We start from the raw sequence: 138,915 nt of genomic DNA on the forward strand, positions 1-138,915 counted from the left end.
TCAGAGGAACGGGGGAAGTCACAGTGTTCTTTCTCTCACTGAGATACACACAATCTGACGTTGCCTCTGAGCTCCGTTGCTGGCAAAGAACTCAAACTGACATACATTCCTGTGGGGAAACACAGGGCTTTGCTAGGATTTCTCTAGGCAGTGTGTTTTCCCTGGACCTCACTGCAGCAACACTATCTCGCCAGGGCAACACTGCGTGGGATTTCCTCTTCCAAGAGAGCTGCTGCTTTGTAGTTTGTGCTGGGAAACCTTGCTTTGGCAAGTGCGAATTGACCGCATTCAGGCAGAAAGAAAAGAGAACAGCAAGAGGCCTTTTTTCCCCGGCTGCTTTCCCAAGCCCTTCCAGCTCAAACTATGTCGTTGCTCCTCTGGAAGGATCCCTGCACCGTGACGTAGTTTTTCAGAAGAAGCCCTGCTTTTGCAAGAGCAAATGAGGAATTCGTTGCAGGAAAGAGGAAGGAAAGAAAGTTTCTCTCCCTCTGCCTGCTTTGCTCAGAGAACTGGATGAAGTCAGGGAGTTCTCCCTTTCACTGAGAAACGTGCGGGCTGCTTTTGCCTGTGCGCTCTCTTCTTTGCAAAAGAGTCTGCAGTTCCACGCTTTGAACCGTGGAAAGGCGCCGGGCTCTGCTAAGACTTCCCCCGGCGTTTCGTTTGCCCTGGGCCAAAGCGAGCCTTCACAATAGCTGAACGCTAACACTGCATACTCGTTCCACTTCCAGAACAGGGCTACCGCGAGGCAGTTCTCCGGGGGAAAACGGCCCTTCGCGAAGGGCAGATCTGCCGAGCTCATTGCGGGAAAGCGAAAGCAAAGGACGCTTTTCTCCCTCTAAGCGCTTTCGTCAGAGGAACGGGGGAAGTCACAGTGTTCTTTCTCTCACTGAGATACACACAATCTGACGTTGCCTCTGAGCTCCGTTGCTGGCAAAGAACTGAAACTGACATACTTTCCTGTGGGGAAACACAGGGCTTTGCTAGGATTTCTCTAGGCAGTGTGATTTCCCTGGGCCTCACTGTAGCAACACTATCTCGCCAGGGCAACACTGCGTGGGATTTCCTCTTCCAAGAGAGCTGCTGCTTTGTAGTTTGTGCTGGGAAACCTTACTTTGGCAAGTGCGAATTGACCGCATTCAGGCAGAAAGAAAAGAGAACAGCAAGAGGCCTTTTTTCCGCGGCTGCTTTCCCAAGCCCTTCCAGCTCAAACTATGTCGTTGCTCCTCTGGAAGGATCCCTGCACGGCGACGTAGTTTTTCAGAAGAAGCCCTGCTTTTGCAAGAGCAAATGAGGAATTCGTTGCAGGAAAGAGGAAGGAAAGAAAGTTTCTCTCCCTCTGCCTGCTTTACTCAGAGAACTGGATGAAATCAGGGAGTTCTCCCTTTCACTGAGAAACGTGCGGGCTGCTTTTGCCTGTGCGCTCTCTTCTTTGCAAAAGAGTCTGCAGTTCCACGCTTTGAACCGTGGAAAGGCGCCGGGCTCTGCTGAGACTTCCCCCGGCGTTTCGTTTGCCCTGGGCCAAAGCGAGCCTTCACAATAGCTGAACGCTAACACTGCATACTCGTTCCACTTCCAGAACAGGGCTACCGCGAGGCAGTTCTCCGGGGGAAAACGGCCCTTCGCGAAGGGCAGATCTGCCGAGCTCATTGCGGGAAAGCGAAAGCAAAGGACGCTTTTCTCCCTCTAAGCGCTTTCGTCAGAGGAACGGGGGAAGTCACAGTGTTCTTTCTCTCACTGAGATACACACAATCTGAAGTTGCCTCTGAGCTCCGTTGCTGGCAAAGAACTGAAACTGACATACATTCCTGTGGGGAAACACAGGGCTTTGCTAGGATTTCTCTAGGCAGTGTGATTTCCCTGGGCCTCACTGTAGCAACACTATCTCGCCAGGGTAACACTGCGTGGGATTTCCTCTTCCAAGAGAGCTGCTGCTTTGTAGTTTGTGCTGGGAAACCTTACTTTGGCAAGTGCGAATTGACCGCATTCAGGCAGAAAGAAAAGAGAACAGCAAGAGGCCTCTTTTCCCCGGCTGCTTTCCCAAGCCCTTCCAGCTCAAACTATGTCGTTGCTCCTCTGGAAGGATCCCTGCACCGCGACGTAGTTTTTCAGAAGAAGCCCTGCTTTTGCAAGACCAAATGAGGAATTCGTTGCAGGAAAGAGGAAGGAAAGAAAGTTTCTCTCCCTCTGCCTGCTTTGCTCAGAGAACTGGATGAAGTCAGGGAGTTCTCCCTTTCACTGAGAAACGTGCGGGCTGCTGTTGCCTGTGCGCTCTCTTCTTTGCAAAAGAGTCTGCAGTTCCACGCTTTGAACCGTGGAAAGGCGCCGGGCTCTGCTAAGACTTCCCCCGGCGTTTCGTTTGCCCTGGGCCAAAGCGAGCCTTCACAATAGCTGAACGCTAACACTGCATACTCGTTCCACTTCCAGAACAGGGCTACCGCGAGGCAGTTCTCCGGGGGAAAACGGCCCTTCGCGAAGGGCAGATCTGCCGAGCTCATTGCGGGAAAGCGAAAGCAAAGGACGCTTTTCTCCCTCTAAGCGCTTTCGTCAGAGGAACGGGGGAAGTCACAGTGTTCTTTCTCTCACTGAGATACACACAATCTGACGTTGCCTCTGAGCTCCGTTGCTGGCAAAGAACTGAAACTGACATACATTCCTGTGGGGAAACACAGGGCTTTGCTAGGATTTCTCTAGGCAGTGTGTTTTCCCTGGACCTCACTGCAGCAACACTATCTCGCCAGGGCAACACTGCGTGGGATTTCCTCTTCCAAGAGAGCTGCTGCTTTGTAGTTTGTGCTGGGAAACCTTGCTTTGGCAAGTGCGAATTGACCGCATTCAGGCAGAAAGAAAAGAGAACAGCAAGAGGCCTCTTTTCCCCGGCTGCTTTCCCAAGCCCTTCCAGCTCAAACTATGTCGTTGCTCCTCTGGAAGGATCCCTGCACCGCGACGTAGTTTCTCAGAAGAAGCCCTGAGTTTGCAAGAGCAAAGGAGCAATTCGTTGCAGGAAAGAGGAAGGAAAGAAAGTTTCTCTCCCTCTGCCTGCTTTGCTCAGAGAACTGGATGAAGTCAGGGAGTTCTCCCTTTCACTGAGAAACGTGCGGGCTGCTTTTGCCTGTGCGCTCTCTTCTTTGCAAAAGAGTCTGCAGTTCCACGCTTTGAACCGTGGAAAGGCGCCGGGCTCTGCTAAGACTTCCCCCGGCGTTTCGTTTGCCCTGGGCCAAAGCGAGCCTTCACAATAGCTGAACGCTAACACTGCATACTCGTTCCACTTCCAGAACAGGGCTACCGCGAGGCAGTTCTCCGGGGGAAAACGGCCCTTCGCGAAGGGCAGATCTGCCGAGCTCATTGCGGGAAAGCGAAAGCAAAGGACGCTTTTCTCCCTCTAAGCGCTTTCGTCAGAGGAACGGGGGAAGTCACAGTGTTCTTTCTCTCACTGAGATACACACAATCTGACGTTGCCTCTGAGCTCCGTTGCTGGCAAAGAACTCAAACTGACATACATTCCTGTGGGGAAACACAGGGCTTTGCTAGGATTTCTCTAGGCAGTGTGTTTTCCCTGGACCTCACTGCAGCAACACTATCTCGCCAGGGCAACACTGCGTGGGATTTCCTCTTCCAAGAGAGCTGCTGCTTTGTAGTTTGTGCTGGGAAACCTTGCTTTGGCAAGTGCGAATTGACCGCATTCAGGCAGAAAGAAAAGAGAACAGCAAGAGGCCTTTTTTCCCCGGCTGCTTTCCCAAGCCCTTCCAGCTCAAACTATGTCGTTGCTCCTCTGGAAGGATCCCTGCACCGTGACGTAGTTTTTCAGAAGAAGCCCTGCTTTTGCAAGAGCAAATGAGGAATTCGTTGCAGGAAAGAGGAAGGAAAGAAAGTTTCTCTCCCTCTGCCTGCTTTACTCAGAGAACTGGATGAAGTCAGGGAGTTCTCCCTTTCACTGAGAAACGTGCGGGCTGCTTTTGCCTGTGCGCTCTCTTCTTTGCAAAAGAGTCTGCAGTTCCACGCTTTGAACCGTGGAAAGGCGCCGGGCTCTGCTAAGACTTCCCCCGGCGTTTCGTTTGCCCTGGGCCAAAGCGAGCCTTCACAATAGCTGAACGCTAACACTGCATACTCGTTCCACTTCCAGAACAGGGCTACCGCGAGGCAGTTCTCCGGGGGAAAACGGCCCTTCGCGAAGGGCAGATCTGCCGAGCTCATTGCGGGAAAGCGAAAGCAAAGGACGCTTTTCTCCCTCTAAGCGCTTTCGTCAGAGGAACGGGGGAAGTCACAGTGTTCTTTCTCTCACTGAGATACACACAATCTGACGTTGCCTCTGAGCTCCGTTGCTGGCAAAGAACTGAAACTGACATACTTTCCTGTGGGGAAACACAGGGCTTTGCTAGGATTTCTCTAGGCAGTGTGATTTCCCTGGGCCTCACTGTAGCAACACTATCTCGCCAGGGCAACACTGCGTGGGATTTCCTCTTCCAAGAGAGCTGCTGCTTTGTAGTTTGTGCTGGGAAACCTTACTTTGGCAAGTGCGAATTGACCGCATTCAGGCAGAAAGAAAAGAGAACAGCAAGAGGCCTTTTTTCCGCGGCTGCTTTCCCAAGCCCTTCCAGCTCAAACTATGTCGTTGCTCCTCTGGAAGGATCCCTGCACGGCGACGTAGTTTTTCAGAAGAAGCCCTGCTTTTGCAAGAGCAAATGAGGAATTCGTTGCAGGAAAGAGGAAGGAAAGAAAGTTTCTCTCCCTCTGCCTGCTTTACTCAGAGAACTGGATGAAATCAGGGAGTTCTCCCTTTCACTGAGAAACGTGCGGGCTGCTTTTGCCTGTGCGCTCTCTTCTTTGCAAAAGAGTCTGCAGTTCCACGCTTTGAACCGTGGAAAGGCGCCGGGCTCTGCTGAGACTTCCCCCGGCGTTTCGTTTGCCCTGGGCCAAAGCGAGCCTTCACAATAGCTGAACGCTAACACTGCATACTCGTTCCACTTCCAGAACAGGGCTACCGCGAGGCAGTTCTCCGGGGGAAAACGGCCCTTCGCGAAGGGCAGATCTGCCGAGCTCATTGCGGGAAAGCGAAAGCAAAGGACGCTTTTCTCCCTCTAAGCGCTTTCGTCAGAGGAACGGGGGAAGTCACAGTGTTCTTTCTCTCACTGAGATACACACAATCTGAAGTTGCCTCTGAGCTCCGTTGCTGGCAAAGAACTGAAACTGACATACATTCCTGTGGGGAAACACAGGGCTTTGCTAGGATTTCTCTAGGCAGTGTGATTTCCCTGGGCCTCACTGTAGCAACACTATCTCGCCAGGGTAACACTGCGTGGGATTTCCTCTTCCAAGAGAGCTGCTGCTTTGTAGTTTGTGCTGGGAAACCTTACTTTGGCAAGTGCGAATTGACCGCATTCAGGCAGAAAGAAAAGAGAACAGCAAGAGGCCTCTTTTCCCCGGCTGCTTTCCCAAGCCCTTCCAGCTCAAACTATGTCGTTGCTCCTCTGGAAGGATCCCTGCACCGCGACGTAGTTTTTCAGAAGAAGCCCTGCTTTTGCAAGACCAAATGAGGAATTCGTTGCAGGAAAGAGGAAGGAAAGAAAGTTTCTCTCCCTCTGCCTGCTTTGCTCAGAGAACTGGATGAAGTCAGGGAGTTCTCCCTTTCACTGAGAAACGTGCGGGCTGCTGTTGCCTGTGCGCTCTCTTCTTTGCAAAAGAGTCTGCAGTTCCACGCTTTGAACCGTGGAAAGGCGCCGGGCTCTGCTAAGACTTCCCCCGGCGTTTCGTTTGCCCTGGGCCAAAGCGAGCCTTCACAATAGCTGAACGCTAACACTGCATACTCGTTCCACTTCCAGAACAGGGCTACCGCGAGGCAGTTCTCCGGGGGAAAACGGCCCTTCGCGAAGGGCAGATCTGCCGAGCTCATTGCGGGAAAGCGAAAGCAAAGGACGCTTTTCTCCCTCTAAGCGCTTTCGTCAGAGGAACGGGGGAAGTCACAGTGTTCTTTCTCTCACTGAGATACACACAATCTGACGTTGCCTCTGAGCTCCGTTGCTGGCAAAGAACTGAAACTGACATACATTCCTGTGGGGAAACACAGGGCTTTGCTAGGATTTCTCTAGGCAGTGTGTTTTCCCTGGACCTCACTGCAGCAACACTATCTCGCCAGGGCAACACTGCGTGGGATTTCCTCTTCCAAGAGAGCTGCTGCTTTGTAGTTTGTGCTGGGAAACCTTGCTTTGGCAAGTGCGAATTGACCGCATTCAGGCAGAAAGAAAAGAGAACAGCAAGAGGCCTCTTTTCCCCGGCTGCTTTCCCAAGCCCTTCCAGCTCAAACTATGTCGTTGCTCCTCTGGAAGGATCCCTGCACCGCGACGTAGTTTCTCAGAAGAAGCCCTGAGTTTGCAAGAGCAAAGGAGCAATTCGTTGCAGGAAAGAGGAAGGAAAGAAAGTTTCTCTCCCTCTGCCTGCTTTGCTCAGAGAACTGGATGAAGTCAGGGAGTTCTCCCTTTCACTGAGAAACGTGCGGGCTGCTTTTGCCTGTGCGCTCTCTTCTTTGCAAAAGAGTCTGCAGTTCCACGCTTTGAACCGTGGAAAGGCGCCGGGCTCTGCTAAGACTTCCCCCGGCGTTTCGTTTGCCCTGGGCCAAAGCGAGCCTTCACAATAGCTGAACGCTAACACTGCATACTCGTTCCACTTCCAGAACAGGGCTACCGCGAGGCAGTTCTCCGGGGGAAAACGGCCCTTCGCGAAGGGCAGATCTGCCGAGCTCATTGCGGGAAAGCGAAAGCAAAGGACGCTTTTCTCCCTCTAACCGCTTTCGTCAGAGGAACGGGGGAAGTCACAGTGTTCTTTCTCTCACTGAGATACACACAATCTGACGTTGCCTCTGAGCTCCGTTGCTGGCAAAGAACTGAAACTGACATACATTCCTGTGGGGAAACACAGGGCTTTGCTAGGATTTCTCTAGGCAGTGTGTTTTCCCTGGACCTCACTGCAGCAACACTATCTCGCCAGGGCAACACTGCGTGGGATTTCCTCTTCCAAGAGAGCTGCTGCTTTGTAGTTTGTGCTGGGAAACCTTGCTTTGGCAAGTGCGAATTGACCGCATTCAGGCAGAAAGAAAAGAGAACAGCAAGAGGCCTCTTTTCCCCGGCTGCTTTCCCAAGCCCTTCCAGCTCAAACTATGTCGTTGCTCCTCTGGAAGGATCCCTGCACCGCGACGTAGTTTCTCAGAAGAAGCCCTGCGTTTGCAAGAGCAAAGGAGCAATTCGTTGCAGGAAAGAGGAAGGAAAGAAAGTTTCTCTCCCTCTGCCTGCTTTGCTCAGAGAACTGGATGAAGTCAGGGAGTTCTCCCTTTCACTGAGAAACGTGCGGGCTGCTTTTGCCTGTGCGCTCTCTTCTTTGCAAAAGAGTCTGCAGTTCCACGCTTTGAACCGTGGAAAGGCGCCGGGCTCTGCTAAGACTTCCCCCGGCGTTTCGTTTGCCCTGGGCCAAAGCGAGCCTTCACAATAGCTGAACGCTAACACTGCATACTCGTTCCACTTCCAGAACAGGGCTACCGCGAGGCAGTTCTCCGGGGGAAAACGGCCCTTCGCGAAGGGCAGATCTGCCGAGCTCATTGCGGGAAAGCGAAAGCAAAGGACGCTTTTCTCCCTCTAACCGCTTTCGTCAGAGGAACGGGGGAAGTCACAGTGTTCTTTCTCTCACTGAGATACACACAATCTGACGTTGCCTCTGAGCTCCGTTGCTGGCAAAGAACTGAAACTGACATACATTCCTGTGGGGAAACACAGGGCTTTGCTAGGATTTCTCTAGGCAGTGTGTTTTCCCTGGACCTCACTGCAGCAACACTATCTCGCCAGGGCAACACTGCGTGGGATTTCCTCTTCCAAGAGAGCTGCTGCTTTGTAGTTTGTGCTGGGAAACCTTGCTTTGGCAAGTGCGAATTGACCGCATTCAGGCAGAAAGAAAAGAGAACAGCAAGAGGCCTCTTTTCCCCGGCTGCTTTCCCAAGCCCTTCCAGCTCAAACTATGTCGTTGCTCCTCTGGAAGGATCCCTGCACCGCGACGTAGTTTCTCAGAAGAAGCCCTGCGTTTGCAAGAGCAAAGGAGCAATTCGTTGCAGGAAAGAGGAAGGAAAGAAAGTTTCTCTCCCTCTGCCTGCTTTACTCAGAGAACTGGATGAAGTCAGGGAGTTCTCCCTTTCACTGAGAAACGTGCGGGCTGCTTTTGCCTGTGCGCTCTCTTCTTTGCAAAAGAGTCTGCAGTTCCACGCTTTGAACCGTGGAAAGGCGCCGGGCTCTGCTAAGACTTCCCCCGGCGTTTCGTTTGCCCTGGGCCAAAGCGAGCCTTCACAATAGCTGAACGCTAACACTGCATACTCGTTCCACTTCCAGAACAGGGCTACCGCGAGGCAGTTCTCCGGGGGAAAACGGCCCTTCGCGAAGGGCAGATCTGCCGAGCTCATTGCGGGAAAGCGAAAGCAAAGGACGCTTTTCTCCCTCTAAGCGCTTTCGTCAGAGGAACGGGGGAAGTCACAGTGTTCTTTCTCTCACTGAGATACACACAATCTGACGTTGCCTCTGAGCTCCGTTGCTGGCAAAGAACTGAAACTGACATACATTCCTGTGGGGAAACACAGGGCTTTGCAAGGATTTCTCTAGGCAGTGTGATTTCCCTGGGCCTCACTGCAGCAACACTATCTCGCCAGGGCAACACTGCGTGGGATTTCCTCTTCCAAGAGAGCTGCTGCTTTGTAGTTTGTGCTGGGAAACCTTACTTTGGCAAGTGCGAATTGACCGCATTCAGGCAGAAAGAAAAGAGAACAGCAAGAGGCCTCTTTTCCCCGGCTGCTTTCCCAAGCCCTTCCAGCTCAAACTATGTCGTTGCTCCTCTGGAAGGATCCCTGCACCGCGACGTAGTTTCTCAGAAGAAGCCCTGCGTTTGCAAGAGCAAAGGAGCAATTCGTTGCAGGAAAGAGGAAGGAAAGAAAGTTTCTCTCCCTCTGCCTGCTTTGCTCAGAGAACTGGATGAAGTCAGGGAGTTCTCCCTTTCACTGAGAAACGTGCGGGCTGCTTTTGCCTGTGCGCTCTCTTCTTTGCAAAAGAGTCTGCAGTTCCACGCTTTGAACCGTGGAAAGGCGCCGGGCTCTGCTAAGACTTCCCCCGGCGTTTCGTTTGCCCTGGGCCAAAGCGAGCCTTCACAATAGCTGAACGCTAACACTGCATACTCGTTCCACTTCCAGAACAGGGCTACCGCGAGGCAGTTCTCCGGGGGAAAACGGCCCTTCGCGAAGGGCAGATCTGCCGAGCTCATTGCGGGAAAGCGAAAGCAAAGGACGCTTTTCTCCCTCTAACCGCTTTCGTCAGAGGAACGGGGGAAGTCACAGTGTTCTTTCTCTCACTGAGATACACACAATCTGACGTTGCCTCTGAGCTCCGTTGCTGGCAAAGAACTGAAACTGACATACATTCCTGTGGGGAAACACAGGGCTTTGCTAGGATTTCTCTAGGCAGTGTGTTTTCCCTGGACCTCACTGCAGCAACACTATCTCGCCAGGGCAACACTGCGTGGGATTTCCTCTTCCAAGAGAGCTGCTGCTTTGTAGTTTGTGCTGGGAAACCTTGCTTTGGCAAGTGCGAATTGACCGCATTCAGGCAGAAAGAAAAGAGAACAGCAAGAGGCCTCTTTTCCCCGGCTGCTTTCCCAAGCCCTTCCAGCTCAAACTATGTCGTTGCTCCTCTGGAAGGATCCCTGCACCGCGACGTAGTTTCTCAGAAGAAGCCCTGCGTTTGCAAGAGCAAAGGAGCAATTCGTTGCAGGAAAGAGGAAGGAAAGAAAGTTTCTCTCCCTCTGCCTGCTTTACTCAGAGAACTGGATGAAGTCAGGGAGTTCTCCCTTTCACTGAGAAACGTGCGGGCTGCTTTTGCCTGTGCGCTCTCTTCTTTGCAAAAGAGTCTGCAGTTCCACGCTTTGAACCGTGGAAAGGCGCCGGGCTCTGCTAAGACTTCCCCCGGCGTTTCGTTTGCCCTGGGCCAAAGCGAGCCTTCACAATAGCTGAACGCTAACACTGCATACTCGTTCCACTTCCAGAACAGGGCTACCGCGAGGCAGTTCTCCGGGGGAAAACGGCCCTTCGCGAAGGGCAGATCTGCCGAGCTCATTGCGGGAAAGCGAAAGCAAAGGACGCTTTTCTCCCTCTAAGCGCTTTCGTCAGAGGAACGGGGGAAGTCACAGTGTTCTTTCTCTCACTGAGATACACACAATCTGACGTTGCCTCTGAGCTCCGTTGCTGGCAAAGAACTGAAACTGACATACATTCCTGTGGGGAAACACAGGGCTTTGCAAGGATTTCTCTAGGCAGTGTGATTTCCCTGGGCCTCACTGCAGCAACACTATCTCGCCAGGGCAACACTGCGTGGGATTTCCTCTTCCAAGAGAGCTGCTGCTTTGTAGTTTGTGCTGGGAAACCTTACTTTGGCAAGTGCGAATTGACCGCATTCAGGCAGAAAGAAAAGAGAACAGCAAGAGGCCTCTTTTCCCCGGCTGCTTTCCCAAGCCCTTCCAGCTCAAACTATGTCGTTGCTCCTCTGGAAGGATCCCTGCACCGCGACGTAGTTTCTCAGAAGAAGCCCTGCGTTTGCAAGAGCAAAGGAGCAATTCGTTGCAGGAAAGAGGAAGGAAAGAAAGTTTCTCTCCCTCTGCCTGCTTTGCTCAGAGAACTGGATGAAGTCAGGGAGTTCTCCCTTTCACTGAGAAACGTGCGGGCTGCTTTTGCCTGTGCGCTCTCTTCTTTGCAAAAGAGTCTGCAGTTCCACGCTTTGAACCGTGGAAAGGCGCCGGGCTCTGCTAAGACTTCCCCCGGCGTTTCGTTTGCCCTGGGCCAAAGCGAGCCTTCACAATAGCTGAACGCTAACACTGCATACTCGTTCCACTTCCAGAACAGGGCTACCGCGAGGCAGTTCTCCGGGGGAAAACGGCCCTTCGCGAAGGGCAGATCTGCCGAGCTCATTGCGGGAAAGCGAAAGCAAAGGACGCTTTTCTCCCTCTAAGCGCTTTCGTCAGAGGAACGGGGGAAGTCACAGTGTTCTTTCTCTCACTGAGATACACACAATCTGACGTTGCCTCTGAGCTCCGTTGCTGGCAAAGAACTGAAACTGACATACATTCCTGTGGGGAAACACAGGGCTTTGCTAGGATTTCTCTAGGCAGTGTGTTTTCCCTGGACCTCACTGCAGCAACACTATCTCGCCAGGGCAACACTGCGTGGGATTTCCTCTTCCAAGAGAGCTGCTGCTTTGTAGTTTGTGCTGGGAAACCTTGCTTTGGCAAGTGCGAATTGACCGCATTCAGGCAGAAAGAAAAGAGAACAGCAAGAGGCCTCTTTTCCCCGGCTGCTTTCCCAAGCCCTTCCAGCTCAAACTATGTCGTTGCTCCTCTGGAAGGATCCCTGCACCGCGACGTAGTTTCTCAGAAGAAGCCCTGAGTTTGCAAGAGCAAAGGAGCAATTCGTTGCAGGAAAGAGGAAGGAAAGAAAGTTTCTCTCCCTCTGCCTGCTTTGCTCAGAGAACTGGATGAAGTCAGGGAGTTCTCCCTTTCACTGAGAAACGTGCGGGCTGCTTTTGCCTGTGCGCTCTCTTCTTTGCAAAAGAGTCTGCAGTTCCACGCTTTGAACCGTGGAAAGGCGCCGGGCTCTGCTAAGACTTCCCCCGGCGTTTCGTTTGCCCTGGGCCAAAGCGAGCCTTCACAATAGCTGAACGCTAACACTGCATACTCGTTCCACTTCCAGAACAGGGCTACCGCGAGGCAGTTCTCCGGGGGAAAACGGCCCTTCGCGAAGGGCAGATCTGCCGAGCTCATTGCGGGAAAGCGAAAGCAAAGGACGCTTTTCTCCCTCTAACCGCTTTCGTCAGAGGAACGGGGGAAGTCACAGTGTTCTTTCTCTCACTGAGATACACACAATCTGACGTTGCCTCTGAGCTCCGTTGCTGGCAAAGAACTGAAACTGACATACATTCCTGTGGGGAAACACAGGGCTTTGCTAGGATTTCTCTAGGCAGTGTGTTTTCCCTGGACCTCACTGCAGCAACACTATCTCGCCAGGGCAACACTGCGTGGGATTTCCTCTTCCAAGAGAGCTGCTGCTTTGTAGTTTGTGCTGGGAAACCTTGCTTTGGCAAGTGCGAATTGACCGCATTCAGGCAGAAAGAAAAGAGAACAGCAAGAGGCCTCTTTTCCCCGGCTGCTTTCCCAAGCCCTTCCAGCTCAAACTATGTCGTTGCTCCTCTGGAAGGATCCCTGCACCGCGACGTACTTTCTCAGAAGAAGCCCTGCGTTTGCAAGAGCAAAGGAGCAATTCGTTGCAGGAAAGAGGAAGGAAAGAAAGTTTCTCTCCCTCTGCCTGCTTTACTCAGAGAACTGGATGAAGTCAGGGAGTTCTCCCTTTCACTGAGAAACGTGCGGGCTGCTTTTGCCTGTGCGCTCTCTTCTTTGCAAAAGAGTCTGCAGTTCCACGCTTTGAACCGTGGAAAGGCGCCGGGCTCTGCTAAGACTTCCCCCGGCGTTTCGTTTGCCCTGGGCCAAAGCGAGCCTTCACAATAGCTGAACGCTAACACTGCATACTCGTTCCACTTCCAGAACAGGGCTACCGCGAGGCAGTTCTCCGGGGGAAAACGGCCCTTCGCGAAGGGCAGATCTGCCGAGCTCATTGCGGGAAAGCGAAAGCAAAGGACGCTTTTCTCCCTCTAACCGCTTTCATCAGAGGAACGGGGGAAGTCACAGTGTTCTTTCTCTCACTGAGATACACACAATCTGACGTTGCCTCTGAGCTCCGTTGCTGGCAAAGAACTGAAACTGACATACATTCCTGTGGGGAAACACAGGGCTTTGCTAGGATTTCTCTAGGCAGTGTGATTTCCCTGGGCCTCACTGCAGCAACACTATCTCGCCAGGGCAACACTGCGTGGGATTTCCTCTTCCAAGAGAGCTGCTGCTTTGTAGTTTGTGCTGGGAAACCTTACTTTGGCAAGTGCGAATTGACCGCATTCAGGCAGAAAGAAAAGAGAACAGCAAGAGGCCTTTTTTCCGCGGCTGCTTTCCCAAGCCCTTCCAGCTCAAACTATGTCGTTGCTCCTCTGGAAGGATCCCTGCACGGCGACGTAGTTTTTCAGAAGAAGCCCTGCTTTTGCAAGAGCAAATGAGGAATTCGTTGCAGGAAAGAGGAAGGAAAGAAAGTTTCTCTCCCTCTGCCTGCTTTACTCAGAGAACTGGATGAAGTCAGGGAGTTCTCCCTTTCACTGAGAAACGTGCGGGCTGCTTTTGCCTGTGCGCTCTCTTCTTTGCAAAAGAGTCTGCAGTTCCACGCTTTGAACCGTGGAAAGGCGCCGGGCTCTGCTGAGACTTCCCCCGGCGTTTCGTTTGCCCTGGGCCAAAGCGAGCCTTCACAATAGCTGAACGCTAACACTGCATACTCGTTCCACTTCCAGAACAGGGCTACCGCGAGGCAGTTCTCCGGGGGAAAACGGCCCTTCGCGAAGGGCAGATCTGCCGAGCTCATTGCGGGAAAGCGAAAGCAAAGGACGCTTTTCTCCCTCTAAGCGCTTTCGTCAGAGGAACGGGGGAAGTCACAGTGTTCTTTCTCTCACTGAGATACACACAATCTGACGTTGCCTCTGAGCTCCGTTGCTGGCAAAGAACTGAAACTGACATACATTCCTGTGGGGAAACACAGGGCTTTGCTAGGATTTCTCTAGGCAGTGTGATTTCCCTGGGCCTCACTGTAGCAACACTATCTCGCCAGGGCAACACTGCGTGGGATTTCCTCTTCCAAGAGAGCTGCTGCTTTGTAGTTTGTGCTGGGAAACCTTACTTTGGCAAGTGCGAATTGACCGCATTCAGGCAGAAAGAAAAGAGAACAGCAAGAGGCCTCTTTTCCCCGGCTGCTTTCCCAAGCCCTTCCAGCTGAAACTATGTCGTTGCTCCTCTGGAAGGATCCCTGCACCGCGACGTAGTTTTTCAGAAGAAGCCCTGCTTTTGCAAGACCAAATGAGGAATTCGTTGCAGGAAAGAGGAAGGAAAGAAAGTTTCTCTCCCTCTGCCTGCTTTGCTCAGAGAACTGGATGAAGTCAGGGAGTTCTCCCTTTCACTGAGAAACGTGCGGGCTGCTGTTGCCTGTGCGCTCTCTTCTTTGCAAAAGAGTCTGCAGTTCCACGCTTTGAACCGTGGAAAGGCGCCGGGCTCTGCTAAGACTTCCCCCGGCGTTTCGTTTGCCCTGGGCCAAAGCGAGCCTTCACAATAGCTGAACGCTAACACTGCATACTCGTTCCACTTCCAGAACAGGGCTACCGCGAGGCAGTTCTCCGGGGGAAAACGGCCCTTCGCGAAGGGCAGATCTGCCGAGCTCATTGCGGGAAAGCGAAAGCAAAGGACGCTTTTCTCCCTCTAAGCGCTTTCGTCAGAGGAACGGGGGAAGTCACAGTGTTCTTTCTCTCACTGAGATACACACAATCTGACGTTGCCTCTGAGCTCCGTTGCTGGCAAAGAACTGAAACTGACATACATTCCTGTGGGGAAACACAGGGCTTTGCTAGGATTTCTCTAGGCAGTGTGTTTTCCCTGGACCTCACTGCAGCAACACTATCTCGCCAGGGCAACACTGCGTGGGATTTCCTCTTCCAAGAGAGCTGCTGCTTTGTAGTTTGTGCTGGGAAACCTTGCTTTGGCAAGTGCGAATTGACCGCATTCAGGCAGAAAGAAAAGAGAACAGCAAGAGGCCTCTTTTCCCCGGCTGCTTTCCCAAGCCCTTCCAGCTCAAACTATGTCGTTGCTCCTCTGGAAGGATCCCTGCACCGCGACGTAGTTTCTCAGAAGAAGCCCTGAGTTTGCAAGAGCAAAGGAGCAATTCGTTGCAGGAAAGAGGAAGGAAAGAAAGTTTCTCTCCCTCTGCCTGCTTTGCTCAGAGAACTGGATGAAGTCAGGGAGTTCTCCCTTTCACTGAGAAACGTGCGGGCTGCTTTTGCCTGTGCGCTCTCTTCTTTGCAAAAGAGTCTGCAGTTCCACGCTTTGAACCGTGGAAAGGCGCCGGGCTCTGCTAAGACTTCCCCCGGCGTTTCGTTTGCCCTGGGCCAAAGCGAGCCTTCACAATAGCTGAACGCTAACACTGCATACTCGTTCCACTTCCAGAACAGGGCTACCGCGAGGCAGTTCTCCGGGGGAAAACGGCCCTTCGCGAAGGGCAGATCTGCCGAGCTCATTGCGGGAAAGCGAAAGCAAAGGACGCTTTTCTCCCTCTAACCGCTTTCGTCAGAGGAACGGGGGAAGTCACAGTGTTCTTTCTCTCACTGAGATACACACAATCTGACGTTGCCTCTGAGCTCCGTTGCTGGCAAAGAACTGAAACTGACATACATTCCTGTGGGGAAACACAGGGCTTTGCTAGGATTTCTCTAGGCAGTGTGTTTTCCCTGGACCTCACTGCAGCAACACTATCTCGCCAGGGCAACACTGCGTGGGATTTCCTCTTCCAAGAGAGCTGCTGCTTTGTAGTTTGTGCTGGGAAACCTTGCTTTGGCAAGTGCGAATTGACCGCATTCAGGCAGAAAGAAAAGAGAACAGCAAGAGGCCTTTTTTCCCCGGCTGCTTTCCCAAGCCCTTCCAGCTCAAACTATGTCGTTGCTCCTCTGGAAGGATCCCTGCACCGTGACGTAGTTTTTCAGAAGAAGCCCTGCTTTTGCAAGAGCAAATGAGGAATTCGTTGCAGGAAAGAGGAAGGAAAGAAAGTTTCTCTCCCTCTGCCTGCTTTGCTCAGAGAACTGGATGAAGTCAGGGAGTTCTCCCTTTCACTGAGAAACGTGCGGGCTGCTTTTGCCTGTGCGCTCTCTTCTTTGCAAAAGAGTCTGCAGTTCCACGCTTTGAACCGTGGAAAGGCGCCGGGCTCTGCTAAGACTTCCCCCGGCGTTTCGTTTGCCCTGGGCCAAAGCGAGCCTTCACAATAGCTGAACGCTAACACTGCATACTCGTTCCACTTCCAGAACAGGGCTACCGCGAGGCAGTTCTCTGGGGGAAAACGGCCCTTCGCGAAGGGCAGATCTGCCGAGCTCATTGCGGGAAAGCGAAAGCAAAGGACGCTTTTCTCCCTCTAAGCGCTTTCGTCAGAGGAACGGGGGAAGTCACAGTGTTCTTTCTCTCACTGAGATACACACAATCTGACGTTGCCTCTGAGCTCCGTTGCTGGCAAAGAACTGAAACTGACATACTTTCCTGTGGGGAAACACAGGGCTTTGCTAGGATTTCTCTAGGCAGTGTGATTTCCCTGGGCCTCACTGTAGCAACACTATCTCGCCAGGGCAACACTGCGTGGGATTTCCTCTTCCAAGAGAGCTGCTGCTTTGTAGTTTGTGCTGGGAAACCTTACTTTGGCAAGTGCGAATTGACCGCATTCAGGCAGAAAGAAAAGAGAACAGCAAGAGGCCTTTTTTCCGCGGCTGCTTTCCCAAGCCCTTCCAGCTCAAACTATGTCGTTGCTCCTCTGGAAGGATCCCTGCACGGCGACGTAGTTTTTCAGAAGAAGCCCTGCTTTTGCAAGAGCAAATGAGGAATTCGTTGCAGGAAAGAGGAAGGAAAGAAAGTTTCTCTCCCTCTGCCTGCTTTACTCAGAGAACTGGATGAAGTCAGGGAGTTCTCCCTTTCACTGAGAAACGTGCGGGCTGCTTTTGCCTGTGCGCTCTCTTCTTTGCAAAAGAGTCTGCAGTTCCACGCTTTGAACCGTGGAAAGGCGCCGGGCTCTGCTGAGACTTCCCCCGGCGTTTCGTTTGCCCTGGGCCAAAGCGAGCCTTCACAATAGCTGAACGCTAACACTGCATACTCGTTCCACTTCCAGAACAGGGCTACCGCGAGGCAGTTCTCCGGGGGAAAACGGCCCTTCGCGAAGGGCAGATCTGCCGAGCTCATTGCGGGAAAGCGAAAGCAAAGGACGCTTTTCTCCCTCTAAGCGCTTTCGTCAGAGGAACGGGGGAAGTCACAGTGTTCTTTCTCTCACTGAGATACACACAATCTGACGTTGCCTCTGAGCTCCGTTGCTGGCAAAGAACTGAAACTGACATACATTCCTGTGGGGAAACACAGGGCTTTGCTAGGATTTCTCTAGGCAGTGTGATTTCCCTGGGCCTCACTGTAGCAACACTATCTCGCCAGGGCAACACTGCGTGGGATTTCCTCTTCCAAGAGAGCTGCTGCTTTGTAGTTTGTGCTGGGAAACCTTACTTTGGCAAGTGCGAATTGACCGCATTCAGGCAGAAAGAAAAGAGAACAGCAAGAGGCCTCTTTTCCCCGGCTGCTTTCCCAAGCCCTTCCAGCTCAAACTATGTCGTTGCTCCTCTGGAAGGATCCCTGCACCGCGACGTAGTTTTTCAGAAGAAGCCCTGCTTTTGCAAGACCAAATGAGGAATTCGTTGCAGGAAAGAGGAAGGAAAGAAAGTTTCTCTCCCTCTGCCTGCTTTGCTCAGAGAACTGGATGAAGTCAGGGAGTTCTCCCTTTCACTGAGAAACGTGCGGGCTGCTGTTGCCTGTGCGCTCTCTTCTTTGCAAAAGAGTCTGCAGTTCCACGCTTTGAACCGTGGAAAGGCGCCGGGCTCTGCTAAGACTTCCCCCGGCGTTTCGTTTGCCCTGGGCCAAAGCGAGCCTTCACAATAGCTGAACGCTAACACTGCATACTCGTTCCACTTCCAGAACAGGGCTACCGCGAGGCAGTTCTCCGGGGGAAAACGGCCCTTCGCGAAGGGCAGATCTGCCGAGCTCATTGCGGGAAAGCGAAAGCAAAGGACGCTTTTCTCCCTCTAAGCGCTTTCGTCAGAGGAACGGGGGAAGTCACAGTGTTCTTTCTCTCACTGAGATACACACAATCTGACGTTGCCTCTGAGCTCCGTTGCTGGCAAAGAACTGAAACTGACATACATTCCTGTGGGGAAACACAGGGCTTTGCTAGGATTTCTCTAGGCAGTGTGTTTTCCCTGGACCTCACTGCAGCAACACTATCTCGCCAGGGCAACACTGCGTGGGATTTCCTCTTCCAAGAGAGCTGCTGCTTTGTAGTTTGTGCTGGGAAACCTTGCTTTGGCAAGTGCGAATTGACCGCATTCAGGCAGAAAGAAAAGAGAACAGCAAGAGGCCTCTTTTCCCCGGCTGCTTTCCCAAGCCCTTCCAGCTCAAACTATGTCGTTGCTCCTCTGGAAGGATCCCTGCACCGCGACGTAGTTTCTCAGAAGAAGCCCTGAGTTTGCAAGAGCAAAGGAGCAATTCGTTGCAGGAAAGAGGAAGGAAAGAAAGTTTCTCTCCCTCTGCCTGCTTTGCTCAGAGAACTGGATGAAGTCAGGGAGTTCTCCCTTTCACTGAGAAACGTGCGGGCTGCTTTTGCCTGTGCGCTCTCTTCTTTGCAAAAGAGTCTGCAGTTCCACGCTTTGAACCGTGGAAAGGCGCCGGGCTCTGCTAAGACTTCCCCCGGCGTTTCGTTTGCCCTGGGCCAAAGCGAGCCTTCACAATAGCTGAACGCTAACACTGCATACTCGTTCCACTTCCAGAACAGGGCTACCGCGAGGCAGTTCTCCGGGGGAAAACGGCCCTTCGCGAAGGGCAGATCTGCCGAGCTCATTGCGGGAAAGCGAAAGCAAAGGACGCTTTTCTCCCTCTAAGCGCTTTCGTCAGAGGAACGGGGGAAGTCACAGTGTTCTTTCTCTCACTGAGATACACACAATCTGACGTTGCCTCTGAGCTCCGTTGCTGGCAAAGAACTGAAACTGACATACATTCCTGTGGGGAAACACAGGGCTTTGCTAGGATTTCTCTAGGCAGTGTGTTTTCCCTGGACCTCACTGCAGCAACACTATCTCGCCAGGGCAACACTGCGTGGGATTTCCTCTTCCAAGAGAGCTGCTGCTTTGTAGTTTGTGCTGGGAAACCTTGCTTTGGCAAGTGCGAATTGACCGCATTCAGGCAGAAAGAAAAGAGAACAGCAAGAGGCCTCTTTTCCCCGGCTGCTTTCCCAAGCCTTTCCAGCTCAAACTATGTCGTTGCTCCTCTGGAAGGATCCCTGCACCGCGACGTAGTTTCTCAGAAGAAGCCCTGCGTTTGCAAGAGCAAAGGAGCAATTCGTTGCAGGAAAGAGGAAGGAAAGAAAGTTTCTCTCCCTCTGCCTGCTTTACTCAGAGAACTGGATGAAGTCAGGGAGTTCTCCCTTTCACTGAGAAACGTGCGGGCTGCTTTTGCCTGTGCGCTCTCTTCTTTGCAAAAGAGTCTGCAGTTCCACGCTTTGAACCGTGGAAAGGCGCCGGGCTCTGCTAAGACTTCCCCCGGCGTTTCGTTTGCCCTGGGCCAAAGCGAGCCTTCACAATAGCTGAACGCTAACACTGCATACTCGTTCCACTTCCAGAACAGGGCTACCGCGAGGCAGTTCTCCGGGGGAAAACGGCCCTTCGCGAAGGGCAGATCTGCCGAGCTCATTGCGGGAAAGCGAAAGCAAAGGACGCTTTTCTCCCTCTAAGCGCTTTCGTCAGAGGAACGGGGGAAGTCACAGTGTTCTTTCTCTCACTGAGATACACACAATCTGACGATGCCTCTGAGCTCCGTTGCTGGCAAAGAACTCAAACTGAAATACATTCCTGTGGGGAAACACAGGGCTTTGCTAGGATTTCTCTAGGCAGTGTGTTTTCCCTGGACCTCACTGCAGCAACACTATCTCGCCAGGGCAACACTGCGTGGGATTTCCTCTTCCAAGAGAGCTGCTGCTTTGTAGTTTGTGCTGGGAAACCTTGCTTTGGCAAGTGCGAATTGACCGCATTCAGGCAGAAAGAAAAGAGAACAGCAAGAGGCCTTTTTTCCCCGGCTGCTTTCCCAAGCCCTTCCAGCTCAAACTATGTCGTTGCTCCTCTGGAAGGATCCCTGCACCGTGACGTAGTTTTTCAGAAGAAGCCCTGCTTTTGCAAGAGCAAATGAGGAATTCGTTGCAGGAAAGAGGAAGGAAAGAAAGTTTCTCTCCCTCTGCCTGCTTTGCTCAGAGAACTGGATGAAGTCAGGGAGTTCTCCCTTTCACTGAGAAACGTGCGGGCTGCTTTTGCCTGTGCGCTCTCTTCTTTGCAAAAGAGTCTGCAGTTCCACGCTTTGAACCGTGGAAAGGCGCCGGGCTCTGCTAAGACTTCCCCCGGCGTTTCGTTTGCCCTGGGCCAAAGCGAGCCTTCACAATAGCTGAACGCTAACACTGCATACTCGTTCCACTTCCAGAACAGGGCTACCGCGAGGCAGTTCTCCGGGGGAAAACGGCCCTTCGCGAAGGGCAGATCTGCCGAGCTCATTGCGGGAAAGCGAAAGCAAAGGACGCTTTTCTCCCTCTAAGCGCTTTCGTCAGAGGAACGGGGGAAGTCACAGTGTTCTTTCTCTCACTGAGATACACACAATCTGACGTTGCCTCTGAGCTCCGTTGCTGGCAAAGAACTGAAACTGACATACTTTCCTGTGGGGAAACACAGGGCTTTGCTAGGATTTCTCTAGGCAGTGTGATTTCCCTGGGCCTCACTGTAGCAACACTATCTCGCCAGGGCAACACTGCGTGGGATTTCCTCTTCCAAGAGAGCTGCTGCTTTGTAGTTTGTGCTGGGAAACCTTACTTTGGCAAGTGCGAATTGACCGCATTCAGGCAGAAAGAAAAGAGAACAGCAAGAGGCCTTTTTTCCGCGGCTGCTTTCCCAAGCCCTTCCAGCTCAAACTATGTCGTTGCTCCTCTGGAAGGATCCCTGCACGGCGACGTAGTTTTTCAGAAGAAGCCCTGCTTTTGCAAGAGCAAATGAGGAATTCGTTGCAGGAAAGAGGAAGGAAAGAAAGTTTCTCTCCCTCTGCCTGCTTTACTCAGAGAACTGGATGAAGTCAGGGAGTTCTCCCTTTCACTGAGAAACGTGCGGGCTGCTTTTGCCTGTGCGGTCTCTTCTTTGCAAAAGAGTCTGCAGTTCCACGCTTTGAACCGTGGAAAGGCGCCGGGCTCTGCTGAGACTTCCCCCGGCGTTTCGTTTGCCCTGGGCCAAAGCGAGCCTTCACAATAGCTGAACGCTAACACTGCATACTCGTTCCACTTCCAGAACAGGGCTACCGCGAGGCAGTTCTCCGGGGGAAAACGGCCCTTCGCGAAGGGCAGATCTGCCGAGCTCATTGCGGGAAAGCGAAAGCAAAGGACGCTTTTCTCCCTCTAAGCGCTTTCGTCAGAGGAACGGGGGAAGTCACAGTGTTCTTTCTCTCACTGAGATACACACAATCTGACGTTGCCTCTGAGCTCCGTTGCTGGCAAAGAACTGAAACTGACATACATTCCTGTGGGGAAACACAGGGCTTTGCTAGGATTTCTCTAGGCAGTGTGATTTCCCTGGGCCTCACTGTAGCAACACTATCTCGCCAGGGCAACACTGCGTGGGATTTCCTCTTCCAAGAGAGCTGCTGCTTTGTAGTTTGTGCTGGGAAACCTTACTTTGGCAAGTGCGAATTGACCGCATTCAGGCAGAAAGAAAAGAGAACAGCAAGAGGCCTCTTTTCCCCGGCTGCTTTCCCAAGCCCTTCCAGCTCAAACTATGTCGTTGCTCCTCTGGAAGGATCCCTGCACCGCGACGTAGTTTTTCAGAAGAAGCCCTGCTTTTGCAAGACCAAATGAGGAATTCGTTGCAGGAAAGAGGAAGGAAAGAAAGTTTCTCTCCCTCTGCCTGCTTTGCTCAGAGAACTGGATGAAGTCAGGGAGTTCTCCCTTTCACTGAGAAACGTGCGGGCTGCTGTTGCCTGTGCGCTCTCTTCTTTGCAAAAGAGTCTGCAGTTCCACGCTTTGAACCGTGGAAAGGCGCCGGGCTCTGCTAAGACTTCCCCCGGCGTTTCGTTTGCCCTGGGCCAAAGCGAGCCTTCACAATAGCTGAACGCTAACACTGCATACTCGTTCCACTTCCAGAACAGGGCTACCGCGAGGCAGTTCTCCGGGGGAAAACGGCCCTTCGCGAAGGGCAGATCTGCCGAGCTCATTGCGGGAAAGCGAAAGCAAAGGACGCTTTTCTCCCTCTAAGCGCTTTCGTCAGAGGAACGGGGGAAGTCACAGTGTTCTTTCTCTCACTGAGATACACACAATCTGACGTTGCCTCTGAGCTCCGTTGCTGGCAAAGAACTCAAACTGACATACATTCCTGTGGGGAAACACAGGGCTTTGCTAGGATTTCTCTAGGCAGTGTGTTTTCCCTGGACCTCACTGCAGCAACACTATCTCGCCAGGGCAACACTGCGTGGGATTTCCTCTTCCAAGAGAGCTGCTGCTTTGTAGTTTGTGCTGGGAAACCTTGCTTTGGCAAGTGCGAATTGACCGCATTCAGGCAGAAAGAAAAGAGAACAGCAAGAGGCCTCTTTTCCCCGGCTGCTTTCCCAAGCCCTTCCAGCTCAAACTATGTCGTTGCTCCTCTGGAAGGATCCCTGCACCGCGACGTACTTTCTCAGAAGAAGCCCTGAGTTTGCAAGAGCAAAGGAGCAATTCGTTGCAGGAAAGAGGAAGGAAAGAAAGTTTCTCTCCCTCTGCCTGCTTTGCTCAGAGAACTGGATGAAGTCAGGGAGTTCTCCCTTTCACTGAGAAACGTGCGGGCTGCTTTTGCCTGTGCGCTCTCTTCTTTGCAAAAGAGTCTGCAGTTCCACGCTTTGAACCGTGGAAAGGCGCCGGGCTCTGCTAAGACTTCCCCCGGCGTTTCGTTTGCCCTGGGCCAAAGCGAGCCTTCACAATAGCTGAACGCTAACACTGCATACTCGTTCCACTTCCAGAACAGGGCTACCGCGAGGCAGTTCTCCGGGGGAAAACGGCCCTTCGCGAAGGGCAGATCTGCCGAGCTCATTGCGGGAAAGCGAAAGCAAAGGACGCTTTTCTCCCTCTAACCGCTTTCGTCAGAGGAACGGGGGAAGTCACAGTGTTCTTTCTCTCACTGAGATACACACAATCTGACGTTGCCTCTGAGCTCCGTTGCTGGCAAAGAACTGAAACTGACATACATTCCTGTGGGGAAACACAGGGCTTTGCTAGGATTTCTCTAGGCAGTGTGTTTTCCCTGGACCTCACTGCAGCAACACTATCTCGCCAGGGCAACACTGCGTGGGATTTCCTCTTCCAAGAGAGCTGCTGCTTTGTAGTTTGTGCTGGGAAACCTTGCTTTGGCAAGTGCGAATTGACCGCATTCAGGCAGAAAGAAAAGAGAACAGCAAGAGGCCTCTTTTCCCCGGCTGCTTTCCCAAGCCTTTCCAGCTCAAACTATGTCGTTGCTCCTCTGGAAGGATCCCTGCACCGCGACGTAGTTTCTCAGAAGAAGCCCTGCGTTTGCAAGAGCAAAGGAGCAATTCGTTGCAGGAAAGAGGAAGGAAAGAAAGTTTCTCTCCCTCTGCCTGCTTTACTCAGAGAACTGGATGAAGTCAGGGAGTTCTCCCTTTCACTGAGAAACGTGCGGGCTGCTTTTGCCTGTGCGCTCTCTTCTTTGCAAAAGAGTCTGCAGTTCCACGCTTTGAACCGTGGAAAGGCGCCGGGCTCTGCTAAGACTTCCCCCGGCGTTTCGTTTGCCCTGGGCCAAAGCGAGCCTTCACAATAGCTGAACGCTAACACTGCATACTCGTTCCACTTCCAGAACAGGGCTACCGCGAGGCAGTTCTCCGGGGGAAAACGGCCCTTCGCGAAGGGCAGATCTGCCGAGCTCATTGCGGGAAAGCGAAAGCAAAGGACGCTTTTCTCCCTCTAAGCGCTTTCGTCAGAGGAACGGGGGAAGTCACAGTGTTCTTTCTCTCACTGAGATACACACAATCTGACGATGCCTCTGAGCTCCGTTGCTGGCAAAGAACTCAAACTGAAATACATTCCTGTGGGGAAACACAGGGCTTTGCTAGGATTTCTCTAGGCAGTGTGTTTTCCCTGGACCTCACTGCAGCAACACTATCTCGCCAGGGCAACACTGCGTGGGATTTCCTCTTCCAAGAGAGCTGCTGCTTTGTAGTTTGTGCTGGGAAACCTTGCTTTGGCAAGTGCGAATTGACCGCATTCAGGCAGAAAGAAAAGAGAACAGCAAGAGGCCTTTTTTCCCCGGCTGCTTTCCCAAGCCCTTCCAGCTCAAACTATGTCGTTGCTCCTCTGGAAGGATCCCTGCACCGTGACGTAGTTTTTCAGAAGAAGCCCTGCTTTTGCAAGAGCAAATGAGGAATTCGTTGCAGGAAAGAGGAAGGAAAGAAAGTTTCTCTCCCTCTGCCTGCTTTGCTCAGAGAACTGGATGAAGTCAGGGAGTTCTCCCTTTCACTGAGAAACGTGCGGGCTGCTTTTGCCTGTGCGCTCTCTTCTTTGCAAAAGAGTCTGCAGTTCCACGCTTTGAACCGTGGAAAGGCGCCGGGCTCTGCTAAGACTTCCCCCGGCGTTTCGTTTGCCCTGGGCCAAAGCGAGCCTTCACAATAGCTGAACGCTAACACTGCATACTCGTTCCACTTCCAGAACAGGGCTACCGCGAGGCAGTTCTCCGGGGGAAAACGGCCCTTCGCGAAGGGCAGATCTGCCGAGCTCATTGCGGGAAAGCGAAAGCAAAGGACGCTTTTCTCCCTCTAAGCGCTTTCGTCAGAGGAACGGGGGAAGTCACAGTGTTCTTTCTCTCACTGAGATACACACAATCTGACGTTGCCTCTGAGCTCCGTTGCTGGCAAAGAACTGAAACTGACATACTTTCCTGTGGGGAAACACAGGGCTTTGCTAGGATTTCTCTAGGCAGTGTGATTTCCCTGGGCCTCACTGTAGCAACACTATCTCGCCAGGGCAACACTGCGTGGGATTTCCTCTTCCAAGAGAGCTGCTGCTTTGTAGTTTGTGCTGGGAAACCTTACTTTGGCAAGTGCGAATTGACCGCATTCAGGCAGAAAGAAAAGAGAACAGCAAGAGGCCTTTTTTCCGCGGCTGCTTTCCCAAGCCCTTCCAGCTCAAACTATGTCGTTGCTCCTCTGGAAGGATCCCTGCACGGCGACGTAGTTTTTCAGAAGAAGCCCTGCTTTTGCAAGAGCAAATGAGGAATTCGTTGCAGGAAAGAGGAAGGAAAGAAAGTTTCTCTCCCTCTGCCTGCTTTACTCAGAGAACTGGATGAAGTCAGGGAGTTCTCCCTTTCACTGAGAAACGTGCGGGCTGCTTTTGCCTGTGCGCTCTCTTCTTTGCAAAAGAGTCTGCAGTTCCACGCTTTGAACCGTGGAAAGGCGCCGGGCTCTGCTGAGACTTCCCCCGGCGTTTCGTTTGCCCTGGGCCAAAGCGAGCCTTCACAATAGCTGAACGCTAACACTGCATACTCGTTCCACTTCCAGAACAGGGCTACCGCGAGGCAGTTCTCCGGGGGAAAACGGCCCTTCGCGAAGGGCAGATCTGCCGAGCTCATTGCGGGAAAGCGAAAGCAAAGGACGCTTTTCTCCCTCTAAGCGCTTTCGTCAGAGGAACGGGGGAAGTCACAGTGTTCTTTCTCTCACTGAGATACACACAATCTGACGTTGCCTCTGAGCTCCGTTGCTGGCAAAGAACTGAAACTGACATACATTCCTGTGGGGAAACACAGGGCTTTGCTAGGATTTCTCTAGGCAGTGTGATTTCCCTGGGCCTCACTGTAGCAACACTATCTCGCCAGGGTAACACTGCGTGGGATTTCCTCTTCCAAGAGAGCTGCTGCTTTGTAGTTTGTGCTGGGAAACCTTACTTTGGCAAGTGCGAATTGACCGCATTCAGGCAGAAAGAAAAGAGAACAGCAAGAGGCCTCTTTTCCCCGGCTGCTTTCCCAAGCCCTTCCAGCTCAAACTATGTCGTTGCTCCTCTGGAAGGATCCCTGCACCGCGACGTAGTTTTTCAGAAGAAGCCCTGCTTTTGCAAGACCAAATGAGGAATTCGTTGCAGGAAAGAGGAAGGAAAGAAAGTTTCTCTCCCTCTGCCTGCTTTGCTCAGAGAACTGGATGAAGTCAGGGAGTTCTCCCTTTCACTGAGAAACGTGCGGGCTGCTGTTGCCTGTGCGCTCTCTTCTTTGCAAAAGAGTCTGCAGTTCCACGCTTTGAACCGTGGAAAGGCGCCGGGCTCTGCTAAGACTTCCCCCGGCGTTTCGTTTGCCCTGGGCCAAAGCGAGCCTTCACAATAGCTGAACGCTAACACTGCATACTCGTTCCACTTCCAGAACAGGGCTACCGCGAGGCAGTTCTCCGGGGGAAAACGGCCCTTCGCGAAGGGCAGATCTGCCGAGCTCATTGCGGGAAAGCGAAAGCAAAGGACGCTTTTCTCCCTCTAAGCGCTTTCGTCAGAGGAACGGGGGAAGTCACAGTGTTCTTTCTCTCACTGAGATACACACAATCTGACGTTGCCTCTGAGCTCCGTTGCTGGCAAAGAACTCAAACTGACATACATTCCTGTGGGGAAACACAGGGCTTTGCTAGGATTTCTCTAGGCAGTGTGTTTTCCCTGGACCTCACTGCAGCAACACTATCTCGCCAGGGCAACACTGCGTGGGATTTCCTCTTCCAAGAGAGCTGCTGCTTTGTAGTTTGTGCTGGGAAACCTTGCTTTGGCAAGTGCGAATTGACCGCATTCAGGCAGAAAGAAAAGAGAACAGCAAGAGGCCTCTTTTCCCCGGCTGCTTTCCCAAGCCCTTCCAGCTCAAACTATGTCGTTGCTCCTCTGGAAGGATCCCTGCACCGCGACGTATTTTCTCAGAAGAAGCCCTGAGTTTGCAAGAGCAAAGGAGCAATTCGTTGCAGGAAAGAGGAAGGAAAGAAAGTTTCTCTCCCTCTGCCTGCTTTGCTCAGAGAACTGGATGAAGTCAGGGAGTTCTCCCTTTCACTGAGAAACGTGCGGGCTGCTTTTGCCTGTGCGCTCTCTTCTTTGCAAAAGAGTCTGCAGTTCCACGCTTTGAACCGTGGAAAGGCGCCGGGCTCTGCTAAGACTTCCCCCGGCGTTTCGTTTGCCCTGGGCCAAAGCGAGCCTTCACAATAGCTGAACGCTAACACTGCATACTCGTTCCACTTCCAGAACAGGGCTACCGCGAGGCAGTTCTCCGGGGGAAAACGGCCCTTCGCGAAGGGCAGATCTGCCGAGCTCATTGCGGGAAAGCGAAAGCTAGGACGCTTTTCTCCCTCTAAGCGCTTTCGTCAGAGGAACGGGGGAAGTCACAGTGTTCTTTCTCTCACTGAGATACACACAATCTGAGGTTGCCTCTGAGCTCCGTTGCTGGCAAAGAACTGAAACTGACATACATTCCTGTGGGGAAACACAGGGCTTTGCTAGGATTTCTCTAGGCAGTGTGATTTCCCTGGGCCTCACTGCAGCAACACTATCTCGCCAGGGCAACACTGCGTGGGATTTCCTCTTCCAAGAGAGCTGCTGCTTTGTAGTTTGTGCTGGGAAACCTTACTTTGGCAAGTGCGAATTGACCGCATTCAGGCAGAAAGAAAAGAGTACAGCAAGAGGCCTCTTTTCCCCGGCTGCTTTCCCAAGCCCTTCCAGCTCAAACTATGTCGTTGCTCCTCTGGAAGGATCCCTGCACCGCGACGTAGTTTCTCAGAAGAAGCCCTGCGTTTGCAAGAGCAAAGGAGCAATTCGTTGCAGGAAAGAGGAAGGAAAGAAAGTTTCTCTCCCTCTGCCTGCTTTGCTCAGAGAACTGGATGAAGTCAGGGAGTTCTCCCTTTCACTGAGAAACGTGCGGGCTGCTTTTGCCTGTGCGCTCTCTTCTTTGCAAAAGAGTCTGCAGTTCCACGCTTTGAACCGTGGAAAGGCGCCGGGCTCTGCTAAGACTTCCCCCGGCGTTTCGTTTGCCCTGGGCCAAAGCGAGCCTTCACAATAGCTGAACGCTAACACTGCATACTCGTTCCACTTCCAGAACAGGGCTACCGCGAGGCAGTTCTCCGGGGGAAAACGGCCCTTCGCGAAGGGCAGATCTGCCGAGCTCATTGCGGGAAAGCGAAAGCAAAGGACGCTTTTCTCCCTCTAAGCGCTTTCGTCAGAGGAACGGGGGAAGTCACAGTGTTCTTTCTCTCACTGAGATACACACAATCTGACGTTGCCTCTGAGCTCCGTTGCTGGCAAAGAACTGAAACTGACATACATTCCTGTGGGGAAACACAGGGCTTTGCTAGGATTTCTCTAGGCAGTGTGTTTTCCCTGGACCTCACAGCAGCAACACTATCTCGCCAGGGCAACATTGCGTGGGATTTCCTCTTCCAAGAGAGCTGCTGCTTTGTAGTTTGTGCTGGGAAACCTTGCTTTGGCAAGTGCGAATTGACCGCATTCAGGCAGAAAGAAAAGAGAACAGCAAGAGGCCTCTTTTCCCCGGCTGCTTTCCCAAGCCCTTCCAGCTCAAACTATGTCGTTGCTCCTCTGGAAGGATCCCTGCACGGCGACGTAGTTTTTCAGAAGAAGCCCTGCTTTTGCAAGAGCAAATGAGGAATTCGTTGCAGGAAAGAGGAAGGAAAGAAAGTTTCTCTCCCTCTGCCTGCTTTGCTCAGAGAACTGGATGAAGTCAGGGAGTTCTCCCTTTCACTGAGAAACGTGCGGGCTGCTTTTGCCTGTGCGCTCTCTTCTTTGCAAAAGAGTCTGCAGTTCCACGCTTTGAACCGTGGAAAGGCGCCGGGCTCTGCTAAGACTTCCCCCGGCGCTTCGTTTGCCCTGGGCCAAAGCGAGCCTTCACAATAGCTGAACGCTAACACTGCATACTCGTTCCACTTCCAGAACAGGGCTACCGCGAGGCAGTTCTCCGGGGGAAAACGGCCCTTCGCGAAGGGCAGATCTGCCGAGCTCATTGCGGGAAAGCGAAAGCAAAGGACGCTTTTCTCCCTCTAAGCGCTTTCGTCAGAGGAACGGGGGAAGTCACAGTGTTCTTTCTCTCACTGAGATACACACAATCTGACGTTGCCTCTGAGCTCCGTTGCTGGCAAAGAACTGAAACTGACATACATTCCTGTGGGGAAACACAGGGCTTTGCTAGGATTTCTCTAGGCAGTGTGATTTCCCTGGGCCTCACTGTAGCAACACTATCTCGCCAGGGCAACACTGCGTGGGATTTCCTCTTCCAAGAGAGCTGCTGCTTTGTAGTTTGTGCTGGGAAACCTTGCTTTGGCAAGTGCGAATTGACCGCATTCAGGCAGAAAGAAAAGAGAACAGCAAGAGGCCTCTTTTCCCCGGCTGCTTTCCCAAGCCCTTCCAGCTCAAACTATGTCGTTGCTCCTCTGGAAGGATCCCTGCACCGCGACGTAGTTTCTCAGAAGAAGCCCTGCGTTTGCAAGAGCAAAGGAGCAATTCGTTGCAGGAAAGAGGAAGGAAAGAAAGTTTCTCTCCCTCTGCCTGCTTTACTCAGAGAACTGGATGAAGTCAGGGAGTTCTCCCTTTCACTGAGAAACGTGCGGGCTGCTTTTGCCTGTGCGCTCTCTTCTTTGCAAAAGAGTCTGCAGTTCCACGCTTTGAACCGTGGAAAGGCGCCGGGCTCTGCTAAGACTTCCCCGGCGTTTCGTTTGCCCTGGGCCAAAGCGAGCCTTCACAATAGCTGAACGCTAACACTGCATACTCGTTCCACTTCCAGAACAGGGCTACCGCGAGGCAGTTCTCCGGGGGAAAACGGCCCTTCGCGAAGGGCAGATCTGCCGAGCTCATTGCGGGAAAGCGAAAGTAAAGGACGCTTTTCTCCCTCTAAGCGCTTTCGTCAGAGGAACGGGGGAAGTCACAGTGTTCTTTCTCTCACTGAGATACACACAATCTGACGTTGCCTCTGAGCTCCGTTGCTGGCAAAGAACTGAAACTGACATACATTCCTGTGGGGAAACACAGGGTTTTGCTAGGATTTCTCTAGGCAGTGTGATTTCCCTGGGCCTCACTGTAGCAACACTATCTCGCCAGGGCAACACTGCGTGGGATTTCCTCTTCCAAGAGAGCTGCTGCTTTGTAGTTTGTGCTGGGAAACCTTGCTTTGGCAAGTGCGAATTGACCGCATTCAGGCAGAAAGAAAAGAGAACAGCAAGAGGCCTTTTTTCCCCGGCTGCTTTCCCAAGCCCTTCCAGCTCAAACTATGTCGTTGCTCCTCTGGAAGGATCCCTGCACCGCGACGTAGTTTCTCAGAAGGAGCCCTGCGTTTGCGAGAGCAAAGGAGCAATTCGTTGCAGGAAAGAGGAAGGAAAGAAAGTTTCTCTCCCTCTGCCTGCTTTACTCAGAGAACTGGATGAAGTCAGGGAGTTCTCCCTTTCACTGAGAAACGTGCGGGCTGCTTTTGCCTGTGCGCTCTCTTCTTTGCAAAAGAGTCTGCAGTTCCACGCTTTGAACCGTGGAAAGGCGCCGGGCTCTGCTAAGACTTCCCCCGGCGCTTCGTTTGCCCTGGGCCAAAGCGAGCCTTCACAATAGCTGAACGCTAACACTGCATACTCGTTCCACTTCCAGAACAGGGCTACCGCGAGGCAGTTCTCCGGGGGAAAACGGCCCTTCGCGAAGGGCAGATCTGCCGAGCTCATTGCGGGAAAGCGAAAGCAAAGGACGCTTTTCTCCCTCTAACCGCTTTCGTCAGAGGAACGGGGGAAGTCACAGTGTTCTTTCTCTCACTGAGATACACACAATCTGACGTTGCCTCTGAGCTCCGTTGCTGGCAAAGAACTGAAACTGACATACATTCCTGTGGGGAAACACAGGGCTTTGCTAGGATTTCTCTAGGCAGTGTGTTTTCCCTGGACCTCACTGCAGCAACACTATCTCGCCAGGGCAACACTGCGTGGGATTTCCTCTTCCAAGAGAGCTGCTGCTTTGTAGTTTGTGCTGGGAAACCTTGCTTTGGCAAGTGCGAATTGACCGCATTCAGGCAGAAAGAAAAGAGAACAGCAAGAGGCCTTTTTTCCCCGGCTGCTTTCCCAAGCCCTTCCAGCTCAAACTATGTCGTTGCTCCTCTGGAAGGATCCCTGCACCGCGACGTAGTTTCTCAGAAGAAGCCCTGCGTTTGCAAGAGCAAAGGAGCAATTCGTTGCAGGAAAGAGGAAGGAAAGAAAGTTTCTCTCCCTCTGCCTGCTTTACTCAGAGAACTGGATGAAGTCAGGGAGTTCTCCCTTTCACTGAGAAACGTGCGGGCTGCTTTTGCCTGTGCGCTCTCTTCTTTGCAAAAGAGTCTGCAGTTCCACGCTTTGAACCGTGGAAAGGCGCCGGGCTCTGCTAAGACTTCCCCCGGCGTTTCGTTTGCCCTGGGCCAAAGCGAGCCTTCACAATAGCTGAACGCTAACACTGCATACTCGTTCCACTTCCAGAACAGGGCTACCGCGAGGCAGTTCTCCGGGGGAAAACGGCCCTTCGCGAAGGGCAGATCTGCCGAGCTCATTGCGGGAAAGCGAAAGCAAAGGACGCTTTTCTCCCTCTAAGCGCTTTCGTCAGAGGAACGGGGGAAGTCACAGTGTTCTTTCTCTCACTGAGATACACACAATCTGACGTTGCCTCTGAGCTCCGTTGCTGGCAAAGAACTGAAACTGACATACATTCCTGTGGGGAAACACAGGGCTTTGCTAGGATTTCTCTAGGCAGTGTGTTTTCCCTGGACCTCACTGCAGCAACACTATCTCGCCAGGGCAACACTGCGTGGGATTTCCTCTTCCAAGAGAGCTGCTGCTTTGTAGTTTGTGCTGGGAAACCTTGCTTTGGCAAGTGCGAATTGACCGCATTCAGGCAGAAAGAAAAGAGAACAGCAAGAGGCCTCTTTTCCCCGGCTGCTTTCCCAAGCCTTTCCAGCTCAAACTATGTCGTTGCTCCTCTGGAAGGATCCCTGCACCGCGACGTAGTTTCTCAGAAGAAGCCCTGCGTTTGCAAGAGCAAAGGAGCAATTCGTTGCAGGAAAGAGGAAGGAAAGAAAGTTTCTCTCCCTCTGCCTGCTTTACTCAGAGAACTGGATGAAGTCAGGGAGTTCTCCCTTTCACTGAGAAACGTGCGGGCTGCTTTTGCCTGTGCGCTCTCTTCTTTGCAAAAGAGTCTGCAGTTCCACGCTTTGAACCGTGGAAAGGCGCCGGGCTCTGCTAAGACTTCCCCCGGCGTTTCGTTTGCCCTGGGCCAAAGCGAGCCTTCACAATAGCTGAACGCTAACACTGCATACTCGTTCCACTTCCAGAACAGGGCTACCGCGAGGCAGTTCTCCGGGGGAAAACGGCCCTTCGCGAAGGGCAGATCTGCCGAGCTCATTGCGGGAAAGCGAAAGCAAAGGACGCTTTTCTCCCTCTAAGCGCTTTCGTCAGAGGAACGGGGGAAGTCACAGTGTTCTTTCTCTCACTGAGATACACACAATCTGACGATGCCTCTGAGCTCCGTTGCTGGCAAAGAACTCAAACTGAAATACATTCCTGTGGGGAAACACAGGGCTTTGCTAGGATTTCTCTAGGCAGTGTGTTTTCCCTGGACCTCACTGCAGCAACACTATCTCGCCAGGGCAACACTGCGTGGGATTTCCTCTTCCAAGAGAGCTGCTGCTTTGTAGTTTGTGCTGGGAAACCTTGCTTTGGCAAGTGCGAATTGACCGCATTCAGGCAGAAAGAAAAGAGAACAGCAAGAGGCCTTTTTTCCCCGGCTGCTTTCCCAAGCCCTTCCAGCTCAAACTATGTCGTTGCTCCTCTGGAAGGATCCCTGCACCGTGACGTAGTTTTTCAGAAGAAGCCCTGCTTTTGCAAGAGCAAATGAGGAATTCGTTGCAGGAAAGAGGAAGGAAAGAAAGTTTCTCTCCCTCTGCCTGCTTTGCTCAGAGAACTGGATGAAGTCAGGGAGTTCTCCCTTTCACTGAGAAACGTGCGGGCTGCTTTTGCCTGTGCGCTCTCTTCTTTGCAAAAGAGTCTGCAGTTCCACGCTTTGAACCGTGGAAAGGCGCCGGGCTCTGCTAAGACTTCCCCCGGCGTTTCGTTTGCCCTGGGCCAAAGCGAGCCTTCACAATAGCTGAACGCTAACACTGCATACTCGTTCCACTTCCAGAACAGGGCTACCGCGAGGCAGTTCTCCGGGGGAAAACGGCCCTTCGCGAAGGGCAGATCTGCCGAGCTCATTGCGGGAAAGCGAAAGCAAAGGACGCTTTTCTCCCTCTAAGCGCTTTCGTCAGAGGAACGGGGGAAGTCACAGTGTTCTTTCTCTCACTGAGATACACACAATCTGACGTTGCCTCTGAGCTCCGTTGCTGGCAAAGAACTGAAACTGACATACTTTCCTGTGGGGAAACACAGGGCTTTGCTAGGATTTCTCTAGGCAGTGTGATTTCCCTGGGCCTCACTGTAGCAACACTATCTCGCCAGGGCAACACTGCGTGGGATTTCCTCTTCCAAGAGAGCTGCTGCTTTGTAGTTTGTGCTGGGAAACCTTACTTTGGCAAGTGCGAATTGACCGCATTCAGGCAGAAAGAAAAGAGAACAGCAAGAGGCCTTTTTTCCGCGGCTGCTTTCCCAAGCCCTTCCAGCTCAAACTATGTCGTTGCTCCTCTGGAAGGATCCCTGCACGGCGACGTAGTTTTTCAGAAGAAGCCCTGCTTTTGCAAGAGCAAATGAGGAATTCGTTGCAGGAAAGAGGAAGGAAAGAAAGTTTCTCTCCCTCTGCCTGCTTTACTCAGAGAACTGGATGAAGTCAGGGAGTTCTCCCTTTCACTGAGAAACGTGCGGGCTGCTTTTGCCTGTGCGCTCTCTTCTTTGCAAAAGAGTCTGCAGTTCCACGCTTTGAACCGTGGAAAGGCGCCGGGCTCTGCTGAGACTTCCCCCGGCGTTTCGTTTGCCCTGGGCCAAAGCGAGCCTTCACAATAGCTGAACGCTAACACTGCATACTCGTTCCACTTCCAGAACAGGGCTACCGCGAGGCAGTTCTCCGGGGGAAAACGGCCCTTCGCGAAGGGCAGATCTGCCGAGCTCATTGCGGGAAAGCGAAAGCAAAGGACGCTTTTCTCCCTCTAAGCGCTTTCGTCAGAGGAACGGGGGAAGTCACAGTGTTCTTTCTCTCACTGAGATACACACAATCTGACGTTGCCTCTGAGCTCCGTTGCTGGCAAAGAACTGAAACTGACATACATTCCTGTGGGGAAACACAGGGCTTTGCTAGGATTTCTCTAGGCAGTGTGATTTCCCTGGGCCTCACTGTAGCAACACTATCTCGCCAGGGCAACACTGCGTGGGATTTCCTCTTCCAAGAGAGCTGCTGCTTTGTAGTTTGTGCTGGGAAACCTTACTTTGGCAAGTGCGAATTGACCGCATTCAGGCAGAAAGAAAAGAGAACAGCAAGAGGCCTCTTTTCCCCGGCTGCTTTCCCAAGCCCTTCCAGCTCAAACTATGTCGTTGCTCCTCTGGAAGGATCCCTGCACCGCGACGTAGTTTTTCAGAAGAAGCCCTGCTTTTGCAAGAGCAAATGAGGAATTCGTTGCAGGAAAGAGGAAGGAAAGAAAGTTTCTCTCCCTCTGCCTGCTTTGCTCAGAGAACTGGATGAAGTCAGGGAGTTCTCCCTTTCACTGAGAAACGTGCGGGCTGCTGTTGCCTGTGCGCTCTCTTCTTTGCAAAAGAGTCTGCAGTTCCACGCTTTGAACCGTGGAAAGGCGCCGGGCTCTGCTAAGACTTCCCCCGGCGTTTCGTTTGCCCTGGGCCAAAGCGAGCCTTCACAATAGCTGAACGCTAACACTGCATACTCGTTCCACTTCCAGAACAGGGCTACCGCGAGGCAGTTCTCCGGGGGAAAACGGCCCTTCGCGAAGGGCAGATCTGCCGAGCTCATTGCGGGAAAGCGAAAGCAAAGGACGCTTTTCTCCCTCTAAGCGCTTTCGTCAGAGGAACGGGGGAAGTCACAGTGTTCTTTCTCTCACTGAGATACACACAATCTGACGTTGCCTCTGAGCTCCGTTGCTGGCAAAGAACTCAAACTGACATACATTCCTGTGGGGAAACACAGGGCTTTGCTAGGATTTCTCTAGGCAGTGTGTTTTCCCTGGACCTCACTGCAGCAACACTATCTCGCCAGGGCAACACTGCGTGGGATTTCCTCTTCCAAGAGAGCTGCTGCTTTGTAGTTTGTGCTGGGAAACCTTGCTTTGGCAAGTGCGAATTGACCGCATTCAGGCAGAAAGAAAAGAGAACAGCAAGAGGCCTCTTTTCCCCGGCTGCTTTCCCAAGCCCTTCCAGCTCAAACTATGTCGTTGCTCCTCTGGAAGGATCCCTGCACCGCGACGTACTTTCTCAGAAGAAGCCCTGAGTTTGCAAGAGCAAAGGAGCAATTCGTTGCAGGAAAGAGGAAGGAAAGAAAGTTTCTCTCCCTCTGCCTGCTTTGCTCAGAGAACTGGATGAAGTCAGGGAGTTCTCCCTTTCACTGAGAAACGTGCGGGCTGCTTTTGCCTGTGCGCTCTCTTCTTTGCAAAAGAGTCTGCAGTTCCACGCTTTGAACCGTGGAAAGGCGCCGGGCTCTGCTAAGACTTCCCCCGGCGTTTCGTTTGCCCTGGGCCAAAGCGAGCCTTCACAAGAGCTGAACGCTAACACTGCATACTCGTTCCACTTCCAGAACAGGGCTACCGCGAGGCAGTTCTCCGGGGGAAAACGGCCCTTCGCGAAGGGCAGATCTGCCGAGCTCATTGCGGGAAAGCGAAAGCTAGGACGCTTTTCTCCCTCTAAGCGCTTTCGTCAGAGGAACGGGGGAAGTCACAGTGTTCTTTCTCTCACTGAGATACACACAATCTGACGTTGCCTCTGAGCTCCGTTGCTGGCAAAGAACTGAAACTGACATACATTCCTGTGGGGAAACACAGGGCTTTGCTAGGATTTCTCTAGGCAGTGTGATTTCCCTGGGCCTCACTGTAGCAACACTATCTCGCCAGGGCAACACTGCGTGGGATTTCCTCTTCCAAGAGAGCTGCTGCTTTGTAGTTTGTGCTGGGAAACCTTACTTTGGCAAGTGCGAATTGACCGCATTCAGGCAGAAAGAAAAGAGTACAGCAAGAGGCCTCTTTTCCCCGGCTGCTTTCCCAAGCCCTTCCAGCTCAAACTATGTCGTTGCTCCTCTGGAAGGATCCCTGCACCGCGACGTAGTTTCTCAGAAGAAGCCCTGCGTTTGCAAGAGCAAAGGAGCAATTCGTTGCAGGAAAGAGGAAGGAAAGAAAGTTTCTCTCCCTCTGCCTGCTTTGCTCAGAGAACTGGATGAAGTCAGGGAGTTCTCCCTTTCACTGAGAAACGTGCGGGCTGCTTTTGCCTGTGCGCTCTCTTCTTTGCAAAAGAGTCTGCAGTTCCACGCTTTGAACCGTGGAAAGGCGCCGGGCTCTGCTAAGACTTCCCCCGGCGTTTCGTTTGCCCTGGGCCAAAGCGAGCCTTCACAATAGCTGAACGCTAACACTGCATACTCGTTCCACTTCCAGAACAGGGCTACCGCGAGGCAGTTCTCCGGGGGAAAACGGCCCTTCGCGAAGGGCAGATCTGCCGAGCTCATTGCGGGAAAGCGAAAGCAAAGGACGCTTTTCTCCCTCTAAGCGCTTTCGTCAGAGGAACGGGGGAAGTCACAGTGTTCTTTCTCTCACTGAGATACACACAATCTGACGTTGCCTCTGAGCTCCGTTGCTGGCAAAGAACTGAAACTGACATACATTCCTGTGGGGAAACACAGGGCTTTGCTAGGATTTCTCTAGGCAGTGTGTTTTCCCTGGACCTCACAGCAGCAACACTATCTCGCCAGGGCAACATTGCGTGGGATTTCCTCTTCCAAGAGAGCTGCTGCTTTGTAGTTTGTGCTGGGAAACCTTGCTTTGGCAAGTGCGAATTGACCGCATTCAGGCAGAAAGAAAAGAGAACAGCAAGAGGCCTCTTTTCCCCGGCTGCTTTCCCAAGCCCTTCCAGCTCAAACTATGTCGTTGCTCCTCTGGAAGGATCCCTGCACGGCGACGTAGTTTTTCAGAAGAAGCCCTGCTTTTGCAAGAGCAAATGAGGAATTCGTTGCAGGAAAGAGGAAGGAAAGAAAGTTTCTCTCCCTCTGCCTGCTTTGCTCAGAGAACTGGATGAAGTCAGGGAGTTCTCCCTTTCACTGAGAAACGTGCGGGCTGCTTTTGCCTGTGCGCTCTCTTCTTTGCAAAAGAGTCTGCAGTTCCACGCTTTGAACCGTGGAAAGGCGCCGGGCTCTGCTAAGACTTCCCCCGGCGCTTCGTTTGCCCTGGGCCAAAGCGAGCCTTCACAATAGCTGAACGCTAACACTGCATACTCGTTCCACTTCCAGAACAGGGCTACCGCGAGGCAGTTCTCCGGGGGAAAACGGCCCTTCGCGAAGGGCAGATCTGCCGAGCTCATTGCGGGAAAGCGAAAGCAAAGGACGCTTTTCTCCCTCTAAGCGCTTTCGTCAGAGGAACGGGGGAAGTCACAGTGTTCTTTCTCTCACTGAGATACACACAATCTGACGTTGCCTCTGAGCTCCGTTGCTGGCAAAGAACTGAAACTGACATACATTCCTGTGGGGAAACACAGGGCTTTGCTAGGATTTCTCTAGGCAGTGTGATTTCCCTGGGCCTCACTGTAGCAACACTATCTCGCCAGGGCAACACTGCGTGGGATTTCCTCTTCCAAGAGAGCTGCTGCTTTGTAGTTTGTGCTGGGAAACCTTGCTTTGGCAAGTGCGAATTGACCGCATTCAGGCAGAAAGAAAAGAGAACAGCAAGAGGCCTCTTTTCCCCGGCTGCTTTCCCAAGCCCTTCCAGCTCAAACTATGTCGTTGCTCCTCTGGAAGGATCCCTGCACCGCGACGTAGTTTCTCAGAAGAAGCCCTGCGTTTGCAAGAGCAAAGGAGCAATTCGTTGCAGGAAAGAGGAAGGAAAGAAAGTTTCTCTCCCTCTGCCTGCTTTACTCAGAGAACTGGATGAAGTCAGGGAGTTCTCCCTTTCACTGAGAAACGTGCGGGCTGCTTTTGCCTGTGCGCTCTCTTCTTTGCAAAAGAGTCTGCAGTTCCACGCTTTGAACCGTGGAAAGGCGCCGGGCTCTGCTAAGACTTCCCCGGCGTTTCGTTTGCCCTGGGCCAAAGCGAGCCTTCACAATAGCTGAACGCTAACACTGCATACTCGTTCCACTTCCAGAACAGGGCTACCGCGAGGCAGTTCTCCGGGGGAAAACGGCCCTTCGCGAAGGGCAGATCTGCCGAGCTCATTGCGGGAAAGCGAAAGTAAAGGACGCTTTTCTCCCTCTAAGCGCTTTCGTCAGAGGAACGGGGGAAGTCACAGTGTTCTTTCTCTCACTGAGATACACACAATCTGACGTTGCCTCTGAGCTCCGTTGCTGGCAAAGAACTGAAACTGACATACATTCCTGTGGGGAAACACAGGGTTTTGCTAGGATTTCTCTAGGCAGTGTGATTTCCCTGGGCCTCACTGTAGCAACACTATCTCGCCAGGGCAACACTGCGTGGGATTTCCTCTTCCAAGAGAGCTGCTGCTTTGTAGTTTGTGCTGGGAAACCTTGCTTTGGCAAGTGCGAATTGACCGCATTCAGGCAGAAAGAAAAGAGAACAGCAAGAGGCCTTTTTTCCCCGGCTGCTTTCCCAAGCCCTTCCAGCTCAAACTATGTCGTTGCTCCTCTGGAAGGATCCCTGCACCGCGACGTAGTTTCTCAGAAGGAGCCCTGCGTTTGCGAGAGCAAAGGAGCAATTCGTTGCAGGAAAGAGGAAGGAAAGAAAGTTTCTCTCCCTCTGCCTGCTTTACTCAGAGAACTGGATGAAGTCAGGGAGTTCTCCCTTTCACTGAGAAACGTGCGGGCTGCTTTTGCCTGTGCGCTCTCTTCTTTGCAAAAGAGTCTGCAGTTCCACGCTTTGAACCGTGGAAAGGCGCCGGGCTCTGCTAAGACTTCCCCCGGCGCTTCGTTTGCCCTGGGCCAAAGCGAGCCTTCACAATAGCTGAACGCTAACACTGCATACTCGTTCCACTTCCAGAACAGGGCTACCGCGAGGCAGTTCTCCGGGGGAAAACGGCCCTTCGCGAAGGGCAGATCTGCCGAGCTCATTGCGGGAAAGCGAAAGCAAAGGACGCTTTTCTCCCTCTAACCGCTTTCGTCAGAGGAACGGGGGAAGTCACAGTGTTCTTTCTCTCACTGAGATACACACAATCTGACGTTGCCTCTGAGCTCCGTTGCTGGCAAAGAACTGAAACTGACATACATTCCTGTGGGGAAACACAGGGCTTTGCTAGGATTTCTCTAGGCAGTGTGTTTTCCCTGGACCTCACTGCAGCAACACTATCTCGCCAGGGCAACACTGCGTGGGATTTCCTCTTCCAAGAGAGCTGCTGCTTTGTAGTTTGTGCTGGGAAACCTTGCTTTGGCAAGTGCGAATTGACCGCATTCAGGCAGAAAGAAAAGAGAACAGCAAGAGGCCTTTTTTCCCCGGCTGCTTTCCCAAGCCCTTCCAGCTCAAACTATGTCGTTGCTCCTCTGGAAGGATCCCTGCACCGCGACGTAGTTTCTCAGAAGAAGCCCTGCGTTTGCAAGAGCAAAGGAGCAATTCGTTGCAGGAAAGAGGAAGGAAAGAAAGTTTCTCTCCCTCTGCCTGCTTTACTCAGAGAACTGGATGAAGTCAGGGAGTTCTCCCTTTCACTGAGAAACGTGCGGGCTGCTTTTGCCTGTGCGCTCTCTTCTTTGCAAAAGAGTCTGCAGTTCCACGCTTTGAACCGTGGAAAGGCGCCGGGCTCTGCTAAGACTTCCCCCGGCGTTTCGTTTGCCCTGGGCCAAAGCGAGCCTTCACAATAGCTGAACGCTAACACTGCATACTCGTTCCACTTCCAGAACAGGGCTACCGCGAGGCAGTTCTCCGGGGGAAAACGGCCCTTCGCGAAGGGCAGATCTGCCGAGCTCATTGCGGGAAAGCGAAAGCAAAGGACGCTTTTCTCCCTCTAAGCGCTTTCGTCAGAGGAACGGGGGAAGTCACAGTGTTCTTTCTCTCACTGAGATACACACAATCTGACGTTGCCTCTGAGCTCCGTTGCTGGCAAAGAACTGAAACTGACATACATTCCTGTGGGGAAACACAGGGCTTTGCTAGGATTTCTCTAGGCAGTGTGATTTCCCTGGGCCTCACTGTAGCAACACTATCTCGCCAGGGCAACACTGCGTGGGATTTCCTCTTCCAAGAGAGCTGCTGCTTTGTAGTTTGTGCTGGGAAACCTTACTTTGGCAAGTGCGAATTGACCGCATTCAGGCAGAAAGAAAAGAGAACAGCAAGAGGCCTCTTTTCCCCGGCTGCTTTCCCAAGCCCTTCCAGCTCAAACTATGTCGTTGCTCCTCTGGAAGGATCCCTGCACTGCGACGTAGTTTCTCAGAAGAAGCCCTGCGTTTGCGAGAGCAAAGGAGCAATTCGTTGCAGGAAAGAGGAAGGAAAGAAAGTTTCTCTCCCTCTGCCTGCTTTGCTCAGAGAACTGGATGAAGTCAGGGAGTTCTCCCTTTCACTGAGAAACGTGCGGGCGGCTGTTGCCTGTGCGCTCTCTTCTTTGCAAAAGAGTCTGCAGTTCCACGCTTTGAACCGTGGAAAGGCGCCGGGCTCTGCTAAGACTTCCCCCGGCGCTTCGTTTGCCCTGGGCCAAAGCGAGCCTTCACAATAGCTGAACGCTAACACTGCATACTCGTTCCACTTCCAGAACAGGGCTACCGCGAGGCAGTTCTCCGGGGGAAAACGGCCCTTGCGAAGGGCAGATCTGCCGAGCTCATTGCGGGAAATCGAAAGCAAAGGACGCTTTTCTCCCTCTAACCGCTTTCGTCAGAGGAACGGGGGAAGTCACAGTGTTCTTTCTCTCACTGAGATACACACAATCTGACGTTGCCTCTGAGCTCCGTTGCTGGCAAAGAACTGAAACTGACATACATTCCTGTGGGGAAACACAGGGCTTTGCTAGGATTTCTCTAGGCAGTGTGTTTTCCCTGGACCTCACTGCAGCAACACTATCTCGCCAGGGCAACACTGCGTGGGATTTCCTCTTCCAAGAGAGCTGCTGCTTTGTAGTTTGTGCTGGGAAACCTTGCTTTGGCAAGTGCGAATTGACCGCATTCAGGCAGAAAGAAAAGAGAACAGCAAGAGGCCTTTTTTCCCCGGCTGCTTTCCCAAGCCCTTCCAGCTCAAACTATGTCGTTGCTCCTCTGGAAGGATCCCTGCACCGCGACGTAGTTTCTCAGAAGAAGCCCTGCGTTTGCAAGAGCAAAGGAGCAATTCGTTGCAGGAAAGAGGAAGGAAAGAAAGTTTCTCTCCCTCTGCCTGCTTTACTCAGAGAACTGGATGAAGTCAGGGAGTTCTCCCTTTCACTGAGAAACGTGCGGGCTGCTTTTGCCTGTGCGCTCTCTTCTTTGCAAAAGAGTCTGCAGTTCCACGCTTTGAACCGTGGAAAGGCGCCGGGCTCTGCTAAGACTTCCCCCGGCGTTTCGTTTGCCCTGGGCCAAAGCGAGCCTTCACAATAGGTGAACGCTAACACTGCATACTCGTTCCACTTCCAGAACAGGGCTACCGCGAGGCAGTTCTCCGGGGGAAAACGGCCCTTCGCGAAGGGCAGATCTGCCGAGCTCATTGCGGGAAAGCGAAAGCAAAGGACGCTTTTCTCCCTCTAAGCGCTTTCGTCAGAGGAACGGGGGAAGTCACAGTGTTCTTTCTCTCACTGAGATACACACAATCTGACGTTGCCTCTGAGCTCCGTTGCTGGCAAAGAACTGAAACTGACATACATTCCTGTGGGGAAACACAGGGCTTTGCTAGGATTTCTCTAGGCAGTGTGATTTCCCTGGGCCTCACTGTAGCAACACTATCTCGCCAGGGCAACACTGCGTGGGATTTCCTCTTCCAAGAGAGCTGCTGCTTTGTAGTTTGTGCTGGGAAACCTTGCTTTGGCAAGTGCGAATTGACCGCATTCAGGCAGAAAGAAAAGAGAACAGCATGAGGCCTCTTTTCCCCGGCTGCTTTCCCAAGCCCTTCCAGCTCAAACTATGTCGTTGCTCCTCTGGAAGGATCCCTGCACCGCGACGTAGTTTCTCAGAAGAAGCCCTGCGTTTGCAAGAGCAAAGGAGCAATTCGTTGCAGGAAAGAGGAAGGAAAGAAAGTTTCTCTCCCTCTGCCTGCTTTGCTCAGAGGACTGGATGAAGTCAGGGAGTTCTCCCTTTCACTGAGAAACGTGCGGGCGGCTGTTGCCTGTGCGCTCTCTTCTTTGCAAAAGAGTCTGCAGTTCCACGCTTTGAACCGTGGAAAGGCGCCGGGCTCTGCTAAGACTTCCCCCGGCGTTTCGTTTGCCCTGGGCCAAAGCGAGCCTTCACAATAGCTGAACGCTAACACTGCATACTCGTTCCACTTCCAGAACAGGGCTACCGCGAGGCAGTTCTCCGGGGGAAAACGGCCCTTCGCGAAAGGCAGATCTGCCGAGCTCATTGCGGGAAAGCGAAAGCAAAGGACGCTTTTCTCCCTCTAAGCGCTTTCGTCAGAGGAACGGGGGAAGTCACAGTGTTCTTTCTCTCACTGAGATACACACAATCTGACGTTGCCTCTGAGCTCCGTTGCTGGCAAAGAACTGAAACTGACATACATTCCTGTGGGGAAACACAGGGCTTTGCTAGGATTTCTCTAGGCAGTGTGATTTCCCTGGGCCTCACTGTAGCAACACTATCTCGCCAGGGCAACACTGCGTGGGATTTCCTCTTCCAAGAGAGCTGCTGCTTTGTAGTTTGTGCTGGGAAACCTTGCTTTGGCAAGTGCGAATTGACCGCATTCAGGCAGAAAGAAAAGAGAACAGCAAGAGGCCTCTTTTCCCCGGCTGCTTTCCCAAGCCCTTCCAGCTCAAACTATGTCGTTGCTCCTCTGGAAGGATCCCTGCACCGCGACGTAGTTTCTCAGAAGAAGCCCTGCGTTTGCAAGAGCAAAGGAGCAATTCGTTGCAGGAAAGAGGAAGGAAAGAAAGTTTCTCTCCCTCTGCCTGCTTTGCTCAGAGGACTGGATGAAGTCAGGGAGTTCTCCCTTTCACTGAGAAACGTGCGGGCGGCTGTTGCCTGTGCGCTCTCTTCTTTGCAAAAGAGTCTGCAGTTCCACGCTTTGAACCGTGGAAAGGCGCCGGGCTCTGCTAAGACTTCCCCCGGCGTTTCGTTTGCCCTGGGCCAAAGCGAGCCTTCACAATAGCTGAACGCTAACACTGCATACTCGTTCCACTTCCAGAACAGGGCTACCGCGAGGCAGTTCTCCGGGGGAAAACGGCCCTTCGCGAAAGGCAGATCTGCCGAGCTCATTGCGGGAAAGCGAAAGCAAAGGACGCTTTTCTCCCTCTAAGCGCTTTCGTCAGAGGAACGGGGGAAGTCACAGTGTTCTTTCTCTCACTGAGATACACACAATCTGACGTTGCCTCTGAGCTCCGTTGCTGGCAAAGAACTGAAACTGACATACATTCCTGTGGGGAAACACAGGGCTTTGCTAGGATTTCTCTAGGCAGTGTGATTTCCCTGGGCCTCACTGTAGCAACACTATCTCGCCAGGGCAACACTGCGTGGGATTTCCTCTTCCAAGAGAGCTGCTGCTTTGTAGTTTGTGCTGGGAAACCTTGCTTTGGCAAGTGCGAATTGACCGCATTCAGGCAGAAAGAAAAGAGAACAGCACGAGGCCTTTTTTCCCCGGCTGCTTTCCCAAGCCCTTCCAGCTCAAACTATGTCGTTGCTCCTCTGGAAGGATCCCTGCACCGCGACGTAGTTTCTCAGAAGAAGCCCTGCGTTTGCAAGAGCAAAGGAGCAATTCGTTGCAGGAAAGAGGAAGGAAAGAAAGTTTCTCTCCCTCTGCCTGCTTTACTCAGAGAACTGGATGAAGTCAGGGAGTTCTCCCTTTCACTGAGAAACGTGCGGGCTGCTTTTGCCTGTGCGCTCTCTTCTTTGCAAAAGAGTCTGCAGTTCCACGCTTTGAACCGTGGAAAGGCGCCGGGCTCTGCTAAGACTTCCCCCGGCGTTTCGTTTGCCCTGGGCCAAAGCGAGCCTTCACAATAGCTGAACGCTAACACTGCATACTCGTTCCACTTCCAGAACAGGGCTACCGCGAGGCAGTTCTCCGGGGGAAAACGGCCCTTCGCGAAGGGCAGATCTGCCGAGCTCATTGCGGGAAAGCGAAAGCAAAGGACGCTTTTCTCCCTCTAAGCGCTTTCGTCAGAGGAACGGGGGAAGTCACAGTGTTCTTTCTCTCACTGAGATACACACAATCTGACGTTGCCTCTGAGCTCCGTTGCTGGCAAAGAACTGAAACTGACATACATTCCTGTGGGGAAACACAGGGCTTTGCTAGGATTTCTCTAGGCAGTGTGTTTTCCCTGGACCTCACTGCAGCAACACTATCTCGCCAGGGCAACATTGCGTGGGATTTCCTCTTCCAAGAGAGCTGCTGCTTTGTAGTTTGTGCTGGGAAACCTTGCTTTGGCAAGTGCGAATTGACCGCATTCAGGCAGAAAGAAAAGAGAACAGCACGAGGCCTTTTTTCCCCGGCTGCTTTCCCAAGCCCTTCCAGCTCAAACTATGTCGTTGCTCCTCTGGAAGGATCCCTGCACCGCGACGTAGTTTCTCAGAAGAAGCCCTGCGTTTGCAAGAGCAAAGGAGCAATTCGTTGCAGGAAAGAGGAAGGAAAGAAAGTTTCTCTCCCTCTGCCTGCTTTACTCAGAGAACTGGATGAAGTCAGGGAGTTCTCCCTTTCACTGAGAAACGTGCGGGCTGCTGTTGCCTGTGCGCTCTCTTCTTTGCAAAAGAGTCTGCAGTTCCACGCTTTGAACCGTGGAAAGGCGCCGGGCTCTGCTAAGACTTCCCCCGGCGTTTCGTTTGCCCTGGGCCAAAGCGAGCCTTCACAATAGCTGAACGCTAACACTGCATACTCGTTCCACTTCCAGAACAGGGCTACCGCGAGGCAGTTCTCCGGGGGAAAACGGCCCTTCGCGAAGGGCAGATCTGCCGAGCTCATTGCGGGAAAGCGAAAGCAAAGGACGCTTTTCTCCCTCTAAGCGCTTTCGTCAGAGGAACGGGGGAAGTCACAGTGTTCTTTCTCTCACTGAGATACACACAATCTGACGTTGCCTCTGAGCTCCGTTGCTGGCAAAGAACTGAAACTGACATACATTCCTGTGGGGAAACACAGGGCTTTGCTAGGATTTCTCTAGGCAGTGTGTTTTCCCTGGACCTCACTGCAGCAACACTATCTCGCCAGGGCAACATTGCGTGGGATTTCCTCTTCCAAGAGAGCTGCTGCTTTGTAGTTTGTGCTGGGAAACCTTGCTTTGGCAAGTGCGAATTGACCGCATTCAGGCAGAAAGAAAAGAGAACAGCAAGAGGCCTCTTTTCCCCGGCTGCTTTCCCAAGCCCTTCCAGCTCAAACTATGTCGTTGCTCCTCTGGAAGGATCCCTGCACCGCGACGTAGTTTTTCAGAAGAAGCCCTGCTTTTGCAAGAGCAAATGAGGAATTCGTTGCAGGAAAGAGGAAGGAAAGAAAGTTTCTCTCCCTCTGTCTGCTTTGCTCAGAGAACTGGATGAAGTCAGGGAGTTCTCCCTTTCACTGAGAAACGTGCGGGCTGCTTTTGCCTGTGCGCTCTCTTCTTTGCAAAAGAGTCTGCAGTTCCACGCTTTGAACCGTGGAAAGGCGCCGGGCTCTGCTAAGACTTCCCCCGGCGCTTCGTTTGCCCTGGGCCAAAGCGAGCCTTCACAATAGCTGAACGCTAACACTGCATACTCGTTCCACTTCCAGAACAGGGCTACCGCGAGGCAGTTCTCCGGGGGAAAACGGCCCTTCGCGAAGGGCAGATCTGCCGAGCTCATTGCGGGAAAGCGAAAGCAAAGGACGCTTTTCTCCCTCTAACCGCTTTCGTCAGAGGAACGGGGGAAGTCACAGTGTTCTTTCTCTCACTGAGATACACACAATCTGACGTTGCCTCTGAGCTCCGTTGCTGGCAAAGAACTCAAACTGACATACATTCCTGTGGGGAAACACAGGGCTTTGCTAGGATTTCTCTAGGCAGTGTGTTTTCCCTGGACCTCACTGCAGCAACACTATCTCGCCAGGGCAACACTGCGTGGGATTTCCTCTTCCAAGAGAGCTGCTGCTTTGTAGTTTGTGCTGGGAAACCCTGCTTTGGCAAGTGCGAATTGACCGCATTCAGGCAGAAAGAAAAGAGAACAGCAAGAGGCCTCTTTTCCCCGGCTGCTTTCCCAAGCCCTTCCAGCTCAAACTATGTCGTTGCTCCTCTGGAAGGATCCCTGCACCGCGACGTAGTTTCTCAGAAGAAGCCCTGCGTTTGCAAGAGCAAAGGAGCAATTCGTTGCAGGAAAGAGGAAGGAAAGAAAGTTTCTCTCCCTCTGCCTGCTTTGCTCAGAGGACTGGATGAAGTCAGGGAGTTCTCCCTTTCACTGAGAAACGTGCGGGCGGCTGTTGCCTGTGCGCTCTCTTCTTTGCAAAAGAGTCTGCAGTTCCACGCTTTGAACCGTGGAAAGGCGCCGGGCTCTGCTAAGACTTCCCCCGGCGTTTCGTTTGCCCTGGGCCAAAGCGAGCCTTCACAATAGCTGAACGCTAACACTGCATACTCGTTCCACTTCCAGAACAGGGCTACCGCGAGGCAGTTCTCCGGGGGAAAACGGCCCTTCGCGAAAGGCAGATCTGCCGAGCTCATTGCGGGAAAGCGAAAGCAAAGGACGCTTTTCTCCCTCTAAGCGCTTTCGTCAGAGGAACGGGGGAAGTCACAGTGTTCTTTCTCTCACTGAGATACACACAATCTGACGTTGCCTCTGAGCTCCGTTGCTGGCAAAGAACTGAAACTGACATACATTCCTGTGGGGAAACACAGGGCTTTGCTAGGATTTCTCTAGGCAGTGTGATTTCCCTGGGCCTCACTGTAGCAACACTATCTCGCCAGGGCAACACTGCGTGGGATTTCCTCTTCCAAGAGAGCTGCTGCTTTGTAGTTTGTGCTGGGAAACCTTGCTTTGGCAAGTGCGAATTGACCGCATTCAGGCAGAAAGAAAAGAGAACAGCACGAGGCCTTTTTTCCCCGGCTGCTTTCCCAAGCCCTTCCAGCTCAAACTATGTCGTTGCTCCTCTGGAAGGATCCCTGCACCGCGACGTAGTTTCTCAGAAGAAGCCCTGCGTTTGCAAGAGCAAAGGAGCAATTCGTTGCAGGAAAGAGGAAGGAAAGAAAGTTTCTCTCCCTCTGCCTGCTTTACTCAGAGAACTGGATGAAGTCAGGGAGTTCTCCCTTTCACTGAGAAACGTGCGGGCTGCTTTTGCCTGTGCGCTCTCTTCTTTGCAAAAGAGTCTGCAGTTCCACGCTTTGAACCGTGGAAAGGCGCCGGGCTCTGCTAAGACTTCCCCCGGCGTTTCGTTTGCCCTGGGCCAAAGCGAGCCTTCACAATAGCTGAACGCTAACACTGCATACTCGTTCCACTTCCAGAACAGGGCTACCGCGAGGCAGTTCTCCGGGGGAAAACGGCCCTTCGCGAAGGGCAGATCTGCCGAGCTCATTGCGGGAAAGCGAAAGCAAAGGACGCTTTTCTCCCTCTAAGCGCTTTCGTCAGAGGAACGGGGGAAGTCACAGTGTTCTTTCTCTCACTGAGATACACACAATCTGACGTTGCCTCTGAGCTCCGTTGCTGGCAAAGAACTGAAACTGACATACATTCCTGTGGGGAAACACAGGGCTTTGCTAGGATTTCTCTAGGCAGTGTGTTTTCCCTGGACCTCACTGCAGCAACACTATCTCGCCAGGGCAACATTGCGTGGGATTTCCTCTTCCAAGAGAGCTGCTGATTTGTAGTTTGTGCTGGGAAACCTTGCTTTGGCAAGTGCGAATTGACCGCATTCAGGCAGAAAGAAAAGAGAACAGCACGAGGCCTTTTTTCCCCGGCTGCTTTCCCAAGCCCTTCCAGCTCAAACTATGTCGTTGCTCCTCTGGAAGGATCCCTGCACCGCGACGTAGTTTCTCAGAAGAAGCCCTGCGTTTGCAAGAGCAAAGGAGCAATTCGTTGCAGGAAAGAGGAAGGAAAGAAAGTTTCTCTCCCTCTGCCTGCTTTACTCAGAGAACTGGATGAAGTCAGGGAGTTCTCCCTTTCACTGAGAAACGTGCGGGCTGCTGTTGCCTGTGCGCTCTCTTCTTTGCAAAAGAGTCTGCAGTTCCACGCTTTGAACCGTGGAAAGGCGCCGGGCTCTGCTAAGACTTCCCCCGGCGTTTCGTTTGCCCTGGGCCAAAGCGAGCCTTCACAATAGCTGAACGCTAACACTGCATACTCCTTCCACTTCCAGAACAGGGCTACCGCGAGGCAGTTCTCCGGGGGAAAACGGCCCTTCGCGAAGGGCAGATCTGCCGAGCTCATTGCGGGAAAGCGAAAGCAAAGGACGCTTTTCTCCCTCTAAGCGCTTTCGTCAGAGGAACGGGGGAAGTCACAGTGTTCTTTCTCTCACTGAGATACACACAATCTGACGTTGCCTCTGAGCTCCGTTGCTGGCAAAGAACTGAAACTGACATACATTCCTGTGGGGAAACACAGGGCTTTGCTAGGATTTCTCTAGGCAGTGTGTTTTCCCTGGACCTCACTGCAGCAACACTATCTCGCCAGGGCAACATTGCGTGGGATTTCCTCTTCCAAGAGAGCTGCTGCTTTGTAGTTTGTGCTGGGAAACCTTGCTTTGGCAAGTGCGAATTGACCGCATTCAGGCAGAAAGAAAAGAGAACAGCAAGAGGCCTCTTTTCCCCGGCTGCTTTCCCAAGCCCTTCCAGCTCAAACTATGTCGTTGCTCCTCTGGAAGGATCCCTGCACCGCGACGTAGTTTTTCAGAAGAAGCCCTGCTTTTGCAAGAGCAAATGAGGAATTCGTTGCAGGAAAGAGGAAGGAAAGAAAGTTTCTCTCCCTCTGTCTGCTTTGCTCAGAGAACTGGATGAAGTCAGGGAGTTCTCCCTTTCACTGAGAAACGTGCGGGCTGCTTTTGCCTGTGCGCTCTCTTCTTTGCAAAAGAGTCTGCAGTTCCACGCTTTGAACCGTGGAAAGGCGCCGGGCTCTGCTAAGACTTCCCCCGGCGCTTCGTTTGCCCTGGGCCAAAGCGAGCCTTCACAATAGCTGAACGCTAACACTGCATACTCGTTCCACTTCCAGAACAGGGCTACCGCGAGGCAGTTCTCCGGGGGAAAACGGCCCTTCGCGAAGGGCAGATCTGCCGAGCTCATTGCGGGAAAGCGAAAGCAAAGGACGCTTTTCTCCCTCTAACCGCTTTCGTCAGAGGAACGGGGGAAGTCACAGTGTTCTTTCTCTCACTGAGATACACACAATCTGACGTTGCCTCTGAGCTCCGTTGCTGGCAAAGAACTCAAACTGACATACATTCCTGTGGGGAAACACAGGGCTTTGCTAGGATTTCTCTAGGCAGTGTGTTTTCCCTGGACCTCACTGCAGCAACACTATCTCGCCAGGGCAACACTGCGTGGGATTTCCTCTTCCAAGAGAGCTGCTGCTTTGTAGTTTGTGCTGGGAAACCCTGCTTTGGCAAGTGCGAATTGACCGCATTCAGGCAGAAAGAAAAGAGAACAGCAAGAGGCCTCTTTTCCCCGGCTGCTTTCCCAAGCCCTTCCAGCTCAAACTATGTCGTTGCTCCTCTGGAAGGATCCCTGCACCGCGACGTAGTTTCTCAGAAGAAGCCCTGCGTTTGCAAGAGCAAAGGAGCAATTCGTTGCAGGAAAGAGGAAGGAAAGAAAGTTTCTCTCCCTCTGCCTGCTTTGCTCAGAGGACTGGATGAAGTCAGGGAGTTCTCCCTTTCACTGAGAAACGTGCGGGCGGCTGTTGCCTGTGCGCTCTCTTCTTTGCAAAAGAGTCTGCAGTTCCACGCTTTGAACCGTGGAAAGGCGCCGGGCTCTGCTAAGACTTCCCCCGGCGTTTCGTTTGCCCTGGGCCAAAGCGAGCCTTCACAATAGCTGAACGCTAACACTGCATACTCGTTCCACTTCCAGAACAGGGCTACCGCGAGGCAGTTCTCCGGGGGAAAACGGCCCTTCGCGAAAGGCAGATCTGCCGAGCTCATTGCGGGAAAGCGAAAGCAAAGGACGCTTTTCTCCCTCTAAGCGCTTTCGTCAGAGGAACGGGGGAAGTCACAGTGTTCTTTCTCTCACTGAGATACACACAATCTGACGTTGCCTCTGAGCTCCGTTGCTGGCAAAGAACTGAAACTGACATACATTCCTGTGGGGAAACACAGGGCTTTGCTAGGATTTCTCTAGGCAGTGTGATTTCCCTGGGCCTCACTGTAGCAACACTATCTCGCCAGGGCAACACTGCGTGGGATTTCCTCTTCCAAGAGAGCTGCTGCTTTGTAGTTTGTGCTGGGAAACCTTGCTTTGGCAAGTGCGAATTGACCGCATTCAGGCAGAAAGAAAAGAGAACAGCACGAGGCCTTTTTTCCCCGGCTGCTTTCCCAAGCCCTTCCAGCTCAAACTATGTCGTTGCTCCTCTGGAAGGATCCCTGCACCGCGACGTAGTTTTTCAGAAGAAGCCCTGCGTTTGCAAGAGCAAAGGAGCAATTCGTTGCAGGAAAGAGGAAGGAAAGAAAGTTTCTCTCCCTCTGCCTGCTTTGCTCAGAGAACTGGATGAAGTCAGGGAGTTCTCCCTTTCACTGAGAAACGTGCGGGCTGCTGTTGCCTGTGCGCTCTCTTCTTTGCAAAAGAGTCTGCAGTTCCACGCTTTGAACCGTGGAAAGGCGCCGGGCTCTGCTAAGACTTCCCCCGGCGTTTCGTTTGCCCTGGGCCAAAGCGAGCCTTCACAATAGCTGAACGCTAACACTGCATACTCGTTCCACTTCCAGAACAGGGCTACCGCGAGGCAGTTCTCCGGGGGAAAACGGCCCTTCGCGAAGGGCAGATCTGCCGAGCTCATTGCGGGAAAGCGAAAGCAAAGGACGCTTTTCTCCCTCTAAGCGCTTTCGTCAGAGGAACGGGGGAAGTCACAGTGTTCTTTCTCTCACTGAGATACACACAATCTGACGTTGCCTCTGAGCTCCGTTGCTGGCAAAGAACTCAAACTGACATACATTCCTGTGGGGAAACACAGGGCTTTGCTAGGATTTCTCTAGGCAGTGTGTTTTCCCTGGACCTCACTGCAGCAACACTATCTCGCCAGGGCAACACTGCGTGGGATTTCCTCTTCCAAGAGAGCTGCTGCTTTGTAGTTTGTGCTGGGAAACCTTGCTTTGGCAAGTGCGAATTGACCGCATTCAGGCAGAAAGAAAAGAGAACAGCAAGAGGCCTCTTTTCCCCGGCTGCTTTCCCAAGCCCTTCCAGCTCAAACTATGTCGTTGCTCCTCTGGAAGGATCCCTGCACCGCGACGTACTTTCTCAGAAGAAGCCCTGAGTTTGCAAGAGCAAAGGAGCAATTCGTTGCAGGAAAGAGGAAGGAAAGAAAGTTTCTCTCCCTCTGCCTGCTTTGCTCAGAGAACTGGATGAAGTCAGGGAGTTCTCCCTTTCACTGAGAAACGTGCGGGCTGCTTTTGCCTGTGCGCTCTCTTCTTTGCAAAAGAGTCTGCAGTTCCACGCTTTGAACCGTGGAAAGGCGCCGGGCTCTGCTAAGACTTCCCCCGGCGTTTCGTTTGCCCTGGGCCAAAGCGAGCCTTCACAAGAGCTGAACGCTAACACTGCATACTCGTTCCACTTCCAGAACAGGGCTACCGCGAGGCAGTTCTCCGGGGGAAAACGGCCCTTCGCGAAGGGCAGATCTGCCGAGCTCATTGCGGGAAAGCGAAAGCTAGGACGCTTTTCTCCCTCTAAGCGCTTTCGTCAGAGGAACGGGGGAAGTCACAGTGTTCTTTCTCTCACTGAGATACACACAATCTGACGTTGCCTCTGAGCTCCGTTGCTGGCAAAGAACTGAAACTGACATACATTCCTGTGGGGAAACACAGGGCTTTGCTAGGATTTCTCTAGGCAGTGTGATTTCCCTGGGCCTCACTGTAGCAACACTATCTCGCCAGGGCAACACTGCGTGGGATTTCCTCTTCCAAGAGAGCTGCTGCTTTGTAGTTTGTGCTGGGAAACCTTACTTTGGCAAGTGCGAATTGACCGCATTCAGGCAGAAAGAAAAGAGTACAGCAAGAGGCCTCTTTTCCCCGGCTGCTTTCCCAAGCCCTTCCAGCTCAAACTATGTCGTTGCTCCTCTGGAAGGATCCCTGCACCGCGACGTAGTTTCTCAGAAGAAGCCCTGCGTTTGCAAGAGCAAAGGAGCAATTCGTTGCAGGAAAGAGGAAGGAAAGAAAGTTTCTCTCCCTCTGCCTGCTTTGCTCAGAGAACTGGATGAAGTCAGGGAGTTCTCCCTTTCACTGAGAAACGTGCGGGCTGCTTTTGCCTGTGCGCTCTCTTCTTTGCAAAAGAGTCTGCAGTTCCACGCTTTGAACCGTGGAAAGGCGCCGGGCTCTGCTAAGACTTCCCCCGGCGTTTCGTTTGCCCTGGGCCAAAGCGAGCCTTCACAATAGCTGAACGCTAACACTGCATACTCGTTCCACTTCCAGAACAGGGCTACCGCGAGGCAGTTCTCCGGGGGAAAACGGCCCTTCGCGAAGGGCAGATCTGCCGAGCTCATTGCGGGAAAGCGAAAGCAAAGGACGCTTTTCTCCCTCTAAGCGCTTTCGTCAGAGGAACGGGGGAAGTCACAGTGTTCTTTCTCTCACTGAGATACACACAATCTGACGTTGCCTCTGAGCTCCGTTGCTGGCAAAGAACTGAAACTGACATACATTCCTGTGGGGAAACACAGGGCTTTGCTAGGATTTCTCTAGGCAGTGTGTTTTCCCTGGACCTCACAGCAGCAACACTATCTCGCCAGGGCAACATTGCGTGGGATTTCCTCTTCCAAGAGAGCTGCTGCTTTGTAGTTTGTGCTGGGAAACCTTGCTTTGGCAAGTGCGAATTGACCGCATTCAGGCAGAAAGAAAAGAGAACAGCAAGAGGCCTCTTTTCCCCGGCTGCTTTCCCAAGCCCTTCCAGCTCAAACTATGTCGTTGCTCCTCTGGAAGGATCCCTGCACGGCGACGTAGTTTTTCAGAAGAAGCCCTGCTTTTGCAAGAGCAAATGAGGAATTCGTTGCAGGAAAGAGGAAGGAAAGAAAGTTTCTCTCCCTCTGCCTGCTTTGCTCAGAGAACTGGATGAAGTCAGGGAGTTCTCCCTTTCACTGAGAAACGTGCGGGCTGCTTTTGCCTGTGCGCTCTCTTCTTTGCAAAAGAGTCTGCAGTTCCACGCTTTGAACCGTGGAAAGGCGCCGGGCTCTGCTAAGACTTCCCCCGGCGCTTCGTTTGCCCTGGGCCAAAGCGAGCCTTCACAATAGCTGAACGCTAACACTGCATACTCGTTCCACTTCCAGAACAGGGCTACCGCGAGGCAGTTCTCCGGGGGAAAACGGCCCTTCGCGAAGGGCAGATCTGCCGAGCTCATTGCGGGAAAGCGAAAGCAAAGGACGCTTTTCTCCCTCTAAGCGCTTTCGTCAGAGGAACGGGGGAAGTCACAGTGTTCTTTCTCTCACTGAGATACACACAATCTGACGTTGCCTCTGAGCTCCGTTGCTGGCAAAGAACTGAAACTGACATACATTCCTGTGGGGAAACACAGGGCTTTGCTAGGATTTCTCTAGGCAGTGTGATTTCCCTGGGCCTCACTGTAGCAACACTATCTCGCCAGGGCAACACTGCGTGGGATTTCCTCTTCCAAGAGAGCTGCTGCTTTGTAGTTTGTGCTGGGAAACCTTGCTTTGGCAAGTGCGAATTGACCGCATTCAGGCAGAAAGAAAAGAGAACAGCAAGAGGCCTCTTTTCCCCGGCTGCTTTCCCAAGCCCTTCCAGCTCAAACTATGTCGTTGCTCCTCTGGAAGGATCCCTGCACCGCGACGTAGTTTCTCAGAAGAAGCCCTGCGTTTGCAAGAGCAAAGGAGCAATTCGTTGCAGGAAAGAGGAAGGAAAGAAAGTTTCTCTCCCTCTGCCTGCTTTACTCAGAGAACTGGATGAAGTCAGGGAGTTCTCCCTTTCACTGAGAAACGTGCGGGCTGCTTTTGCCTGTGCGCTCTCTTCTTTGCAAAAGAGTCTGCAGTTCCACGCTTTGAACCGTGGAAAGGCGCCGGGCTCTGCTAAGACTTCCCCGGCGTTTCGTTTGCCCTGGGCCAAAGCGAGCCTTCACAATAGCTGAACGCTAACACTGCATACTCGTTCCACTTCCAGAACAGGGCTACCGCGAGGCAGTTCTCCGGGGGAAAACGGCCCTTCGCGAAGGGCAGATCTGCCGAGCTCATTGCGGGAAAGCGAAAGTAAAGGACGCTTTTCTCCCTCTAAGCGCTTTCGTCAGAGGAACGGGGGAAGTCACAGTGTTCTTTCTCTCACTGAGATACACACAATCTGACGTTGCCTCTGAGCTCCGTTGCTGGCAAAGAACTGAAACTGACATACATTCCTGTGGGGAAACACAGGGCTTTGCTAGGATTTCTCTAGGCAGTGTGTTTTCCCTGGACCTCACTGCAGCAACACTATCTCGCCAGGGCAACACTGCGTGGGATTTCCTCTTCCAAGAGAGCTGCTGCTTTGTAGTTTGTGCTGGGAAACCTTGCTTTGGCAAGTGCGAATTGACCGCATTCAGGCAGAAAGAAAAGAGAACAGCAAGAGGCCTTTTTTCCCCGGCTGCTTTCCCAAGCCCTTCCAGCTCAAACTATGTCGTTGCTCCTCTGGAAGGATCCCTGCACCGCGACGTAGTTTCTCAGAAGAAGCCCTGCGTTTGCAAGAGCAAAGGAGCAATTCGTTGCAGGAAAGAGGAAGGAAAGAAAGTTTCTCTCCCTCTGCCTGCTTTACTCAGAGAACTGGATGAAGTCAGGGAGTTCTCCCTTTCACTGAGAAACGTGCGGGCTGCTTTTGCCTGTGCGCTCTCTTCTTTGCAAAAGAGTCTGCAGTTCCACGCTTTGAACCGTGGAAAGGCGCCGGGCTCTGCTAAGACTTCCCCCGGCGCTTCGTTTGCCCTGGGCCAAAGCGAGCCTTCACAATAGCTGAACGCTAACACTGCATACTCGTTCCACTTCCAGAACAGGGCTACCGCGAGGCAGTTCTCCGGGGGAAAACGGCCCTTCGCGAAGGGCAGATCTGCCGAGCTCATTGCGGGAAAGCGAAAGCAAAGGACGCTTTTCTCCCTCTAACCGCTTTCGTCAGAGGAACGGGGGAAGTCACAGTGTTCTTTCTCTCACTGAGATACACACAATCTGACGTTGCCTCTGAGCTCCGTTGCTGGCAAAGAACTGAAACTGACATACATTCCTGTGGGGAAACACAGGGCTTTGCTAGGATTTCTCTAGGCAGTGTGTTTTCCCTGGACCTCACTGCAGCAACACTATCTCGCCAGGGCAACACTGCGTGGGATTTCCTCTTCCAAGAGAGCTGCTGCTTTGTAGTTTGTGCTGGGAAACCTTGCTTTGGCAAGTGCGAATTGACCGCATTCAGGCAGAAAGAAAAGAGAACAGCAAGAGGCCTTTTTTCCCCGGCTGCTTTCCCAAGCCCTTCCAGCTCAAACTATGTCGTTGCTCCTCTGGAAGGATCCCTGCACCGCGACGTAGTTTCTCAGAAGAAGCCCTGCGTTTGCAAGAGCAAAGGAGCAATTCGTTGCAGGAAAGAGGAAGGAAAGAAAGTTTCTCTCCCTCTGCCTGCTTTACTCAGAGAACTGGATGAAGTCAGGGAGTTCTCCCTTTCACTGAGAAACGTGCGGGCTGCTTTTGCCTGTGCGCTCTCTTCTTTGCAAAAGAGTCTGCAGTTCCACGCTTTGAACCGTGGAAAGGCGCCGGGCTCTGCTAAGACTTCCCCCGGCGTTTCGTTTGCCCTGGGCCAAAGCGAGCCTTCACAATAGCTGAACGCTAACACTGCATACTCGTTCCACTTCCAGAACAGGGCTACCGCGAGGCAGTTCTCCGGGGGAAAACGGCCCTTCGCGAAGGGCAGATCTGCCGAGCTCATTGCGGGAAAGCGAAAGCAAAGGACGCTTTTCTCCCTCTAAGCGCTTTCGTCAGAGGAACGGGGGAAGTCACAGTGTTCTTTCTCTCACTGAGATACACACAATCTGACGTTGCCTCTGAGCTCCGTTGCTGGCAAAGAACTGAAACTGACATACATTCCTGTGGGGAAACACAGGGCTTTGCTAGGATTTCTCTAGGCAGTGTGATTTCCCTGGGCCTCACTGTAGCAACACTATCTCGCCAGGGCAACACTGCGTGGGATTTCCTCTTCCAAGAGAGCTGCTGCTTTGTAGTTTGTGCTGGGAAACCTTACTTTGGCAAGTGCGAATTGACCGCATTCAGGCAGAAAGAAAAGAGAACAGCAAGAGGCCTCTTTTCCCCGGCTGCTTTCCCAAGCCCTTCCAGCTCAAACTATGTCGTTGCTCCTCTGGAAGGATCCCTGCACTGCGACGTAGTTTCTCAGAAGAAGCCCTGCGTTTGCGAGAGCAAAGGAGCAATTCGTTGCAGGAAAGAGGAAGGAAAGAAAGTTTCTCTCCCTCTGCCTGCTTTGCTCAGAGAACTGGATGAAGTCAGGGAGTTCTCCCTTTCACTGAGAAACGTGCGGGCGGCTGTTGCCTGTGCGCTCTCTTCTTTGCAAAAGAGTCTGCAGTTCCACGCTTTGAACCGTGGAAAGGCGCCGGGCTCTGCTAAGACTTCCCCCGGCGCTTCGTTTGCCCTGGGCCAAAGCGAGCCTTCACAATAGCTGAACGCTAACACTGCATACTCGTTCCACTTCCAGAACAGGGCTACCGCGAGGCAGTTCTCCGGGGGAAAACGGCCCTTGCGAAGGGCAGATCTGCCGAGCTCATTGCGGGAAATCGAAAGCAAAGGACGCTTTTCTCCCTCTAACCGCTTTCGTCAGAGGAACGGGGGAAGTCACAGTGTTCTTTCTCTCACTGAGATACACACAATCTGACGTTGCCTCTGAGCTCCGTTGCTGGCAAAGAACTGAAACTGACATACATTCCTGTGGGGAAACACAGGGCTTTGCTAGGATTTCTCTAGGCAGTGTGTTTTCCCTGGACCTCACTGCAGCAACACTATCTCGCCAGGGCAACACTGCGTGGGATTTCCTCTTCCAAGAGAGCTGCTGCTTTGTAGTTTGTGCTGGGAAACCTTGCTTTGGCAAGTGCGAATTGACCGCATTCAGGCAGAAAGAAAAGAGAACAGCAAGAGGCCTTTTTTCCCCGGCTGCTTTCCCAAGCCCTTCCAGCTCAAACTATGTCGTTGCTCCTCTGGAAGGATCCCTGCACCGCGACGTAGTTTCTCAGAAGAAGCCCTGCGTTTGCAAGAGCAAAGGAGCAATTCGTTGCAGGAAAGAGGAAGGAAAGAAAGTTTCTCTCCCTCTGCCTGCTTTACTCAGAGAACTGGATGAAGTCAGGGAGTTCTCCCTTTCACTGAGAAACGTGCGGGCTGCTTTTGCCTGTGCGCTCTCTTCTTTGCAAAAGAGTCTGCAGTTCCACGCTTTGAACCGTGGAAAGGCGCCGGGCTCTGCTAAGACTTCCCCCGGCGTTTCGTTTGCCCTGGGCCAAAGCGAGCCTTCACAATAGGTGAACGCTAACACTGCATACTCGTTCCACTTCCAGAACAGGGCTACCGCGAGGCAGTTCTCCGGGGGAAAACGGCCCTTCGCGAAGGGCAGATCTGCCGAGCTCATTGCGGGAAAGCGAAAGCAAAGGACGCTTTTCTCCCTCTAAGCGCTTTCGTCAGAGGAACGGGGGAAGTCACAGTGTTCTTTCTCTCACTGAGATACACACAATCTGACGTTGCCTCTGAGCTCCGTTGCTGGCAAAGAACTGAAACTGACATACATTCCTGTGGGGAAACACAGGGCTTTGCTAGGATTTCTCTAGGCAGTGTGATTTCCCTGGGCCTCACTGTAGCAACACTATCTCGCCAGGGCAACACTGCGTGGGATTTCCTCTTCCAAGAGAGCTGCTGCTTTGTAGTTTGTGCTGGGAAACCTTGCTTTGGCAAGTGCGAATTGACCGCATTCAGGCAGAAAGAAAAGAGAACAGCATGAGGCCTCTTTTCCCCGGCTGCTTTCCCAAGCCCTTCCAGCTCAAACTATGTCGTTGCTCCTCTGGAAGGATCCCTGCACCGCGACGTAGTTTCTCAGAAGAAGCCCTGCGTTTGCAAGAGCAAAGGAGCAATTCGTTGCAGGAAAGAGGAAGGAAAGAAAGTTTCTCTCCCTCTGCCTGCTTTGCTCAGAGGACTGGATGAAGTCAGGGAGTTCTCCCTTTCACTGAGAAACGTGCGGGCGGCTGTTGCCTGTGCGCTCTCTTCTTTGCAAAAGAGTCTGCAGTTCCACGCTTTGAACCGTGGAAAGGCGCCGGGCTCTGCTAAGACTTCCCCCGGCGTTTCGTTTGCCCTGGGCCAAAGCGAGCCTTCACAATAGCTGAACGCTAACACTGCATACTCGTTCCACTTCCAGAACAGGGCTACCGCGAGGCAGTTCTCCGGGGGAAAACGGCCCTTCGCGAAAGGCAGATCTGCCGAGCTCATTGCGGGAAAGCGAAAGCAAAGGACGCTTTTCTCCCTCTAAGCGCTTTCGTCAGAGGAACGGGGGAAGTCACAGTGTTCTTTCTCTCACTGAGATACACACAATCTGACGTTGCCTCTGAGCTCCGTTGCTGGCAAAGAACTGAAACTGACATACATTCCTGTGGGGAAACACAGGGCTTTGCTAGGATTTCTCTAGGCAGTGTGATTTCCCTGGGCCTCACTGTAGCAACACTATCTCGCCAGGGCAACACTGCGTGGGATTTCCTCTTCCAAGAGAGCTGCTGCTTTGTAGTTTGTGCTGGGAAACCTTGCTTTGGCAAGTGCGAATTGACCGCATTCAGGCAGAAAGAAAAGAGAACAGCAAGAGGCCTCTTTTCCCCGGCTGCTTTCCCAAGCCCTTCCAGCTCAAACTATGTCGTTGCTCCTCTGGAAGGATCCCTGCACCGCGACGTAGTTTCTCAGAAGAAGCCCTGCGTTTGCAAGAGCAAAGGAGCAATTCGTTGCAGGAAAGAGGAAGGAAAGAAAGTTTCTCTCCCTCTGCCTGCTTTGCTCAGAGGACTGGATGAAGTCAGGGAGTTCTCCCTTTCACTGAGAAACGTGCGGGCGGCTGTTGCCTGTGCGCTCTCTTCTTTGCAAAAGAGTCTGCAGTTCCACGCTTTGAACCGTGGAAAGGCGCCGGGCTCTGCTAAGACTTCCCCCGGCGTTTCGTTTGCCCTGGGCCAAAGCGAGCCTTCACAATAGCTGAACGCTAACACTGCATACTCGTTCCACTTCCAGAACAGGGCTACCGCGAGGCAGTTCTCCGGGGGAAAACGGCCCTTCGCGAAAGGCAGATCTGCCGAGCTCATTGCGGGAAAGCGAAAGCAAAGGACGCTTTTCTCCCTCTAAGCGCTTTCGTCAGAGGAACGGGGGAAGTCACAGTGTTCTTTCTCTCACTGAGATACACACAATCTGACGTTGCCTCTGAGCTCCGTTGCTGGCAAAGAACTGAAACTGACATACATTCCTGTGGGGAAACACAGGGCTTTGCTAGGATTTCTCTAGGCAGTGTGATTTCCCTGGGCCTCACTGTAGCAACACTATCTCGCCAGGGCAACACTGCGTGGGATTTCCTCTTCCAAGAGAGCTGCTGCTTTGTAGTTTGTGCTGGGAAACCTTGCTTTGGCAAGTGCGAATTGACCGCATTCAGGCAGAAAGAAAAGAGAACAGCACGAGGCCTTTTTTCCCCGGCTGCTTTCCCAAGCCCTTCCAGCTCAAACTATGTCGTTGCTCCTCTGGAAGGATCCCTGCACCGCGACGTAGTTTCTCAGAAGAAGCCCTGCGTTTGCAAGAGCAAAGGAGCAATTCGTTGCAGGAAAGAGGAAGGAAAGAAAGTTTCTCTCCCTCTGCCTGCTTTACTCAGAGAACTGGATGAAGTCAGGGAGTTCTCCCTTTCACTGAGAAACGTGCGGGCTGCTTTTGCCTGTGCGCTCTCTTCTTTGCAAAAGAGTCTGCAGTTCCACGCTTTGAACCGTGGAAAGGCGCCGGGCTCTGCTAAGACTTCCCCCGGCGTTTCGTTTGCCCTGGGCCAAAGCGAGCCTTCACAATAGCTGAACGCTAACACTGCATACTCGTTCCACTTCCAGAACAGGGCTACCGCGAGGCAGTTCTCCGGGGGAAAACGGCCCTTCGCGAAGGGCAGATCTGCCGAGCTCATTGCGGGAAAGCGAAAGCAAAGGACGCTTTTCTCCCTCTAAGCGCTTTCGTCAGAGGAACGGGGGAAGTCACAGTGTTCTTTCTCTCACTGAGATACACACAATCTGACGTTGCCTCTGAGCTCCGTTGCTGGCAAAGAACTGAAACTGACATACATTCCTGTGGGGAAACACAGGGCTTTGCTAGGATTTCTCTAGGCAGTGTGTTTTCCCTGGACCTCACTGCAGCAACACTATCTCGCCAGGGCAACATTGCGTGGGATTTCCTCTTCCAAGAGAGCTGCTGCTTTGTAGTTTGTGCTGGGAAACCTTGCTTTGGCAAGTGCGAATTGACCGCATTCAGGCAGAAAGAAAAGAGAACAGCACGAGGCCTTTTTTCCCCGGCTGCTTTCCCAAGCCCTTCCAGCTCAAACTATGTCGTTGCTCCTCTGGAAGGATCCCTGCACCGCGACGTAGTTTCTCAGAAGAAGCCCTGCGTTTGCAAGAGCAAAGGAGCAATTCGTTGCAGGAAAGAGGAAGGAAAGAAAGTTTCTCTCCCTCTGCCTGCTTTACTCAGAGAACTGGATGAAGTCAGGGAGTTCTCCCTTTCACTGAGAAACGTGCGGGCTGCTGTTGCCTGTGCGCTCTCTTCTTTGCAAAAGAGTCTGCAGTTCCACGCTTTGAACCGTGGAAAGGCGCCGGGCTCTGCTAAGACTTCCCCCGGCGTTTCGTTTGCCCTGGGCCAAAGCGAGCCTTCACAATAGCTGAACGCTAACACTGCATACTCGTTCCACTTCCAGAACAGGGCTACCGCGAGGCAGTTCTCCGGGGGAAAACGGCCCTTCGCGAAGGGCAGATCTGCCGAGCTCATTGCGGGAAAGCGAAAGCAAAGGACGCTTTTCTCCCTCTAAGCGCTTTCGTCAGAGGAACGGGGGAAGTCACAGTGTTCTTTCTCTCACTGAGATACACACAATCTGACGTTGCCTCTGAGCTCCGTTGCTGGCAAAGAACTGAAACTGACATACATTCCTGTGGGGAAACACAGGGCTTTGCTAGGATTTCTCTAGGCAGTGTGTTTTCCCTGGACCTCACTGCAGCAACACTATCTCGCCAGGGCAACATTGCGTGGGATTTCCTCTTCCAAGAGAGCTGCTGCTTTGTAGTTTGTGCTGGGAAACCTTGCTTTGGCAAGTGCGAATTGACCGCATTCAGGCAGAAAGAAAAGAGAACAGCAAGAGGCCTCTTTTCCCCGGCTGCTTTCCCAAGCCCTTCCAGCTCAAACTATGTCGTTGCTCCTCTGGAAGGATCCCTGCACCGCGACGTAGTTTTTCAGAAGAAGCCCTGCTTTTGCAAGAGCAAATGAGGAATTCGTTGCAGGAAAGAGGAAGGAAAGAAAGTTTCTCTCCCTCTGTCTGCTTTGCTCAGAGAACTGGATGAAGTCAGGGAGTTCTCCCTTTCACTGAGAAACGTGCGGGCTGCTTTTGCCTGTGCGCTCTCTTCTTTGCAAAAGAGTCTGCAGTTCCACGCTTTGAACCGTGGAAAGGCGCCGGGCTCTGCTAAGACTTCCCCCGGCGCTTCGTTTGCCCTGGGCCAAAGCGAGCCTTCACAATAGCTGAACGCTAACACTGCATACTCGTTCCACTTCCAGAACAGGGCTACCGCGAGGCAGTTCTCCGGGGGAAAACGGCCCTTCGCGAAGGGCAGATCTGCCGAGCTCATTGCGGGAAAGCGAAAGCAAAGGACGCTTTTCTCCCTCTAACCGCTTTCGTCAGAGGAACGGGGGAAGTCACAGTGTTCTTTCTCTCACTGAGATACACACAATCTGACGTTGCCTCTGAGCTCCGTTGCTGGCAAAGAACTCAAACTGACATACATTCCTGTGGGGAAACACAGGGCTTTGCTAGGATTTCTCTAGGCAGTGTGTTTTCCCTGGACCTCACTGCAGCAACACTATCTCGCCAGGGCAACACTGCGTGGGATTTCCTCTTCCAAGAGAGCTGCTGCTTTGTAGTTTGTGCTGGGAAACCCTGCTTTGGCAAGTGCGAATTGACCGCATTCAGGCAGAAAGAAAAGAGAACAGCAAGAGGCCTCTTTTCCCCGGCTGCTTTCCCAAGCCCTTCCAGCTCAAACTATGTCGTTGCTCCTCTGGAAGGATCCCTGCACCGCGACGTAGTTTCTCAGAAGAAGCCCTGCGTTTGCAAGAGCAAAGGAGCAATTCGTTGCAGGAAAGAGGAAGGAAAGAAAGTTTCTCTCCCTCTGCCTGCTTTGCTCAGAGGACTGGATGAAGTCAGGGAGTTCTCCCTTTCACTGAGAAACGTGCGGGCGGCTGTTGCCTGTGCGCTCTCTTCTTTGCAAAAGAGTCTGCAGTTCCACGCTTTGAACCGTGGAAAGGCGCCGGGCTCTGCTAAGACTTCCCCCGGCGTTTCGTTTGCCCTGGGCCAAAGCGAGCCTTCACAATAGCTGAACGCTAACACTGCATACTCGTTCCACTTCCAGAACAGGGCTACCGCGAGGCAGTTCTCCGGGGGAAAACGGCCCTTCGCGAAAGGCAGATCTGCCGAGCTCATTGCGGGAAAGCGAAAGCAAAGGACGCTTTTCTCCCTCTAAGCGCTTTCGTCAGAGGAACGGGGGAAGTCACAGTGTTCTTTCTCTCACTGAGATACACACAATCTGACGTTGCCTCTGAGCTCCGTTGCTGGCAAAGAACTGAAACTGACATACATTCCTGTGGGGAAACACAGGGCTTTGCTAGGATTTCTCTAGGCAGTGTGATTTCCCTGGGCCTCACTGTAGCAACACTATCTCGCCAGGGCAACACTGCGTGGGATTTCCTCTTCCAAGAGAGCTGCTGCTTTGTAGTTTGTGCTGGGAAACCTTGCTTTGGCAAGTGCGAATTGACCGCATTCAGGCAGAAAGAAAAGAGAACAGCACGAGGCCTTTTTTCCCCGGCTGCTTTCCCAAGCCCTTCCAGCTCAAACTATGTCGTTGCTCCTCTGGAAGGATCCCTGCACCGCGACGTAGTTTCTCAGAAGAAGCCCTGCGTTTGCAAGAGCAAAGGAGCAATTCGTTGCAGGAAAGAGGAAGGAAAGAAAGTTTCTCTCCCTCTGCCTGCTTTACTCAGAGAACTGGATGAAGTCAGGGAGTTCTCCCTTTCACTGAGAAACGTGCGGGCTGCTTTTGCCTGTGCGCTCTCTTCTTTGCAAAAGAGTCTGCAGTTCCACGCTTTGAACCGTGGAAAGGCGCCGGGCTCTGCTAAGACTTCCCCCGGCGTTTCGTTTGCCCTGGGCCAAAGCGAGCCTTCACAATAGCTGAACGCTAACACTGCATACTCGTTCCACTTCCAGAACAGGGCTACCGCGAGGCAGTTCTCCGGGGGAAAACGGCCCTTCGCGAAGGGCAGATCTGCCGAGCTCATTGCGGGAAAGCGAAAGCAAAGGACGCTTTTCTCCCTCTAAGCGCTTTCGTCAGAGGAACGGGGGAAGTCACAGTGTTCTTTCTCTCACTGAGATACACACAATCTGACGTTGCCTCTGAGCTCCGTTGCTGGCAAAGAACTGAAACTGACATACATTCCTGTGGGGAAACACAGGGCTTTGCTAGGATTTCTCTAGGCAGTGTGTTTTCCCTGGACCTCACTGCAGCAACACTATCTCGCCAGGGCAACATTGCGTGGGATTTCCTCTTCCAAGAGAGCTGCTGATTTGTAGTTTGTGCTGGGAAACCTTGCTTTGGCAAGTGCGAATTGACCGCATTCAGGCAGAAAGAAAAGAGAACAGCACGAGGCCTTTTTTCCCCGGCTGCTTTCCCAAGCCCTTCCAGCTCAAACTATGTCGTTGCTCCTCTGGAAGGATCCCTGCACCGCGACGTAGTTTCTCAGAAGAAGCCCTGCGTTTGCAAGAGCAAAGGAGCAATTCGTTGCAGGAAAGAGGAAGGAAAGAAAGTTTCTCTCCCTCTGCCTGCTTTACTCAGAGAACTGGATGAAGTCAGGGAGTTCTCCCTTTCACTGAGAAACGTGCGGGCTGCTGTTGCCTGTGCGCTCTCTTCTTTGCAAAAGAGTCTGCAGTTCCACGCTTTGAACCGTGGAAAGGCGCCGGGCTCTGCTAAGACTTCCCCCGGCGTTTCGTTTGCCCTGGGCCAAAGCGAGCCTTCACAATAGCTGAACGCTAACACTGCATACTCCTTCCACTTCCAGAACAGGGCTACCGCGAGGCAGTTCTCCGGGGGAAAACGGCCCTTCGCGAAGGGCAGATCTGCCGAGCTCATTGCGGGAAAGCGAAAGCAAAGGACGCTTTTCTCCCTCTAAGCGCTTTCGTCAGAGGAACGGGGGAAGTCACAGTGTTCTTTCTCTCACTGAGATACACACAATCTGACGTTGCCTCTGAGCTCCGTTGCTGGCAAAGAACTGAAACTGACATACATTCCTGTGGGGAAACACAGGGCTTTGCTAGGATTTCTCTAGGCAGTGTGTTTTCCCTGGACCTCACTGCAGCAACACTATCTCGCCAGGGCAACATTGCGTGGGATTTCCTCTTCCAAGAGAGCTGCTGCTTTGTAGTTTGTGCTGGGAAACCTTGCTTTGGCAAGTGCGAATTGACCGCATTCAGGCAGAAAGAAAAGAGAACAGCAAGAGGCCTCTTTTCCCCGGCTGCTTTCCCAAGCCCTTCCAGCTCAAACTATGTCGTTGCTCCTCTGGAAGGATCCCTGCACCGCGACGTAGTTTTTCAGAAGAAGCCCTGCTTTTGCAAGAGCAAATGAGGAATTCGTTGCAGGAAAGAGGAAGGAAAGAAAGTTTCTCTCCCTCTGTCTGCTTTGCTCAGAGAACTGGATGAAGTCAGGGAGTTCTCCCTTTCACTGAGAAACGTGCGGGCTGCTTTTGCCTGTGCGCTCTCTTCTTTGCAAAAGAGTCTGCAGTTCCACGCTTTGAACCGTGGAAAGGCGCCGGGCTCTGCTAAGACTTCCCCCGGCGCTTCGTTTGCCCTGGGCCAAAGCGAGCCTTCACAATAGCTGAACGCTAACACTGCATACTCGTTCCACTTCCAGAACAGGGCTACCGCGAGGCAGTTCTCCGGGGGAAAACGGCCCTTCGCGAAGGGCAGATCTGCCGAGCTCATTGCGGGAAAGCGAAAGCAAAGGACGCTTTTCTCCCTCTAACCGCTTTCGTCAGAGGAACGGGGGAAGTCACAGTGTTCTTTCTCTCACTGAGATACACACAATCTGACGTTGCCTCTGAGCTCCGTTGCTGGCAAAGAACTCAAACTGACATACATTCCTGTGGGGAAACACAGGGCTTTGCTAGGATTTCTCTAGGCAGTGTGTTTTCCCTGGACCTCACTGCAGCAACACTATCTCGCCAGGGCAACACTGCGTGGGATTTCCTCTTCCAAGAGAGCTGCTGCTTTGTAGTTTGTGCTGGGAAACCCTGCTTTGGCAAGTGCGAATTGACCGCATTCAGGCAGAAAGAAAAGAGAACAGCAAGAGGCCTCTTTTCCCCGGCTGCTTTCCCAAGCCCTTCCAGCTCAAACTATGTCGTTGCTCCTCTGGAAGGATCCCTGCACCGCGACGTAGTTTCTCAGAAGAAGCCCTGCGTTTGCAAGAGCAAAGGAGCAATTCGTTGCAGGAAAGAGGAAGGAAAGAAAGTTTCTCTCCCTCTGCCTGCTTTGCTCAGAGGACTGGATGAAGTCAGGGAGTTCTCCCTTTCACTGAGAAACGTGCGGGCGGCTGTTGCCTGTGCGCTCTCTTCTTTGCAAAAGAGTCTGCAGTTCCACGCTTTGAACCGTGGAAAGGCGCCGGGCTCTGCTAAGACTTCCCCCGGCGTTTCGTTTGCCCTGGGCCAAAGCGAGCCTTCACAATAGCTGAACGCTAACACTGCATACTCGTTCCACTTCCAGAACAGGGCTACCGCGAGGCAGTTCTCCGGGGGAAAACGGCCCTTCGCGAAAGGCAGATCTGCCGAGCTCATTGCGGGAAAGCGAAAGCAAAGGACGCTTTTCTCCCTCTAAGCGCTTTCGTCAGAGGAACGGGGGAAGTCACAGTGTTCTTTCTCTCACTGAGATACACACAATCTGACGTTGCCTCTGAGCTCCGTTGCTGGCAAAGAACTGAAACTGACATACATTCCTGTGGGGAAACACAGGGCTTTGCTAGGATTTCTCTAGGCAGTGTGATTTCCCTGGGCCTCACTGTAGCAACACTATCTCGCCAGGGCAACACTGCGTGGGATTTCCTCTTCCAAGAGAGCTGCTGCTTTGTAGTTTGTGCTGGGAAACCTTGCTTTGGCAAGTGCGAATTGACCGCATTCAGGCAGAAAGAAAAGAGAACAGCACGAGGCCTTTTTTCCCCGGCTGCTTTCCCAAGCCCTTCCAGCTCAAACTATGTCGTTGCTCCTCTGGAAGGATCCCTGCACCGCGACGTAGTTTCTCAGAAGAAGCCCTGCGTTTGCAAGAGCAAAGGAGCAATTCGTTGCAGGAAAGAGGAAGGAAAGAAAGTTTCTCTCCCTCTGCCTGCTTTACTCAGAGAACTGGATGAAGTCAGGGAGTTCTCCCTTTCACTGAGAAACGTGCGGGCTGCTTTTGCCTGTGCGCTCTCTTCTTTGCAAAAGAGTCTGCAGTTCCACGCTTTGAACCGTGGAAAGGCGCCGGGCTCTGCTAAGACTTCCCCCGGCGTTTCGTTTGCCCTGGGCCAAAGCGAGCCTTCACAATAGCTGAACGCTAACACTGCATACTCGTTCCACTTCCAGAACAGGGCTACCGCGAGGCAGTTCTCCGGGGGAAAACGGCCCTTCGCGAAGGGCAGATCTGCCGAGCTCATTGCGGGAAAGCGAAAGCAAAGGACGCTTTTCTCCCTCTAAGCGCTTTCGTCAGAGGAACGGGGGAAGTCACAGTGTTCTTTCTCTCACTGAGATACACACAATCTGACGTTGCCTCTGAGCTCCGTTGCTGGCAAAGAACTGAAACTGACATACATTCCTGTGGGGAAACACAGGGCTTTGCTAGGATTTCTCTAGGCAGTGTGTTTTCCCTGGACCTCACTGCAGCAACACTATCTCGCCAGGGCAACATTGCGTGGGATTTCCTCTTCCAAGAGAGCTGCTGCTTTGTAGTTTGTGCTGGGAAACCTTGCTTTGGCAAGTGCGAATTGACCGCATTCAGGCAGAAAGAAAAGAGAACAGCAAGAGGCCTTTTTTCCCCGGCTGCTTTCCCAAGCCCTTCCAGCTCAAACTATGTCGTTGCTCCTCTGGAAGGATCCCTGCACCGCGACGTAGTTTCTCAGAAGAAGCCCTGCGTTTGCAAGAGCAAAGGAGCAATTCGTTGCAGGAAAGAGGAAGGAAAGAAAGTTTCTCTCCCTCTGCCTGCTTTACTCAGAGAACTGGATGAAGTCAGGGAGTTCTCCCTTTCACTGAGAAACGTGCGGGCTGCTGTTGCCTGTGCGCTCTCTTCTTTGCAAAAGAGTCTGCAGTTCCACGCTTTGAACCGTGGAAAGGCGCCGGGCTCTGCTAAGACTTCCCCCGGCGTTTCGTTTGCCCTGGGCCAAAGCGAGCCTTCACAATAGCTGAACGCTAACACTGCATACTCGTTCCACTTCCAGAACAGGGCTACCGCGAGGCAGTTCTCCGGGGGAAAACGGCCCTTCGCGAAGGGCAGATCTGCCGAGCTCATTGCGGGAAAGCGAAAGCAAAGGACGCTTTTCTCCCTCTAAGCGCTTTCGTCAGAGGAACGGGGGAAGTCACAGTGTTCTTTCTCTCACTGAGATACACACAATCTGACGTTGCCTCTGAGCTCCGTTGCTGGCAAAGAACTGAAACTGACATACATTCCTGTGGGGAAACACAGGGCTTTGCTAGGATTTCTCTAGGCAGTGTGTTTTCCCTGGACCTCACTGCAGCAACACTATCTCGCCAGGGCAACATTGCGTGGGATTTCCTCTTCCAAGAGAGCTGCTGCTTTGTAGTTTGTGCTGGGAAACCTTGCTTTGGCAAGTGCGAATTGACCGCATTCAGGCAGAAAGAAAAGAGAACAGCAAGAGGCCTCTTTTCCCCGGCTGCTTTCCCAAGCCCTTCCAGCTCAAACTATGTCGTTGCTCCTCTGGAAGGATCCCTGCACCGCGACGTAGTTTTTCAGAAGAAGCCCTGCTTTTGCAAGAGCAAATGAGGAATTCGTTGCAGGAAAGAGGAAGGAAAGAAAGTTTCTCTCCCTCTGTCTGCTTTGCTCAGAGAACTGGATGAAGTCAGGGAGTTCTCCCTTTCACTGAGAAACGTGCGGGCTGCTTTTGCCTGTGCGCTCTCTTCTTTGCAAAAGAGTCTGCAGTTCCACGCTTTGAACCGTGGAAAGGCGCCGGGCTCTGCTAAGACTTCCCCCGGCGCTTCGTTTGCCCTGGGCCAAAGCGAGCCTTCACAATAGCTGAACGCTAACACTGCATACTCGTTCCACTTCCAGAACAGGGCTACCGCGAGGCAGTTCTCCGGGGGAAAACGGCCCTTCGCGAAGGGCAGATCTGCCGAGCTCATTGCGGGAAAGCGAAAGCAAAGGACGCTTTTCTCCCTCTAAGCGCTTTCGTCAGAGGAACGGGGGAAGTCACAGTGTTCTTTCTCTCACTGAGATACACACAATCTGACGTTGCCTCTGAGCTCCGTTGCTGGCAAAGAACTCAAACTGACATACATTCCTGTGGGGAAACACAGGGCTTTGCTAGGATTTCTCTAGGCAGTGTGTTTTCCCTGGACCTCACTGCAGCAACACTATCTCGCCAGGGCAACACTGCGTGGGATTTCCTCTTCCAAGAGAGCTGCTGCTTTGTAGTTTGTGCTGGGAAACCCAGCTTTGGCAAGTGCGAATTGACCGCATTCAGGCAGAAAGAAAAGAGAACAGCACGAGGCCTTTTTTCCCCGGCTGCTTTCCCAAGCCCTTCCAGCTCAAACTATGTCGTTGCTCCTCTGGAAGGATCCCTGCACCGCGACGTAGTTTCTCAGAAGAAGCCCTGCGTTTGCAAGAGCAAAGGAGCAATTCGTTGCAGGAAAGAGGAAGGAAAGAAAGTTTCTCTCCCTCTGCCTGCTTTACTCAGAGAACTGGATGAAGTCAGGGAGTTCTCCCTTTCACTGAGAAACGTGCGGGCTGCTTTTGCCTGTGCGCTCTCTTCTTTGCAAAAGAGTCTGCAGTTCCACGCTTTGAACCGTGGAAAGGCGCCGGGCTCTGCTAAGACTTCCCCCGGCGTTTCGTTTGCCCTGGGCCAAAGCGAGCCTTCACAATAGCTGAACGCTAACACTGCATACTCGTTCCACTTCCAGAACAGGGCTACCGCGAGGCAGTTCTCCGGGGGAAAACGGCCCTTCGCGAAGGGCAGATCTGCCGAGCTCATTGCGGGAAAGCGAAAGCAAAGGACGCTTTTCTCCCTCTAACCGCTTTCGTCAGAGGAACGGGGGAAGTCACAGTGTTCTTTCTCTCACTGAGATACACACAATCTGACGTTGCCTCTGAGCTCCGTTGCTGGCAAAGAACTCAAACTGACATACATTCCTGTGGGGAAACACAGGGCTTTGCTAGGATTTCTCTAGGCAGTGTGTTTTCCCTGGACCTCACTGCAGCAACAATATCTCGCCAGGGCAACACTGCGTGGGATTTCCTCTTCCAAGAGAGCTGCTGCTTTGTAGTTTGTGCTGGGAAACCCTGCTTTGGCAAGTGCGAATTGACCGCATTCAGGCAGAAAGAAAAGAGAACAGCACGAGGCCTTTTTTCCCCGGCTGCTTTCCCAAGCCCTTCCAGCTCAAACTATGTCGTTGCTCCTCTGGAAGGATCCCTGCACCGCGACGTACTTTCTCAGAAGAAGCCCTGCGTTTGCAAGAGCAAAGGAGCAATTCGTTGCAGGAAAGAGGAAGGAAAGAAAGTTTCTCTCCCTCTGCCTGCTTTACTCAGAGAACTGGATGAAGTCAGGGAGTTCTCCCTTTCACTGAGAAACGTGCGGGCTGCTTTTGCCTGTGCGCTCTCTTCTTTGCAAAAGAGTCTGCAGTTCCACGCTTTGAACCGTGGAAAGGCGCCGGGCTCTGCTAAGACTTCCCCCGGCGTTTCGTGTGCCCTGGGCCAAAGCGAGCCTTCACAATAGCTGAACGCTAACACTGCATACTCGTTCCACTTCCAGAACAGGGCTACCGCGAGGCAGTTCTCCGGGGGAAAACGGCCCTTCGCGAAGGGCAGATCTGCCGAGCTCATTGCGGGAAAGCGAAAGCAAAGGACGCTTTTCTCCCTCTAACCGCTTTCGTCAGAGGAACGGGGGAAGTCACAGTGTTCTTTCTCTCACTGAGATACACACAATCTGACGTTGCCTCTGAGCTCCGTTGCTGGCAAAGAACTGAAACTGACATACATTCCTGTGGGGAAACACAGGGCTTTGCTAGGATTTCTCTAGGCAGTGTGTTTTCCCTGGACCTCACTGCAGCAACACTATCTCGCCAGGGCAACATTGCGTGGGATTTCCTCTTCCAAGAGAGCTGCTGCTTTGTAGTTTGTGCTGGGAAACCTTGATTTGGCAAGTGCGAATTGACCGCATTCAGGCAGAAAGAAAAGAGAACAGCAAGAGGCCTCTTTTCCCCGGCTGCTTTCCCAAGCCCTTCCAGCTCAAACTATGTCGTTGCTCCTCTGGAAGGATCCCTGCACCGCGACGTAGTTTTTCAGAAGAAGCCCTGCTTTTGCAAGAGCAAATGAGGAATTCGTTGCAGGAAAGAGGAAGGAAAGAAAGTTTCTCTCCCTCTGCCTGCTTTGCTCAGAGAACTGGATGAAGTCAGGGAGTTCTCCCTTTCACTGAGAAACGTGCGGGCTGCTTTTGCCTGTGCGCTCTCTTCTTTGCAAAAGAGTCTGCAGTTCCACGCTTTGAACCGTGGAAAGGCGCCGGGCTCTGCTAAGACTTCCCCCGGCGTTTCGTTTGCCCTGGGCCAAAGCGAGCCTTCACAATAGCTGAACGCTAACACTGCATACTCGTTCCACTTCCAGAACAGGGCTACCGCGAGGCAGTTCTCCGGGGGAAAACGGCCCTTCGCGAAGGGCAGATCTGCCGAGCTCATTGCGGGAAAGCGAAAGCAAAGGACGCTTTTCTCCCTCTAAGCGCTTTCGTCAGAGGAACGGGGGAAGTCACAGTGTTCTTTCTCTCACTGAGATACACACAATCTGACGTTGCCTCTGAGCTCCGTTGCTGGCAAAGAACTGAAACTGACATACATTCCTGTGGGGAAACACAGGGCTTTGCTAGGATTTCTCTAGGCAGTGTGTTTTCCCTGGACCTCACTGCAGCAACACTATCTCGCCAGGGCAACACTGCTTGGGATTTCCTCTTCCAAGAGAGCTGCTGCTTTGTAGTTTGTGCTGGGAAACCTTGCTTTGGCAAGTGCGAATTGACCGCATTCAGGCAGAAAGAAAAGAGAACAGCACGAGGCCTTTTTTCCCCGGCTGCTTTCCCAAGCCCTTCCAGCTCAAACTATGTCGTTGCTCCTCTGGAAGGATCCCTGCACCGCGACGTAGTTTCTCAGAAGAAGCCCTGCGTTTGCAAGAGCAAAGGAGCAATTCGTTGCAGGAAAGAGGAAGGAAAGAAAGTTTCTCTCCCTCTGCCTGCTTTGCTCAGAGAACTGGATGAAGTCAGGGAGTTCTCCCTTTCACTGAGAAACGTGCGGGCGGCTGTTGCCTGTGCGCTCTCTTCTTTGCAAAAGAGTCTGCAGTTCCACGCTTTGAACCGTGGAAAGGCGCCGGGCTCTGCTAAGACTTCCCCCGGCGCTTCGTTTGCCCTGGGCCAAAGCGAGCCTTCACAATAGCTGAACGCTAACACTGCATACTCGTTCCACTTCCAGAACAGGACTACCGCGAGGCAGTTGTCCGGGGGAAAACGGCCCTTCGCGAAAGGCAGATCTGCCGAGCTCATTGCGGGAAAGCGAAAGCAAAGGACGCTTTTCTCCCTCTAAGCGCTTTCGTCAGAGGAACGGGGGAAGTCACAGTGTTCTTTCTCTCACTGAGATACACACAATCTGACGTTGCCTCTGAGCTCCGTTGCTGGCAAAGAACTGAAACTGACATACATTCCTGTGGGGAAACACAGGGCTTTGCTAGGATTTCTCTAGGCAGTGTGTTTTCCCTGGACCTCACTGCAGCAACACTATCTCGCCAGGGCAACATTGCGTGGGATTTCCTCTTCCAAGAGAGCTGCTGCTTTGTAGTTTGTGCTGGGAAACCTTGCTTTGGCAAGTGCGAATTGACCGCATTCAGGCAGAAAGAAAAGAGAACAGCAAGAGGCCTCTTTTCCCCGGCTGCTTTCCCAAGCCCTTCCAGCTCAAACTATGTCGTTGCTCCTCTGGAAGGATCCCTGCACCGCGACGTAGTTTTTCAGAAGAAGCCCTGCTTTTGCAAGAGCAAATGAGGAATTCGTTGCAGGAAAGAGGAAGGAAAGAAAGTTTCTCTCCCTCTGCCTGCTTTGCTCAGAGAACTGGATGAAGTCAGGGAGTTCTCCCTTTCACTGAGAAACGTGCGGGCTGCTTTTGCCTGTGCGCTCTCTTCTTTGCAAAAGAGTCTGCAGTTCCACGCTTTGAACCGTGGAAAGGCGCCGGGCTCTGCTAAGACTTCCCCCGGCGTTTCGTTTGCCCTGGGCCAAAGCGAGCCTTCACAATAGCTGAACGCTAACACTGCATACTCGTTCCACTTCCAGAACAGGGCTACCGCGAGGCAGTTCTCCGGGGGAAAACGGCCCTTCGCGAAGGGCAGATCTGCCGAGCTCATTGCGGGAAAGCGAAAGCAAAGGACGCTTTTCTCCCTCTAAGCGCTTTCGTCAGAGGAACGGGGGAAGTCACAGTGTTCTTTCTCTCACTGAGATACACACAATCTGACGTTGCCTCTGAGCTCCGTTGCTGGCAAAGAACTCAAACTGACATACATTCCTGTGGGGAAACACAGGGCTTTGCTAGGATTTCTCTAGGCAGTGTGTTTTCCCTGGACCTCACTGCAGCAACACTATCTCGCCAGGGCAACACTGCGTGGGATTTCCTCTTCCAAGAGAGCTGCTGCTTTGTAGTTTGTGCTGGGAAACCTTGCTTTGGCAAGTGCGAATTGACCGCATTCAGGCAGAAAGAAAAGAGAACAGCACGAGGCCTTTTTTCCCCGGCTGCTTTCCCAAGCCCTTCCAGCTCAAACTATGTCGTTGCTCCTCTGGAAGGATCCCTGCACCGCGACGTAGTTTCTCAGAAGAAGCCCTGCGTTTGCAAGAGCAAAGGAGCAATTCGTTGCAGGAAAGAGGAAGGAAAGAAAGTTTCTCTCCCTCTGCCTGCTTTACTCAGAGAACTGGATGAAGTCAGGGAGTTCTCCCTTTCACTGAGAAACGTGCGGACGGCTGTTGCCTGTGCGCTCTCTTCTTTGCAAAAGAGTCTGCAGTTCCACGCTTTGAACCGTGGAAAGGCGCCGGGCTCTGCTAAGACTTCCCCCGGCGCTTCGTTTGCCCTGGGCCAAAGCGAGCCTTCACAATAGCTGAACGCTAACACTGCATACTCGTTCCACTTCCAGAACAGGGCTACCGCGAGGCAGTTCTCCGGGGGAAAACGGCCCTTCGCGAAGGGCAGATCTGCCGAGCTCATTGCGGGAAAGCGAAAGCAAAGGACGCTTTTCTCCCTCTAACCGCTTTCGTCAGAGGAACGGGGGAAGTCACAGTGTTCTTTCTCTCACTGAGATACACACAATCTGACGTTGCCTCTGAGCTCCGTTGCTGGCAAAGAACTGAAACTGACATACATTCCTGTGGGGAAACACAGGGCTTTGCTAGGATTTCTCTAGGCAGTGTGATTTCCCTGGGCCTCACTGTAGCAACACTATCTCGCCAGGGCAACACTGCGTGGGATTTCCTCTTCCAAGAGAGCTGCTGCTTTGTAGTTTGTGCTGGGAAACCTTGCTTTGGCAAGTGCGAATTGACCGCATTCAGGCAGAAAGAAAAGAGAGCAGCAAGAGGCCTTTTTTCCCCGGCTGCTTTCCCAAGCCCTTCCAGCTCAAACTATGTCGTTGCTCCTCTGGAAGGATCCCTGCACCGCGACGTAGTTTCTCAGAAGAAGCCCTGCGTTTGCAAGAGCAAAGGAGCAATTCGTTGCAGGAAAGAGGAAGGAAAGAAAGTTTCTCTCCCTCTGCCTGCTTTACTCAGAGAACTGGATGAAGTCAGGGAGTTCTCCCTTTCACTGAGAAACGTGCGGGCTGCTTTTGCCTGTGCGCTCTCTTCTTTGCAAAAGAGTCTGCAGTTCCACGCTTTGAACCGTGGAAAGGCGCCGGGCTCTGCTAAGACTTCCCCCGGCGTTTCGTTTGCCCTGGGCCAAAGCGAGCCTTCACAATAGCTGAACGCTAACACTGCATACTCGTTCCACTTCCAGAACAGGGCTACCGCGAGGCAGTTCTCCGGGGGAAAACGGCCCTTCGCGAAGGGCAGATCTGCCGAGCTCATTGCGGGAAAGCGAAAGCAAAGGACGCTTTTCTCCCTCTAAGCGCTTTCGTCAGAGGAACGGGGGAAGTCACAGTGTTCTTTCTCTCACTGAGATACACACAATCTGACGTTGCCTCTGAGCTCCGTTGCTGGCAAAGAACTGAAACTGACATACATTCCTGTGGGGAAACACAGGGCTTTGCTAGGATTTCTCTAGGCAGTGTGTTTTCCCTGGACCTCACTGCAGGAACACTATCTCGCCAGGGCAACACTGCATGGGATTTCCTCTTCCAAGAGAGCTGCTGCTTTGTAGTTTGTGCTGGGAAACCTTGCTTTGGCAAGTGCGAATTGACCGCATTCAGGCAGAAAGAAAAGAGAACAGCACGAGGCCTTTTTTCCCCGGCTGCTTTCCCAAGCCCTTCCAGCTCAAACTATGTCGTTGCTCCTCTGGAAGGATCCCTGCACCGCGACGTAGTTTCTCAGAAGAAGCCCTGCGTTTGCAAGAGCAAAGGAGCAATTCGTTGCAGGAAAGAGGAAGGAAAGAAAGTTTCTCTCCCTCTGCCTGCTTTACTCAGAGAACTGGATGAAGTCAGGGAGTTCTCCCTTTCACTGAGAAACGTGCGGGCTGCTTTTGCCTGTGCGCTCTCTTCTTTGCAAAAGAGTCTGCAGTTCCACGCTTTGAACCGTGGAAAGGCGCCGGGCTCTGCTAAGACTTCCCCCGGCGTTTCGTTTGCCCTGGGCCAAAGCGAGCCTTCACAATAGCTGAACGCTAACACTGCATACTCGTTCCACTTCCAGAACAGGGCTACCGCGAGGCAGTTCTCCGGGGGAAAACGGCCCTTCGCGAAGGGCAGATCTGCCGAGCTCATTGCGGGAAAGCGAAAGCAAAGGACGCTTTTCTCCCTCTAACCGCTTTCGTCAGAGGAACGGGGGAAGTCACAGTGTTCTTTCTCTCACTGAGATACACACAATCTGACGTTGCCTCTGAGCTCCGTTGCTGGCAAAGAACTGAAACTGACATACATTCCTGTGGGGAAACACAGGGCTTTGCTAGGATTTCTCTAGGCAGTGTGTTTTCCCTGGACCTCACTGCAGCAACACTATCTCGCCAGGGCAACATTGCGTGGGATTTCCTCTTCCAAGAGAGCTGCTGCTTTGTAGTTTGTGCTGGGAAACCTTGCTTTGGCAAGTGCGAATTGACCGCATTCAGGCAGAAAGAAAAGAGAACAGCAAGAGGCCTCTTTTCCCCGGCTGCTTTCCCAAGCCCTTCCAGCTCAAACTATGTCGTTGCTCCTCTGGAAGGATCCCTGCACCGCGACGTAGTTTTTCAGAAGAAGCCCTGCTTTTGCAAGAGCAAATGAGGAATTCGTTGCAGGAAAGAGGAAGGAAAGAAAGTTTCTCTCCCTCTGCCTGCTTTGCTCAGAGAACTGGATGAAGTCAGGGAGTTCTCCCTTTCACTGAGAAACGTGCGGGCTGCTTTTGCCTGTGCGCTCTCTTCTTTGCAAAAGAGTCTGCAGTTCCACGCTTTGAACCGTGGAAAGGCGCCGGGCTCTGCTAAGACTTCCCCCGGCGTTTCGTTTGCCCTGGGCCAAAGCGAGCCTTCACAATAGCTGAACGCTAACACTGCATACTCGTTCCACTTCCAGAACAGGGCTACCGCGAGGCAGTTCTCCGGGGGAAAACGGCCCTTCGCGAAGGGCAGATCTGCCGAGCTCATTGCGGGAAAGCGAAAGCAAAGGACGCTTTTCTCCCTCTAAGCGCTTTCGTCAGAGGAACGGGGGAAGTCACAGTGTTCTTTCTCTCACTGAGATACACACAATCTGACGTTGCCTCTGAGCTCAGTTGCTGGCAAAGAACTGAAACTGACATACATTCCTGTGGGGAAACACAGGGCTTTGCTAGGATTTCTCTAGGCAGTGTGTTTTCCCTGGACCTCACTGCAGCAACACTATCTCGCCAGGGCAACACTGCATGGGATTTCCTCTTCCAAGAGAGCTGCTGCTTTGTAGTTTGTGCTGGGAAACCTTGCTTTGGCAAGTGCGAATTGACCGCATTCAGGCAGAAAGAAAAGAGAACAGCACGAGGCCTTTTTTCCCCGGCTGCTTTCCCAAGCCCTTCCAGCTCAAACTATGTCGTTGCTCCTCTGGAAGGATCCCTGCACCGCGACGTAGTTTCTCAGAAGAAGCCCTGCGTTTGCAAGAGCAAAGGAGCAATTCGTTGCAGGAAAGAGGAAGGAAAGAAAGTTTCTCTCCCTCTGCCTGCTTTACTCAGAGAACTGGATGAAGTCAGGGAGTTCTCCCTTTCACTGAGAAACGTGCGGGCTGCTTTTGCCTGTGCGCTCTCTTCTTTGCAAAAGAGTCTGCAGTTCCACGCTTTGAACCGTGGAAAGGCGCCGGGCTCTGCTAAGACTTCCCCCGGCGTTTCGTTTGCCCTGGGCCAAAGCGAGCCTTCACAATAGCTGAACGCTAACACTGCATACTCGTTCCACTTCCAGAACAGGGCTACCGCGAGGCAGTTCTCCGGGGGAAAACGGCCCTTCGCGAAGGGCAGATCTGCCGAGCTCATTGCGGGAAAGCGAAAGCAAAGGACGCTTTTCTCCCTCTAACCGCTTTCGTCAGAGGAACGGGGGAAGTCACAGTGTTCTTTCTCTCACTGAGATACACACAATCTGACGTTGCCTCTGAGCTCCGTTGCTGGCAAAGAACTGAAACTGACATACATTCCTGTGGGGAAACACAGGGCTTTGCTAGGATTTCTCTAGGCAGTGTGTTTTCCCTGGACCTCACTGCAGCAACACTATCTCGCCAGGGCAACATTGCGTGGGATTTCCTCTTCCAAGAGAGCTGCTGCTTTGTAGTTTGTGCTGGGAAACCTTGCTTTGGCAAGTGCGAATTGACCGCATTCAGGCAGAAAGAAAAGAGAACAGCAAGAGGCCTCTTTTCCCCGGCTGCTTTCCCAAGCCCTTCCAGCTCAAACTATGTCGTTGCTCCTCTGGAAGGATCCCTGCACCGCGACGTAGTTTTTCAGAAGAAGCCCTGCTTTTGCAAGAGCAAATGAGGAATTCCTTGCAGGAAACAGGAAGGAAAGAAAGTTTCTCTCCCTCTGCCTGCTTTGCTCAGAGAACTGGATGAAGTCAGGGAGTTCTCCCTTTCACTGAGAAACGTGCGGGCTGCTTTTGCCTGTGCGCTCTCTTCTTTGCAAAAGAGTCTGCAGTTCCACGCTTTGAACCGTGGAAAGGCGCCGGGCTCTGCTAAGACTTCCCCCGGCGTTTCGTTTGCCCTGGGCCAAAGCGAGCCTTCACAATAGCTGAACGCTAACACTGCATACTCGTTCCACTTCCAGAACAGGGCTACCGCGAGGCAGTTCTCCGGGGGAAAACGGCCCTTCGCGAAGGGCAGATCTGCCGAGCTCATTGCGGGAAAGCGAAAGCAAAGGACGCTTTTCTCCCTCTAAGCGCTTTCGTCAGAGGAACGGGGGAAGTCACAGTGTTCTTTCTCTCACTGAGATACACACAATCTGACGTTGCCTCTGAGCTCCGTTGCTGGCAAAGAACTGAAACTGACATACATTCCTGTGGGGAAACACAGGGCTTTGCTAGGATTTCTCTAGGCAGTGTGTTTTCCCTGGACCTCACTGCAGCAACACTATCTCGCCAGGGCAACACTGCGTGGGATTTCCTCTTCCAAGAGAGCTGCTGCTTTGTAGTTTGTGCTGGGAAACCTTGCTTTGGCAAGTGCGAATTGACCGCATTCAGGCAGAAAGAAAAGAGAACAGAACGAGGCCTTTTTTCCCCGGCTGCTTTCCCAAGCCCTTCCAGCTCAAACTATGTCGTTGCTCCTCTGGAAGGATCCCTGCACCGCGACGTAGTTTCTCAGAAGAAGCCCTGCGTTTGCAAGAGCAAAGGAGCAATTCGTTGCAGGAAAGAGGAAGGAAAGAAAGTTTCTCTCCCTCTGCCTGCTTTACTCAGAGAACTGGATGAAGTCAGGGAGTTCTCCCTTTCACTGAGAAACGTGCGGACGGCTGTTGCCTGTGCGCTCTCTTCTTTGCAAAAGAGTCTGCAGTTCCACGCTTTGAACCGTGGAAAGGCGCCGGGCTCTGCTAAGACTTCCCCCGGCGCTTCGTTTGCCCTGGGCCAAAGCGAGCCTTCACAATAGCTGAACGCTAACACTGCATACTCGTTCCACTTCCAGAACAGGGCTACCGCGAGGCAGTTCTCCGGGGGAAAACGGCCCTTCGCGAAGGGCAGATCTGCCGAGCTCATTGCGGGAAAGCGAAAGCAAAGGACGCTTTTCTCCCTCTAAGCGCTTTCGTCAGAGGAACGGGGGAAGTCACAGTGTTCTTTCTCTCACTGAGATACACACAATCTGACGTTGCCTCTGAGCTCCGTTGCTGGCAAAGAACTGAAACTGACATACATTCCTGTGGGGAAACACAGGGCTTTGCTAGGATTTCTCTAGGCAGTGTGATTTCCCTGGGCCTCACTGTAGCAACACTATCTCGCCAGGGCAACACTGCGTGGGATTTCCTCTTCCAAGAGAGCTGCTGCTTTGTAGTTTGTGCTGGGAAACCTTGCTTTGGCAAGTGCGAATTGACCGCATTCAGGCAGAAAGAAAAGAGAACAGCAAGAGGCCTTTTTTCCCCGGCTGCTTTCCCAAGCCCTTCCAGCTCAAACTATGTCGTTGCTCCTCTGGAAGGATCCCTGCACCGCGACGTAGTTTCTCAGAAGAAGCCCTGCGTTTGCAAGAGCAAAGGAGCAATTCGTTGCAGGAAAGAGGAAGGAAAGAAAGTTTCTCTCCCTCTGCCTGCTTTACTCAGAGAACTGGATGAAGTCAGGGAGTTCTCCCTTTCACTGAGAAACGTGCGGGCTGCTTTTGCCTGTGCGCTCTCTTCTTTGCAAAAGAGTCTGCAGTTCCACGCTTTGAACCGTGGAAAGGCGCCGGGCTCTGCTAAGACTTCCCCCGGCGTTTCGTTTGCCCTGGGCCAAAGCGAGCCTTCACAATAGCTGAACGCTAACACTGCATACTCGTTCCACTTCCAGAACAGGGCTACCGCGAGGCAGTTCTCCGGGGGAAAACGGCCCTTCGCGAAGGGCAGATCTGCCGAGCTCATTGCGGGAAAGCGAAAGCAAAGGACGCTTTTCTCCCTCTAAGCGCTTTCGTCAGAGGAACGGGGGAAGTCACAGTGTTCTTTCTCTCACTGAGATACACACAATCTGACGTTGCCTCTGAGCTCCGTTGCTGGCAAAGAACTGAAACTGACATACATTCCTGTGGGGAAACACAGGGCTTTGCTAGGATTTCTCTAGGCAGTGTGATTTCCCTGGGCCTCACTGTAGCAACACTATCTCGCCAGGGCAACACTGCGTGGGATTTCCTCTTCCAAGAGAGCTGCTGCTTTGTAGTTTGTGCTGGGAAACCTTACTTTGGCAAGTGCGAATTGACCGCATTCAGGCAGAAAGAAAAGAGAACAGCAAGAGGCCTCTTTTCCCCGGCTGCTTTCCCAAGCCCTTCCAGCTCAAACTATGTCGTTGCTCCTCTGGAAGGATCCCTGCACCGCGACGTAGTTTCTCAGAAGAAGCCCTGCGTTTGCAAGAGCAAAGGAGCAATTCGTTGCAGGAAAGAGGAAGGAAAGAAAGTTTCTCTCCCTCTGCCTGCTTTGCTCAGAGAACTGGATGAAGTCAGGGAGTTCTCCCTTTCACTGAGAAACGTGCGGGCGGCTGTTGCCTGTGCGCTCTCTTCTTTGCAAAAGAGTCTGCAGTTCCACGCTTTGAACCGTGGAAAGGCGCCGGGCTCTGCTAAGACTTCCCCCGGCGCTTCGTTTGCCCTGGGCCAAAGCGAGCCTTCACAATAGCTGAACGCTAACACTGCATACTCGTTCCACTTCCAGAACAGGGCTACCGCGAGGCAGTTCTCCGGGGGAAAACGGCCCTTCGCGAAAGGCAGATCTGCCGAGCTCATTGCGGGAAAGCGAAAGCAAAGGACGCTTTTCTCCCTCTAAGCGCTTTCGTCAGAGGAACGGGGGAAGTCACAGTGTTCTTTCTCTCACTGAGATACACACAATCTGACGTTGCCTCTGAGCTCCGTTGCTGGCAAAGAACTGAAACTGACATACATTCCTGTGGGGAAACACAGGGCTTTGCTAGGATTTCTCTAGGCAGTGTGATTTCCCTGGGCCTCACTGCAGCAACACTATCTCGCCAGGGCAACACTGCGTGGGATTTCCTCTTCCAAGAGAGCTGCTGCTTTGTAGTTTGTGCTGGGAAACCTTGCTTTGGCAAGTGCGAATTGACCGCATTCAGGCAGAAAGAAAAGAGAACAGCAAGAGGCCTTTTTTCCCCGGCTGCTTTCCCAAGCCCTTCCAGCTCAAACTATGTCGTTGCTCCTCTGGAAGGATCCCTGCACCGCGACGTAGTTTCTCAGAAGAAGCCCTGCGTTTGCAAGAGCAAAGGAGCAATTCGTTGCAGGAAAGAGGAAGGAAAGAAAGTTTCTCTCCCTCTGCCTGCTTTACTCAGAGAACTGGATGAAGTCAGGGAGTTCTCCCTTTCACTGAGAAACGTGCGGGCTGCTTTTGCCTGTGCGCTCTCTTCTTTGCAAAAGAGTCTGCAGTTCCACGCTTTGAACCGTGGAAAGGCGCCGGGCTCTGCTAAGACTTCCCCCGGCGTTTCGTTTGCCCTGGGCCAAAGCGAGCCTTCACAATAGCTGAACGCTAACACTGCATACTCGTTCCACTTCCAGAACAGGGCTACCGCGAGGCAGTTCTCCGGGGGAAAACGGCCCTTCGCGAAGGGCAGATCTGCCGAGCTCATTGCGGGAAAGCGAAAGCAAAGGACGCTTTTCTCCCTCTAAGCGCTTTCGTCAGAGGAACGGGGGAAGTCACAGTGTTCTTTCTCTCACTGAGATACACACAATCTGACGTTGCCTCTGAGCTCCGTTGCTGGCAAAGAACTGAAACTGACATACATTCCTGTGGGGAAACACAGGGCTTTGCTAGGATTTCTCTAGGCAGTGTGATTTCCCTGGGCCTCACTGTAGCAACACTATCTCGCCAGGGCAACACTGCGTGGGATTTCCTCTTCCAAGAGAGCTGCTGCTTTGTAGTTTGTGCTGGGAAACCTTACTTTGGCAAGTGCGAATTGACCGCATTCAGGCAGAAAGAAAAGAGAACAGCAAGAGGCCTCTTTTCCCCGGCTGCTTTCCCAAGCCCTTCCAGCTCAAACTATGTCGTTGCTCCTCTGGAAGGATCCCTGCACCGCGACGTAGTTTCTCAGAAGAAGCCCTGCGTTTGCAAGAGCAAAGGAGCAATTCGTTGCAGGAAAGAGGAAGGAAAGAAAGTTTCTCTCCCTCTGCCTGCTTTGCTCAGAGAACTGGATGAAGTCAGGGAGTTCTCCCTTTCACTGAGAAACGTGCGGGCGGCTGTTGCCTGTGCGCTCTCTTCTTTGCAAAAGAGTCTGCAGTTCCACGCTTTGAACCGTGGAAAGGCGCCGGGCTCTGCTAAGACTTCCCCCGGCGCTTCGTTTGCCCTGGGCCAAAGCGAGCCTTCACAATAGCTGAACGCTAACACTGCATACTCGTTCCACTTCCAGAACAGGGCTACCGCGAGGCAGTTCTCCGGGGGAAAACGGCCCTTCGCGAAAGGCAGATCTGCCGAGCTCATTGCGGGAAAGCGAAAGCAAAGGACGCTTTTCTCCCTCTAAGCGCTTTCGTCAGAGGAACGGGGGAAGTCACAGTGTTCTTTCTCTCACTGAGATACACACAATCTGACGTTGCCTCTGAGCTCCGTTGCTGGCAAAGAACTGAAACTGACATACATTCCTGTGGGGAAACACAGGGCTTTTTAGGATTTCTCTAGGCAGTGTGTTTTCCCTGGACCTCACTGCAGCAACACTATCTCGCCAGGGCAACACTGCATGGGATTTCCTCTTCCAAGAGAGCTGCTGCTTTGTAGTTTGTGCTGGGAAACCTTGCTTTGGCAAGTGCGAATTGACCGCATTCAGGCAGAAAGAAAAGAGAACAGCACGAGGCCTTTTTTCCCCGGCTGCTTTCCCAAGCCCTTCCAGCTCAAACTATGTCGTTGCTCCTCTGGAAGGATCCCTGCACCGCGACGTAGTTTCTCAGAAGAAGCCCTGCGTTTGCAAGAGCAAAGGAGCAATTCGTTGCAGGAAAGAGGAAGGAAAGAAAGTTTCTCTCCCTCTGCCTGCTTTACTCAGAGAACTGGATGAAGTCAGGGAGTTCTCCCTTTCACTGAGAAACGTGCGGGCTGCTTTTGCCTGTGCGCTCTCTTCTTTGCAAAAGAGTCTGCAGTTCCACTCTTTGAACCGTGGAAAGGCGCCGGGCTCTGCTAAGACTTCCCCCGGCGTTTCGTGTGCTCTGGGCCAAAGCGAGCCTTCACAATAGCTGAACGCTAACACTGCATACTCGTTCCACTTCCAGAACAGGGCTACCGCGAGGCAGTTCTCCGGGGGAAAACGGCCCTTCGCGAAGGGCAGATCTGCCGAGCTCATTGCGGGAAAGCGAAAGCAAAGGACGCTTTTCTCCCTCTAAGCGCTTTCGTCAGAGGAACGGGGGAAGTCACAGTGTTCTTTCTCTCACTGAGATACACACAATCTGACGTTGCCTCTGAGCTCCGTTGCTGGCAAAGAACTGAAACTGACATACATTCCTGTGGGGAAACACAGGGCTTTGCTAGGATTTCTCTAGGCAGTGTGTTTTCCCTGGACCTCACTGCAGCAACACTATCTCGCCAGGGCAACATTGCGTGGGATTTCCTCTTCCAAGAGAGCTGCTGCTTTGTAGTTTGTGCTGGGAAACCTTGCTTTGGCAAGTGCGAATTGACCGCATTCAGGCAGAAAGAAAAGAGAACAGCAAGAGGCCTCTTTTCCCCGGCTGCTTTCCCAAGCCCTTCCAGCTCAAACTATGTCGTTGCTCCTCTGGAAGGATCCCTGCACCGCGACGTAGTTTTTCAGAAGAAGCCCTGCTTTTGCAAGAGCAAATGAGGAATTCGTTGCAGGAAAGAGGAAGGAAAGAAAGTTTCTCTCCCTCTGCCTGCTTTGCTCAGAGAACTGGATGAAGTCAGGGAGTTCTCCCTTTCACTGAGAAACGTGCGGGCTGCTTTTGCCTGTGCGCTCTCTTCTTTGCAAAAGAGTCTGCAGTTCCACGCTTTGAACCGTGGAAAGGCGCCGGGCTCTGCTAAGACTTCCCCCGGCGTTTCGTTTGCCCTGGGCCAAAGCGAGCCTTCACAATAGCTGAACGCTAACACTGCATACTCGTTCCACTTCCAGAACAGGGCTACCGCGAGGCAGTTCTCCGGGGGAAAACGGCCCTTCGCGAAGGGCAGATCTGCCGAGCTCATTGCGGGAAAGCGAAAGCAAAGGACGCTTTTCTCCCTCTAAGCGCTTTCGTCAGAGGAACGGGGGAAGTCACAGTGTTCTTTCTCTCACTGAGATACACACAATCTGACGTTGCCTCTGAGCTCCGTTGCTGGCAAAGAACTGAAACTGACATACATTCCTGTGGGGAAACACAGGGCTTTGCTAGGATTTCTCTAGGCAGTGTGTTTTCCCTGGACCTCACTGCAGCAACACTATCTCGCCAGGGCAACACTGCGTGGGATTTCCTCTTCCAAGAGAGCTGCTGCTTTGTAGTTTGTGCTGGGAAACCTTGCTTTGGCAAGTGCGAATTGACCGCATTCAGGCAGAAAGAAAAGAGAACAGCACGAGGCCTTTTTTCCCCGGCTGCTTTCCCAAGCCCTTCCAGCTCAAACTATGTCGTTGCTCCTCTGGAAGGATCCCTGCACCGCGACGTAGTTTCTCAGAAGAAGCCCTGCGTTTGCAAGAGCAAAGGAGCAATTCGTTGCAGGAAAGAGGAAGGAAAGAAAGTTTCTCTCCCTCTGCCTGCTTTACTCAGAGAACTGGATGAAGTCAGGGAGTTCTCCCTTTCACTGAGAAACGTGCGGGCTGCTTTTGCCTGTGCGCTCTCTTCTTTGCAAAAGAGTCTGCAGTTCCACGCTTTGAACCGTGGAAAGGCGCCGGGCTCTGCTAAGACTTCCCCCGGCGTTTCGTTTGCCCTGGGCCAAAGCGAGCCTTCACAATAGCTGAACGCTAACACTGCATACTCGTTCCACTTCCAGAACAGGGCTACCGCGAGGCAGTTCTCCGGGGGAAAACGGCCCTTCGCGAAGGGCAGATCTGCCGAGCTCATTGCGGGAAAGCGAAAGCAAAGGACGCTTTTCTCCCTCTAAGCGCTTTCGTCAGAGGAACGGGGGAAGTCACAGTGTTCTTTCTCTCACTGAGATACACACAATCTGACGTTGCCTCTGAGCTCCGTTGCTGGCAAAGAACTGAAACTGACATACATTCCTGTGGGGAAACACAGGGCTTTGCTAGGATTTCTCTAGGCAGTGTGTTTTCCCTGGACCTCACTGCAGCAACACTATCTCGCCAGGGCAACACTGCGTGGGATTTCCTCTTCCAAGAGAGCTGCTGCTTTGTAGTTTGTGCTGGGAAACCTTGCTTTGGCAAGTGCGAATTGACCGCATTCAGGCAGAAAGAAAAGAGAACAGCACGAGGCCTTTTTTCCCCGGCTGCTTTCCCAAGCCCTTCCAGCTCAAACTATGTCGTTGCTCCTCTGGAAGGATCCCTGCACCGCGACGTAGTTTCTCAGAAGAAGCCCTGCGTTTGCAAGAGCAAAGGAGCAATTCGTTGCAGGAAAGAGGAAGGAAAGAAAGTTTCTCTCCCTCTGCCTGCTTTACTCAGAGAACTGGATGAAGTCAGGGAGTTCTCCCTTTCACTGAGAAACGTGCGGGCTGCTTTTGCCTGTGCGCTCTCTTCTTTGCAAAAGAGTCTGCAGTTCCACGCTTTGAACCGTGGAAAGGCGCCGGGCTCTGCTAAGACTTCCCCCGGCGTTTCGTTTGCCCTGGGCCAAAGCGAGCCTTCACAATAGCTGAACGCTAACACTGCATACTCGTTCCACTTCCAGAACAGGGCTACCGCGAGGCAGTTCTCCGGGGGAAAACGGCCCTTCGCGAAGGGCAGATCTGCCGAGCTCATTGCGGGAAAGCGAAAGCAAAGGACGCTTTTCTCCCTCTAACCGCTTTCGTCAGAGGAACGGGGGAAGTCACAGTGTTCTTTCTCTCACTGAGATACACACAATCTGACGTTGCCTCTGAGCTCCGTTGCTGGCAAAGAACTGAAACTGACATACATTCCTGTGGGGAAACACAGGGCTTTGCTAGGATTTCTCTAGGCAGTGTGTTTTCCCTGGACCTCACTGCAGCAACACTATCTCGCCAGGGCAACATTGCGTGGGATTTCCTCTTCCAAGAGAGCTGCTGCTTTGTAGTTTGTGCTGGGAAACCTTGCTTTGGCAAGTGCGAATTGACCGCATTCAGGCAGAAAGAAAAGAGAACAGCAAGAGGCCTCTTTTCCCCGGCTGCTTTCCCAAGCCCTTCCAGCTCAAACTATGTCGTTGCTCCTCTGGAAGGATCCCTGCACCGCGACGTAGTTTTTCAGAAGAAGCACTGCTTTTGCAAGAGCAAATGAGGAATTCGTTGCAGGAAAGAGGAAGGAAAGAAAGTTTCTCTCCCTCTGCCTGCTTTGCTCAGAGAACTGGATGAAGTCAGGGAGTTCTCCCTTTCACTGAGAAACGTGCGGGCTGCTTTTGCCTGTGCGCTCTCTTCTTTGCAAAAGAGTCTGCAGTTCCACGCTTTGAACCGTGGAAAGGCGCCGGGCTCTGCTAAGACTTCCCCCGGCGTTTCGTTTGCCCTGGGCCAAAGCGAGCCTTCACAATAGCTGAACGCTAACACTGCATACTCGTTCCACTTCCAGAACAGGGCTACCGCGAGGCAGTTCTCCGGGGGAAAACGGCCCTTCGCGAAGGGCAGATCTGCCGAGCTCATTGCGGGAAAGCGAAAGCAAAGGACGCTTTTCTCCCTCTAAGCGCTTTCGTCAGAGGAACGGGGGAAGTCACAGTGTTCTTTCTCTCACTGAGATACACACAATCTGACGTTGCCTCTGAGCTCCGTTGCTGGCAAAGAACTGAAACTGACATACATTCCTGTGGGGAAACACAGGGCTTTGCTAGGATTTCTCTAGGCAGTGTGTTTTCCCTGGACCTCACTGCAGCAACACTATCTCGCCAGGGCAACACTGCTTGGGATTTCCTCTTCCAAGAGAGCTGCTGCTTTGTAGTTTGTGCTGGGAAACCTTGCTTTGGCAAGTGCGAATTGACCGCATTCAGGCAGAAAGAAAAGAGAACAGCACGAGGCCTTTTTTCCCCGGCTGCTTTCCCAAGCCCTTCCAGCTCAAACTATGTCGTTGCTCCTCTGGAAGGATCCCTGCACCGCGACGTAGTTTCTCAGAAGAAGCCCTGCGTTTGCAAGAGCAAAGGAGCAATTCGTTGCAGGAAAGAGGAAGGAAAGAAAGTTTCTCTCCCTCTGCCTGCTTTACTCAGAGAACTGGATGAAGTCAGGGAGTTCTCCCTTTCACTGAGAAACGTGCGGGCTGCTTTTGCCTGTGCGCTCTCTTCTTTGCAAAAGAGTCTGCAGTTCCACGCTTTGAACCGTGGAAAGGCGCCGGGCTCTGCTAAGACTTCCCCCGGCGTTTCGTTTGCCCTGGGCCAAAGCGAGCCTTCACAATAGCTGAACGCTAACACTGCATACTCGTTCCACTTCCAGAACAGGGCTACCGCGAGGCAGTTCTCCGGGGGAAAACGGCCCTTCGCGAAGGGCAGATCTGCCGAGCTCATTGCGGGAAAGCGAAAGCAAAGGACGCTTTTCTCCCTCTAAGCGCTTTCGTCAGAGGAACGGGGGAAGTCACAGTGTTCTTTCTCTCACTGAGATACACACAATCTGACGTTGCCTCTGAGCTCCGTTGCTGGCAAAGAACTGAAACTGACATACATTCCTGTGGGGAAACACAGGGCTTTGCTAGGATTTCTCTAGGCAGTGTGATTTCCCTGGGCCTCACTGTAGCAACACAATCTCGCCAGGGCAACACTGCGTGGGATTTCCTCTTCCAAGAGAGCTGCTGCTTTGTAGTTTGTGCTGGGAAACCTTACTTTGGCAAGTGCGAATTGACCGCATTCAGGCAGAAAGAAAAGAGAACAGCAAGAGGCCTCTTTTCCCCGGCTGCTTTCCCAAGCCCTTCCAGCTCAAACTATGTCGTTGCTCCTCTGGAAGGATCCCTGCACCGCGACGTAGTTTCTCAGAAGAAGCCCTGCGTTTGCAAGAGCAAAGGAGCAATTCGTTGCAGGAAAGAGGAAGGAAAGAAAGTTTCTCTCCCTCTGCCTGCTTTACTCAGAGAACTGGATGAAGTCAGGGAGTTCTCCCTTTCACTGAGAAACGTGCGGACGGCTGTTGCCTGTGCGCTCTCTTCTTTGCAAAAGAGTCTGCAGTTCCACGCTTTGAACCGTGGAAAGGCGCCGGGCTCTGCTAAGACTTCCCCCGGCGCTTCGTTTGCCCTGGGCCAAAGCGAGCCTTCACAATAGCTGAACGCTAACACTGCATACTCGTTCCACTTCCAGAACAGGGCTACCGCGAGGCAGTTCTCCGGGGGAAAACGGCCCTTCGCGAAGGGCAGATCTGCCGAGCTCATTGCGGGAAAGCGAAAGCAAAGGACGCTTTTCTCCCTCTAAGCGCTTTCGTCAGAGGAACGGGGGAAGTCACAGTGTTCTTTCTCTCACTGAGATACACACAATCTGACGTTGCCTCTGAGCTCCGTTGCTGGCAAAGAACTGAAACTGACATACATTCCTGTGGGGAAACACAGGGCTTTGCTAGGATTTCTCTAGGCAGTGTGATTTCCCTGGGCCTCACTGTAGCAACACTATCTCGCCAGGGCAACACTGCGTGGGATTTCCTCTTCCAAGAGAGCTGCTGCTTTGTAGTTTGTGCTGGGAAACCTTGCTTTGGCAAGTGCGAATTGACCGCATTCAGGCAGAAAGAAAAGAGAACAGCAAGAGGCCTTTTTTCCCCGGCTGCTTTCCCAAGCCCTTCCAGCTCAAACTATGTCGTTGCTCCTCTGGAAGGATCCCTGCACCGCGACGTAGTTTCTCAGAAGAAGCCCTGCGTTTGCAAGAGCAAAGGAGCAATTCGTTGCAGGAAAGAGGAAGGAAAGAAAGTTTCTCTCCCTCTGCCTGCTTTACTCAGAGAACTGGATGAAGTCAGGGAGTTCTCCCTTTCACTGAGAAACGTGCGGGCTGCTTTTGCCTGTGCGCTCTCTTCTTTGCAAAAGAGTCTGCAGTTCCACGCTTTGAACCGTGGAAAGGCGCCGGGCTCTGCTAAGACTTCCCCCGGCGTTTCGTTTGCCCTGGGCCAAAGCGAGCCTTCACAATAGCTGAACGCTAACACTGCATACTCGTTCCACTTCCAGAACAGGGCTACCGCGAGGCAGTTCTCCGGGGGAAAACGGCCCTTCGCGAAGGGCAGATCTGCCGAGCTCATTGCGGGAAAGCGAAAGCAAAGGACGCTTTTCTCCCTCTAAGCGCTTTCGTCAGAGGAACGGGGGAAGTCACAGTGTTCTTTCTCTCACTGAGATACACACAATCTGACGTTGCCTCTGAGCTCCGTTGCTGGCAAAGAACTGAAACTGACATACATTCCTGTGGGGAAACACAGGGCTTTGCTAGGATTTCTCTAGGCAGTGTGATTTCCCTGGGCCTCACTGTAGCAACACTATCTCGCCAGGGCAACACTGCGTGGGATTTCCTCTTCCAAGAGAGCTGCTGCTTTGTAGTTTGTGCTGGGAAACCTTACTTTGGCAAGTGCGAATTGACCGCATTCAGGCAGAAAGAAAAGAGAACAGCAAGAGGCCTCTTTTCCCCGGCTGCTTTCCCAAGCCCTTCCAGCTCAAACTATGTCGTTGCTCCTCTGGAAGGATCCCTGCACCGCGACGTAGTTTCTCAGAAGAAGCCCTGCGTTTGCAAGAGCAAAGGAGCAATTCGTTGCAGGAAAGAGGAAGGAAAGAAAGTTTCTCTCCCTCTGCCTGCTTTGCTCAGAGAACTGGATGAAGTCAGGGAGTTCTCCCTTTCACTGAGAAACGTGCGGGCGGCTGTTGCCTGTGCGCTCTCTTCTTTGCAAAAGAGTCTGCAGTTCCACGCTTTGAACCGTGGAAAGGCGCCGGGCTCTGCTAAGACTTCCCCCGGCGCTTCGTTTGCCCTGGGCCAAAGCGAGCCTTCACAATAGCTGAACGCTAACACTGCATACTCGTTCCACTTCCAGAACAGGGCTACCGCGAGGCAGTTCTCCGGGGGAAAACGGCCCTTCGCGAAAGGCAGATCTGCCGAGCTCATTGCGGGAAAGCGAAAGCAAAGGACGCTTTTCTCCCTCTAAGCGCTTTCGTCAGAGGAACGGGGGAAGTCACAGTGTTCTTTCTCTCACTGAGATACACACAATCTGACGTTGCCTCTGAGCTCCGTTGCTGGCAAAGAACTGAAACTGACATACATTCCTGTGGGGAAACACAGGGCTTTGCTAGGATTTCTCTAGGCAGTGTGTTTTCCCTGGACCTCACTGCAGCAACACTATCTCGCCAGGGCAACACTGCGTGGGATTTCCTCTTCCAAGAGAGCTGCTGCTTTGTAGTTTGTGCTGGGAAACCTTGCTTTGGCAAGTGCGAATTGACCGCATTCAGGCAGAAAGAAAAGAGAACAGCACGAGGCCTTTTTTCCCCGGCTGCTTTCCCAAGCCCTTCCAGCTCAAACTATGTCGTTGCTCCTCTGGAAGGATCCCTGCACCGCGACGTAGTTTCTCAGAAGAAGCCCTGCGTTTGCAAGAGCAAAGGAGCAATTCGTTGCAGGAAAGAGGAAGGAAAGAAAGTTTCTCTCCCTCTGCCTGCTTTGCTCAGAGAACTGGATGAAGTCAGGGAGTTCTCCCTTTCACTGAGAAACGTGCGGACGGCTGTTGCCTGTGCGCTCTCTTCTTTGCAAAAGAGTCTGCAGTTCCACGCTTTGAACCGTGGAAAGGCGCCGGGCTCTGCTAAGACTTCCCCCGGCGCTTCGTTTGCCCTGGGCCAAAGCGAGCCTTCACAATAGCTGAACGCTAACACTGCATACTCGTTCCACTTCCAGAACAGGGCTACCGCGAGGCAGTTCTCCGGGGGAAAACGGCCCTTCGCGAAGGGCAGATCTGCCGAGCTCATTGCGGGAAAGCGAAAGCAAAGGACGCTTTTCTCCCTCTAAGCGCTTTCGTCAGAGGAACGGGGGAAGTCACAGTGTTCTTTCTCTCACTGAGATACACACAATCTGACGTTGCCTCTGAGCTCCGTTGCTGGCAAAGAACTGAAACTGACATACATTCCTGTGGGGAAACACAGGGCTTTGCTAGGATTTCTCTAGGCAGTGTGATTTCCCTGGGCCTCACTGTAGCAACACTATCTCGCCAGGGCAACACTGCGTGGGATTTCCTCTTCCAAGAGAGCTGCTGCTTTGTAGTTTGTGCTGGGAAACCTTGCTTTGGCAAGTGCGAATTGACCGCATTCAGGCAGAAAGAAAAGAGAACAGCAAGAGGCCTTTTTTCCCCGGCTGCTTTCCCAAGCCCTTCCAGCTCAAACTATGTCGTTGCTCCTCTGGAAGGATCCCTGCACCGCGACGTAGTTTCTCAGAAGAAGCCCTGCGTTTGCAAGAGCAAAGGAGCAATTCGTTGCAGGAAAGAGGAAGGAAAGAAAGTTTCTCTCCCTCTGCCTGCTTTACTCAGAGAACTGGATGAAGTCAGGGAGTTCTCCCTTTCACTGAGAAACGTGCGGGCTGCTTTTGCCTGTGCGCTCTCTTCTTTGCAAAAGAGTCTGCAGTTCCACGCTTTGAACCGTGGAAAGGCGCCGGGCTCTGCTAAGACTTCCCCCGGCGTTTCGTTTGCCCTGGGCCAAAGCGAGCCTTCACAATAGCTGAACGCTAACACTGCATACTCGTTCCACTTCCAGAACAGGGCTACCGCGAGGCAGTTCTCCGGGGGAAAACGGCCCTTCGCGAAGGGCAGATCTGCCGAGCTCATTGCGGGAAAGCGAAAGCAAAGGACGCTTTTCTCCCTCTAAGCGCTTTCGTCAGAGGAACGGGGGAAGTCACAGTGTTCTTTCTCTCACTGAGATACACACAATCTGACGTTGCCTCTGAGCTCCGTTGCTGGCAAAGAACTGAAACTGACATACATTCCTGTGGGGAAACACAGGGCTTTGCTAGGATTTCTCTAGGCAGTGTGATTTCCCTGGGCCTCACTGTAGCAACACTATCTCGCCAGGGCAACACTGCGTGGGATTTCCTCTTCCAAGAGAGCTGCTGCTTTGTAGTTTGTGCTGGGAAACCTTACTTTGGCAAGTGCGAATTGACCGCATTCAGGCAGAAAGAAAAGAGAACAGCAAGAGGCCTCTTTTCCCCGGCTGCTTTCCCAAGCCCTTCCAGCTCAAACTATGTCGTTGCTCCTCTGGAAGGATCCCTGCACCGCGACGTAGTTTCTCAGAAGAAGCCCTGCGTTTGCAAGAGCAAAGGAGCAATTCGTTGCAGGAAAGAGGAAGGAAAGAAAGTTTCTCTCCCTCTGCCTGCTTTGCTCAGAGAACTGGATGAAGTCAGGGAGTTCTCCCTTTCACTGAGAAACGTGCGGGCGGCTGTTGCCTGTGCGCTCTCTTCTTTGCAAAAGAGTCTGCAGTTCCACGCTTTGAACCGTGGAAAGGCGCCGGGCTCTGCTAAGACTTCCCCCGGCGCTTCGTTTGCCCTGGGCCAAAGCGAGCCTTCACAATAGCTGAACGCTAACACTGCATACTCGTTCCACTTCCAGAACAGGGCTACCGCGAGGCAGTTCTCCGGGGGAAAACGGCCCTTCGCGAAAGGCAGATCTGCCGAGCTCATTGCGGGAAAGCGAAAGCAAAGGACGCTTTTCTCCCTCTAAGCGCTTTCGTCAGAGGAACGGGGGAAGTCACAGTGTTCTTTCTCTCACTGAGATACACACAATCTGACGTTGCCTCTGAGCTCCGTTGCTGGCAAAGAACTGAAACTGACATACATTCCTGTGGGGAAACACAGGGCTTTTTAGGATTTCTCTAGGCAGTGTGTTTTCCCTGGACCTCACTGCAGCAACACTATCTCGCCAGGGCAACACTGCATGGGATTTCCTCTTCCAAGAGAGCTGCTGCTTTGTAGTTTGTGCTGGGAAACCTTGCTTTGGCAAGTGCGAATTGACCGCATTCAGGCAGAAAGAAAAGAGAACAGCACGAGGCCTTTTTTCCCCGGCTGCTTTCCCAAGCCCTTCCAGCTCAAACTATGTCGTTGCTCCTCTGGAAGGATCCCTGCACCGCGACGTAGTTTCTCAGAAGAAGCCCTGCGTTTGCAAGAGCAAAGGAGCAATTCGTTGCAGGAAAGAGGAAGGAAAGAAAGTTTCTCTCCCTCTGCCTGCTTTACTCAGAGAACTGGATGAAGTCAGGGAGTTCTCCCTTTCACTGAGAAACGTGCGGGCTGCTTTTGCCTGTGCGCTCTCTTCTTTGCAAAAGAGTCTGCAGTTCCACTCTTTGAACCGTGGAAAGGCGCCGGGCTCTGCTAAGACTTCCCCCGGCGTTTCGTGTGCTCTGGGCCAAAGCGAGCCTTCACAATAGCTGAACGCTAACACTGCATACTCGTTCCACTTCCAGAACAGGGCTACCGCGAGGCAGTTCTCCGGGGGAAAACGGCCCTTCGCGAAGGGCAGATCTGCCGAGCTCATTGCGGGAAAGCGAAAGCAAAGGACGCTTTTCTCCCTCTAAGCGCTTTCGTCAGAGGAACGGGGGAAGTCACAGTGTTCTTTCTCTCACTGAGATACACACAATCTGACGTTGCCTCTGAGCTCCGTTGCTGGCAAAGAACTGAAACTGACATACATTCCTGTGGGGAAACACAGGGCTTTGCTAGGATTTCTCTAGGCAGTGTGTTTTCCCTGGACCTCACTGCAGCAACACTATCTCGCCAGGGCAACATTGCGTGGGATTTCCTCTTCCAAGAGAGCTGCTGCTTTGTAGTTTGTGCTGGGAAACCTTGCTTTGGCAAGTGCGAATTGACCGCATTCAGGCAGAAAGAAAAGAGAACAGCAAGAGGCCTCTTTTCCCCGGCTGCTTTCCCAAGCCCTTCCAGCTCAAACTATGTCGTTGCTCCTCTGGAAGGATCCCTGCACCGCGACGTAGTTTTTCAGAAGAAGCCCTGCTTTTGCAAGAGCAAATGAGGAATTCGTTGCAGGAAAGAGGAAGGAAAGAAAGTTTCTCTCCCTCTGCCTGCTTTGCTCAGAGAACTGGATGAAGTCAGGGAGTTCTCCCTTTCACTGAGAAACGTGCGGGCTGCTTTTGCCTGTGCGCTCTCTTCTTTGCAAAAGAGTCTGCAGTTCCACGCTTTGAACCGTGGAAAGGCGCCGGGCTCTGCTAAGACTTCCCCCGGCGTTTCGTTTGCCCTGGGCCAAAGCGAGCCTTCACAATAGCTGAACGCTAACACTGCATACTCGTTCCACTTCCAGAACAGGGCTACCGCGAGGCAGTTCTCCGGGGGAAAACGGCCCTTCGCGAAGGGCAGATCTGCCGAGCTCATTGCGGGAAAGCGAAAGCAAAGGACGCTTTTCTCCCTCTAAGCGCTTTCGTCAGAGGAACGGGGGAAGTCACAGTGTTCTTTCTCTCACTGAGATACACACAATCTGACGTTGCCTCTGAGCTCCGTTGCTGGCAAAGAACTGAAACTGACATACATTCCTGTGGGGAAACACAGGGCTTTGCTAGGATTTCTCTAGGCAGTGTGTTTTCCCTGGACCTCACTGCAGCAACACTATCTCGCCAGGGCAACACTGCGTGGGATTTCCTCTTCCAAGAGAGCTGCTGCTTTGTAGTTTGTGCTGGGAAACCTTGCTTTGGCAAGTGCGAATTGACCGCATTCAGGCAGAAAGAAAAGAGAACAGCACGAGGCCTTTTTTCCCCGGCTGCTTTCCCAAGCCCTTCCAGCTCAAACTATGTCGTTGCTCCTCTGGAAGGATCCCTGCACCGCGACGTAGTTTCTCAGAAGAAGCCCTGCGTTTGCAAGAGCAAAGGAGCAATTCGTTGCAGGAAAGAGGAAGGAAAGAAAGTTTCTCTCCCTCTGCCTGCTTTACTCAGAGAACTGGATGAAGTCAGGGAGTTCTCCCTTTCACTGAGAAACGTGCGGGCTGCTTTTGCCTGTGCGCTCTCTTCTTTGCAAAAGAGTCTGCAGTTCCACGCTTTGAACCGTGGAAAGGCGCCGGGCTCTGCTAAGACTTCCCCCGGCGTTTCGTTTGCCCTGGGCCAAAGCGAGCCTTCACAATAGCTGAACGCTAACACTGCATACTCGTTCCACTTCCAGAACAGGGCTACCGCGAGGCAGTTCTCCGGGGGAAAACGGCCCTTCGCGAAGGGCAGATCTGCCGAGCTCATTGCGGGAAAGCGAAAGCAAAGGACGCTTTTCTCCCTCTAACCGCTTTCGTCAGAGGAACGGGGGAAGTCACAGTGTTCTTTCTCTCACTGAGATACACACAATCTGACGTTGCCTCTGAGCTCCGTTGCTGGCAAAGAACTGAAACTGACATACATTCCTGTGGGGAAACACAGGGCTTTGCTAGGATTTCTCTAGGCAGTGTGTTTTCCCTGGACCTCACTGCAGCAACACTATCTCGCCAGGGCAACATTGCGTGGGATTTCCTCTTCCAAGAGAGCTGCTGCTTTGTAGTTTGTGCTGGGAAACCTTGCTTTGGCAAGTGCGAATTGACCGCATTCAGGCAGAAAGAAAAGAGAACAGCAAGAGGCCTCTTTTCCCCGGCTGCTTTCCCAAGCCCTTCCAGCTCAAACTATGTCGTTGCTCCTCTGGAAGGATCCCTGCACCGCGACGTAGTTTTTCAGAAGAAGCACTGCTTTTGCAAGAGCAAATGAGGAATTCGTTGCAGGAAAGAGGAAGGAAAGAAAGTTTCTCTCCCTCTGCCTGCTTTGCTCAGAGAACTGGATGAAGTCAGGGAGTTCTCCCTTTCACTGAGAAACGTGCGGGCTGCTTTTGCCTGTGCGCTCTCTTCTTTGCAAAAGAGTCTGCAGTTCCACGCTTTGAACCGTGGAAAGGCGCCGGGCTCTGCTAAGACTTCCCCCGGCGTTTCGTTTGCCCTGGGCCAAAGCGAGCCTTCACAATAGCTGAACGCTAACACTGCATACTCGTTCCACTTCCAGAACAGGGCTACCGCGAGGCAGTTCTCCGGGGGAAAACGGCCCTTCGCGAAGGGCAGATCTGCCGAGCTCATTGCGGGAAAGCGAAAGCAAAGGACGCTTTTCTCCCTCTAAGCGCTTTCGTCAGAGGAACGGGGGAAGTCACAGTGTTCTTTCTCTCACTGAGATACACACAATCTGACGTTGCCTCTGAGCTCCGTTGCTGGCAAAGAACTGAAACTGACATACATTCCTGTGGGGAAACACAGGGCTTTGCTAGGATTTCTCTAGGCAGTGTGTTTTCCCTGGACCTCACTGCAGCAACACTATCTCGCCAGGGCAACACTGCTTGGGATTTCCTCTTCCAAGAGAGCTGCTGCTTTGTAGTTTGTGCTGGGAAACCTTGCTTTGGCAAGTGCGAATTGACCGCATTCAGGCAGAAAGAAAAGAGAACAGCACGAGGCCTTTTTTCCCCGGCTGCTTTCCCAAGCCCTTCCAGCTCAAACTATGTCGTTGCTCCTCTGGAAGGATCCCTGCACCGCGACGTAGTTTCTCAGAAGAAGCCCTGCGTTTGCAAGAGCAAAGGAGCAATTCGTTGCAGGAAAGAGGAAGGAAAGAAAGTTTCTCTCCCTCTGCCTGCTTTACTCAGAGAACTGGATGAAGTCAGGGAGTTCTCCCTTTCACTGAGAAACGTGCGGGCTGCTTTTGCCTGTGCGCTCTCTTCTTTGCAAAAGAGTCTGCAGTTCCACGCTTTGAACCGTGGAAAGGCGCCGGGCTCTGCTAAGACTTCCCCCGGCGTTTCGTTTGCCCTGGGCCAAAGCGAGCCTTCACAATAGCTGAACGCTAACACTGCATACTCGTTCCACTTCCAGAACAGGGCTACCGCGAGGCAGTTCTCCGGGGGAAAACGGCCCTTCGCGAAGGGCAGATCTGCCGAGCTCATTGCGGGAAAGCGAAAGCAAAGGACGCTTTTCTCCCTCTAAGCGCTTTCGTCAGAGGAACGGGGGAAGTCACAGTGTTCTTTCTCTCACTGAGATACACACAATCTGACGTTGCCTCTGAGCTCCGTTGCTGGCAAAGAACTGAAACTGACATACATTCCTGTGGGGAAACACAGGGCTTTGCTAGGATTTCTCTAGGCAGTGTGATTTCCCTGGGCCTCACTGTAGCAACACAATCTCGCCAGGGCAACACTGCGTGGGATTTCCTCTTCCAAGAGAGCTGCTGCTTTGTAGTTTGTGCTGGGAAACCTTACTTTGGCAAGTGCGAATTGACCGCATTCAGGCAGAAAGAAAAGAGAACAGCAAGAGGCCTCTTTTCCCCGGCTGCTTTCCCAAGCCCTTCCAGCTCAAACTATGTCGTTGCTCCTCTGGAAGGATCCCTGCACCGCGACGTAGTTTCTCAGAAGAAGCCCTGCGTTTGCAAGAGCAAAGGAGCAATTCGTTGCAGGAAAGAGGAAGGAAAGAAAGTTTCTCTCCCTCTGCCTGCTTTGCTCAGAGAACTGGATGAAGTCAGGGAGTTCTCCCTTTCACTGAGAAACGTGCGGGCGGCTGTTGCCTGTGCGCTCTCTTCTTTGCAAAAGAGTCTGCAGTTCCACGCTTTGAACCGTGGAAAGGCGCCGGGCTCTGCTAAGACTTCCCCCGGCGCTTCGTTTGCCCTGGGCCAAAGCGAGCCTTCACAATAGCTGAACGCTAACACTGCATACTCGTTCCACTTCCAGAACAGGGCTACCGCGAGGCAGTTCTCCGGGGGAAAACGGCCCTTCGCGAAGGGCAGATCTGCCGAGCTCATTGCGGGAAAGCGAAAGCAAAGGACGCTTTTCTCCCTCTAAGCGCTTTCGTCAGAGGAACGGGGGAAGTCACAGTGTTCTTTCTCTCACTGAGATACACACAATCTGACGTTGCCTCTGAGCTCCGTTGCTGGCAAAGAACTGAAACTGACATACATTCCTGTGGGGAAACACAGGGCTTTGCTAGGATTTCTCTAGGCAGTGTGTTTTCCCTGGACCTCACTGCAGCAACACTATCTCGCCAGGGCAACACTGCATGGGATTTCCTCTTCCAAGAGAGCTGCTGCTTTGTAGTTTGTGCTGGGAAACCTTGCTTTGGCAAGTGCGAATTGACCGCATTCAGGCAGAAAGAAAAGAGAACAGCACGAGGCCTTTTTTCCCCGGCTGCTTTCCCAAGCCCTTCCAGCTCAAACTATGTCGTTGCTCCTCTGGAAGGATCCCTGCACCGCGACGTAGTTTCTCAGAAGAAGCCCTGCGTTTGCAAGAGCAAAGGAGCAATTCGTTGCAGGAAAGAGGAAGGAAAGAAAGTTTCTCTCCCTCTGCCTGCTTTACTCAGAGAACTGGATGAAGTCAGGGAGTTCTCCCTTTCACTGAGAAACGTGCGGGCTGCTTTTGCCTGTGCGCTCTCTTCTTTGCAAAAGAGTCTGCAGTTCCACGCTTTGAACCGTGGAAAGGCGCCGGGCTCTGCTAAGACTTCCCCCGGCGTTTCGTGTGCCCTGGGCCAAAGCGAGCCTTCACAATAGCTGAACGCTAACACTGCATACTCGTTCCACTTCCAGAACAGGGCTACCGCGAGGCAGTTCTCCGGGGGAAAACGGCCCTTCGCGAAGGGCAGATCTGCCGAGCTCATTGCGGGAAAGCGAAAGCAAAGGACGCTTTTCTCCCTCTAAGCGCTTTCGTCAGAGGAACGGGGGAAGTCACAGTGTTCTTTCTCTCACTGAGATACACACAATCTGACGTTGCCTCTGAGCTCCGTTGCTGGCAAAGAACTGAAACTGACATACATTCCTGTGGGGAAACACAGGGCTTTGCTAGGATTTCTCTAGGCAGTGTGATTTCCCTGGGCCTCACTGTAGCAACACTATCTCGCCAGGGCAACACTGCGTGGGATTTCCTCTTCCAAGAGAGCTGCTGCTTTGTAGTTTGTGCTGGGAAACCTTGCTTTGGCAAGTGCGAATTGACCGCATTCAGGCAGAAAGAAAAGAGAACAGCAAGAGGCCTTTTTTCCCCGGCTGCTTTCCCAAGCCCTTCCAGCTCAAACTATGTCGTTGCTCCTCTGGAAGGATCCCTGCACCGCGACGTAGTTTCTCAGAAGAAGCCCTGCGTTTGCAAGAGCAAAGGAGCAATTCGTTGCAGGAAAGAGGAAGGAAAGAAAGTTTCTCTCCCTCTGCCTGCTTTACTCAGAGAACTGGATGAAGTCAGGGAGTTCTCCCTTTCACTGAGAAACGTGTGGGCTGCTTTTGCCTGTGCGCTCTCTTCTTTGCAAAAGAGTCTGCAGTTCCACGCTTTGAACCGTGGAAAGGCGCCGGGCTCTGCTAAGACTTCCCCCGGCGTTTCGTTTGCCCTGGGCCAAAGCGAGCCTTCACAATAGCTGAACGCTAACACTGCATACTCGTTCCACTTCCAGAACAGGGCTACCGCGAGGCAGTTCTCCGGGGGAAAACGGCCCTTCGCGAAGGGCAGATCTGCCGAGCTCATTGCGGGAAAGCGAAAGCAAAGGACGCTTTTCTCCCTCTAAGCGCTTTCGTCAGAGGAACGGGGGAAGTCACAGTGTTCTTTCTCTCACTGAGATACACACAATCTGACGTTGCCTCTGAGCTCCGTTGCTGGCAAAGAACTGAAACTGACATACATTCCTGTGGGGAAACACAGGGCTTTGCTAGGATTTCTCTAGGCAGTGTGATTTCCCTGGGCCTCACTGTAGCAACACTATCTCGCCAGGGCAACACTGCGTGGGATTTCCTCTTCCAAGAGAGCTGCTGCTTTGTAGTTTGTGCTGGGAAACCTTGCTTTGGCAAGTGCGAATTGACCGCATTCAGGCAGAAAGAAAAGAGAACAGCAAGAGGCCTCTTTTCCCCGGCTGCTTTCCCAAGCCCTTCCAGCTCAAACTATGTCGTTGCTCCTCTGGAAGGATCCCTGCACCGCGACGTAGTTTCTCAGAAGAAGACCTGCGTTTGCAAGAGCAAAGGAGCAATTCGTTGCAGGAAAGAGGAAGGAAAGAAAGTTTCTCTCCCTCTGCCTGCTTTGCTCAGAGGACTGGATGAAGTCAGGGAGTTCTCCCTTTCACTGAAAAACGTGCGGGCGGCTGTTGCCTGTGCGCTCTCTTCTTTGCAAAAGAGTCTGCAGTTCCACGCTTTGAACCGTGGAAAGGCGCCGGGCTCTGCTAAGACTTCCCCCGGCGTTTCGTTTGCCCTGGGCCAAAGCGAGCCTTCACAATAGCTGAACGCTAACACTGCATACTCGTTCCACTTCCAGAACAGGGCTACCGCGAGGCAGTTCTCCGGGGGAAAACGGCCCTTCGCGAAAGGCAGATCTGCCGAGCTCATTGCGGGAAAGCGAAAGCAAAGGACGCTTTTCTCCCTCTAAGCGCTTTCGTCAGAGGAACGGGGGAAGTCACAGTGTTCTTTCTCTCACTGAGATACACACAATCTGACGTTGCCTCTGAGCTCCGTTGCTGGCAAAGAACTGAAACTGACATACATTCCTGTGGGGAAACACAGGGCTTTGCTAGGATTTCTCTAGGCAGTGTGTTTTCCCTGGACCTCACTGCAGCAACACTATCTCGCCAGGGCAACACTGCATGGGATTTCCTCTTCCAAGAGAGCTGCTGCTTTGTAGTTTGTGCTGGGAAACCTTGCTTTGGCAAGTGCGAATTGACCGCATTCAGGCAGAAAGAAAAGAGAACAGCACGAGGCCTTTTTTCCCCGGCTGCTTTCCCAAGCCCTTCCAGCTCAAACTATGTCGTTGCTCCTCTGGAAGGATCCCTGCACCGCGACGTAGTTTCTCAGAAGAAGCCCTGCGTTTGCAAGAGCAAAGGAGCAATTCGTTGCAGGAAAGAGGAAGGAAAGAAAGTTTCTCTCCCTCTGCCTGCTTTACTCAGAGAACTGGATGAAGTCAGGGAGTTCTCCCTTTCACTGAGAAACGTGCGGGCTGCTTTTGCCTGTGCGCTCTCTTCTTTGCAAAAGAGTCTGCAGTTCCACGCTTTGAACCGTGGAAAGGCGCCGGGCTCTGCTAAGACTTCCCCCGGCGTTTCGTTTGCCCTGGGCCAAAGCGAGCCTTCACAATAGCTGAACGCTAACACTGCATACTCGTTCCACTTCCAGAACAGGGCTACCGCGAGGCAGTTCTCCGGGGGAAAACGGCCCTTCGCGAAGGGCAGATCTGCCGAGCTCATTGCGGGAAAGCGAAAGCAAAGGACGCTTTTCTCCCTCTAACCGCTTTCGTCAGAGGAACGGGGGAAGTCACAGTGTTCTTTCTCTCACTGAGATACACACAATCTGACGTTGCCTCTGAGCTCCGTTGCTGGCAAAGAACTGAAACTGACATACATTCCTGTGGGGAAACACAGGGCTTTGCTAGGATTTCTCTAGGCAGTGTGTTTTCCCTGGACCTCACTGCAGCAACACTATCTCGCCAGGGCAACACTGCTTGGGATTTCCTCTTCCAAGAGAGCTGCTGCTTTGTAGTTTGTGCTGGGAAACCTTGCTTTGGCAAGTGCGAATTGACCGCATTCAGGCAGAAAGAAAAGAGAACAGCACGAGGCCTTTTTTCCCCGGCTGCTTTCCCAAGCCCTTCCAGCTCAAACTATGTCGTTGCTCCTCTGGAAGGATCCCTGCACCGCGACGTAGTTTCTCAGAAGAAGCCCTGCGTTTGCAAGAGCAAAGGAGCAATTCGTTGCAGGAAAGAGGAAGGAAAGAAAGTTTCTCTCCCTCTGCCTGCTTTACTCAGAGAACTGGATGAAGTCAGGGAGTTCTCCCTTTCACTGAGAAACGTGCGGGCTGCTTTTGCCTGTGCGCTCTCTTCTTTGCAAAAGAGTCTGCAGTTCCACGCTTTGAACCGTGGAAAGGCGCCGGGCTCTGCTAAGACTTCCCCCGGCGTTTCGTTTGCCCTGGGCCAAAGCGAGCCTTCACAATAGCTGAACGCTAACACTGCATACTCGTTCCACTTCCAGAACAGGGCTACCGCGAGGCAGTTCTCCGGGGGAAAACGGCCCTTCGCGAAGGGCAGATCTGCCGAGCTCATTGCGGGAAAGCGAAAGCAAAGGACGCTTTTCTCCCTCTAAGCGCTTTCGTCAGAGGAACGGGGGAAGTCACAGTGTTCTTTCTCTCACTGAGATACACACAATCTGACGTTGCCTCTGAGCTCCGTTGCTGGCAAAGAACTGAAACTGACATACATTCCTGTGGGGAAACACAGGGCTTTGCTAGGATTTCTCTAGGCAGTGTGATTTCCCTGGGCCTCACTGTAGCAACACTATCTCGCCAGGGCAACACTGCGTGGGATTTCCTCTTCCAAGAGAGCTGCTGCTTTGTAGTTTGTGCTGGGAAACCTTACTTTGGCAAGTGCGAATTGACCGCATTCAGGCAGAAAGAAAAGAGAACAGCAAGAGGCCTCTTTTCCCCGGCTGCTTTCCCAAGCCCTTCCAGCTCAAACTATGTCGTTGCTCCTCTGGAAGGATCCCTGCACCGCGACGTAGTTTCTCAGAAGAAGCCCTGCGTTTGCAAGAGCAAAGGAGCAATTCGTTGCAGGAAAGAGGAAGGAAAGAAAGTTTCTCTCCCTCTGCCTGCTTTGCTCAGAGAACTGGATGAAGTCAGGGAGTTCTCCCTTTCACTGAGAAACGTGCGGGCGGCTGTTGCCTGTGCGCTCTCTTCTTTGCAAAAGAGTCTGCAGTTCCACGCTTTGAACCGTGGAAAGGCGCCGGGCTCTGCTAAGACTTCCCCCGGCGCTTCGTTTGCCCTGGGCCAAAGCGAGCCTTCACAATAGCTGAACGCTAACACTGCATACTCGTTCCACTTCCAGAACAGGGCTACCGCGAGGCAGTTCTCCGGGGGAAAACGGCCCTTCGCGAAAGGCAGATCTGCCGAGCTCATTGCGGGAAAGCGAAAGCAAAGGACGCTTTTCTCCCTCTAAGCGCTTTCGTCAGAGGAACGGGGGAAGTCACAGTGTTCTTTCTCTCACTGAGATACACACAATCTGACGTTGCCTCTGAGCTCCGTTGCTGGCAAAGAACTGAAACTGACATACATTCCTGTGGGGAAACACAGGGCTTTGCTAGGATTTCTCTAGGCAGTGTGTTTTCCCTGGACCTCACTGCAGGAACACTATCTCGCCAGGGCAACACTGCATGGGATTTCCTCTTCCAAGAGAGCTGCTGCTTTGTAGTTTGTGCTGGGAAACCTTGCTTTGGCAAGTGCGAATTGACCGCATTCAGGCAGAAAGAAAAGAGAACAGCACGAGGCCTTTTTTCCCCGGCTGCTTTCCCAAGCCCTTCCAGCTCAAACTATGTCGTTGCTCCTCTGGAAGGATCCCTGCACCGCGACGTAGTTTCTCAGAAGAAGCCCTGCGTTTGCAAGAGCAAAGGAGCAATTCGTTGCAGGAAAGAGGAAGGAAAGAAAGTTTCTCTCCCTCTGCCTGCTTTACTCAGAGAACTGGATGAAGTCAGGGAGTTCTCCCTTTCACTGAGAAACGTGCGGGCTGCTTTTGCCTGTGCGCTCTCTTCTTTGCAAAAGAGTCTGCAGTTCCACGCTTTGAACCGTGGAAAGGCGCCGGGCTCTGCTAAGACTTCCCCCGGCGTTTCGTTTGCCCTGGGCCAAAGCGAGCCTTCACAATAGCTGAACGCTAACACTGCATACTCGTTCCACTTCCAGAACAGGGCTACCGCGAGGCAGTTCTCCGGGGGAAAACGGCCCTTCGCGAAGGGCAGATCTGCCGAGCTCATTGCGGGAAAGCGAAAGCAAAGGACGCTTTTCTCCCTCTAACCGCTTTCGTCAGAGGAACGGGGGAAGTCACAGTGTTCTTTCTCTCACTGAGATACACACAATCTGACGTTGCCTCTGAGCTCCGTTGCTGGCAAAGAACTGAAACTGACATACATTCCTGTGGGGAAACACAGGGCTTTGCTAGGATTTCTCTAGGCAGTGTGTTTTCCCTGGACCTCACTGCAGCAACACTATCTCGCCAGGGCAACATTGCGTGGGATTTCCTCTTCCAAGAGAGCTGCTGCTTTGTAGTTTGTGCTGGGAAACCTTGCTTTGGCAAGTGCGAATTGACCGCATTCAGGCAGAAAGAAAAGAGAACAGCAAGAGGCCTCTTTTCCCCGGCTGCTTTCCCAAGCCCTTCCAGCTCAAACTATGTCGTTGCTCCTCTGGAAGGATCCCTGCACCGCGACGTAGTTTTTCAGAAGAAGCCCTGCTTTTGCAAGAGCAAAGGAGCAATTCGTTGCAGGAAAGAGGAAGGAAAGAAAGTTTCTCTCCCTCTGCCTGCTTTGCTCAGAGAACTGGATGAAGTCAGGGAGTTCTCCCTTTCACTGAGAAACGTGCGGGCTGCTTTTGCCTGTGCGCTCTCTTCTTTGCAAAAGAGTCTGCAGTTCCACGCTTTGAACCGTGGAAAGGCGCCGGGCTCTGCTAAGACTTCCCCCGGCGTTTCGTTTGCCCTGGGCCAAAGCGAGCCTTCACAATAGCTGAACGCTAACACTGCATACTCGTTCCACTTCCAGAACAGGGCTACCGCGAGGCAGTTCTCCGGGGGAAAACGGCCCTTCGCGAAAGGCAGATCTGCCGAGCTCATTGCGGGAAAGCGAAAGCAAAGGACGCTTTTCTCCCTCTAAGCGCTTTCGTCAGAGGAACGGGGGAAGTCACAGTGTTCTTTCTCTCACTGAGATACACACAATCTGACGTTGCCTCTGAGCTCCGTTGCTGGCAAAGAACTGAAACTGACATACATTCCTGTGGGGAAACACAGGGCTTTGCTAGGATTTCTCTAGGCAGTGTGTTTTCCCTGGACCTCACTGCAGCAACACTATCTCGCCAGGGCAACACTGCATGGGATTTCCTCTTCCAAGAGAGCTGCTGCTTTGTAGTTTGTGCTGGGAAACCTTGCTTTGGCAAGTGCGAATTGACCGCATTCAGGCAGAAAGAAAAGAGAACAGCACGAGGCCTTTTTTCCCCGGCTGCTTTCCCAAGCCCTTCCAGCTCAAACTATGTCGTTGCTCCTCTGGAAGGATCCCTGCACCGCGACGTAGTTTCTCAGAAGAAGCCCTGCGTTTGCAAGAGCAAAGGAGCAATTCGTTGCAGGAAAGAGGAAGGAAAGAAAGATTCTCTCCCTCTGCCTGCTTTACTCAGAGAACTGGATGAAGTCAGGGAGTTCTCCCTTTCACTGAGAAACGTGCGGGCTGCTTTTGCCTGTGCGCTCTCTTCTTTGCAAAAGAGTCTGCAGTTCCACGCTTTGAACCGTGGAAAGGCGCCGGGCTCTGCTAAGACTTCCCCCGGCGTTTCGTTTGCCCTGGGCCAAAGCGAGCCTTCACAATAGCTGAACGCTAACACTGCATACTCGTTCCACTTCCAGAACAGGGCTACCGCGAGGCAGTTCTCCGGGGGAAAACGGCCCTTCGCGAAGGGCAGATCTGCCGAGCTCATTGCGGGAAAGCGAAAGCAAAGGACGCTTTTCTCCCTCTAAGCGCTTTCGTCAGAGGAACGGGGGAAGTCACAGTGTTCTTTCTCTCACTGAGATACACACAATCTGACGTTGCCTCTGAGCTCCGTTGCTGGCAAAGAACTGAAACTGACATACATTCCTGTGGGGAAACACAGGGCTTTGCTAGGATTTCTCTAGGCAGTGTGTTTTCCCTGGACCTCACTGCAGCAACACTATCTCACCAGGGCAACATTGCGTGGGATTTCCTCTTCCAAGAGAGCTGCTGCTTTGTAGTTTGTGCTGGGAAACCTTGCTTTGGCAAGTGCGAATTGACCGCATTCAGGCAGAAAGAAAAGAGAACAGCAAGAGGCCTCTTTTCCCCGGCTGCTTTCCCAAGCCCTTCCAGCTCAAACTATGTCGTTGCTCCTCTGGAAGGATCCCTGCACCGCGACGTAGTTTTTCAGAAGAAGCACTGCTTTTGCAAGAGCAAATGAGGAATTCGTTGCAGGAAAGAGGAAGGAAAGAAAGTTTCTCTCCCTCTGCCTGCTTTGCTCAGAGAACTGGATGAAGTCAGGGAGTTCTCCCTTTCACTGAGAAACGTGCGGGCTGCTTTTGCCTGTGCGCTCTCTTCTTTGCAAAAGAGTCTGCAGTTCCACGCTTTGAACCGTGGAAAGGCGCCGGGCTCTGCTAAGACTTCCCCCGGCGTTTCGTTTGCCCTGGGCCAAAGCGAGCCTTCACAATAGCTGAACGCTAACACTGCATACTCGTTCCACTTCCAGAACAGGGCTACCGCGAGGCAGTTCTCCGGGGGAAAACGGCCCTTCGCGAAGGGCAGATCTGCCGAGCTCATTGCGGGAAAGCGAAAGCAAAGGACGCTTTTCTCCCTCTAAGCGCTTTCGTCAGAGGAACGGGGGAAGTCACAGTGTTCTTTCTCTCACTGAGATACACACAATCTGACGTTGCCTCTGAGCTCCGTTGCTGGCAAAGAACTGAAACTGACATACATTCCTGTGGGGAAACACAGGGCTTTGCTAGGATTTCTCTAGGCAGTGTGTTTTCCCTGGACCTCACTGCAGCAACACTATCTCGCCAGGGCAACATTGCGTGGGATTTCCTCTTCCAAGAGAGCTGCTGCTTTGTAGTTTGTGCTGGGAAACCTTGCTTTGGCAAGTGCGAATTGACCGCATTCAGGCAGAAAGAAAAGAGAACAGCAAGAGGCCTCTTTTCCCCGGCTGCTTTCCCAAGCCCTTCCAGCTCAAACTATGTCGTTGCTCCTCTGGAAGGATCCCTGCACCGCGACGTAGTTTTTCAGAAGAAGTACTGCTTTTGCAAGAGCAAATGAGGAATTCGTTGCAGGAAAGAGGAAGGAAAGAAAGTTTCTCTCCCTCTGCCTGCTTTGCTCAGAGAACTGGATGAAGTCAGGGACTTCTCCCTTTCACTGAGAAACGTGCGGGCTGCTTTTGCCTGTGCGCTCTCTTCTTTGCAAAAGAGTCTGCAGTTCCACGCTTTGAACCGTGGAAAGGCGCCGGGCTCTGCTAAGACTTCCCCCGGCGTTTCGTTTGCCCTGGGCCAAAGCGAGCCTTCACAATAGCTGAACGCTAACACTGCATACTCGTTCCACTTCCAGAACAGGGCTACCGCGAGGCAGTTCTCCGGGGGAAAACGGCCCTTCGCGAAGGGCAGATCTGCCGAGCTCATTGCGGGAAAGCGAAAGCAAAGGACGCTTTTCTCCCTCTAAGCGCTTTCGTCAGAGGAACGGGGGAAGTCACAGTGTTCTTTCTCTCACTGAGATACACACAATCTGACGTTGCCTCTGAGCTCCGTTGCTGGCAAAGAACTGAAACTGACATACATTCCTGTGGGGAAACACAGGGCTTTGCTAGGATTTCTCTAGGCAGTGTGTTTTCCCTGGACCTCACTGCAGCAACACTATCTCGCCAGGGCAACACTGCTTGGGATTTCCTCTTCCAAGAGAGCTGCTGCTTTGTAGTTTGTGCTGGGAAACCTTGCTTTGGCAAGTGCGAATTGACCGCATTCAGGCAGAAAGAAAAGAGAACAGCACGAGGCCTTTTTTCCCCGGCTGCTTTCCCAAGCCCTTCCAGCTCAAACTATGTCGTTGCTCCTCTGGAAGGATCCCTGCACCGCGACGTAGTTTCTCAGAAGAAGCCCTGCGTTTGCAAGAGCAAAGGAGCAATTCGTTGCAGGAAAGAGGAAGGAAAGAAAGTTTCTCTCCCTCTGCCTGCTTTACTCAGAGAACTGGATGAAGTCAGGGAGTTCTCCCTTTCACTGAGAAACGTGCGGGCTGCTTTTGCCTGTGCGCTCTCTTCTTTGCAAAAGAGTCTGCAGTTCCACGCTTTGAACCGTGGAAAGGCGCCGGGCTCTGCTAAGACTTCCCCCGGCGTTTCGTGTGCCCTGGGCCAAAGCGAGCCTTCACAATAGCTGAACGCTAACACTGCATACTCGTTCCACTTCCAGAACAGGGCTACCGCGAGGCAGTTCTCCGGGGGAAAACGGCCCTTCGCGAAGGGCAGATCTGCCGAGCTCATTGCGGGAAAGCGAAAGCAAAGGACGCTTTTCTCCCTCTAAGCGCTTTCGTCAGAGGAACGGGGGAAGTCACAGTGTTCTTTCTCTCACTGAGATACACACAATCTGACGTTGCCTCTGAGCTCCGTTGCTGGCAAAGAACTGAAACTGACATACATTCCTGTGGGGAAACACAGGGCTTTGCTAGGATTTCTCTAGGCAGTGTGATTTCCCTGGGCCTCACTGTAGCAACACTATCTCGCCAGGGCAACACTGCGTGGGATTTCCTCTTCCAAGAGAGCTGCTGCTTTGTAGTTTGTGCTGGGAAACCTTGCTTTGGCAAGTGCGAATTGACCGCATTCAGGCAGAAAGAAAAGAGAACAGCAAGAGGCCTTTTTTCCCCGGCTGCTTTCCCAAGCCCTTCCAGCTCAAACTATGTCGTTGCTCCTCTGGAAGGATCCCTGCACCGCGACGTAGTTTCTCAGAAGAAGCCCTGCGTTTGCAAGAGCAAAGGAGCAATTCGTTGCAGGAAAGAGGAAGGAAAGAAAGTTTCTCTCCCTCTGCCTGCTTTACTCAGAGAACTGGATGAAGTCAGGGAGTTCTCCCTTTCACTGAGAAACGTGTGGGCTGCTTTTGCCTGTGCGCTCTCTTCTTTGCAAAAGAGTCTGCAGTTCCACGCTTTGAACCGTGGAAAGGCGCCGGGCTCTGCTAAGACTTCCCCCGGCGTTTCGTTTGCCCTGGGCCAAAGCGAGCCTTCACAATAGCTGAACGCTAACACTGCATACTCGTTCCACTTCCAGAACAGGGCTACCGCGAGGCAGTTCTCCGGGGGAAAACGGCCCTTCGCGAAAGGCAGATCTGCCGAGCTCATTGCGGGAAAGCGAAAGCAAAGGACGCTTTTCTCCCTCTAAGCGCTTTCGTCAGAGGAACGGGGGAAGTCACAGTGTTCTTTCTCTCACTGAGATACACACAATCTGACGTTGCCTCTGAGCTCCGTTGCTGGCAAAGAACTGAAACTGACATACATTCCTGTGGGGAAACACAGGGCTTTGCTAGGATTTCTCTAGGCAGTGTGTTTTCCCTGGACCTCACTGCAGCAACACTATCTCGCCAGGGCAACACTGCATGGGATTTCCTCTTCCAAGAGAGCTGCTGCTTTGTAGTTTGTGCTGGGAAACCTTGCTTTGGCAAGTGCGAATTGACCGCATTCAGGCAGAAAGAAAAGAGAACAGCACGAGGCCTTTTTTCCCCGGCTGCTTTCCCAAGCCCTTCCAGCTCAAACTATGTCGTTGCTCCTCTGGAAGGATCCCTGCACCGCGACGTAGTTTCTCAGAAGAAGCCCTGCGTTTGCAAGAGCAAAGGAGCAATTCGTTGCAGGAAAGAGGAAGGAAAGAAAGTTTCTCTCCCTCTGCCTGCTTTACTCAGAGAACTGGATGAAGTCAGGGAGTTCTCCCTTTCACTGAGAAACGTGCGGGCTGCTTTTGCCTGTGCGCTCTCTTCTTTGCAAAAGAGTCTGCAGTTCCACGCTTTGAACCGTGGAAAGGCGCCGGGCTCTGCTAAGACTTCCCCCGGCGTTTCGTTTGCCCTGGGCCAAAGCGAGCCTTCACAATAGCTGAACGCTAACACTGCATACTCGTTCCACTTCCAGAACAGGGCTACCGCGAGGCAGTTCTCCGGGGGAAAACGGCCCTTCGCGAAGGGCAGATCTGCCGAGCTCATTGCGGGAAAGCGAAAGCAAAGGACGCTTTTCTCCCTCTAACCGCTTTCGTCAGAGGAACGGGGGAAGTCACAGTGTTCTTTCTCTCACTGAGATACACACAATCTGACGTTGCCTCTGAGCTCCGTTGCTGGCAAAGAACTGAAACTGACATACATTCCTGTGGGGAAACACAGGGCTTTGCTAGGATTTCTCTAGGCAGTGTGTTTTCCCTGGACCTCACTGCAGCAACACTATCTCGCCAGGGCAACACTGCTTGGGATTTCCTCTTCCAAGAGAGCTGCTGCTTTGTAGTTTGTGCTGGGAAACCTTGCTTTGGCAAGTGCGAATTGACCGCATTCAGGCAGAAAGAAAAGAGAACAGCACGAGGCCTTTTTTCCCCGGCTGCTTTCCCAAGCCCTTCCAGCTCAAACTATGTCGTTGCTCCTCTGGAAGGATCCCTGCACCGCGACGTAGTTTCTCAGAAGAAGCCCTGCGTTTGCAAGAGCAAAGGAGCAATTCGTTGCAGGAAAGAGGAAGGAAAGAAAGTTTCTCTCCCTCTGCCTGCTTTACTCAGAGAACTGGATGAAGTCAGGGAGTTCTCCCTTTCACTGAGAAACGTGCGGGCTGCTTTTGCCTGTGCGCTCTCTTCTTTGCAAAAGAGTCTGCAGTTCCACGCTTTGAACCGTGGAAAGGCGCCGGGCTCTGCTAAGACTTCCCCCGGCGTTTCGTTTGCCCTGGGCCAAAGCGAGCCTTCACAATAGCTGAACGCTAACACTGCATACTCGTTCCACTTCCAGAACAGGGCTACCGCGAGGCAGTTCTCCGGGGGAAAACGGCCCTTCGCGAAGGGCAGATCTGCCGAGCTCATTGCGGGAAAGCGAAAGCAAAGGACGCTTTTCTCCCTCTAAGCGCTTTCGTCAGAGGAACGGGGGAAGTCACAGTGTTCTTTCTCTCACTGAGATACACACAATCTGACGTTGCCTCTGAGCTCCGTTGCTGGCAAAGAACTGAAACTGACATACATTCCTGTGGGGAAACACAGGGCTTTGCTAGGATTTCTCTAGGCAGTGTGATTTCCCTGGGCCTCACTGTAGCAACACTATCTCGCCAGGGCAACACTGCGTGGGATTTCCTCTTCCAAGAGAGCTGCTGCTTTGTAGTTTGTGCTGGGAAACCTTACTTTGGCAAGTGCGAATTGACCGCATTCAGGCAGAAAGAAAAGAGAACAGCAAGAGGCCTCTTTTCCCCGGCTGTTTTCCCAAGCCCTTCCAGCTCAAACTATGTCGTTGCTCCTCTGGAAGGATCCCTGCACCGCGACGTAGTTTCTCAGAAGAAGCCCTGCGTTTGCAAGAGCAAAGGAGCAATTCGTTGCAGGAAAGAGGAAGGAAAGAAAGTTTCTCTCCCTCTGCCTGCTTTGCTCAGAGAACTGGATGAAGTCAGGGAGTTCTCCCTTTCACTGAGAAACGTGCGGGCGGCTGTTGCCTGTGCGCTCTCTTCTTTGCAAAAGAGTCTGCAGTTCCACGCTTTGAACCGTGGAAAGGCGCCGGGCTCTGCTAAGACTTCCCCCGGCGCTTCGTTTGCCCTGGGCCAAAGCGAGCCTTCACAATAGCTGAACGCTAACACTGCATACTCGTTCCACTTCCAGAACAGGGCTACCGCGAGGCAGTTCTCCGGGGGAAAACGGCCCTTCGCGAAAGGCAGATCTGCCGAGCTCATTGCGGGAAAGCGAAAGCAAAGGACGCTTTTCTCCCTCTAAGCGCTTTCGTCAGAGGAACGGGGGAAGTCACAGTGTTCTTTCTCTCACTGAGATACACACAATCTGACGTTGCCTCTGAGCTCCGTTGCTGGCAAAGAACTGAAACTGACATACATTCCTGTGGGGAAACACAGGGCTTTGCTAGGATTTCTCTAGGCAGTGTGTTTTCCCTGGACCTCACTGCAGGAACACTATCTCGCCAGGGCAACACTGCATGGGATTTCCTCTTCCAAGAGAGCTGCTGCTTTGTAGTTTGTGCTGGGAAACCTTGCTTTGGCAAGTGCGAATTGACCGCATTCAGGCAGAAAGAAAAGAGAACAGCACGAGGCCTTTTTTCCCCGGCTGCTTTCCCAAGCCCTTCCAGCTCAAACTATGTCGTTGCTCCTCTGGAAGGATCCCTGCACCGCGACGTAGTTTCTCAGAAGAAGCCCTGCGTTTGCAAGAGCAAAGGAGCAATTCGTTGCAGGAAAGAGGAAGGAAAGAAAGTTTCTCTCCCTCTGCCTGCTTTACTCAGAGAACTGGATGAAGTCAGGGAGTTCTCCCTTTCACTGAGAAACGTGCGGGCTGCTTTTGCCTGTGCGCTCTCTTCTTTGCAAAAGAGTCTGCAGTTCCACGCTTTGAACCGTGGAAAGGCGCCGGGCTCTGCTAAGACTTCCCCCGGCGTTTCGTGTGCCCTGGGCCAAAGCGAGCCTTCACAATAGCTGAACGCTAACACTGCATACTCGTTCCACTTCCAGAACAGGGCTACCGCGAGGCAGTTCTCCGGGGGAAAACGGCCCTTCGCGAAGGGCAGATCTGCCGAGCTCATTGCGGGAAAGCGAAAGCAAAGGACGCTTTTCTCCCTCTAAGCGCTTTCGTCAGAGGAACGGGGGAAGTCACAGTGTTCTTTCTCTCACTGAGATACACACAATCTGACGTTGCCTCTGAGCTCCGTTGCTGGCAAAGAACTGAAACTGACATACATTCCTGTGGGGAAACACAGGGCTTTGCTAGGATTTCTCTAGGCAGTGTGATTTCCCTGGGCCTCACTGTAGCAACACTATCTCGCCAGGGCAACACTGCGTGGGATTTCCTCTTCCAAGAGAGCTGCTGCTTTGTAGTTTGTGCTGGGAAACCTTGCTTTGGCAAGTGCGAATTGACCGCATTCAGGCAGAAAGAAAAGAGAACAGCAAGAGGCCTTTTTTCCCCGGCTGCTTTCCCAAGCCCTTCCAGCTCAAACTATGTCGTTGCTCCTCTGGAAGGATCCCTGCACCGCGACGTAGTTTCTCAGAAGAAGCCCTGCGTTTGCAAGAGCAAAGGAGCAATTCGTTGCAGGAAAGAGGAAGGAAAGAAAGTTTCTCTCCCTCTGCCTGCTTTACTCAGAGAACTGGATGAAGTCAGGGAGTTCTCCCTTTCACTGAGAAACGTGTGGGCTGCTTTTGCCTGTGCGCTCTCTTCTTTGCAAAAGAGTCTGCAGTTCCACGCTTTGAACCGTGGAAAGGCGCCGGGCTCTGCTAAGACTTCCCCCGGCGTTTCGTTTGCCCTGGGCCAAAGCGAGCCTTCACAATAGCTGAACGCTAACACTGCATACTCGTTCCACTTCCAGAACAGGGCTACCGCGAGGCAGTTCTCCGGGGGAAAACGGCCCTTCGCGAAGGGCAGATCTGCCGAGCTCATTGCGGGAAAGCGAAAGCAAAGGACGCTTTTCTCCCTCTAAGCGCTTTCGTCAGAGGAACGGGGGAAGTCACAGTGTTCTTTCTCTCACTGAGATACACACAATCTGACGTTGCCTCTGAGCTCCGTTGCTGGCAAAGAACTGAAACTGACATACATTCCTGTGGGGAAACACAGGGCTTTGCTAGGATTTCTCTAGGCAGTGTGATTTCCCTGGGCCTCACTGTAGCAACACTATCTCGCCAGGGCAACACTGCGTGGGATTTCCTCTTCCAAGAGAGCTGCTGCTTTGTAGTTTGTGCTGGGAAACCTTGCTTTGGCAAGTGCGAATTGACCGCATTCAGGCAGAAAGAAAAGAGAACAGCAAGAGGCCTCTTTTCCCCGGCTGCTTTCCCAAGCCCTTCCAGCTCAAACTATGTCGTTGCTCCTCTGGAAGGATCCCTGCACCGCGACGTAGTTTCTCAGAAGAAGACCTGCGTTTGCAAGAGCAAAGGAGCAATTCGTTGCAGGAAAGAGGAAGGAAAGAAAGTTTCTCTCCCTCTGCCTGCTTTGCTCAGAGGACTGGATGAAGTCAGGGAGTTCTCCCTTTCACTGAGAAACGTGCGGGCGGCTGTTGCCTGTGCGCTCTCTTCTTTGCAAAAGAGTCTGCAGTTCCACGCTTTGAACCGTGGAAAGGCGCCGGGCTCTGCTAAGACTTCCCCCGGCGTTTCGTTTGCCCTGGGCCAAAGCGAGCCTTCACAATAGCTGAACGCTAACACTGCATACTCGTTCCACTTCCAGAACAGGGCTACCGCGAGGCAGTTCTCCGGGGGAAAACGGCCCTTCGCGAAAGGCAGATCTGCCGAGCTCATTGCGGGAAAGCGAAAGCAAAGGACGCTTTTCTCCCTCTAAGCGCTTTCGTCAGAGGAACGGGGGAAGTCACAGTGTTCTTTCTCTCACTGAGATACACACAATCTGACGTTGCCTCTGAGCTCCGTTGCTGGCAAAGAACTGAAACTGACATACATTCCTGTGGGGAAACACAGGGCTTTGCTAGGATTTCTCTAGGCAGTGTGTTTTCCCTGGACCTCACTGCAGCAACACTATCTCGCCAGGGCAACACTGCATGGGATTTCCTCTTCCAAGAGAGCTGCTGCTTTGTAGTTTGTGCTGGGAAACCTTGCTTTGGCAAGTGCGAATTGACCGCATTCAGGCAGAAAGAAAAGAGAACAGCACGAGGCCTTTTTTCCCCGGCTGCTTTCCCAAGCCCTTCCAGCTCAAACTATGTCGTTGCTCCTCTGGAAGGATCCCTGCACCGCGACGTAGTTTCTCAGAAGAAGCCCTGCGTTTGCAAGAGCAAAGGAGCAATTCGTTGCAGGAAAGAGGAAGGAAAGAAAGTTTCTCTCCCTCTGCCTGCTTTACTCAGAGAACTGGATGAAGTCAGGGAGTTCTCCCTTTCACTGAGAAACGTGCGGGCTGCTTTTGCCTGTGCGCTCTCTTCTTTGCAAAAGAGTCTGCAGTTCCACGCTTTGAACCGTGGAAAGGCGCCGGGCTCTGCTAAGACTTCCCCCGGCGTTTCGTTTGCCCTGGGCCAAAGCGAGCCTTCACAATAGCTGAACGCTAACACTGCATACTCGTTCCACTTCCAGAACAGGGCTACCGCGAGGCAGTTCTCCGGGGGAAAACGGCCCTTCGCGAAGGGCAGATCTGCCGAGCTCATTGCGGGAAAGCGAAAGCAAAGGACGCTTTTCTCCCTCTAACCGCTTTCGTCAGAGGAACGGGGGAAGTCACAGTGTTCTTTCTCTCACTGAGATACACACAATCTGACGTTGCCTCTGAGCTCCGTTGCTGGCAAAGAACTGAAACTGACATACATTCCTGTGGGGAAACACAGGGCTTTGCTAGGATTTCTCTAGGCAGTGTGTTTTCCCTGGACCTCACTGCAGCAACACTATCTCGCCAGGGCAACACTGCTTGGGATTTCCTCTTCCAAGAGAGCTGCTGCTTTGTAGTTTGTGCTGGGAAACCTTGCTTTGGCAAGTGCGAATTGACCGCATTCAGGCAGAAAGAAAAGAGAACAGCACGAGGCCTTTTTTCCCCGGCTGCTTTCCCAAGCCCTTCCAGCTCAAACTATGTCGTTGCTCCTCTGGAAGGATCCCTGCACCGCGACGTAGTTTCTCAGAAGAAGCCCTGCGTTTGCAAGAGCAAAGGAGCAATTCGTTGCAGGAAAGAGGAAGGAAAGAAAGTTTCTCTCCCTCTGCCTGCTTTACTCAGAGAACTGGATGAAGTCAGGGAGTTCTCCCTTTCACTGAGAAACGTGCGGGCTGCTTTTGCCTGTGCGCTCTCTTCTTTGCAAAAGAGTCTGCAGTTCCACGCTTTGAACCGTGGAAAGGCGCCGGGCTCTGCTAAGACTTCCCCCGGCGTTTCGTTTGCCCTGGGCCAAAGCGAGCCTTCACAATAGCTGAACGCTAACACTGCATACTCGTTCCACTTCCAGAACAGGGCTACCGCGAGGCAGTTCTCCGGGGGAAAACGGCCCTTCGCGAAGGGCAGATCTGCCGAGCTCATTGCGGGAAAGCGAAAGCAAAGGACGCTTTTCTCCCTCTAAGCGCTTTCGTCAGAGGAACGGGGGAAGTCACAGTGTTCTTTCTCTCACTGAGATACACACAATCTGACGTTGCCTCTGAGCTCCGTTGCTGGCAAAGAACTGAAACTGACATACATTCCTGTGGGGAAACACAGGGCTTTGCTAGGATTTCTCTAGGCAGTGTGATTTCCCTGGGCCTCACTGTAGCAACACTATCTCGCCAGGGCAACACTGCGTGGGATTTCCTCTTCCAAGAGAGCTGCTGCTTTGTAGTTTGTGCTGGGAAACCTTACTTTGGCAAGTGCGAATTGACCGCATTCAGGCAGAAAGAAAAGAGAACAGCAAGAGGCCTCTTTTCCCCGGCTGTTTTCCCAAGCCCTTCCAGCTCAAACTATGTCGTTGCTCCTCTGGAAGGATCCCTGCACCGCGACGTAGTTTCTCAGAAGAAGCCCTGCGTTTGCAAGAGCAAAGGAGCAATTCGTTGCAGGAAAGAGGAAGGAAAGAAAGTTTCTCTCCCTCTGCCTGCTTTGCTCAGAGAACTGGATGAAGTCAGGGAGTTCTCCCTTTCACTGAGAAACGTGCGGGCGGCTGTTGCCTGTGCGCTCTCTTCTTTGCAAAAGAGTCTGCAGTTCCACGCTTTGAACCGTGGAAAGGCGCCGGGCTCTGCTAAGACTTCCCCCGGCGCTTCGTTTGCCCTGGGCCAAAGCGAGCCTTCACAATAGCTGAACGCTAACACTGCATACTCGTTCCACTTCCAGAACAGGGCTACCGCGAGGCAGTTCTCCGGGGGAAAACGGCCCTTCGCGAAAGGCAGATCTGCCGAGCTCATTGCGGGAAAGCGAAAGCAAAGGACGCTTTTCTCCCTCTAAGCGCTTTCGTCAGAGGAACGGGGGAAGTCACAGTGTTCTTTCTCTCACTGAGATACACACAATCTGACGTTGCCTCTGAGCTCCGTTGCTGGCAAAGAACTGAAACTGACATACATTCCTGTGGGGAAACACAGGGCTTTGCTAGGATTTCTCTAGGCAGTGTGTTTTCCCTGGACCTCACTGCAGGAACACTATCTCGCCAGGGCAACACTGCATGGGATTTCCTCTTCCAAGAGAGCTGCTGCTTTGTAGTTTGTGCTGGGAAACCTTGCTTTGGCAAGTGCGAATTGACCGCATTCAGGCAGAAAGAAAAGAGAACAGCACGAGGCCTTTTTTCCCCGGCTGCTTTCCCAAGCCCTTCCAGCTCAAACTATGTCGTTGCTCCTCTGGAAGGATCCCTGCACCGCGACGTAGTTTCTCAGAAGAAGCCCTGCGTTTGCAAGAGCAAAGGAGCAATTCGTTGCAGGAAAGAGGAAGGAAAGAAAGTTTCTCTCCCTCTGCCTGCTTTACTCAGAGAACTGGATGAAGTCAGGGAGTTCTCCCTTTCACTGAGAAACGTGCGGGCTGCTTTTGCCTGTGCGCTCTCTTCTTTGCAAAAGAGTCTGCAGTTCCACGCTTTGAACCGTGGAAAGGCGCCGGGCTCTGCTAAGACTTCCCCCGGCGTTTCGTTTGCCCTGGGCCAAAGCGAGCCTTCACAATAGCTGAACGCTAACACTGCATACTCGTTCCACTTCCAGAACAGGGCTACCGCGAGGCAGTTCTCCGGGGGAAAACGGCCCTTCGCGAAGGGCAGATCTGCCGAGCTCATTGCGGGAAAGCGAAAGCAAAGGACGCTTTTCTCCCTCTAACCGCTTTCGTCAGAGGAACGGGGGAAGTCACAGTGTTCTTTCTCTCACTGAGATACACACAATCTGACGTTGCCTCTGAGCTCCGTTGCTGGCAAAGAACTGAAACTGACATACATTCCTGTGGGGAAACACAGGGCTTTGCTAGGATTTCTCTAGGCAGTGTGTTTTCCCTGGACCTCACTGCAGCAACACTATCTCGCCAGGGCAACATTGCGTGGGATTTCCTCTTCCAAGAGAGCTGCTGCTTTGTAGTTTGTGCTGGGAAACCTTGCTTTGGCAAGTGCGAATTGACCGCATTCAGGCAGAAAGAAAAGAGAACAGCAAGAGGCCTCTTTTCCCCGGCTGCTTTCCCAAGCCCTTCCAGCTCAAACTATGTCGTTGCTCCTCTGGAAGGATCCCTGCACCGCGACGTAGTTTTTCAGAAGAAGCCCTGCTTTTGCAAGAGCAAATGAGGAATTCGTTGCAGGAAAGAGGAAGGAAAGAAAGTTTCTCTCCCTCTGCCTGCTTTGCTCAGAGAACTGGATGAAGTCAGGGAGTTCTCCCTTTCACTGAGAAACGTGCGGGCTGCTTTTGCCTGTGCGCTCTCTTCTTTGCAAAAGAGTCTGCAGTTCCACGCTTTGAACCGTGGAAAGGCGCCGGGCTCTGCTAAGACTTCCCCCGGCGTTTCGTTTGCCCTGGGCCAAAGCGAGCCTTCACAATAGCTGAACGCTAACACTGCATACTCGTTCCACTTCCAGAACAGGGCTACCGCGAGGCAGTTCTCCGGGGGAAAACGGCCCTTCGCGAAAGGCAGATCTGCCGAGCTCATTGCGGGAAAGCGAAAGCAAAGGACGCTTTTCTCCCTCTAAGCGCTTTCGTCAGAGGAACGGGGGAAGTCACAGTGTTCTTTCTCTCACTGAGATACACACAATCTGACGTTGCCTCTGAGCTCCGTTGCTGGCAAAGAACTGAAACTGACATACATTCCTGTGGGGAAACACAGGGCTTTGCTAGGATTTCTCTAGGCAGTGTGTTTTCCCTGGACCTCACTGCAGCAACACTATCTCGCCAGGGCAACACTGCATGGGATTTCCTCTTCCAAGAGAGCTGCTGCTTTGTAGTTTGTGCTGGGAAACCTTGCTTTGGCAAGTGCGAATTGACCGCATTCAGGCAGAAAGAAAAGAGAACAGCACGAGGCCTTTTTTCCCCGGCTGCTTTCCCAAGCCCTTCCAGCTCAAACTATGTCGTTGCTCCTCTGGAAGGATCCCTGCACCGCGACGTAGTTTCTCAGAAGAAGCCCTGCGTTTGCAAGAGCAAAGGAGCAATTCGTTGCAGGAAAGAGGAAGGAAAGAAAGATTCTCTCCCTCTGCCTGCTTTACTCAGAGAACTGGATGAAGTCAGGGAGTTCTCCCTTTCACTGAGAAACGTGCGGGCTGCTTTTGCCTGTGCGCTCTCTTCTTTGCAAAAGAGTCTGCAGTTCCACGCTTTGAACCGTGGAAAGGCGCCGGGCTCTGCTAAGACTTCCCCCGGCGTTTCGTTTGCCCTGGGCCAAAGCGAGCCTTCACAATAGCTGAACGCTAACACTGCATACTCGTTCCACTTCCAGAACAGGGCTACCGCGAGGCAGTTCTCCGGGGGAAAACGGCCCTTCGCGAAGGGCAGATCTGCCGAGCTCATTGCGGGAAAGCGAAAGCAAAGGACGCTTTTCTCCCTCTAAGCGCTTTCGTCAGAGGAACGGGGGAAGTCACAGTGTTCTTTCTCTCACTGAGATACACACAATCTGACGTTGCCTCTGAGCTCCGTTGCTGGCAAAGAACTGAAACTGACATACATTCCTGTGGGGAAACACAGGGCTTTGCTAGGATTTCTCTAGGCAGTGTGTTTTCCCTGGACCTCACTGCAGCAACACTATCTCACCAGGGCAACATTGCGTGGGATTTCCTCTTCCAAGAGAGCTGCTGCTTTGTAGTTTGTGCTGGGAAACCTTGCTTTGGCAAGGGCGAATTGACCGCATTCAGGCAGAAAGAAAAGAGAACAGCAAGAGGCCTCTTTTCCCCGGCTGCTTTCCCAAGCCCTTCCAGCTCAAACTATGTCGTTGCTCCTCTGGAAGGATCCCTGCACCGCGACGTAGTTTTTCAGAAGAAGCACTGCTTTTGCAAGAGCAAATGAGGAATTCGTTGCAGGAAAGAGGAAGGAAAGAAAGTTTCTCTCCCTCTGCCTGCTTTGCTCAGAGAACTGGATGAAGTCAGGGAGTTCTCCCTTTCACTGAGAAACGTGCGGGCTGCTTTTGCCTGTGCGCTCTCTTCTTTGCAAAAGAGTCTGCAGTTCCACGCTTTGAACCGTGGAAAGGCGCCGGGCTCTGCTAAGACTTCCCCCGGCGTTTCGTTTGCCCTGGGCCAAAGCGAGCCTTCACAATAGCTGAACGCTAACACTGCATACTCGTTCCACTTCCAGAACAGGGCTACCGCGAGGCAGTTCTCCGGGGGAAAACGGCCCTTCGCGAAGGGCAGATCTGCCGAGCTCATTGCGGGAAAGCGAAAGCAAAGGACGCTTTTCTCCCTCTAAGCGCTTTCGTCAGAGGAACGGGGGAAGTCACAGTGTTCTTTCTCTCACTGAGATACACACAATCTGACGTTGCCTCTGAGCTCCGTTGCTGGCAAAGAACTGAAACTGACATACATTCCTGTGGGGAAACACAGGGCTTTGCTAGGATTTCTCTAGGCAGTGTGTTTTCCCTGGACCTCACTGCAGCAACACTATCTCGCCAGGGCAACACTGCGTGGGATTTCCTCTTCCAAGAGAGCTGCTGCTTTGTAGTTTGTGCTGGGAAACCTTGCTTTGGCAAGTGCGAATTGACCGCATTCAGGCAGAAAGAAAAGAGAACAGCAAGAGGCCTCTTTTCCCCGGCTGCTTTCCCAAGCCCTTCCAGCTCAAACTATGTCGTTGCTCCTCTGGAAGGATCCCTGCACCGCGACGTAGTTTTTCAGAAGAAGCACTGCTTTTGCAAGAGCAAATGAGGAATTCGTTGCAGGAAAGAGGAAGGAAAGAAAGTTTCTCTCCCTCTGCCTGCTTTGCTCAGAGAACTGGATGAAGTCAGGGAGTTCTCCCTTTCACTGAGAAACGTGCGGGCTGCTTTTGCCTGTGCGCTCTCTTCTTTGCAAAAGAGTCTGCAGTTCCACGCTTTGAACCGTGGAAAGGCGCCGGGCTCTGCTAAGACTTCCCCCGGCGTTTCGTTTGCCCTGGGCCAAAGCGAGCCTTCACAACAGCTGAACGCTAACACTGCATACTCGTTCCACTTCCAGAACAGGGCTACCGCGAGGCAGTTCTCCGGGGGAAAACGGCCCTTCGCGAAGGGCAGATCTGCCGAGCTCATTGCGGGAAAGCGAAAGCAAAGGACGCTTTTCTCCCTCTAAGCGCTTTCGTCAGAGGAACGGGGGAAGTCACAGTGTTCTTTCTCTCACTGAGATACACACAATCTGACGTTGCCTCTGAGCTCCGTTGCTGGCAAAGAACTGAAACTGACATACATTCCTGTGGGGAAACACAGGGCTTTGCTAGGATTTCTCTAGGCAGTGTGTTTTCCCTGGACCTCACTGCAGCAACACTATCTCGCCAGGGCAACACTGCTTGGGATTTCCTCTTCCAAGAGAGCTGCTGCTTTGTAGTTTGTGCTGGGAAACCTTGCTTTGGCAAGTGCGAATTGACCGCATTCAGGCAGAAAGAAAAGAGAACAGCACGAGGCCTTTTTTCCCCGGCTGCTTTCCCAAGCCCTTCCAGCTCAAACTATGTCGTTGCTCCTCTGGAAGGATCCCTGCACCGCGACGTAGTTTCTCAGAAGAAGCCCTGCGTTTGCAAGAGCAAAGGAGCAATTCGTTGCAGGAAAGAGGAAGGAAAGAAAGTTTCTCTCCCTCTGCCTGCTTTACTCAGAGAACTGGATGAAGTCAGGGAGTTCTCCCTTTCACTGAGAAACGTGCGGGCTGCTTTTGCCTGTGCGCTCTCTTCTTTGCAAAAGAGTCTGCAGTTCCACGCTTTGAACCGTGGAAAGGCGCCGGGCTCTGCTAAGACTTCCCCCGGCGTTTCGTTTGCCCTGGGCCAAAGCGAGCCTTCACAATAGCTGAACGCTAACACTGCATACTCGTTCCACTTCCAGAACAGGGCTACCGCGAGGCAGTTCTCCGGGGGAAAACGGCCCTTCGCGAAGGGCAGATCTGCCGAGCTCATTGCGGGAAAGCGAAAGCAAAGGACGCTTTTCTCCCTCTAAGCGCTTTCGTCAGAGGAACGGGGGAAGTCACAGTGTTCTTTCTCTCACTGAGATACACACAATCTGACGTTGCCTCTGAGCTCCGTTGCTGGCAAAGAACTGAAACTGACATACATTCCTGTGGGGAAACACAGGGCTTTGCTAGGATTTCTCTAGGCAGTGTGATTTCCCTGGGCCTCACTGTAGCAACACAATCTCGGCAGGGCAACACTGCGTGGGATTTCCTCTTCCAAGAGAGCTGCTGCTTTGTAGTTTGTGCTGGGAAACCTTACTTTGGCAAGTGCGAATTGACCGCATTCAGGCAGAAAGAAAAGAGAACAGCAAGAGGCCTCTTTTCCCCGGCTGCTTTCCCAAGCCCTTCCAGCTCAAACTATGTCGTTGCTCCTCTGGAAGGATCCCTGCACCGCGACGTAGTTTCTCAGAAGAAGCCCTGCGTTTGCAAGAGCAAAGGAGCAATTCGTTGCAGGAAAGAGGAAGGAAAGAAAGTTTCTCTCCCTCCGCCTGCTTTGCTCAGAGAACTGGATGAAGTCAGGGAGTTCTCCCTTTCACTGAGAAACGTGCGGGCGGCTGTTGCCTGTGCGCTCTCTTCTTTGCAAAAGAGTCTGCAGTTCCACGCTTTGAACCGTGGAAAGGCGCCGGGCTCTGCTAAGACTTCCCCCGGCGCTTCGTTTGCCCTGGGCCAAAGCGAGCCTTCACAATAGCTGAACGCTAACACTGCATACTCGTTCCACTTCCAGAACAGGGCTACCGCGAGGCAGTTCTCCGGGGGAAAACGGCCCTTCGCGAAGGGCAGATCTGCCGAGCTCATTGCGGGAAAGCGAAAGCAAAGGACGCTTTTCTCCCTCTAAGCGCTTTCGTCAGAGGAACGGGGGAAGTCACAGTGTTCTTTCTCTCACTGAGATACACACAATCTGACGTTGCCTCTGAGCTCCGTTGCTGGCAAAGAACTGAAACTGACATACATTCCTGTGGGGAAACACAGGGTTTTGCTAGGATTTCTCTAGGCAGTGTGTTTTCCCTGGACCTCACTGCAGCAACACTATCTCGCCAGGGCAACACTGCATGGGATTTCCTCTTCCAAGAGAGCTGCTGCTTTGTAGTTTGTGCTGGGAAACCTTGCTTTGGCAAGTGCGAATTGACCGCATTCAGGCAGAAAGAAAAGAGAACAGCACGAGGCCTTTTTTCCCCGGCTGCTTTCCCAAGCCCTTCCAGCTCAAACTATGTCGTTGCTCCTCTGGAAGGATCCCTGCACCGCGACGTAGTTTCTCAGAAGAAGCCCTGCGTTTGCAAGAGCAAAGGAGCAATTCGTTGCAGGAAAGAGGAAGGAAAGAAAGTTTCTCTCCCTCTGCCTGCTTTACTCAGAGAACTGGATGAAGTCAGGGAGTTCTCCCTTTCACTGAGAAACGTGCGGGCTGCTTTTGCCTGTGCGCTCTCTTCTTTGCAAAAGAGTCTGCAGTTCCACGCTTTGAACCGTGGAAAGGCGCCGGGCTCTGCTAAGACTTCCCCCGGCGTTTCGTGTGCCCTGGGCCAAAGCGAGCCTTCACAATAGCTGAACGCTAACACTGCATACTCGTTCCACTTCCAGAACAGGGCTACCGCGAGGCAGTTCTCCGGGGGAAAACGGCCCTTCGCGAAGGGCAGATCTGCCGAGCTCATTGCGGGAAAGCGAAAGCAAAGGACGCTTTTCTCCCTCTAAGCGCTTTCGTCAGAGGAACGGGGGAAGTCACAGTGTTCTTTCTCTCACTGAGATACACACAATCTGACGTTGCCTCTGAGCTCCGTTGCTGGCAAAGAACTGAAACTGACATACATTCCTGTGGGGAAACACAGGGCTTTGCTAGGATTTCTCTAGGCAGTGTGATTTCCCTGGGCCTCACTGTAGCAACACTATCTCGCCAGGGCAACACTGCGTGGGATTTCCTCTTCCAAGAGAGCTGCTGCTTTGTAGTTTGTGCTGGGAAACCTTGCTTTGGCAAGTGCGAATTGACCGCATTCAGGCAGAAAGAAAAGAGAACAGCAAGAGGCCTTTTTTCCCCGGCTGCTTTCCCAAGCCCTTCCAGCTCAAACTATGTCGTTGCTCCTCTGGAAGGATCCCTGCACCGCGACGTAGTTTCTCAGAAGAAGCCCTGCGTTTGCAAGAGCAAAGGAGCAATTCGTTGCAGGAAAGAGGAAGGAAAGAAAGTTTCTCTCCCTCTGCCTGCTTTACTCAGAGAACTGGATGAAGTCAGGGAGTTCTCCCTTTCACTGAGAAACGTGTGGGCTGCTTTTGCCTGTGCGCTCTCTTCTTTGCAAAAGAGTCTGCAGTTCCACGCTTTGAACCGTGGAAAGGCGCCGGGCTCTGCTAAGACTTCCCCCGGCGTTTCGTTTGCCCTGGGCCAAAGCGAGCCTTCACAATAGCTGAACGCTAACACTGCATACTCGTTCCACTTCCAGAACAGGGCTACCGCGAGGCAGTTCTCCGGGGGAAAACGGCCCTTCGTGAAGGGCAGATCTGCCGAGCTCATTGCGGGAAAGCGAAAGCAAAGGACGCTTTTCTCCCTCTAAGCGCTTTCGTCAGAGGAACGGGGGAAGTCACAGTGTTCTTTCTCTCACTGAGATACACACAATCTGACGTTGCCTCTGAGCTCCGTTGCTGGCAAAGAACTGAAACTGACATACATTCCTGTGGGGAAACACAGGGCTTTGCTAGGATTTCTCTAGGCAGTGTGATTTCCCTGGGCCTCACTGTAGCAACACTATCTCGCCAGGGCAACACTGCGTGGGATTTCCTCTTCCAAGAGAGCTGCTGCTTTGTAGTTTGTGCTGGGAAACCTTGCTTTGGCAAGTGCGAATTGACCGCATTCAGGCAGAAAGAAAAGAGAACAGCAAGAGGCCTCTTTTCCCCGGCTGCTTTCCCAAGCCCTTCCAGCTCAAACTATGTCGTTGCTCCTCTGGAAGGATCCCTGCACCGCGACGTAGTTTCTCAGAAGAAGACCTGCGTTTGCAAGAGCAAAGGAGCAATTCGTTGCAGGAAAGAGGAAGGAAAGAAAGTTTCTCTCCCTCTGCCTGCTTTGCTCAGAGGACTGGATGAAGTCAGGGAGTTCTCCCTTTCACTGAGAAACGTGCGGGCGGCTGTTGCCTGTGCGCTCTCTTCTTTGCAAAAGAGTCTGCAGTTCCACGCTTTGAACCGTGGAAAGGCGCCGGGCTCTGCTAAGACTTCCCCCGGCGTTTCGTTTGCCCTGGGCCAAAGCGAGCCTTCACAATAGCTGAACGCTAACACTGCATACTCGTTCCACTTCCAGAACAGGGCTACCGCGAGGCAGTTCTCCGGGGGAAAACGGCCCTTCGCGAAAGGCAGATCTGCCGAGCTCATTGCGGGAAAGCGAAAGCAAAGGACGCTTTTCTCCCTCTAAGCGCTTTCGTCAGAGGAACGGGGGAAGTCACAGTGTTCTTTCTCTCACTGAGATACACACAATCTGACGTTGCCTCTGAGCTCCGTTGCTGGCAAAGAACTGAAACTGACATACATTCCTGTGGGGAAACACAGGGCTTTGCTAGGATTTCTCTAGGCAGTGTGTTTTCCCTGGACCTCACTGCAGCAACACTATCTCGCCAGGGCAACACTGCATGGGATTTCCTCTTCCAAGAGAGCTGCTGCTTTGTAGTTTGTGCTGGGAAACCTTGCTTTGGCAAGTGCGAATTGACCGCATTCAGGCAGAAAGAAAAGAGAACAGCACGAGGCCTTTTTTCCCCGGCTGCTTTCCCAAGCCCTTCCAGCTCAAACTATGTCGTTGCTCCTCTGGAAGGATCCCTGCACCGCGACGTAGTTTCTCAGAAGAAGCCCTGCGTTTGCAAGAGCAAAGGAGCAATTCGTTGCAGGAAAGAGGAAGGAAAGAAAGTTTCTCTCCCTCTGCCTGCTTTACTCAGAGAACTGGATGAAGTCAGGGAGTTCTCCCTTTCACTGAGAAACGTGCGGGCTGCTTTTGCCTGTGCGCTCTCTTCTTTGCAAAAGAGTCTGCAGTTCCACGCTTTGAACCGTGGAAAGGCGCCGGGCTCTGCTAAGACTTCCCCCGGCGTTTCGTTTGCCCTGGGCCAAAGCGAGCCTTCACAATAGCTGAACGCTAACACTGCATACTCGTTCCACTTCCAGAACAGGGCTACCGCGAGGCAGTTCTCCGGGGGAAAACGGCCCTTCGCGAAGGGCAGATCTGCCGAGCTCATTGCGGGAAAGCGAAAGCAAAGGACGCTTTTCTCCCTCTAAGCGCTTTCGTCAGAGGAACGGGGGAAGTCACAGTGTTCTTTCTCTCACTGAGATACACACAATCTGACGTTGCCTCTGAGCTCCGTTGCTGGCAAAGAACTGAAACTGACATACATTCCTGTGGGGAAACACAGGGCTTTGCTAGGATTTCTCTAGGCAGTGTGTTTTCCCTGGACCTCACTGCAGCAACACTATCTCGCCAGGGCAACATTGCGTGGGATTTCCTCTTCCAAGAGAGCTGCTGCTTTGTAGTTTGTGCTGGGAAACCTTGCTTTGGCAAGTGCGAATTGACCGCATTCAGGCAGAAAGAAAAGAGAACAGCAAGAGGCCTCTTTTCCCCGGCTGCTTTCCCAAGCCCTTCCAGCTCAAACTATGTCGTTGCTCCTCTGGAAGGATCCCTGCACCGCGACGTAGTTTTTCAGAAGAAGCCCTGCTTTTGCAAGAGCAAATGAGGAATTCGTTGCAGGAAAGAGGAAGGAAAGAAAGTTTCTCTCCCTCTGCCTGCTTTGCTCAGAGAACTGGATGAAGTCAGGGAGTTCTCCCTTTCACTGAGAAACGTGCGGGCTGCTTTTGCCTGTGCGCTCTCTTCTTTGCAAAAGAGTCTGCAGTTCCACGCTTTGAACCGTGGAAAGGCGCCGGGCTCTGCTAAGACTTCCCCCGGCGTTTCGTTTGCCCTGGGCCAAAGCGAGCCTTCACAATAGCTGAACGCTAACACTGCATACTCGTTCCACTTCCAGAACAGGGCTACCGCGAGGCAGTTCTCCGGGGGAAAACGGCCCTTCGCGAAGGGCAGATCTGCCGAGCTCATTGCAGGAAAGCGAAAGCAAAGGACGCTTTTCTCCCTCTAAGCGCTTTCGTCAGAGGAACGGGGGAAGTCACAGTGTTCTTTCTCTCACTGAGATACACACAATCTGACGTTGCCTCTGAGCTCAGTTGCTGGCAAAGAACTGAAACTGACATACATTCCTGTGGGGAAACACAGGGCTTTGCTAGGATTTCTCTAGGCAGTGTGTTTTCCCTGGACCTCACTGCAGCAACACTATCTCGCCAGGGCAACACTGCATGGGATTTCCTCTTCCAAGAGAGCTGCTGCTTTGTAGTTTGTGCTGGGAAACCTTGCTTTGGCAAGTGCGAATTGACCGCATTCAGGCAGAAAGAAAAGAGAACAGCACGAGGCCTTTTTTCCCCGGCTGCTTTCCCAAGCCCTTCCAGCTCAAACTATGTCGTTGCTCCTCTGGAAGGATCCCTGCACCGCGACGTAGTTTCTCAGAAGAAGCCCTGCGTTTGCAAGAGCAAAGGAGCAATTCGTTGCAGGAAAGAGGAAGGAAAGAAAGTTTCTCTCCCTCTGCCTGCTTTACTCAGAGAACTGGATGAAGTCAGGGAGTTCTCCCTTTCACTGAGAAACGTGCGGGCTGCTTTTGCCTGTGCGCTCTCTTCTTTGCAAAAGAGTCTGCAGTTCCACGCTTTGAACCGTGGAAAGGCGCCGGGCTCTGCTAAGACTTCCCCCGGCGTTTCGTTTGCCCTGGGCCAAAGCGAGCCTTCACAATAGCTGAACGCTAACACTGCATACTCGTTCCACTTCCAGAACAGGGCTACCGCGAGGCAGTTCTCCGGGGGAAAACGGCCCTTCGCGAAGGGCAGATCTGCCGAGCTCATTGCGGGAAAGCGAAAGCAAAGGACGCTTTTCTCCCTCTAAGCGCTTTCGTCAGAGGAACGGGGGAAGTCACAGTGTTCTTTCTCTCACTGAGATACACACAATCTGACGTTGCCTCTGAGCTCCGTTGCTGGCAAAGAACTGAAACTGACATACATTCCTGTGGGGAAACACAGGGCTTTGCTAGGATTTCTCTAGGCAGTGTGTTTTCCCTGGACCTCACTGCAGCAACACTATCTCGCCAGGGCAACATTGCGTGGGATTTCCTCTTCCAAGAGAGCTGCTGCTTTGTAGTTTGTGCTGGGAAACCTTGCTTTGGCAAGTGCGAATTGACCGCATTCAGGCAGAAAGAAAAGAGAACAGCAAGAGGCCTCTTTTCCCCGGCTGCTTTCCCAAGCCCTTCCAGCTCAAACTATGTCGTTGCTCCTCTGGAAGGATCCCTGCACCGCGACGTAGTTTTTCAGAAGAAGCCCTGCTTTTGCAAGAGCAAATGAGGAATTCGTTGCAGGAAAGAGGAAGGAAAGAAAGTTTCTCTCCCTCTGCCTGCTTTGCTCAGAGAACTGGATGAAGTCAGGGAGTTCTCCCTTTCACTGAGAAACGTGCGGGCTGCTTTTGCCTGTGCGCTCTCTTCTTTGCAAAAGAGTCTGCAGTTCCACGCTTTGAACCGTGGAAAGGCGCCGGGCTCTGCTAAGACTTCCCCCGGCGTTTCGTTTGCCCTGGGCCAAAGCGAGCCTTCACAATAGCTGAACGCTAACACTGCATACTCGTTCCACTTCCAGAACAGGGCTACCGCGAGGCAGTTCTCCGGGGGAAAACGGCCCTTCGCGAAGGGCAGATCTGCCGAGCTCATTGCAGGAAAGCGAAAGCAAAGGACGCTTTTCTCCCTCTAAGCGCTTTCGTCAGAGGAACGGGGGAAGTCACAGTGTTCTTTCTCTCACTGAGATACACACAATCTGACGTTGCCTCTGAGCTCAGTTGCTGGCAAAGAACTGAAACTGACATACATTCCTGTGGGGAAACACAGGGCTTTGCTAGGATTTCTCTAGGCAGTGTGTTTTCCCTGGACCTCACTGCAGCAACACTATCTCGCCAGGGCAACACTGCATGGGATTTCCTCTTCCAAGAGAGCTGCTGCTTTGTAGTTTGTGCTGGGAAACCTTGCTTTGGCAAGTGCGAATTGACCGCATTCAGGCAGAAAGAAAAGAGAACAGCACGAGGCCTTTTTTCCCCGGCTGCTTTCCCAAGCCCTTCCAGCTCAAACTATGTCGTTGCTCCTCTGGAAGGATCCCTGCACCGCGACGTAGTTTCTCAGAAGAAGCCCTGCGTTTGCAAGAGCAAAGGAGCAATTCGTTGCAGGAAAGAGGAAGGAAAGAAAGTTTCTCTCCCTCTGCCTGCTTTACTCAGAGAACTGGATGAAGTCAGGGAGTTCTCCCTTTCACTGAGAAACGTGCGGGCTGCTTTTGCCTGTGCGCTCTCTTCTTTGCAAAAGAGTCTGCAGTTCCACGCTTTGAACCGTGGAAAGGCGCCGGGCTCTGCTAAGACTTCCCCCGGCGTTTCGTTTGCCCTGGGCCAAAGCGAGCCTTCACAATAGCTGAACGCTAACACTGCATACTCGTTCCACTTCCAGAACAGGGCTACCGCGAGGCAGTTCTCCGGGGGAAAACGGCCCTTCGCGAAGGGCAGATCTGCCGAGCTCATTGCGGGAAAGCGAAAGCAAAGGACGCTTTTCTCCCTCTAACCGCTTTCGTCAGAGGAACGGGGGAAGTCACAGTGTTCTTTCTCTCACTGAGATACACACAATCTGACGTTGCCTCTGAGCTCCGTTGCTGGCAAAGAACTGAAACTGACATACATTCCTGTGGGGAAACACAGGGCTTTGCTAGGATTTCTCTAGGCAGTGTGTTTTCCCTGGACCTCACTGCAGCAACACTATCTCGCCAGGGCAACATTGCGTGGGATTTCCTCTTCCAAGAGAGCTGCTGCTTTGTAGTTTGTGCTGGGAAACCTTGCTTTGGCAAGTGCGAATTGACCGCATTCAGGCAGAAAGAAAAGAGAACAGCAAGAGGCCTCTTTTCCCCGGCTGCTTTCCCAAGCCCTTCCAGCTCAAACTATGTCGTTGCTCCTCTGGAAGGATCCCTGCACCGCGACGTAGTTTTTCAGAAGAAGCCCTGCTTTTGCAAGAGCAAATGAGGAATTCCTTGCAGGAAAGAGGAAGGAAAGAAAGTTTCTCTCCCTCTGCCTGCTTTGCTCAGAGAACTGGATGAAGTCAGGGAGTTCTCCCTTTCACTGAGAAACGTGCGGGCTGCTTTTGCCTGTGCGCTCTCTTCTTTGCAAAAGAGTCTGCAGTTCCACGCTTTGAACCGTGGAAAGGCGCCGGGCTCTGCTAAGACTTCCCCCGGCGTTTCGTTTGCCCTGGGCCAAAGCGAGCCTTCACAATAGCTGAACGCTAACACTGCATACTCGTTCCACTTCCAGAACAGGGCTACCGCGAGGCAGTTCTCCGGGGGAAAACGGCCCTTCGCGAAGGGCAGATCTGCCGAGCTCATTGCGGGAAAGCGAAAGCAAAGGACGCTTTTCTCCCTCTAAGCGCTTTCGTCAGAGGAACGGGGGAAGTCACAGTGTTCTTTCTCTCACTGAGATACACACAATCTGACGTTGCCTCTGAGCTCCGTTGCTGGCAAAGAACTGAAACTGACATACATTCCTGTGGGGAAACACAGGGCTTTGCTAGGATTTCTCTAGGCAGTGTGTTTTCCCTGGACCTCACTGCAGCAACACTATCTCGCCAGGGCAACACTGCGTGGGATTTCCTCTTCCAAGAGAGCTGCTGCTTTGTAGTTTGTGCTGGGAAACCTTGCTTTGGCAAGTGCGAATTGACCGCATTCAGGCAGAAAGAAAAGAGAACAGCACGAGGCCTTTTTTCCCCGGCTGCTTTCCCAAGCCCTTCCAGCTCAAACTATGTCGTTGCTCCTCTGGAAGGATCCCTGCACCGCGACGTAGTTTCTCAGAAGAAGCCCTGCGTTTGCAAGAGCAAAGGAGCAATTCGTTGCAGGAAAGAGGAAGGAAAGAAAGTTTCTCTCCCTCTGCCTGCTTTACTCAGAGAACTGGATGAAGTCAGGGAGTTCTCCCTTTCACTGAGAAACGTGCGGACGGCTGTTGCCTGTGCGCTCTCTTCTTTGCAAAAGAGTCTGCAGTTCCACGCTTTGAACCGTGGAAAGGCGCCGGGCTCTGCTAAGACTTCCCCCGGCGCTTCGTTTGCCCTGGGCCAAAGCGAGCCTTCACAATAGCTGAACGCTAACACTGCATACTCGTTCCACTTCCAGAACAGGGCTACCGCGAGGCAGTTCTCCGGGGGAAAACGGCCCTTCGCGAAGGGCAGATCTGCCGAGCTCATTGCGGGAAAGCGAAAGCAAAGGACGCTTTTCTCCCTCTAAGCGCTTTCGTCAGAGGAACGGGGGAAGTCACAGTGTTCTTTCTCTCACTGAGATACACACAATCTGACGTTGCCTCTGAGCTCCGTTGCTGGCAAAGAACTGAAACTGACATACATTCCTGTGGGGAAACACAGGGCTTTGCTAGGATTTCTCTAGGCAGTGTGATTTCCCTGGGCCTCACTGTAGCAACACTATCTCGCCAGGGCAACACTGCGTGGGATTTCCTCTTCCAAGAGAGCTGCTGCTTTGTAGTTTGTGCTGGGAAACCTTGCTTTGGCAAGTGCGAATTGACCGCATTCAGGCAGAAAGAAAAGAGAACAGCAAGAGGCCTCTTTTCCCCGGCTGCTTTCCCAAGCCCTTCCAGCTCAAACTATGTCGTTGCTCCTCTGGAAGGATCCCTGCACCGCGACGTAGTTTCTCAGAAGAAGCCCTGCGTTTGCAAGAGCAAAGGAGCAATTCGTTGCAGGAAAGAGGAAGGAAAGAAAGTTTCTCTCCCTCTGCCTGCTTTGCTCAGAGAACTGGATGAAGTCAGGGAGTTCTCCCTTTCACTGAGAAACGTGCGGGCGGCTGTTGCCTGTGCGCTCTCTTCTTTGCAAAAGAGTCTGCAGTTCCACGCTTTGAACCGTGGAAAGGCGCCGGGCTCTGCTAAGACTTCCCCCGGCGCTTCGTTTGCCCTGGGCCAAAGCGAGCCTTCACAATAGCTGAACGCTAACACTGCATACTCGTTCCACTTCCAGAACAGGGCTACCGCGAGGCAGTTCTCCGGGGGAAAACGGCCCTTCGCGAAAGGCAGATCTGCCGAGCTCATTGCGGGAAAGCGAAAGCAAAGGACGCTTTTCTCCCTCTAAGCGCTTTCGTCAGAGGAACGGGGGAAGTCACAGTGTTCTTTCTCTCACTGAGATACACACAATCTGACGTTGCCTCTGAGCTCCGTTGCTGGCAAAGAACTGAAACTGACATACATTCCTGTGGGGAAACACAGGGCTTTGCTAGGATTTCTCTAGGCAGTGTGATTTCCCTGGGCCTCACTGTAGCAACACTATCTCGCCAGGGCAACACTGCGTGGGATTTCCTCTTCCAAGAGAGCTGCTGCTTTGTAGTTTGTGCTGGGAAACCTTACTTTGGCAAGTGCGAATTGACCGCATTCAGGCAGAAAGAAAAGAGAACAGCAAGAGGCCTCTTTTCCCCGGCTGCTTTCCCAAGCCCTTCCAGCTCAAACTATGTCGTTGCTCCTCTGGAAGGATCCCTGCACCGCGACGTAGTTTCTCAGAAGAAGCCCTGCGTTTGCAAGAGCAAAGGAGCAATTCGTTGCAGGAAAGAGGAAGGAAAGAAAGTTTCTCTCCCTCTGCCTGCTTTGCTCAGAGAACTGGATGAAGTCAGGGAGTTCTCCCTTTCACTGAGAAACGTGCGGGCGGCTGTTGCCTGTGCGCTCTCTTCTTTGCAAAAGAGTCTGCAGTTCCACGCTTTGAACCGTGGAAAGGCGCCGGGCTCTGCTAAGACTTCCCCCGGCGTTTCGTTTGCCCTGGGCCAAAGCGAGCCTTCACAATAGCTGAACGCTAACACTGCATACTCGTTCCACTTCCAGAACAGGGCTACCGCGAGGCAGTTCTCCGGGGGAAAACGGCCCTTCGCGAAGGGCAGATCTGCCGAGCTCATTGCGGGAAAGCGAAAGCAAAGGACGCTTTTCTCCCTCTAAGCGCTTTCGTCAGAGGAACGGGGGAAGTCACAGTGTTCTTTCTCTCACTGAGATACACACAATCTGACGTTGCCTCTGAGCTCCGTTGCTGGCAAAGAACTGAAACTGACATACATTCCTGTGGGGAAACACAGGGCTTTGCTAGGATTTCTCTAGGCAGTGTGTTTTCCCTGGACCTCACTGCAGCAACACTATCTCGCCAGGGCAACACTGCATGGGATTTCCTCTTCCAAGAGAGCTGCTGCTTTGTAGTTTGTGCTGGGAAACCTTGCTTTGGCAAGTGCGAATTGACCGCATTCAGGCAGAAAGAAAAGAGAACAGCACGAGGCCTTTTTTCCCCGGCTGCTTTCCCAAGCCCTTCCAGCTCAAACTATGTCGTTGCTCCTCTGGAAGGATCCCTGCACCGCGACGTAGTTTCTCAGAAGAAGCCCTGCGTTTGCAAGAGCAAAGGAGCAATTCGTTGCAGGAAAGAGGAAGGAAAGAAAGTTTCTCTCCCTCTGCCTGCTTTACTCAGAGAACTGGATGAAGTCAGGGAGTTCTCCCTTTCACTGAGAAACGTGCGGGCTGCTTTTGCCTGTGCGCTCTCTTCTTTGCAAAAGAGTCTGCAGTTCCACGCTTTGAACCGTGGAAAGGCGCCGGGCTCTGCTAAGACTTCCCCCGGCGTTTCGTGTGCCCTGGGCCAAAGCGAGCCTTCACAATAGCTGAACGCTAACACTGCATACTCGTTCCACTTCCAGAACAGGGCTACCGCGAGGCAGTTCTCCGGGGGAAAACGGCCCTTCGCGAAGGGCAGATCTGCCGAGCTCATTGCGGGAAAGCGAAAGCAAAGGACGCTTTTCTCCCTCTAAGCGCTTTCGTCAGAGGAACGGGGGAAGTCACAGTGTTCTTTCTCTCACTGAGATACACACAATCTGACGTTGCCTCTGAGCTCCGTTGCTGGCAAAGAACTGAAACTGACATACATTCCTGTGGGGAAACACAGGGCTTTGCTAGGATTTCTCTAGGCAGTGTGATTTCCCTGGGCCTCACTGTAGCAACACTATCTCGCCAGGGCAACACTGCGTGGGATTTCCTCTTCCAAGAGAGCTGCTGCTTTGTAGTTTGTGCTGGGAAACCTTGCTTTGGCAAGTGCGAATTGACCGCATTCAGGCAGAAAGAAAAGAGAACAGCAAGAGGCCTTTTTTCCCCGGCTGCTTTCCCAAGCCCTTCCAGCTCAAACTATGTCGTTGCTCCTCTGGAAGGATCCCTGCACCGCGACGTAGTTTCTCAGAAGAAGCCCTGCGTTTGCAAGAGCAAAGGAGCAATTCGTTGCAGGAAAGAGGAAGGAAAGAAAGTTTCTCTCCCTCTGCCTGCTTTGCTCAGAGGACTGGATGAAGTCAGGGAGTTCTCCCTTTCACTGAGAAACGTGCGGGCGGCTGTTGCCTGTGCGCTCTCTTCTTTGCAAAAGAGTCTGCAGTTCCACGCTTTGAACCGTGGAAAGGCGCCGGGCTCTGCTAAGACTTCCCCCGGCGTTTCGTTTGCCCTGGGCCAAAGCGAGCCTTCACAATAGCTGAACGCTAACACTGCATACTCGTTCCACTTCCAGAACAGGGCTACCGCGAGGCAGTTCTCCGGGGGAAAACGGCCCTTCGCGAAAGGCAGATCTGCCGAGCTCATTGCGGGAAAGCGAAAGCAAAGGACGCTTTTCTCCCTCTAAGCGCTTTCGTCAGAGGAACGGGGGAAGTCACAGTGTTCTTTCTCTCACTGAGATACACACAATCTGACGTTGCCTCTGAGCTCCGTTGCTGGCAAAGAACTGAAACTGACATACATTCCTGTGGGGAAACACAGGGCTTTGCTAGGATTTCTCTAGGCAGTGTGTTTTCCCTGGACCTCACTGCAGCAACACTATCTCGCCAGGGCAACACTGCATGGGATTTCCTCTTCCAAGAGAGCTGCTGCTTTGTAGTTTGTGCTGGGAAACCTTGCTTTGGCAAGTGCGAATTGACCGCATTCAGGCAGAAAGAAAAGAGAACAGCACGAGGCCTTTTTTCCCCGGCTGCTTTCCCAAGCCCTTCCAGCTCAAACTATGTCGTTGCTCCTCTGGAAGGATCCCTGCACCGCGACGTAGTTTCTCAGAAGAAGCCCTGCGTTTGCAAGAGCAAAGGAGCAATTCGTTGCAGGAAAGAGGAAGGAAAGAAAGTTTCTCTCCCTCTGCCTGCTTTACTCAGAGAACTGGATGAAGTCAGGGAGTTCTCCCTTTCACTGAGAAACGTGCGGGCTGCTTTTGCCTGTGCGCTCTCTTCTTTGCAAAAGAGTCTGCAGTTCCACGCTTTGAACCGTGGAAAGGCGCCGGGCTCTGCTAAGACTTCCCCCGGCGTTTCGTTTGCCCTGGGCCAAAGCGAGCCTTCACAATAGCTGAACGCTAACACTGCATACTCGTTCCACTTCCAGAACAGGGCTACCGCGAGGCAGTTCTCCGGGGGAAAACGGCCCTTCGCGAAGGGCAGATCTGCCGAGCTCATTGCGGGAAAGCGAAAGCAAAGGACGCTTTTCTCCCTCTAACCGCTTTCGTCAGAGGAACGGGGGAAGTCACAGTGTTCTTTCTCTCACTGAGATACACACAATCTGACGTTGCCTCTGAGCTCCGTTGCTGGCAAAGAACTGAAACTGACATACATTCCTGTGGGGAAACACAGGGCTTTGCTAGGATTTCTCTAGGCAGTGTGTTTTCCCTGGACCTCACTGCAGCAACACTATCTCGCCAGGGCAACACTGCTTGGGATTTCCTCTTCCAAGAGAGCTGCTGCTTTGTAGTTTGTGCTGGGAAACCTTGCTTTGGCAAGTGCGAATTGACCGCATTCAGGCAGAAAGAAAAGAGAACAGCACGAGGCCTTTTTTCCCCGGCTGCTTTCCCAAGCCCTTCCAGCTCAAACTATGTCGTTGCTCCTCTGGAAGGATCCCTGCACCGCGACGTAGTTTCTCAGAAGAAGCCCTGCGTTTGCAAGAGCAAAGGAGCAATTCGTTGCAGGAAAGAGGAAGGAAAGAAAGTTTCTCTCCCTCTGCCTGCTTTACTCAGAGAACTGGATGAAGTCAGGGAGTTCTCCCTTTCACTGAGAAACGTGCGGGCTGCTTTTGCCTGTGCGCTCTCTTCTTTGCAAAAGAGTCTGCAGTTCCACGCTTTGAACCGTGGAAAGGCGCCGGGCTCTGCTAAGACTTCCCCCGGCGTTTCGTTTGCCCTGGGCCAAAGCGAGCCTTCACAATAGCTGAACGCTAACACTGCATACTCGTTCCACTTCCAGAACAGGGCTACCGCGAGGCAGTTCTCCGGGGGAAAACGGCCCTTCGCGAAGGGCAGATCTGCCGAGCTCATTGCGGGAAAGCGAAAGCAAAGGACGCTTTTCTCCCTCTAAGCGCTTTCGTCAGAGGAACGGGGGAAGTCACAGTGTTCTTTCTCTCACTGAGATACACACAATCTGACGTTGCCTCTGAGCTCCGTTGCTGGCAAAGAACTGAAACTGACATACATTCCTGTGGGGAAACACAGGGCTTTGCTAGGATTTCTCTAGGCAGTGTGTTTTCCCTGGACCTCACTGCAGCAACACTATCTCGCCAGGGCAACACTGCGTGGGATTTCCTCTTCCAAGAGAGCTGCTGCTTTGTAGTTTGTGCTGGGAAACCTTGCTTTGGCAAGTGCGAATTGACCGCATTCAGGCAGAAAGAAAAGAGAACAGCACGAGGCCTTTTTTCCCCGGCTGCTTTCCCAAGCCCTTCCAGCTCAAACTATGTCGTTGCTCCTCTGGAAGGATCCCTGCACCGCGACGTAGTTTCTCAGAAGAAGCCCTGCGTTTGCAAGAGCAAAGGAGCAATTCGTTGCAGGAAAGAGGAAGGAAAGAAAGTTTCTCTCCCTCTGCCTGCTTTACTCAGAGAACTGGATGAAGTCAGGGAGTTCTCCCTTTCACTGAGAAACGTGCGGACGGCTGTTGCCTGTGCGCTCTCTTCTTTGCAAAAGAGTCTGCAGTTCCACGCTTTGAACCGTGGAAAGGCGCCGGGCTCTGCTAAGACTTCCCCCGGCGCTTCGTTTGCCCTGGGCCAAAGCGAGCCTTCACAATAGCTGAACGCTAACACTGCATACTCGTTCCACTTCCAGAACAGGGCTACCGCGAGGCAGTTCTCCGGGGGAAAACGGCCCTTCGCGAAGGGCAGATCTGCCGAGCTCATTGCGGGAAAGCGAAAGCAAAGGACGCTTTTCTCCCTCTAAGCGCTTTCGTCAGAGGAACGGGGGAAGTCACAGTGTTCTTTCTCTCACTGAGATACACACAATCTGACGTTGCCTCTGAGCTCCGTTGCTGGCAAAGAACTGAAACTGACATACATTCCTGTGGGGAAACACAGGGCTTTGCTAGGATTTCTCTAGGCAGTGTGATTTCCCTGGGCCTCACTGTAGCAACACTATCTCGCCAGGGCAACACTGCGTGGGATTTCCTCTTCCAAGAGAGCTGCTGCTTTGTAGTTTGTGCTGGGAAACCTTGCTTTGGCAAGTGCGAATTGACCGCATTCAGGCAGAAAGAAAAGAGAACAGCAAGAGGCCTCTTTTCCCCGGCTGCTTTCCCAAGCCCTTCCAGCTCAAACTATGTCGTTGCTCCTCTGGAAGGATCCCTGCACCGCGACGTAGTTTCTCAGAAGAAGCCCTGCGTTTGCAAGAGCAAAGGAGCAATTCGTTGCAGGAAAGAGGAAGGAAAGAAAGTTTCTCTCCCTCTGCCTGCTTTGCTCAGAGAACTGGATGAAGTCAGGGAGTTCTCCCTTTCACTGAGAAACGTGCGGGCGGCTGTTGCCTGTGCGCTCTCTTCTTTGCAAAAGAGTCTGCAGTTCCACGCTTTGAACCGTGGAAAGGCGCCGGGCTCTGCTAAGACTTCCCCCGGCGCTTCGTTTGCCCTGGGCCAAAGCGAGCCTTCACAATAGCTGAACGCTAACACTGCATACTCGTTCCACTTCCAGAACAGGGCTACCGCGAGGCAGTTCTCCGGGGGAAAACGGCCCTTCGCGAAAGGCAGATCTGCCGAGCTCATTGCGGGAAAGCGAAAGCAAAGGACGCTTTTCTCCCTCTAAGCGCTTTCGTCAGAGGAACGGGGGAAGTCACAGTGTTCTTTCTCTCACTGAGATACACACAATCTGACGTTGCCTCTGAGCTCCGTTGCTGGCAAAGAACTGAAACTGACATACATTCCTGTGGGGAAACACAGGGCTTTGCTAGGATTTCTCTAGGCAGTGTGATTTCCCTGGGCCTCACTGTAGCAACACTATCTCGCCAGGGCAACACTGCGTGGGATTTCCTCTTCCAAGAGAGCTGCTGCTTTGTAGTTTGTGCTGGGAAACCTTACTTTGGCAAGTGCGAATTGACCGCATTCAGGCAGAAAGAAAAGAGAACAGCAAGAGGCCTCTTTTCCCCGGCTGCTTTCCCAAGCCCTTCCAGCTCAAACTATGTCGTTGCTCCTCTGGAAGGATCCCTGCACCGCGACGTAGTTTCTCAGAAGAAGCCCTGCGTTTGCAAGAGCAAAGGAGCAATTCGTTGCAGGAAAGAGGAAGGAAAGAAAGTTTCTCTCCCTCTGCCTGCTTTGCTCAGAGAACTGGATGAAGTCAGGGAGTTCTCCCTTTCACTGAGAAACGTGCGGGCGGCTGTTGCCTGTGCGCTCTCTTCTTTGCAAAAGAGTCTGCAGTTCCACGCTTTGAACCGTGGAAAGGCGCCGGGCTCTGCTAAGACTTCCCCCGGCGCTTCGTTTGCCCTGGGCCAAAGCGAGCCTTCACAATAGCTGAACGCTAACACTGCATACTCGTTCCACTTCCAGAACAGGGCTACCGCGAGGCAGTTCTCCGGGGGAAAACGGCCCTTCGCGAAGGGCAGATCTGCCGAGCTCATTGCGGGAAAGCGAAAGCAAAGGACGCTTTTCTCCCTCTAAGCGCTTTCGTCAGAGGAACGGGGGAAGTCACAGTGTTCTTTCTCTCACTGAGATACACACAATCTGACGTTGCCTCTGAGCTCCGTTGCTGGCAAAGAACTGAAACTGACATACATTCCTGTGGGGAAACACAGGGCTTTGCTAGGATTTCTCTAGGCAGTGTGTTTTCCCTGGACCTCACTGCAGCAACACTATCTCGCCAGGGCAACACTGCATGGGATTTCCTCTTCCAAGAGAGCTGCTGCTTTGTAGTTTGTGCTGGGAAACCTTGCTTTGGCAAGTGCGAATTGACCGCATTCAGGCAGAAAGAAAAGAGAACAGCACGAGGCCTTTTTTCCCCGGCTGCTTTCCCAAGCCCTTCCAGCTCAAACTATGTCGTTGCTCCTCTGGAAGGATCCCTGCACCGCGACGTAGTTTCTCAGAAGAAGCCCTGCGTTTGCAAGAGCAAAGGAGCAATTCGTTGCAGGAAAGAGGAAGGAAAGAAAGTTTCTCTCCCTCTGCCTGCTTTACTCAGAGAACTGGATGAAGTCAGGGAGTTCTCCCTTTCACTGAGAAACGTGCGGGCTGCTTTTGCCTGTGCGCTCTCTTCTTTGCAAAAGAGTCTGCAGTTCCACGCTTTGAACCGTGGAAAGGCGCCGGGCTCTGCTAAGACTTCCCCCGGCGTTTCGTGTGCCCTGGGCCAAAGCGAGCCTTCACAATAGCTGAACGCT

The sequence above is a fragment of the Elephas maximus genome, chromosome 11 (assembly GCF_024166365.1).
Source record: "Elephas maximus indicus isolate mEleMax1 chromosome 11, mEleMax1 primary haplotype, whole genome shotgun sequence".
Classification (NCBI taxonomy): Eukaryota; Metazoa; Chordata; class Mammalia; order Proboscidea; family Elephantidae; genus Elephas; species Elephas maximus.